The sequence below is a fragment of the Erpetoichthys calabaricus genome, chromosome 1 (genome assembly GCF_900747795.2).
Source record: "Erpetoichthys calabaricus chromosome 1, fErpCal1.3, whole genome shotgun sequence".
NCBI classification, from domain to species: Eukaryota; Metazoa; Chordata; class Cladistia; order Polypteriformes; family Polypteridae; genus Erpetoichthys; species Erpetoichthys calabaricus.
The window spans coordinates 91533105-91677283 of NC_041394.2; the positions used below are offsets into that span (position 1 = coordinate 91533105).

The 144179-nt window shown below is 38.5% G+C and overlaps 3 protein-coding genes across 11 annotated transcripts in view; all 3 read right to left on the reverse strand.

The window, feature by feature from the left end:
- Nucleotides 1-814: 814 nt before the first annotated feature.
- On the reverse strand, nt 815-60990 carry ddhd2 (DDHD domain containing 2). 3 transcript variants are annotated; one of them, XM_028803412.2, is made up of 18 exons: nt 60802-60990; nt 47741-48003; nt 42017-42212; nt 40050-40240; nt 39463-39552; nt 33350-33470; nt 32988-33077; nt 32652-32793; nt 30577-30785; nt 29952-30016; nt 26453-26575; nt 24376-24471; nt 18544-18720; nt 16777-16932; nt 12338-12440; nt 10565-10726; nt 3703-3865; nt 815-1664 (listed from the first exon to the last, which is right to left on the reverse strand). In XM_028803412.2, exons 1-18 carry the CDS (start codon nt 60917-60919, stop codon nt 1583-1585), a joined length of 2547 nt encoding a protein of 848 aa, XP_028659245.2. In that variant the 5' UTR covers nt 60920-60990; the 3' UTR covers nt 815-1582. The 3 variants fall into 3 exon arrangements, with proteins under 3 accessions (XP_028659245.2, XP_051778018.1, XP_051778013.1); XM_051922058.1 differs by lacking the exon at nt 60802-60990 and adding an exon at nt 52072-52226; XM_051922053.1 differs by lacking the exon at nt 60802-60990 and adding an exon at nt 51729-52061.
- A 12167-nt stretch (nt 60991-73157) lies between these two features.
- On the reverse strand, nt 73158-99125 carry plpp5 (phospholipid phosphatase 5). Of its 4 annotated transcripts, none has more exons than XM_028803426.2 (9): nt 99070-99125; nt 85267-85356; nt 84157-84274; nt 83596-83704; nt 82148-82238; nt 82003-82066; nt 80184-80308; nt 78409-78579; nt 73158-75905 (listed from the first exon to the last, which is right to left on the reverse strand). In XM_028803426.2, exons 3-9 carry the CDS (start codon nt 84234-84236, stop codon nt 75742-75744), a joined length of 804 nt encoding a protein of 267 aa, XP_028659259.1. In that variant the 5' UTR covers nt 84237-84274; nt 85267-85356; nt 99070-99125; the 3' UTR covers nt 73158-75741. The 4 variants fall into 4 exon arrangements, with proteins under 4 accessions (XP_028659259.1, XP_028659267.1, XP_051778314.1 ...); XM_028803434.2 differs by lacking the exon at nt 99070-99125 and adding an exon at nt 95235-95254; XM_051922354.1 differs by lacking the exon at nt 99070-99125 and adding an exon at nt 88561-88580.
- A 15690-nt stretch (nt 99126-114815) lies between these two features.
- The window catches only part of nsd3 (nuclear receptor binding SET domain protein 3), a 152689-nt gene continuing 123325 nt past the window's right edge, over nt 114816-144179 (reverse strand). For all 4 annotated transcript variants that reach the window (XM_051921382.1, XM_051921409.1, XM_028803466.2 and 1 more), the window contains 6 exons: nt 139680-139949; nt 139244-139360; nt 132468-132609; nt 130938-131044; nt 120956-121160; nt 114816-119648 (listed from right to left, as the gene is read on the reverse strand). In XM_051921382.1, the coding sequence (XP_051777342.1) occupies nt 119407-119648; nt 120956-121160; nt 130938-131044; nt 132468-132609; nt 139244-139360; nt 139680-139949 (1083 nt within the window). In that variant the 3' untranslated portion in view covers nt 114816-119406. The remainder of the gene's footprint in view (nt 119649-120955; nt 121161-130937; nt 131045-132467; nt 132610-139243; nt 139361-139679; nt 139950-144179) is intronic.

Consider the following 144179-nt stretch of genomic DNA (forward strand, 5'->3'; position numbering starts at 1 on the left):
GGAAGGGTGGACAGACTAGTTTGCTCGAGGAAAGAGGATGTTTTGTCATAGTCTGCCAAGACAGGAAATAGGTGAAATGTCTTCATGCTCTCTTACCTCAGATATGCAGTTATTTCGAAGAACTTTTGCAATATTAAACAGGAAATAAGAGCTGTTATCTTTGGGACACATTGCTGTTATACAGCAACTGCCATACAAATTTGTGTCAAAGTTTTGGTTTGTGTTTACAATTTTTTTTCTATTTATTCACAGCTTGCTCTTCAGGTGATGACAAACTTTGAGTTTTGTTCATTCATTCTTCTGATTTTTATTTGCTCAGAGAATTGTATTAAATATCTCTCTCACGTTTGGACACCAGGGGATTGACTTCTAAGTCATATATGAAACTGAGACACAAAACCAATATGGGAGATTGAAAGCTAGATTGTAGGACCTGCACTGACATAATAAAGTGCAACCTCCCCCTGAAGATCAAATAAGCAGTGGAGTAAGGTGAGCATGTCACTTGGTCACTCAAAGTTGGTGTGGTACAACAGTTTCAGATTTCAGGTGTTAAACCCTTCAGTGAGTCCAAATGTCACTTCTCTCATGTATTTATATGCGGGAAAAAAAGGCTTTTGATAATAGGTGGACATTACAGCCTGGGAGGGGTCCTGCAGTGATGTTTAACTTTAAACTGTCCCTTTGAAAACACGTGTATGTGAATTAAGCAGTGCCATGAACTGACAGGGTTCAGGGAGTGTGGATATGAAAACATGAATCTCAGACATTTAAGAACTTTTGTTTGTACAACAAAATACTTAGGACAATAATGGTCGGTTAATAAAAAATGTAAATGCCTTTTTATTTATATACATATAAAGTGCAAACCTTTCACAGTATCCTTGCCACATCTAAAAATCTTTGATAACACTTTAAGGTGCAGATTGTTAGCAAGCCCAAAGCAGAGAGGAGTGAGCTGCATTTCATAATGAAAGATCATGAAAAACTCAAAGACAAAGCTTTTATCATTCCGAGGTCTGACCTTGGTATACTGAGCCAGTATCTGTGTCTGCATCGACTGTATAATTAGGGAGACCATTTGGAGCTGAACAATGTTTCTTCAGAAAGCAGTTTAGTACAATGAATCCATGTATACATTGTCCTCCATCGACTAGACTTGCTCTCAAAACTAGCAGCACGAAAAGAATTTACATCCATTCTCCTTTGGTATTTCTTTCATTACTAAGCTTGGCAAATAGAATCTGCCCGATCGACTCTTTCCTGCCAGTTTAACTTATTTTTTCATGGACTGAAATAACATTACAGAAAACATTTTGGTTATTTCTTTCCGTTCTCTTTGCCTGATGCTTATCTGGTATGTTGTAGTACGCTGTGTAGCTGCCTTTTCCAGATCACCTGTATGAGGCCTTCAGCATTTCCACTGAAGTGGGCTGTAAATCCTTGGTGCCCAGACTGCAGTATAAAATGCTGATGATGGGTTTTAGGGCGGTAAAAGTGGGGCACAGGCAAGATGAAAGAATTTAGCAGATCTGCTTTCTCATTGGCCCTCAAAGGCAGCAGAGCATGACCTCTAAAGCTGCTATTGCTGCACATTCTCCAAAAAGATTCCCAGTCTCTGATAAATCTCCTTCAGAATTAGCAAGGCTGTATCCTCGGACTCCCTATGACAAAAACAGAACAAAGAAAAAAAATCAGACAAAGATGATTAGGTCATTGACTTACAGGTGCTGGTCATAAAATTAGAATATCATGACAAAGTTGATTTATTTCAGTAATTCCATTCAAAAAGTGAAACTTGTATATTAGATTCATTCATTACACACAGACTGATGTGTTTCAAATGTTTATTTCTTTTAATGTTGATGATTATAACTGACAACTAATGAAAGTCCCAAATTCAGTATCTCGGAACATTAGAATATCAATATAATACCAATGCAAAAAAAGGATTTTTAGAAATGTTGGCCAACTGAAAGGTATGAACATGAAAAGTATGAGCATGTACAGCACTCAATATTTAGTTGGGGCTCCTTTGGCCTGGATTACTGCAGCAATGCGGCGTGGCATGGAGTCAATCAGTCTGTGGCACTGCTCAGGTGCTATGAGAGCCCATGTTGCTCTGATAGTGGCCTTCAGCTCTTCTGAATTGTTGGGTCTGGCATATTGCATCTTCCTCTTCACAATATTAAGGTCAGGCGAGTTTGCTGGCCAATCAAGAACAGGGATACCATGGTCCTTAAACCAGGTACTGGTAGCTTTGGCACTGTGTGCAGGTGCCAGGTCCTGTTGGAAAATGAAATCTGCATCTCCATAAAGTTCGTCAGCAGCAGGAAGCATGAAGTGCTCTAGAACTTCCTGGTAGACGGCTGCGTTGACCTTGGACCTCAGAAAACACAATGGACCAACACCAGCAGATGACATGGCACCCCAAACCATCACTGACTGTGGAAACTTTACACTGGATCTCACGCAATGTGGATTCTGTGCCTCTCCTCTCTTCCTCCAGACTCTGGGACCTTGATTTCCAAAGGAAATGCAAAATTTACTTTCATCAGAGAACATAACTTTGGACCACTCAGCAGCAGTCCAGTCCTTTTTGTCTTTAGCCCAGGCGAGACGCTTCTGACGCTGTGTCTTGTTCAAGAGTGGCTTGACACAAGGAATGTGACAGCTGAAACCCATGTCTTGCATACGTCTGTGCGTGGTGGTTCTTGAAGTACTGACTCCAGCTGCAGTCCACTCATTGTGAATCTCCCCCACATTTTTGAATGGATTTTGTTTCACAATCCTCTCCAGGGTGTGGTTATCCCTATTGCTTGTACACTTTTTTCTACCACATCTTGTCCTTCCCTTCGCCTCTCTATTAATGTGCTTGGACACAGAGCTCTGTGAACAGCCAGCCTCTTTAGCAATGACCTTTTGTGTCTTGCCCTCCTTGTGCAAGGTGTCAATGGTCGTCTTTTGGACAACTGTCAAGTCAGCAGTCTTCCCCATGATTGTGTAGCCTACAGAACTAGACTGAGAGACCATTTAAAGGCTTTTGCAGGTGTTTTGAGTTAATTAGCTGATTAGTGTGTGGCACCAGGTGTCTTCAATATTGAACCTTTTCACAATATTCTAATTTTCCAAGATACTGAATTTGGGACTTTCATTAGTTGTCAGTTATAATCATCAACATTAAAAGAAATAAACATTTGAAATACATCAGTCTGTGTGTAATGAATGAATCTAATATACAAGTTTCACTTTTTGAATGGAATTACTGAAATAAATCAACTTTGTCATGATATTCTAATTTTATGACCAGCACCTGTATGTATGTGTGTAAGCTTTACAATCACAATTAAGTGTGAAAGCACTGCAACTCATAAAAAATAATGTATGCGAAGTGCCTTCGATATTCAGCTGTTGTGTATCTGTATCACAGCTCAGTGGAAAGTAATGCAAAGTAGAACATTTCCCAGCACTGGACTAGCAGCTTGTCCAGGGTTGGCAATTGATACTTCTGGGAAATGAGCAGATTCCTGTTACTGGGTACTGGAGTGCAATGGTTCCAAAATGGATTTATGGATAAATAAGCTTACATAAAATTGAAGCAGGGGGTATGAAGACAGTGGAGTACATGAGCCTGTTGATGTCAGCAAGATCGTGTGCACATACAATTCATCGGTGGCAGCGCTGAAGTACATGCATAGTTACCAGTAGCACAGGTGGCTCTGCAGAGCAAACAGGTACTCATTAAAGCTCTCAATCGGCTTCTCCTGCAGGACATAGTCAATCCGGCGGCCTCCATTCAGCAAGCCAGTCTTGATGTTAATTTCTTCTGTCTCCTTTAATGGCTGACATGGCTCTTCTTTCACCACTGCATTAATTATAGAAAATACAAACACGGTGGTAGATTAATAACACTTGTGATAGATGGAGTGCTTAAACATGTGAAGGATGATAAAAATTCAATATTTAATGTACCCTGTTACACTGCTTTGTTTCTCATTTGTCACTACTTATCAATATATGACCAGTATATATTTTTTAAACATTTCACAATTCTCATGGAGAAGGGGTCTAACTGCACCCTTTCAGCCCTGCAAAAAAGACTTGGAACATTTTGTCTCATCTTTCATCAGTGTAGGCCAGTTTGGTCATTGTCTAGTTTTATTAGTCTTTCAGTGGCACACAATGCTTTCTCTGTGAAAAAGAACAGAGATGCAGAAACACAGATGTCCTCCTCCACCACAAGCATTCCTGAAAGACTCCTTTTGAGTTGCTGAACTACCAACATCAGTTCAGCTGGACTTCTCCGATTCATCCTGTAACAAGCGGTGTTAATCAAAAATAAGATGACATGGCTGCAAAGATGCCTTAATTAGACAAGTGATAGTTATAATTCATCTTTGCAAATGCTGAGACATTGTACACTTCAGAAACCAATGGCAAACTGTCCACTCCATCTTTTATAACCCAGTGTCAGCAGTTACTCCGGACTCATTCCCCTGCATCAACCAAGCCAACAAGCTACTGGCCATTCTCTTTGCAGCAGGATACACCTCAGGGATTCACTAGTTTTGAGATACGCTCTGCCATGCTTGACCTTTGTGCCAATGATGGAGTCTGGCAAGACAGAGAGGTAGCATTACTTTATGAAGCGAACGTCAGTGCGCAAACCCTTGGATCACAAAGAGCGACTGGTTTTTCCAATGAAGCTTCAGAAAGCATAGCAGAGTCAAACAGCAAGATGTGGAGGTCAGCACTGCACCACGATGCCAAAACAATGAGTGCAATCCGCTGCAAGCAAAATGTCTTCACCAACCTGGAGCAACAGCACACAGCTCCACACACCACTGGACTAGCTTAAATTAGCCAAAAAATTCATCCATCCATCCATTAGCCAACCCGCTATATCCTAAGTACAGGGTCACGGGGGTCTGCCGGAGCCAATCCCAGGGGCACAGGGTGCAAGCCAGGAAACAAACCCCGGGCACGGCGCCAGCCCACCGCAGGCCAAAAAATTCAATTTGAATATTCATAAGTATATATTCCAGTGAAGGTTAAACATTTCAGGTGCAAAGTGCACATTTGTATGTTCAGTTTGTTTTTTGTTTTTTTTATAATTTATATTTTTACTTTTTTGCTTACACTGCATATATGTGTAATGTATGATGTGCTTATGACTCATGCAGTTTCCTTAAATATGAATATGAAAACTGCAGCTTTTAAATGAATGCAACACTTTAAAACAAAGAGCAGGGTTCACCGCCACTACAAAGTGATGTAATCAAAGAGAAAGCAGAGCTGCGCACACTGATGACTTCTACAAGTGAGGCGCATACAAAACATGAGAACATCCCTCAGTTTGAACACGGTTAATCAGATATTCTTTTTGTGCCAAGAGGCCAGAAGATATACCGTTTCCTATCCATTTCTTTTTGATAGTAATTAAGTTGCTGTAAGTCTTTACGTGCTTTTCAAACAAAGCAACAGAAGGTGAGAATTAATACGAGGAAAAAAACAAACATTCATTTACATTCAAATATCAGTTTTTGCCACTTAGATTTCTTTTAAGCAAACATTAGAAATTAAATTCGAATAGTGGGGTTTAGTCTAACAGACCTACATTTGAGATCAAGCTTGCTATTATAAAGCGACATATCTGCTCCAAGATAAATTAGAACTCCAAGGAAAAGGCCTGCAGTCTCACATTTATGTGGTACTGGGTGACAAGCTCGTGATTAACTGATTTAACGGAGATTTAAGATTTTTTAAATGCTAGAAGATAGAAGTCTTTAAAGATCTGGGGGTAAACAGCTTTGAGTTGCAACACAATATGTTAGGTCCATCTCACCCGTGTCTCTGCATTCAAGTATGTGTGAGCTGATTGTGACATCACAGGAAAACTCAAAAAGACAAACGCTAAACCAAAAATCTTGTAAAATCAACACAACTGGCAAATGAACAAAGAATGTCCAACATCTTCTGTGTTACACGCTCGTCTGTTTCCTCCATCTTGTTTTCCTTTATTTCTATATACCGTATAAGCTGTTGTCCTATTTCTATGTTTGTGGGTATCAAAATATTGTATTAACTTCATTTCGTAACATGAGTTTGCTTCAGTCATCCTGATGCAAGTCAAGACCCCATTTACAAAGAAAGGTAAGGAAACTAAAGTGGGAGTCTTATACAACTTTCTAATTAAATATTGGCATTGCAAACCTGATAACTGATTGATTCACATCAATTGATCCCATCTTCATCTCTCCCACACATTCACCTTCCTCACAGCAGTAGCACCTAAATAAGCAGACCCACTGGAAGAAATACTCTCAGATCTGTAAGATGTGTGCCAAGACTCACAAGTATGTTTACATCAGGCTGCAATTGCTGCCAACCACAAACAAAGTGTGTGTTGTGGATTTGTCCTCTTAGGCTCTTTGATTTTCATTTCAGCACCTCCAAATCTGAGCTCATGATCCTCTCCCTGAAAAGAGAAGCATGCTATTGGAGGTAAGGAGTGAGCGCCCCCCCCAAGTGGTTCAGTTCAAGGGCTTGGGGTCTTGTTCACAAATGAGAATAGAGGGAATGGGGAGATTAACCAGTGAATCCATCCAACTTCAGCAATGTTAAGGACAGTGCAGTGGATGTGGTTGCGAAGAAGGAACTACCGTGTCAGTGGCATTGGGATATTTCAGTTTTTTTATTTTTAATAAATTTGCAAAATATTTTTAAATTTATGTTTTCACTTTGTCATTCTGGGGCACTGAGTGTTGCTTGATGTGAGGGAAAATTAATTTAAATGATTTTAGTATAAGGCTGCAACATAGGAAAAAGTGAAGTGGTCTGACTACTTCTTGAATCCACGACATGTCTGCAGTAGATGCTGTCATTTACTGGTCTCAATCTAGATCTCCACCCCTCCCTATGGTCATGAACTCTGAAATAATGAGACTGAGACTACAAGTGGACCAAATGTGCTTTCTGAACAGGGCTGCTGGGCTCACTCACCATGACCATGGAGTCTGGTGATAGGGGAGGACCTCAGAGAAAAACTGCTGCCTCTCCAGATTAAGAAGACCCAGTTAAGAGAATTGGGGTCTGTAGTCAGGGTGGCCCATGGGAGACTCCCGGGGTATGTGTATAATAAACAGTCAACAGGGAGAGTACAGAGGGCAGAGCCAATATGCGTTGGACAGGTTTTTTGTTTCTTGGCTCTCACAAATTACTGGGGAACCTGCTAGGGACAAGGAGGTTTGGTCAGCCCAGGTCAGCATGTTGCTATTACAAACCTAACCAGGAAAAGTGGAAGGAAAATTCTGATTTTGTGGATCAGAAATTGAAAAAAATGTTTACTTTTCAGTGAGAAAAAATTAATTAGGTTTTAAAGCAAGGAGCTTTTGTTCATTTGTTTACCTCATTCAGAACTGAGAGTTAATACTTAGTAGGTAAAATTTGAATTATGGGAAGACACAGAATCACTTTTAAATTTTGATTTGACAGGCCATTTAACCAGGCAATGCTAATACAGGAAATGTAAAACAGGATTGCAATGTGACAAAAGAGCAGCAGCTTGCCCCTGTCCACTATGAGATTGGATCTACAGGATATTACTACAACTAGTTAGAAGTCTACATCCTCTTGCAGAAACATGTCAGGTAAAGAAACAAATTTCTCTCTCTGAAAGTCAAAAAGCACTTTTTTGTTTGACATTTAGACACACAGCAATTTTACGCATGTCACTAAATTGTTCTCTTTATTTATGCAATGGCTTTCACAGCCCCACCATATATACGCATCCTATTATCACACTGCCTTCTGAAACAAAATGGCTGCTGTTTATCAAGCTCAAGAATAGTAACAAGCATCAGAAGAAGGGCAGATCTGCAGCGGCACAATCACCGAGCACTGGCACCACCAAGCAGGGACACACTGTCTAGGATCAGTTAAATGCAGCAATCAATAAGTGGCCATTTAAAGTGAGAAAAAACTGAAACTACACTCAAAAGGAAAGCACATATTTTTATCAACAATGAACAGACAAAAAAAGACGCAATTGCGAAAATTAGTCCAAAACTGGCACTGGCAAAATTAACACAATAAACATCTCAAAACCTCGATACTTAGCCATAGCATGACCCCAAACTTGTTTGCTGGAGAAATGAATTCTGTAAGGAAGCGAACAGAAGACAACATAAATTACAAAGGAAAATGACCACCAAAGAAACACAACAAACCATTTAGTTAGCATGTGCCGCTGTGCATTAGCCAGAATTTAACAAGCAACTTGGCAGTGCAGTACTGCAGTTTTTTTTTTTCAACCCTGGTATATTCAAGAACTATGATTTGTTTACCTCATTCATATAACTTACATGTTGTAAACATTTTGCTTAACTGAGCTGTTAAGCTGTGAGTAGTTCATGACTGTCACTAAGCAGTTTATATCAACTGGAAGTGCTTAATAAAGTAAGTTTATGCTGCAAGATTTATTTGCCATGTTTTCTGGACTTACACTTTGCTACTTCGCCTGGGATCGGATTTAAGCATCTGTACGTGAATACCTACCTTAACAGCACACATCCAGCAGGTGTGTTGGAAATGGGAGTCTCAGCTGGCAATGTGACAGGATGGAAGATGAAACTTAAACCAAATACCCAGCATGTGTGTACCATACCATACCATACCATTTTTATTTGTTAAGCGCTTAAAAACACAGCATTACAACTGACCGAAGCGCTGTACAGTTAAAACAAGCAAGACTAAAAGCAAAATATTAAAAACAAACATTAAGAGAGAATTAAAACAGAGACACTAAAAACAGGTCAGGGACCCAATAAAACAGAGAAATAGCAAAAAGCAAGTGGAAATAAGACAGGTTAAGAATTAAAAGCCAATGTGAAGAAGTGCGTTTTTAGGTGTGATTTGAATGTGGCGACTGAAGCGGCTTGCCTAACCACTTAAGGTAAGGAGTTCCAGAGCCTGGGTGCACAGACAGAAAAAGCCCTTTCACCACGAACTTTAAAATGTGCCTTGGGAACGGTTAGGAGCAGCTGATCTGCGGATCTAAGAACACGAGGGGGATTGTGACGATGGAGCAAGACACTCAAGTAGGCAGGGGTTAGACCATTTAGTGCCTTATAGGTTAAGAGGAGTATCTTAAAATGTACGCAAGTACAGGAGTCGATGCAGAATTTAGTTGTGCTGTACAATCACTTCCACATACTGTGCATGAACCACTGACTCACTTTATAAAGGTGGTCTCTTCCGTTTGCTTGTATACTTACTGACATATCCCACTGTTATAACCTGCTGCTCTGTCCCAGCAGCCATGGTTTACTTCTACTGCACAATTTACCACAAAGTTCACTGAAGGCCGCACTATAACTAGTGGAGATGGAGGAGATTCCACCCACGTGCTCACCAGAGGTTAGGAACATGCACTGATACAGCGCATTGCTGCACCCACAACATGACGAACCAACTCAGGATCCCAGATTGGGACCCCAGTGTAGCCATGCAATGGGTGACACCTCAGCACCACACTAGTCCAGATGGAGTTGAACAGTGTGACGTTTTTTATGGTGGCTGGAGTGGCAATTCTGCAACCAACTCCCAGGTTTTTCCCTGCAGGTCAGAGGGCCTACATGCAGGGCTGGATGCAGATTAACGTCATACCCAGGACGGAGCAATTGCAGGTTAAGTGCCTTGCTCAAGGGCCCACGAAGTAGAGGGGGAAGGAAAATATTTACATTTAAAAGAAAAAAAAGCTCAATTTTAAAGGTAACTGTTAATTTAGCAGTGTACTTTTACTTTAACAGCCTATTTAATTTTACATGGTGTATCACAGGTAATTGCCGTGTTCATCCTGTATATTGTAAAGGGCGACGATAGGAGGCTGACATCAGGAAGAAAGCCTAAATTGCAAAACCTTCTTTCCAATACCTCCAAAATTTGAGAGTTGACTTCTGAAGCCAGAAAAAGGTGTTTAAACCATCAGAAAGAGCATTAAATAACTTAACCTCGCAAGACGCCACATGTACATTTAAACAGAAGCTAGTAATGCAGACCATAGGACCCCACTCAGAGAAATCTTTTTGCAATACAAATATTAAAAACAGAAAATGTGAATTGCTCAAGCAAAAAAGCAGCTGTAAAATGTAAAAGTTTAGGTCAAGTTTGACTGTAATGGGCATATCATGTACACTAATATAACTGATACTGGGTTAAAAAATATTTTTAAAATAACAATGTTACAAGGCTGTAAGCCAGTGTCTTCACTATGCAGTATATTACTGTCTCGGAGGGCAGCAGGTTATCACAATAACCACAACGTCTTGTCATGTGTGAGTGTACCCCCTCATATCCTGCACAGCATGCAGCTGAGTGTCTATATGCGTTAGAGCAAAAACAATTCTTTATATTTGTTCACAATCAAACTGGAGTCACGTCTGAATGTGTTTCTTGTCCCCCACACTTATTTAGTTCTTGTTCTATTCAGACATGGCACCATAAAAAAAAGGGTTCATTTCCAGTTTCAGGTCTGTTACTAGTCAAGTCCAAATGCGAGCCCTACCTTCACTCTCCTGGGTGGCAGCTTCAGGTAGAGTGTCGCCATTGGCCACCGCGGGCAGTGCTGGCACAGGGATGCGAGTGAATGACTGCCAGGCAGTACGCAGCGAGCCGAGTACGTTATTCTTGAGATCTGTGCTCATACGGGTCAGGCTCTCCTTCAGCTCTGTGTAGGAAAACAAAACACAGTTCATTCCTTCAAAATCCTTTGGAGACCTCATCAGATTGAAAAACACTACTTTAGAGTTTTAAAAGTTGTTGGTTTACCTCCAACAAAGCATTCTTTACATTACAGGTCAACATGACAGTTCATAACTAATACTGACAAAGCAATTCGTTTACCACCTTTTCATAGTTCATTATCACAAGGCACTTTAGAGCACAATAAATACAATTCAAAAATGGGAAGTACTGAAAGTTTATGTAACAACGCTAAAGCAGCTATGCTATTTGGAATAGTTTGGCCATGGTCTCCACCATTATATATTGTTACAGAATGATTACAATCAAGTGCCTTAAATTTGTAAACGATATACAATTATTTTCGATATTTTTGATAAATCTCACATCATTATGTGAATCTGAAAAAAGGAGACCACACAGAAACAGTAGCACTACTTTGACGCTGGGTCCTGGCAGTTTGCAAAACCAAGCAGAAACTTGCATACACAAGGGGGAAGGCTGCCGTGAGAATGTGCACATCTCGAAGTGTGTGTGGAAATGGATGTACGCAACATTTTTGTGCACATGCACTGTTTATACAGGAGGCCCCAGATGATCAGTAATTTCAATGGCTGTTCTTTTAAAAAGCAATTGTAGTTCATACAAATGACTATAAGGTTCTGTTTCACTCTGACAGCACTTTCCAAATATCTGCCTGCTGTCAGCAGTCCTCAAATACACACACACACTGGCCCTGGTTTGCTTTTGGCTGGATGGTGGGTATCTGTCAACAGTAGTGCAGAATGTCCTAAATACAAAGAAAGCCAGACTTCCAGTGTATTACCCATACATACTGTACTGCACTGACAGTCTCATTATGTTATACAGGAGTACTGTACATCGCTACACCTGATATTTTGATTCAGACTTCAGTATGTGCAAGAGTGATATAAATCATAGTCATACTGTCTTATGAGACTCCGTAGGCTGTGTTTCAGACCTGACATATAGCACATCTGGAGTACAGATGCAGATTACTTTGTGCTTATTCTCCAGAGAAAGTTATGAGGTTTAGAAAAAAAAATCTTTCTGAAAGCAAATTTTGAAAACGACACATTTATGACTGAACTGTGTGAAAAGAAGTCACTGCTCAGTTTCAGGAGATGCAGTATTTCCAGTCTATATAACGGAGTATGGCTGTTAACTAATCTCTAAAATGATAAGTGAATAACGCCGTATGTACTGCTCAGGTTTAGGGACATCTATAACAAGGCAGGCTTTACAGGGACAGTACATGTTATACAAAACTACTTCTCAATTCAAGTTGTTCAAATTGTTAATTAGTGCACATGCTGCCTTAGTAAAGTCAGGTCCTTTTTTAACCATTTTAGGAGTTCACAACTGGTCTTTCTTTGTAATTAACAAGTAGTGCACTAAATTAAATGCTGATTGCATTCACATCACACTTTCAAGCAGAATCAATCTGACTGGCACCTCTGCACACAAAAACACAAACTCAATCTTATTTAAAGTAGGGAGCACAAAATAAGAATTTACTACAGAAGTGGAAGTAAGGACACAGTGACATTACAGTGAAACATGCATTTCACCTTACCAAGATGCATTCTCTTTCTGCCCTTGTGGTGTGGAATCAGCATTGGTTCAAACTCTGTGTCTGGTACAATCATGGGTTCAATTCTGTAAGCTACAGGATCAAACTTGAGAGAGAGAAAAGAAAAACATCTGTGGAGATTAAAAAGAAGCTTGCCTTAAAGACTAATGACTTTATGAATTACAACCAAATTTACTGAAAAGACGCTCAAAGGACATTTGAATCTTTTGTCACTATCATTTCTTCAGTAATTTTATTACTGTGCTTAAAAACAAGGAAGCTGAACTCAATATGCGTGCTGATGCTTTTAAACGCAGTGCTGAATGATCCAAATCCACTCTTAACTGAATCTGACCTGATGAATTTATTTCTCTTATTCTTCTCCACGTGAGGCATTCATTTTATTCTTAGCCTAACACCAACATATTAATGTATTGTATACCACATATGGTAAATTCTAAAACTACAGCACTTTGTGTTCTATAAATTTTATGCAAAGATTATAAAATAACTGCTGTCTTCACTGAGTCAGGGCAATTACGAGGCACAGAAAGCCTTACTCAACTGAAGTGACGGTTCATTTGGAGCCTGTGATTCTGACTGCCCACTGCTTGAACTGCACTGGGAGGAAATGACACTCACTGAGAAGCAAATGTTCACAATACATGTCACATTTGTTTCATAATTTACATGACTTTTGAAAGCAAACAACGACATGGACACAAAGTGTCTTAACATCCAGTGGCGGCTCTAGAGTTCGTGCTGCTCAGGGCGGGGCGGGGCTTCAATTTGCCACTCCCCAATATATCTGAATATGTTAACTTATTTAAATACAAAATTAAAATGACATATAGGGAAAAATTAAGAAAAATTTTGCATAGATTTATTCATATATAGAGAAACAGCAATAATCTTTCACATATAATTATTTATAAGCATCAAGTAGACAAGACTATAGTATAGCCGTGTTCTAATTATTATTTTAATATAATTACGCTGCAAAAACCAGAACTAGTGTAGTGTACAAGTGATAGGTGGGAATATTTTCTGCGCAAAGCAAGAATGCATTCAGATTGATAATGAAACAAAATTATAAATCGTAAATTAGTTGTTTATCTTCCTAGAAATTATTATCGGTGTAATGTTTATGCTTATTTTTGTTATTGCCTCCTGAATTTCAACTGCTGTGTCTGATGCTGTCACAGAAGGACAGTCTGAAAATTATTTTTGAAGCATTCGTGGATAGAAATCAGAGAATTTGACTTTTTTCATTCATGAATGATATTTTTCCATACCCTGCGGCTTACACACAAAAATTGTACTGAGCCTTTTGGCCAATAATGCCGGTCGGGGCGGACCGGCCCCTCCTAGCTACGCCACTGCTAACATCTAGCCTGGTAGGTTGAAACAGAGCACAAGGCAGTCATTTCAAGATTAGTTGAGTTGGCAAAAGAGAAACATACCCTGGTTTGTTCTGAAAAAAATAAAATAATTACTACAGATCTGCAGTGCTATGAACAGAACAAAATGGCAGAAAGTCTCTAAATCACTCAAGCCCATGCTGAGTTCGGAGGGCACTGTGGCTGCCAATTTTTGTTTATAATTAGTGAGTCTTTTTAACCTCTAATTGATCATTTTTCTTAACTAGCTGGTATTTTTTTCTATATTCAGAAAAGTACACTAGTGTATGAGATACATTCATATAAAATTTTAAAATGTTTGCACTTTTGCCATAGTTGTAAATGCTTAACCCTCTTTTGTGATTTTCTTATTAATGTGCCTTTTTCTATGGATTTTGCTCCCATAATTGTACTGAAATAATGGCAACTATCAATGGGAAGGGTAGAGACCAGTACAAATGAAACTGAATTCTTAAATGTAGAAACTATTTCAAAGTCAAAAGCAGCACAATCTTAAAAAGCAAAATTAAAAATAAAATATCTTTCAGTGTAGTAACAAACCTGAATGTTTGCTAATTTCCGGAAAAAAAAAAAAAAAAAGCTTAAAAAAAATAGCTTCAGATGCTTAATACTTGAAATGTGTTGTTGGGTACAAACAACCAGTAAATTAAAAAAAAAAAAAAAATCATGACGTCAACTGTAAACCGCTGAAAAATGTTTTATGCTATTTCACTCCAGTTAATAAAAAAATATTTTAGATCATTATTTGATTATCTTTGACATTTAAATTTTCAAATTGGTTACATTTAAAATTTTAAGATGTATTATTATTATAAAAACCTCAGCCTGTAAACCAATGATATAAAGAATCTGTCAAACAACAACTAGTCATAGAGAACAGGAAGAAGACCTTAGATAAAGCTGCTTCTCGTTGAATGAGGACATGTGCTAACATTATTACTTATTGAGGAACCAATCCGCTCCTAAATCAAGCCAATTTAGTACATTGAATGTGATCTTAGAACTAGAAACGGCTTTCCAAATTGAATTCTACCAGATATCTTTTTAAACTGAGTTTTGATTAGTTTGTTGAAAAACTCAATTGGGGTAGCACAGCCAAGAGCTGACATTACTAATGAATCATTATCAACTGAATATTCATTTCAAATGTCCCCAGTTCCTTCAGAGTAGCCATGATTAGGCCTCCATCTATTAACTAAAGGGTTAATAGATGGGGTTCAATTCGTCCATCCATTTTCCAACCCACTATATCCTAACTACAGGGTCACAGGGGTTGGCTGGAGCCAATCCCAGCCAACACAGGGCACAAGGCAGGAAAAAAACCCCGGGCAGGATGCCAGCCCACCGCTGGGCACACACAAACAGACACTAGGGACAATTTAGGATCGCCAATGCACCTAACTTGCATGTCTTTGGGACTGTGGGAGGAAACCCATGCAGACATGGGGAGAACATGCAAACTCCACGCAGGGAGGACCCGGGAAGCAAACCCAGGTCTCCTAACTGTGAGGCAGCAGCGCTACTCACTGTGCCACCGTGCCGCCCTCAGGGTTCAATGCTTGACCCAGTTCTCTTTTTCTTTATATATCTTACCATTAGATTATATGTTTGGGAAATCCAATCTTTATGTTTAGTTGCCTTTTTTCTTTTAAACCAAATAATACTTCTTCAATTACATTATTAAACAACGACTTTATTAATGTAAAACAGCGGCCAAATTATAGTTATTTGGGTTTAAATTTAGTGGGTAGTCTGACAAGTCCATTTGAAATTTAGGCGTTATATTTCACGTGGACACATTCGGTGTGGAAATTCAGTTCTGTAATTCCTAGAGTCTACTTTCTCTGGCTTTAAATATTATAAACTAAGGTGTCTGTTTAAACTGCAATATTTTAAAAAGCAAGGTTAATCATTTATCTCCAACAGAATTGACTATTGTAATGCTTTAAGGCCAGGCTATTTATATCATTCAGTTTCTGTTTTAGAGTTTCAAAATAATTCACTGGCTTCAAATAAACTTTAGAGTGGATTTTAAAATGCTCTTGTCACATATAAAGATGTAAATGGTTTACCTTACCTTACAGAACTTACTATTCTCTATACTCCAATGTGTACATTGCAATCTCAAGGTGAAGGCCTCCTTAAAATTCTGAACACAAGATGAACTTGTATTTGAAATGCAGCAAGTAGCTATAGGAAGTCTAGAACAATCTATGTACTAATATTAGAGGAGCTTCATTGGTCTTGGCATTGAAACGAGGGCTGCAGACTTCGTACTTTAGCACATCACACTCTTGTTGGAGTTGCTGCTGATGTAGTTTTACAATGTTCTCTTATATCGCTTTGTAATTAACATAGGGACTGAGTTTGTTTTGTCATTACTAAGTCCTTTTTAATTTCATTCCTCATGTCTCTGCCTGTGGTAGCATAAATTTAACCTTTCAGTGAATGTGTCATCACATATGATGGAATCATTTTCAGACTTTTTCCATCCAAATGAAACTGTGCTCATCTGCTTATGGAATGATCCTTTTCAAAATGTAACCGACCTAGGACAGCGGGAATTTGGACTTTATACCACCCACTGCATACATATTTCTATATATTGTATAATAATCCTCTAACTTATATTTCAACAGTGCAATTTGCACTTTTTTCCTTTTAATGCTGTATTTGCAATTACAGTGTAGTGTCTTGGGCTAATAAGTGGAAGTGTGCTTAACTGAGTTGAACCATCGGCCCCTAATCAGGTACGATACACATGCTGGTCAGTCACAGGGCTATTAAGATGCGTATCCCCTCCTAGAGAATGTGCATTTCAGGATTTGAGGCTTGTTGCTCAGCTTACCTCCTTCTGCATTTCATAATACTCCATGTTATAGGTTAGTCTGAATGACTAACATTATTTACTACTCATTTAAGGATTTTCACATCAATTAATTTGTTAATAGAGAAACGGTTTTGTTTATGTTGTTGATTCACTTCTTTTATTAAAATCTCTTTCATGCCCAAGATACTTACCGGGTGATAGATATTGAAAAAATTTTTGCATGTTGGGAAGCTGTAGTTCGGGTCTATTCTCTTGAGTCCCCGCACTGTAAGGAACATGCCGATTGGAGAGCCAAACGCAAAGAATGTTACGGGTTCAAAGGCTAACTGTGGGTAATTGATGGAAACCTAGAAGAAAAACACAAAGTAGGGCAAGTGAAAACATAAATTAAAATACGATAATCTCCAAGTTGACCCAAATTTCTATAAAGCCGAAATAACATACTGTGATAATCACTGAAGCAAAAAAAGAATTCATTTGGCTGAACTTATAGGCGAAAACATTGCACTTGACAGTTTGTGCAGGCAACATAATTTGCAACATGTATTAGTTTCTAATTACAACTATTTTTGTAAACAATTATACTTTATTGAACATTACCCTGGCACAAGAGGAGAGGTCATCCATGTATACAAATAACACAAACCCAATGACCAAGTGACTTTTCCAAATCAATTGCTTTTATACAAGTCAAATGTTTAGAACTTCCCCTGAAGTTTCTCCTTATCCTAGGAAGCAGCTGTGGTTAAAAGAGCTCTGTAAAGGAATGACAACACACACAAGTGACAAACAAAGGGAAGCTTCGGTTTATGTAAGAACATCTGCTGTTAGGGCTGGGCAGTATACTGATACCAACAAGAAGATGCTACCACCAAACCAATATTACTTATGTTTTGGTAAAAGCTCTCCTCCACTTTGTACTCTAATGACATGTCACCTCAACCCTCGTTCATGCAAAACAAAGGCAGCTTGCTGGGCATGAGAAAACAAGAGCAATTACGCTGAACCTTAGTCAGGCAGGAACGATTTATACACATATGAAGATGAAGCTGGTATATAATAAGACACCATTTCATGCAATACGTAGTCAAAAAATAAATGAGTTCTGAGATGCTCTCTTAAAAAAAAAGAGACGGAGGAAATGACAAGCATACTTGTGGCCAAAGTGATTTCCCAAAGCAGCAGTCTTTTAACAGAAGCATTCACTAATATCACTCCATATGTAAAAGATTAATAATAATAATTCATTACATTTATATAGCGCTTTTCTTAGTACTCAAAGATTCACGCTAATGAATGACCCTAACTGATACAATTACAGTACTTCATAGCAAAGGACACAATCATTTGAGCAACTTCAGCTAGCTTATTACTGTATAATCAATTAAAAAACATCATTGTTTTAAATCATAAAATGTATATTTTTTAGCATATTTTTTTCATTTATAAAACAGATATATAGATTTAGTTTGCATTTTATAAATATTTTAAGTCTTCAAAGTTTTAAAGGTGTATTGTGTCATATGTTATAATGTAAGCAATAACAAAAATCATAGATATACAGTATGTACTACTGCTAAACCTGAAAGTGTCAGATCAGCTATATATGTTAGAATGTTTCATAACTGTTGTATAAGCACCACTCATTCTTTAAATTTCTTTGAGCTAAAATGACCTGTAAGGCATTTAGATGGGGTGTGCCCAGGTTTAATAGTTTTGCATCTTTAAAACAATCTTTACACAGATTATATAATGCACATGTTTAAATATCCAGGAGCCAAGACAACTAAACACAGAAAAGTGGTTATTTTTGAACCAGGATTGTTTAAAAAAAAAATCATTAATTTAAATGGTAGATTATTGCAATTTGAGGTCATATCTCCCAACCCAGTCTGCTATGGTCTACTGTGCCCTTAACTCATTTCTGGTGAGATTTTCTCCATATGACTTTGATTTACCTGTCCAATGCCCACATCGAAGTACTCATAATCAACAGGACTGACACTGCTCATGGACAGGGTCCGAGTGACAGGCTGCACCCCAGTGTTGTTGATAGTTTGGGTCTCTGCTGTGTCCAGAACAGTTCTGAGGTGCTGACCACCAGATGAAGGCTGCTGCTCTGCAGAAAAGCACTCCTATTTAGAAACAACAAAAATAACCATTTTAACTTTCAATTCTTTTATACAGAGTTTTAAGTCTGATGGTCTATAAAGAGTAAGCTTTACTCCTCTGATACACTGGAAATGGTGTCAACAGGAGGAACCTGAAGTCACCCATCTGTTTTTGAAACCTCCTTTTTCATTTCATTCCCCAGTTAACGTAACATTCATGCCTTTGTTTGTGAGGAGAGAACAAACTTTGCATCGATACAGATAAGTAATCACCCAGATGAACTCATATTTTATAAAACAATACACTGTAATTGAAACATTCTTTAGAAAGGAGTTGCCTGTTAAATATAATAAGCAAATTGCATTACGAAAGAGATTTCTCAATGAGCTAAAAATAACATCCTGGCCTACTGATGTAAAGTGTAGAAGCCTTCATTTCTAGCTCTGAAAGTATTAACTGCACTCTTATACAAAGCTAGAACATGGGTCTTGTCACTACAAAAATCCTTGGAATAAACCAGAACAAGGAAAAAGCCATATACATTTTCACAGTAATCTGGAATTTTCTCAGTCTATACAGAGAGGGAGCTCATGGGAACCTAGGAATTAAGTCAGCCAAGAACAACATAAGAATGGTGGCACTAGAGCAAACAAAATGGAGAGTTACCAACATAATATAATGCAAAGATCAGATGTTTTTAATAGTAAATAACTAATACCAGTAGGCCAAAAAGATAGCAGGGGAAGCTGGGGCGTAGCAAGGTGTAGGTGTAGTTTGATGGAACAATGGCCAATGACTTTCAAATGACTTCAGAGAAGTGCTGGCAAACCATTTAAAGACACAGGGCATGGAAAAAGATGACCTCAACTGGGGATCTTTAAGAGGTGGAAGGAGCACTTTGATAAACTCCTAAACTCAGTGCATAGGCCATCAAAGCTTTGGTTGGGGTTCAGTTCTTCATTGTAGTCAGGTTAGAGGTCACTGTGAGACTGAGCAGTGAAACAATGTGGTAACTGCAGCTTTCCTAAGGTCATAAGCTTTGGGTACTGACTGAAAAAAAATCTGAAATCACAGGTACAGGAGGCCAATTAGCCCAGGAAACTCATTTTCCATGACAGGGTTTGAAGCTTGGCAATCCAGGAGAACCTCAGAGTACATCTGCTGCTACTCCACATCATGGAAATCCAGATAAAGTGGTTTAGGCATACAGTCTGGATATTCTATGGATGCATCCACTGGAAGGCATACGAGGAATTGCCCAATGGGGAATGTCCAAGGGACAAACCCAGAACATGCTGGGAGTGTCTGGGCATTCCCAATGAAGGGATGGAAAAATTTGATGGGGATGAGAAGGACTTATCTGCCCATCACAGCATGTTTTTACTATAATTGCCACCAACAGAAGTGAAATAAAAATAATGAAGATGATGATGGAATTATCTATCCACCTTAAGTATAATCAACATCAAATTACTACTCCAGCTTAAATGCAGTGATTTTTTTTCTAACAAATTACCAGGACCAGATAACATTTATTCTCAAGTGCTTACGGAGGTTAGTGTGTGCATACAGTATCTAAATCCTTGACACATATTTTTCAAAAGTCATTGCACACTTGGGTAATACTTAAGGACTAGAAAATAGCAAATATTACCCCATTTAAAAAAACTCTCTAATGTTGTACAGTTTTGATTTAATGGAGTATGTGACTAAAGAACTTGGGAAGCTACAAGTGCACATTAGGAATCAACATTGGATTGGATGCTTGTCCATCACTGTGCACATTCACACACACACCCACACATTTACCAGGCAACTCAACTGCAGAAGGAAACTAAAGTAATCACTGAAAAGCAAAATGAAAGTGCAAAAACCACAAAGGCAGCACTCCAGTTAAGAAACAAGTCAAAGGATAAGCAATGTCAGACAGCAATTCTTACCTTGCTGTCCTATTTTTTTTTATAAAATGAGGTAGTCATCTAAAATATTTCTCTCTATTATAATAAAAAAATCTTGGGAAGAGAGACGAGACGTGACTTTTTCAGGGAGATACTTTCACGTCCCAAGAGACGAGACATTGTACCAAGAGATTTAACCACACCCAGGGCCGGAAATAAAACACAAAGAGTAGATGACAAAGTAGAACATTGTAAAGAATTCAAAAATGTTGGCGCGGTACACATGCAGAGCAGGTTAGAGATAATGGAAGTACGAAAATTCGAAAATCACAAAAAATGATAGTAAACATTGCATTAGCGCAAACAAATGGAAATTATTACTCAGTGAAATAATGGAACAGCGAAAAGAGATCGAATATATTGTTCGGATTTAAAACTTTAAGTCAGAGACTTGTAGATCATTTAATTCATGTTGCCATCAGGGAAAGGTAGTGTTTCTTCCCAATGAAGAGGCCTATCCGCAAGAATTAAAAGATTTGTTGTTTGGTGAAAGTGAAATCCAGATATGTGAGCGGCAGAGACGTGAAGTTGCTGGCACGTAGCGCAGGCTGGGGGGGTTGGCGAGCGAAGCGAGCAGGGGGCAAAGCCCCCTAGTACTTACATTTAAATGTAAAATTTGATTTGTCAGCCATAATTTATATTATATTCTTCCAATGAAAAAGTCTATTAGATACCTCATTCTCAGCAATTAAAAATATTTCTGCCATATAGTTGATTTCAGCTTTGTACTGGGTTATCGTTTTTCGTTTTTATGGGGATGATACTCAGATACTATTTCAGTGTTAAAAGTGGAAGCTCCTTATAGTTTTCTCAGTTCAGAACTTGCCTCAGTGAAATAAAAACCTAGATGGAATATAGCTCTTTAAAACTAAACTGCAACAAATCCAAATTCCTTCTAACTGGCACTAAACTTCAGCGTAAAAAAATGAACTCCTTTTCAATCACTCCTGGCGATGATGTCATCAGACCTTCTTTTGCTAGGAATCTTGGTGTCACTTTTGATTTCACCTTTTCTTGTTCTACTCGCATAAATCACTTTAAAAACCCCTTACTTACACCCCTGTAACATATCCTGAATTTGCTCATTCCTTTCTTTTTCTGATACTAAGAAACTTGTCTGTGCTTTTATTACATCATGCATTGATTACTGTAATGCCCTACTGTCAGGTGCTCCTTCTAATCTTTTATGACAGTTCTGGGTGGTTCAAAACTCAGCTGCAAGAGCCCTTACAACAGCAAGTGTATAATACTCATTCTGCTTTGCCTTCACTGGTCCCCTGTGTCAATCAGGATTGAATATAAAATTCTACTAACAACTTAAAAGCTTTAAATGGCCTTGCACTGGACTATATCAGTAACCTCCCGCATCACTATGCTTCTGTCTGCCCACTGAGGTCCATTAATTCTGGTAATCTCATTGTTTCCCAAACTAACCTGTACTCTTCAGTATGTGTGATACTGCCTTCAGATTTATTGTACTAAAATTTTGGAAAGATCTTCCTAAATTAATGAGATCAGCTAACTTGGTTCATTCTGTCGAAAAAACAAATTAAAATTAATTTATTCAGGAAGGCATTTAACTTACCATGACATTCCGACCATTGTTGTAGTTTACTGTCTTTATCCAGATGTCCAGGATGATTTGTTTCTATATCACAAATTATGTTACTTAATAATAATAGTAGTAATTCTTTACATTTATATAGTGCTTTCCTCACTACTCAAAGCACACTCCAAGCAGTGAGAACCCAGGATGTGATCCCTTGTGTCATGGCTTTCCAGTAGTATTTGAATTTTTGCATTTTATTATGGTTTGTCTCTTATTCTATTTCAAAGCTTTGAATGTCCTGTATTTACCTCTATTTAGTGTTTTATGTGGATATAATCATTTGTATGCAGTGTTGCCATATGCCCTGTTGTTCATTCTGAATTTCTGTGAATCAATTTGAGGGAAATTTGAGCAATTGTTGGGAAAGGTGGTATATAAATAATATTTGTTATTATTATTATATAGATTTGGAGTATGATAGTTTGCACCTACACACTTAAGTGCAGTGGCTTTCAAGGGGAAGGTTGTTAAAGCAATTGACTTTGCTTAGAAATTGAATATTGGTGTTTGACATCAATGTAAAGTAATTGTGCAGCCAGCAGAAAATGTGCCTTCTTACCTAAGTATCAGATAATATTTGGAAAGCTGAACAAACTGAATGTTAGCATGAAAAGCTTTGAGGAGCACTTTGATTCACAAGTTCCTGAATTAGATAGGTTGAAGTTTTACTAAGTTAGAGATCCATTCCAATGTGGCATGGTCAGTGAAGAACTTACTTCTTAGAACTGTGAAGCAGCTATTTGAATAGTCATGTGACAGGATACTACTAAGACTTCCCCTAGGTGTCATTGAAGGAATTTTCACTTGGCATGATTGATGACTATGCAGAATTGTCATTATGCCCCTTAAAACTAGAATTTCTCTTTCCACGCACTTGTATATGTGAAGCAGTATTCACTGCCTTTGTGTGTATCAAGTCCAACAGTATAGGCTGGATGTAAAACCAGAGATGACATGTGCATTTTTAACTATATCACCAAATAATTATAAGCTGCAGCGCGATGTATAAGCGCAGCCTTCTTTAGACAAAGTGAGCGAAAATGAATAGGTGCATAAAGCAATCTAGTTTCTCTTATTGAATTATTCAGGTAGCGAAATGCTGACAACAGATGATTAACAGAAATTGAGCTAAATTACGTAAATGATGTATACCTGAAAAATGTTTTGTTATTATCTCTCTCTATTACCAATTATGGAAATAGTTTAAAAATAATATGTTTAGATGGTTTGGTAAATATAATGTAGATCATATTTTGTGTCTTTTTTGTGCAGTGTGGCTAATTGTAACTTAAAAGAAAGTGAAAACATACTTTAATGTATGTAGTAACAGGTTTTATTTGTAATACAGAACTGTAAGTTAAAATACATTATTGTTGACTAGGTATTCTGGCTCAGTTCATGAGTCCCACATGATTTTCCTCTCCACACTACATATACAGTATATATCAGTTTAACTGAAGAGCTCTGCACTACTTAATAGGGTTGTGAAATTTTGGGATGACTAGCCAAAAAAAAGTTGCTTAGAACAGGGATTCTCACTTATACTGGTACTGATATACCACAGGGCTCTACTCTCTGTGTTGAATGCTAATTATTGTTTTATTAGCAATAGGACTGCTTCTCTCTTTTAAAAAGGTTCATGTGAGAAATATGGATGAATAGAAAGAAAACTTTTAACTGATTATTATATAGCCATTGGTAATTTGTCTATGCATGTCTGTACAGTGATTGTGGCATTACATTTTCTTATTTGGCTCTTGGATTAAAAAGTTTAAAAATCTCTGTACTACTGTATAACGCCCTGAAAGGATCCCATCCAATTCTTGAGTGAAAAATCAGACAAACTCTACATTTGCATTTTATGGGTTCTGTTAATTTCAAAGGTTCACTTTAGTTTCTCTTTTTTAGAATTCTTACTAGGAAGTATTATAAAAAGAAAATGTCAGAACTGAAAATGTAATAAGGTATTATAAAACCAAATATAAACAAATTTTCCATTTTTCAAAAGATAAGAAACTATGACAAGTACATCAGGAATTTGTTTGTTTTCCCTGTAAGCAGCACATATTTATTTCCATCCTCTCAAGCATTTCGCCCTTCCCTCCAAGTACCTGCTGCATTGCTTGCTTCTTCACGAAGCTCATTATCTTCTTCCGAGGTCCCAGAGGAATGCCAATCTCTTTTAAGTCATTTTCTGTACACAGGGCCTGCAAGAGGAAGTAAGATTGTGGATTGAGATATCAAAAAGTTAACACAGCACATCACTGCCAAAGACATAAAATATTTTTAGAATATCATGGAAATTATTTCCAGGATGTCAGTAAATAGGTTTTCTTGTCGCTGCTGAAATCAAATTTCTTCACAAAGATTATGCTCACCTGTGAGAGTGGCAGCCTCCCTTTTTGGTCAATCTTTTCACTGCATGGACATTATGTGATTTAAATAAATCTGTTCTATCATCACACAAACTAACAAGGATAAACAGGCGGTGTAAGAACAAAAGCAGCAAAACTTTTTCTAACATACTGCTAAGTGTTTTTTTTCAGTGTGATATTGCAGTGTTAATCTTTCCCAACATAAAGACTATACAAAAGTACTGGGAAGAATAAAAATATATGCTGAGCATAAGGCACTCTGAGAATATAAATTAATCTATTTTTAAGAAATAACACTTTGTAAAATAATGAAGGTGGCCTTTTATCACAAATTCACATATCAATAATACGTTAATTTTTATGTGCTTATGCCTACTGCTACTTTGTGACTAATGACAAAAAAATTGTGCTTCTACAACAGAAATTATGCATAACTGCTGTAGCGTTCTCATCTTTGGTGTCTGAACCAGAAACTAAATAGCAACTAAACACGACTTCACAAAAGATTCATAGAGTCAGGAGATAGCACCTTGCTCCAATTTTATTTTGATTTTTATAAAGTTAGAGTGAAACTGAAAAGAAGCAAATTACAAACAATTATTGATGTCCAATAAACAATTTAACTTCACTATATATATTTATCTAGTTAACTTAAAATAACACTTGCAGGCTTTGTTTCAATAGGAGTAACAAAACAAACTATTTGTGAAGCATGCTGTCTAATCACTGACTTCCTTTATTTCTATTTCCTCTTCCTTACAACTATTTACATGAATATTCATAAGTCTGTGTTAATATTCCTCTGAATAACAAAGTGCTACTCTGCAAGGCAGAACAACTGCTCATTTGCTGTGCAAGTTACAAAGATAGCTGGTCTAGTGTGAAATTTGATCTGACAGTATTTCTTTTGGGATGCATATTAGAAAATAACTACATTAAGGCACTGGTAAACTGTTACTTTCCATAAGTGGGAATGCCTCTGGATTATGTGTTGCATAATTGCACACCACCAATACAAATTTATGGCCACTTTTACTCCTCTCCAATGAGCCCACATTATTGCGGCTACGTTGGTCATTGATCACAGGATGTGGGACTAATGGAGCTCAGCCACCTTTATTAACAATACCAGTTAACCGACATTCTGGGCATCTTTTGTAAAGGTCGGCAACATCCTTACCCAGGCCTAAAATATCTCTTGACACCAAAGTTCATAAAAAAAAATCTAATAATATTTAAATTTTCTCACTTCTCTTTTTAAAAAGGAATTAGATGCCTTCAGGCTTAATACAAGACATTCAAAGAGAAAAATCAATTAAATTGCATTTTGACAGCTATTTATAGACAGTTTTTGTTTTCCCTGAAATAAAAAAGCTAGGGATTGAAACTTAGATGCCATAGTCCATACAATCACAGAGAATATGCAGCTGAAGATAAACTGTATACACAGATCTGGCCTGACATTCTCATGTCACCCGATCAGAGGGAAAACTTACTTCTCAGGTGCCACGCTAGCTATTAGCTTTCATTTAAATTATATTTTTAATCTTTGGACAATTCATGAAAATGACCAAGCTCCTTTCATATTTTACTCTCTTATTTACTTATTGCTTATTTTGGAATTCACAATATTCATAACATTCATGTGCCATCCTAAAATGCTAATGTGCTGATCTTGCTTTACTGGAGGAGGAGTTTGCTTGTGGAGAAAATGTTATTTTTCCAAGGACGCTTATTATACAGTGCTTTTCTTTGCTGCAGGCATTTTAAAATTAAAAAAAAAATCACACAACTCATTTCATGTTCAGCTTACCAAAGATTCCATGTCAAGTTGTTCCTTCTGTATTACCGAAGTGTATTCAGACAAACCAATACTTTGAAGGGCCTCTTCAAGATTATGAACATTCTCCTTAATGGAAATGCCTGCCACATTTACCTACAACAACAAAATTTCAATACTTCATTAAGACTAAAGTGATTTTAATTCACTTTTGTATTAAATAATGCTTTGAAACCACATTTTCAAGATAAAGCAATACAAGTAATTCATTTATTTTACACAATAGCACATTTAGCAGACTTGACTCAGGTGCCGCCGAGAGTGGCAGCCTTTTCAGCAGCTCTGTGTACGACTTTATTTTTCTACTTTTATTTTTATCTTTTTTATTGATCACTCCTATCACTTTATTTTATGTGGATTCGTTCCCTGGACACACTTACTTTTACGTGGACATGGATTTTTACACGCCGAGACTCGTCTATTCAAGTACTCAACTTCGAACGCTCAGAACAAATGCCAGTGCCGGTGTGGTTCCCTATTTACCCGACGAGGTAAGAAGGCGGTATCGTGGCAGCAGAGCGGGGCACTAAGCTAAAAATGAAGCGGCTGCGAGAAAGTGGCATTTTAAGCCTTCGGTGCCTTCTGTGATCCTGGGAAATGTGAACTCACTATTAAATAAGATTGACGAAATGGCTGCGCTAGTGAAAAATGTCAGAACCTACAGAGAATGCAGTTTGTTGTGCTTTTGCGAAACGTGGCTAACTACCACCATCCCAGATGCTAACGTGGAGCTACCCGGGTTTAGCACAGTTAGAGCGGACAGAGATGCAAGTACATGCGGGAAGCACAAAGGAGGAGGACTAGCTCTCTATGTCAATACAAGATGGTGTAACTGTATGCAAACGTTAAAGATGCATACAGCTCCACCCCGCTGCCTGCGCTTGGGAAAGCAGATCATAACCTGGTTCTGCTTCAGCCTCACTACAAACCAAGAGTGAGGGTCCTACCTACAACCACACGCTCATTCAGGAAGTGGTCCCCTGAGGCAGAGAAGGCTCCGAGAGAATGCTTTGGAGCTACAGACTGGGATATCCTGCAGGGATCACATAGTGAGAACATTGAGGAAGTTGTTGACTGCACTACTGACTGCATCAACTTCTGTATGGACTATGTAGTTCCAGTAAGAACAGTACGCTGCTATGCTAACAACAAGCCATGGATTACAAGTGACTTCAAGGGCCTTTTGAACCAGAAGAAAAGGGCTTTTAAAGGCGGTGATCAGCATGAGCTCAAGCGCATGCAGAAGGAACTTAGAGTCCAGCTCAGGGCGGCGAAGGAACAGTACAGGAGAAAGCTGGAGCAGAAGTTGCAGAATAACAGCATGAAGGAAGTGTGGGATAGGATGAAGATCATCACTGGCTGCAGCTCGAAGCGGGGTGCCACCATCGAGAGAAACGTGAAGAGAGCAAACCAAATGAACAACTTCTTTAACAGGTTTGACCACCCTAACCCACTCTCACCTCGGAGTACTGCACCCTCCACACATCCTTCTGCTGATACCAGCATAAGAGAGACATCCCCACCCACAGTTTCAACAGCGCAGGTGAGCAGAGAGCTGAGGAGACTTCGTGCCACCAAAGCAGCGGGTCCAGATGGAGTATCGCCACGACTGCTGAAGGTCTGTGCATCGGAGCTGGGGGGTCCTCTACAGCGCATCTTCAACTTGAGCCTGGAACAGGGGAGAGTCCCAAGGCTTTGGAAAACATCTTGCATCACCCCAGTCCCAAAGGTATCACGTCCTAGTGAGCTGAATGACTTCCGGCCTGTTGCTCTGACATCACATGTGATGAAGACCATGGAGAGGCTGCTGCTTCACCACCTGAGGCCACAGGTTCAACACGCCCTCGACCCTCTGCAGTTTGCATATCAGGAGAAGGTGGAAGCGGAGGATGCCATCATCTATATGCTACACTGATCCCTCTCCCACATGGACAGAGGCAGTGGTGCTGTAAGAATTATGTTTCTAGACTTCTCTAGCGCCTTCAACACCATCCAACCTCTGCTGCTTAGGGACAAGCTGACAAAGATGGGAGTAGATTCAAACCTGGTGGCATGGATCATGGACTATCTTAAAGACAGACCTCAGTATGTGCATCTCGGGAACTGCACGTCTGATATTGTGGTCAGCAACACAGGAGCGCCACAGGGGACTGTACTTTCTCCAGTCCTGTTCAGCCTATATACATGGGACTTCCAATACAACTCAGAGTCCTGCCACGTGCAAAAGTTCGCTGACGACACTGCTATCGTGGGCTGCATCAGGAGTGGGCAGGAGGAGGAGTATAGGAACCTCATCAAGGACTTTGTTAAATGGTGCGACTCAAACCACCTACAACTGAACACCAGCAAAACCAAGGAGCTGGTGGTGGATTTTAGGAGGCCCAGACCCCTCATGGACCCCGTGATCATCAGAGGTGACTGTGTGCAGATGGTGCAGACCTATAAATACCTGGGAGTGCAGCTGGATGATAAATTAGACTGGACTGCCAATACTGATGCTCTGTGTAAGAAAGGACAGAGCCGGTTATACTTCCTTAGAAGGCTGGCGTCCTTCAACCTCTGTAATAAGATGCTGCAGATGTTCTATCAGACGGTTGTGGCGAACACCCTCTTCTATGCGGTGGTGTGCTGGGGAGGCAGCATTAAGAAGAAGGACACCTCACGCCTGGACAAACTGGTGAGGAAGGCAGGCTCTATTGTTGGCATGGAGCTGGACAGCTTGAAATCTGTGGTAGAGCGAAGGGCGCTTAGCAGTCTCCTATTAATTATGGAGAATCCACTGCATCCACTAAACAGTGTCATCTCCAGACAGAAGAGCAGCTTCAGCAACAGACTGCTGTCACTGTCCTGCTCCACTGACAGACTGAGGAGATCGTTCCTCCCCCAAACTATGCGACTCTTCAATTCCACCCGGGGGGGTGGACGTTAACATTATACAAAGTTATTGTCTGTTTTTACCTGCATTTTTATTACTCTTTAATTTAATATTGTTTTTTGTATCAGTATGCTGCTGCTGGAGTATGTGAATTTCCCCTTGGGATTAATAAAGTATCTATCTATCTATCTATCTATCTATGCCACTGAGAGAAATGCTCAGTTCCTCATTGACGGTTATGTCTGTAATATATTTACATTTATTTCTTCAAAGTGTTCTATATACACCAGTCAGGGCCGTCTTAATGCATGGGCACGCTGGGCAGTTTCCCGAGGGCTCCACAAGCATAGGGGCCCCATGCAAATCTATGAAAGTTTTGACTTGCTGAGTGGTTGTGTAGGTAGGGGCCCAAGTGCACTGCTTTGCCCGGGGGCCTATACAGCTGTTAAGATGGCCCCGATACCAGTAATATATATTTTTTTATTAAAATACATATCTCAAAGTAAATGGAAAACTAAATTGAGGATTAAGGTAAAATGGCCAATAATAACTACCAAGCTTCCATTAACTTTGTACTAGTACCCTAACCCATCCTACCTGAGGATTTTTGTGACTTTCTGCATTCTTCTGATTGGTGAGAAGGTCAAAGAGGATGAGAGAACCTGAAGAAAGAAAAGGAAAAACTTAAGGTTTTAAACTTTCATAACTGGCAAAGAAGCAGTTTAGATAGCTTGTTCAAGGCCGCAATGATCTAATGCTGGGGACTGTAACAGTCCAAATCCTTAGCCATAAATCAAACTACAAGCATATACAGTAAGAAGAATCCATATGAACTGACAGAAAATTCAGATCTGCGGAGGCAAAAAATGTCTGCTTCATACAAGATACTAATGAACAAATTTGTAAAAAAACATTTTGGTTTAGACTAAAATAATTAGGGGTGAGAAGAGGGTCCCATGGAATATGGTGAGAGTTGATGGTATTGTCTATCTGGAATCTTCATATTCTCACTTCCTTTGCACTACTCACTTCCTTTGCATACTCACTGTATGACTCCTGGCTGCTGAAATGTTCATTCATACCATATCAATTGCTGCCTGTTTATTTGCTGTACCCACTATGTTCAGTTCAAAAAAGCTGCAAGATACTAATTAATTTACACTTATATGTAACCTATCAAATACACTACCTATCAAATACACTATATAAATTTTGAACTTACCTAGGCTATGGCCTGCCACGGAAACACCACCACTGAATCCAGGATTTCTCTGAAGAAAAAGTCTGTACAGTCGATTGATCTCGGAGGATACCGTATCCACAATTGTCTGACAGTAGGTGGGACTGTTGTAAAAGAACAAGTCTAGAAGTGTATCGTTTGTGAAGTGTCGGAGTCTACTGATACTGGGCAATGTAATTCTCTGAATATCCCTTAAAAAAAGAAAGAAAAAAAAGTAGCAAGCAGTTAGATAAATATTCCACAACTGAGCATTGTTAACTTTTATTTTGTTGTACCTTATTAAGTCTCTTGTATTCATTTTATGGTCAGGAATGTATGGGCACCAAGTTCATGGAGTTAGTACAGATTACAAAGGATTTAAACATCTGAATTGGTAAACAAAAGTTCTGAAAAAGATATAGTTTTCACTAAAAAAACAATTGCTTGATCAACATATCAAGTGAAATGGCTTTCTGTAATATAATACCCTAAGCAGTCTTAACGATGTAAGAAGAGGGGTTGCCTTTACATTAGCAGAGTTCATTCTGATACACATTTTAATTCTGTTTCTAATTAGCTTGGCAGTGTCACTGCTTGTGCAGCCTATTGCGCCTAGGACTTTGTAAAGCTCAAATAACATTATTAAATATCACAGTTACAACTTTGGATAAATGCCTTTTACATAGGCTCACCAAAAAAAAAAAAAAAGAGTGAAAATGATGCACATGGTTTGCACTGTCGTAGGGAATTAGCTGCAGCGAACTGACTTTGCAACGTGTGACTTCAACTTATTGCATGTGAAGTTGGTTTTTGCAGTTGTCATCAGGAAATGAGGTCTGTGCTGCCATTTATCTATTCTTACAAACAATATGCGCTCTCGGATTCATTGGATATTCAAGGAGTAGAAACGCCATGGATTATCCCACAGGGTTTTTGAAAATAAGCTGACATTTTAGGCCTTGAATAGAACCACAAACATCTGTATAAAAATCACCATCATGAGTACCAGACCAGACGTTAAATATTTTAAACTGAGTGTTTCTACTTTACTAGTACTTTATATCCTCAATTACAGAACTTTTTTTTAATTTTTAGTACATTACTAGTGAGGAAAAAACACAATATAGACTATTATAAAATAAACTGGTCAAATGCATTTAATAATTGAGGTAAGCAATTGAATCTATTAATATATATGCTACTCTTTACTATTTTACAATGTACACACAGATACTGTCATGGTCAATATCAACATTCACAAGGGGTTTTCTTTCTAATCCTTTTTGGTGGTGGATTAAAAGCTCTAGTAAGCGAGAACAGGAGCACACCGTGGTCGATCCAAGAAGTTCTTCAAGTGCAGCGTTTTTTTTTCTCACCTCTTCTTTGTAATATGTTTTGCACAGTATACTGCCCCATCACATTTTAGTTTGATGTGTAGTACAGATGTAATTCTCTTTAGACAAAAAGTGTTGAGACAAGCTGTGCATTATAAAGATAACTTTTTCCACTATTGTAGCATAGTACAGTCTAGTCTCCTAGTCCATCCATCCATTTTCCAACCCGCTGAATCCGAACAGTGTCAGGGGGGTCTGCTGGAGCCAATCCCAGCCAACACAGGGCACAAGGCAGGGAACCAATCCCGGGCAGGGGCGCCAACCCACCGCAGGACACACACACACACACACAAACACTCACACACCAAACACACACTAGGGCCAATTTAGAATCGCCAATCGCCTAACCTGCATGTCTTTGGACTGTGGCAGGAAACCGGAGCGCCCGGAGGAAACCCACGCAGACACGGGGAGAACATGCAAACTCCACGCAGGGAGGCCCAGGAAGCGAACCCGGGTCTCCTTACTGCGAGGCAGCAGCGCTACCACTGTGCCACCGTGCCACCCAGTCTCCTAGTCCTCTTTATAAATTATGTAACTTAGTAATTCACTTTCATACTCCTTGTATACAGTGTATACACTTTGACTGCATTTTCAGTTGAGAAATGTAAGTTGCACATTAAGTGACAAATCAATTTAGTGTGCTATAAAATAAATTAAAGAGGGCAAATGCTGCGGACATACTTATCAACTCCTGTGGCATCTCCATGGAGGGCACTGTGCCAATTGACTGGTAAGAACTCCACTCTTCCAATCTCCTGTTGATCATTGTCTTTTCGGAAATGAGTCCGCAGCAGGCATAGTGAAACACTCCTAAAATCATTAACTACAAAGGAAAGAACACAAGAGGAGCTTCAGAAAAGGAAAAGAAGTATCAATTTAAAAGGGTGTACTGGCAAGAAAATTTGCCAAAAAAGTATTAACATTTCATTATCATTAATCCTTGGTGTAATAAGAAAATGTATTCATTATAATAAAAGAATGTCAGCTGGTACTGTTAATTCTTGGAAGGTCACATACCACACTGAATGATGCTTCTAAAACGAAGATCACATGCTGGTCCGATCCCATGAACCATAAAAACCAAGTGGTCCACCTTTTCTGGTTCTCCTTTACAAACAAAACACAGCAAATTATTTTAATCATTCTGTATTAATAAGGAAAAAAAGACTAAGTATTTAAGAGAACTCAGAAAACAAAGGGTATTTTAGTAAGAGTCAAGAACTGGGTCTTGTAGTCACATCACGAGTTTTCTTTTAATTTTTCAAAAAAAGAGTGTTATTGTGGCTACTTACAATTACAGTTCACAAATACTAAAAGACAATTGTTTTCTTTTTTGAAGGATCTTCATTATCAAGAATACCAAAGAACAAATACAATACCTTCAGCAATCTCCACAGAAATATTCTCAACCCCTCTTTTCACTGTTCTGGGGCGACTCTGCTCTACTGGAGATGAGCCCCATTCATCTTGAAACCCCATGGGCTGATACTGCATGATGAGCTGTAAAAACAATTTTAGGGCTAAATTCAAAATATCATGCACTGACTCTTCAAATCTGGTTATTAAAGGGTAGTGCAACATTTTCCTCTTAAAATAAGACATTTATTCTGCCAATGACTCTTTCTTGGTCTGATTGGTGATGGGAAACAAAAACGTTAATATATTTAGTCTTCTAAGAAGCTTAAAACTGCTTATAATCAAGAACCAACAAACCAAAGACAACACAAATGAATACAAAAAATGTGTTCATGCTGAACGATAGGTAAGAAAGCCAACCTAAAGTGACATCATCAATGGAATATCTTAAAATTGTAATTGTATCTACAATGTTTATAAATGATAAAGAATCATACACCGATCAGCCAAAACTCTAAAACCACCTGCCTAATATTGTGGAGGTCCCCCTAGTGCTGTCGTTAGCAAAGAGATCCTTTAGGTCCTGCAATATATACAGTATATTATATATAAATATATATATTTATTACACACACACACACACACACACACACACACATATATATATTATAAACTTGTTTTGGATTGTTTATTAATAAGTGAAAAACTTCACCCGACCAAAACAATTTTTTTAACACTGCACAGTGCAGGTGTATTTATTTTTGTACTTTGTTGGTCATAATGTCTCTACCTGGTAGACGTCCATGCTCTAAGATAAAGTAAAATGGCTCTGCAATTAAACAAACATATTGTGGATTTGACTCATTGTTGGCAGTTCAATTAGTCATTTTAATAACCATAACAGTATGGAAACAGTACAAAAACAGGATTGTGGACATGGGTATCATTAATTAACTCAGTTGGTGGCTGTGGATCTTTGTTGTTTTATTTGAAAGCAGGCTGAGATTTTATGATATTTTTACCACAGAATCTTTGTATAGACTTTGACAACGTCTTTTTTGGACTAGCTTCAAGTTTCATCTTCAATGTGGATCTGGTAAAACCTAAAGTGCCATGTGCATGGTTTTGCACAGAAAATACATGTTAAATATATGTTAAAATAATCGCAAGAATGCCCACAGTTTTATAGTTTGACCTGCTTCTTGCATTTGATAAATCAGCAACATCCATCAACCAGTAAAACAGCATGTATGGGAACATTTGTTACATATACCTATCAATTATATGTATTACCTTTGAATTATTGTGAAAATTAATAATTTAAAAATTTCAACATAGTAATACTTAGTAAAATAAGATGAATACTTTATTCTATTGATTTGCATTTAAAGGGGTCAGCCAATCTTGAGCAGTTAGATTTGTAGCTACTAATTGCAAGCTTTAGGCAGTCTTCCATTTGGTCATCAACAAATACATTGTCCATGATAAATTAATCCATCCCGGACAATGTATTACATCTGCTAGGTTTTCAACTTCATAGAGCGGACCTTGTTTCAAAGCCATCAGGGAAAACAAGGGGAAGCAGAATTTGTTTTTTTATTAATAAAAGGTTGGTGAACTAACGTCACAGTGTTAGGTAAAGTGTACCCAGATTTACAAATATTTTTGTTAATTAAGCCTTTTTATTCTACACTGGAGTTTCCCTAGTCTGTTCTGGTTGGCGATTATATTCTACCTCAAGGCTATATGAGTAGGGTGCTGTAACAACGTGCTGACCAGATACCATGCATGAAGCATTTTACCCAAACTTGCTTCCGATTATTCTTGGTGATTGTAAACAAGGCAAATCTTGGCCACAAACTATTTAAAATTATACAGCCCATTAAGTGCCCTACCAGAGACAGAAATATACTGGACCACCGTTACATAATGTTAAAGCATGCTTATCAAGAGTTCCCCTGTGCACTATTTGAATAATCTGCTTCCAAACTATAGCAATAAGTTAGACTTCTAAGCCTGTGATTAACACTGTGAGAAGGTGGACTAATGAGGCAAAATGGAAGCTGCAGGCCTACTTTGACTGTACAGATTAGGGTGTTTTTGAAGTTGGACAAGCCAACAGACAAATGTGTCAAATCCTATTAACTTCTGAGAGAACATGCACATGTGTCTCCACCAATATCTGGATACAATTTAACAACAAACCATTTTTCTCAGCAAAACATAGGCAACTGCTTCAGGCCAATAAACCTGGGAAGTGGTCTATAAAATTGGGGTCAGAATACTCTTTAGGGAGGAAAAGAACAGACTGCCAAAGAAATATGATTGGTTAAGAACAGGTACTCTGAAAAACAAGTTTCTAGCCAGTGATGCTGCATCGGTGTGGAAAGGCCTTCAAGATATCACCCACTGCAGGAAACCATCCCCCTACGTTGCATAGACTGACAACCTGTACATGTTTTATTGCAGGTTTGAGGAGTATGATGTTGCAACCGGTATGCAAGCAAATTCAACCTTCTTTTCAACATATTTTACCATTTAATCTGCATTACCTGCACTAAACATCTGTGAAGAGGATATGTGCTAACACTTTAGGAGACAACACATTAAGAAAGCAACAGGTTCAGATGATGTATGACCCACCTGCATGAACAGCTGTGCCGATCAATTGGCCTCTGTCTTTACATGATTTTTAACAAATCATTAGCATAGTGCTAAATTCAGTTATGCTGCAAAAAAGCCACAATCATACCATTCAAAAAAAATCCAGCATAGCAGGACTGAAAGATTATAGCCTGTTACTTTGACAACTGTGGTCATGAAAACTTTTGAGACGCTGGTGTTATAAGCTATCTCCCTTGGACCCCTTCAGTCTGCCTATCGATCAAACAGGTGATTGGACAAGCAGTTGGTATGGGTGTGCATTACATCCTGCAACGCCTTGACATTCCTTGGACCTACATAAGGATTTTGTTTGTGAGCTTCAGCATTTAATCCAATCATCTCAGAACTCCTCCAAGTTACACTCACTCAGTTTTCTGGCCCTGACCCCTCCTGTAACTGAAGTACTAATTTCCTGATAAACAGGAAATAGCAGATAGAAATGTGAACTCCCCTCTGGCTCTCGCAATATCAATACTGGTGACCCCTAGGGAGCACTTTTTCACTTATACTAATGAGTGCACCTCTAGGGACCCCTCCGTCAAACTCCTCAAATATGTGGTTAACACAACCATCACTGGACTTCTAAGGAATGAAGCAGAGTCTGCATACAGAAGGGAAGTAAAGTAGCGGGCCCTCTTTGGTGATGAGAACATTCTGGACCTAAACACACTCACAACTGTGAAGATGATAATAATAATAATAATTCATTACATTTATATAGCGCTTTTCTCAGTACTCAAAGCGCTATCCACACAGGGAGGAACCGGGAAGCGAACCCACAATCTTCCACAGTTTCCTTACTGCAAAGCAGCAGCACTACCACTGCGCCACCTATTCCCTCCCTAGAATATGTGGACACACAAATAGGGGTCTACAATCCAATCTATGCTCAGCTTTTGCTTTAGCGGAAGAATAAATCAAGTTTTCTGCACATGTATCCATGCACATGTATTAAAAGTAGCATATGTTAAATTTAAATTGCATTCATGAAAAAAGAAATTACAATGTATTTTTTTTTGCTCGCCTCCACCCCACCTTTATACAGTTCAAAAAGATCAATGGGATTAAATATTTAAAACAGGAACTATGGCATCCCATCTTAGCAAATTTGTAATATTTTGATAAACTTATGGTATTAAAAGTGCATCACAGTTGTACAATGTCTCTATTTAGAGTGAGGAAGAATTCACAATAGATGTGGACTAATTAACATGATGTCAATAATTAGACAAGAACTCAGCATTTAGTACAGTTAATGAGTTCTTATTTGTCTAGAATGGAGACCTTCTACTGCATTCCATTGTTTCAACTCTTACCTCTGTAACAAGCAATACTCTGTCAGAATTAGCAAAACCAGGTCCTCTTTAGTGTCAGTCACATGAGGGGTTCTTCAGCAGGTCCTTTCTTTCTAAAGGTACACATTTCCCCTTGGCAATATTACTTGTAGCTTTGGAGTTGTTAATCTTTTTGTTAATGACCTGCAGATTTATTTCAGAGTTAAACATTGGTGTTCAACAGAGATCTCAAGGCCCATACTTGCCTTGGCAATACTAATTTTTTAATGGAATACATAGCATTGTATTGCTCCAACTCCAGTTAATACAATCCATATAGTCAGTTTTTTTGTCCTACAATGCCCAAAATGTACAGATTAGATTTAGGACGATTCTAAACTAGCTCAGAGTGTGAAAGGGAGCGTGAGATTATGTGAACGTGGTCCTGCAAAGAACTTTAGCAGTGTCCAATGTTGGTTACTGTCTTGCGTCTAAAGTTGTTGGGATAGGCACTGCCCTGCACCCCAACCTGAATTGGATTAAGCAGGTTAAGAGCATTATGCTAGATGGAACACAACTTGTTAAATCTAAATTGAAATGAAACAGGGCCCATCCTAACTGACAGGAAAGACCAACTTAACAATGAAGTTCTCTTCTTTCTACTAAGTAATGACACAATCATACCTCCGGTCACCTGTGACAAAAAACACAGAGGTAATTGTTGATTCTGTTTTTTTTCTTATTCAGCTCACATAAATCACAGAGATTCTCCTTCTAATTCACTTTTTTCAACTGCCTTAAAATTCTGCTAAAACATCACCCAGACTTGCAGCACTGAGCACATAACACATGTTCATTCCAGTTTTTACTGTTTAGGGCTTTACTTTGTTTTCTGAACCTGGCTCTTCTGTTTCTATTGTTGCTCTTTGAATATTGCATGGAAAAGGCAGTCTATAAATACAATGTATTACTATTATGAGGATAAATATAAATAAAAAACAGCTGACAGAACAGAAACTGAAATAGTAAAGTAGATAATGCACTACTGTGCCAACTAAATTATTATTTCTTAAACATTCATTCAGTTTGATTAATTGCAATGGTATGTTTTTACCATTTTAATTTTACTTTATATTTGTGTACACTTGTATACAATCTCACTGAGATTGCACGGGTGGTGAACCAGCTGAGGGGAGGAAAGGCTGCAAGGATCTGTGGCATCCGGGGTGAACTTCTCCAGGCTGGTGGTAAGGCTGTCCTCTTGGCATTGCAAGCAATCTTTGCTTCCATTTGGGAGACTGGCATCATTCCAACTGACTGGAAAACGGGACTTGTCATCCCTATCTGGAAAGGGAAGGGTGATTGCCAGGATTGCAGCAACTACAGTGGGATAACACAGCTCTTGGTTCTAGGTAAGGTCCTTGCTGGGGTCATCCTCAATAGGATCTGTGATCACTTGCTCACCTACCAGTGACTGGAACAGTCTGGTTTTATGCCTAAGAAGTCTACCATCGACCGCATCCTGGCATTGAGGGTTCTCATGGAGCGCAAACACGAATATCGGCACAGGTTCTTTGCAGCCTTTGTCGATTTTTGCACGTGTTCGACTCAGTTGATCGGGCTGCCCTGTGGAACATCCTAAGGTTCACGGGATCCCCTCGAGGTTGCTGGATATCATGGCTGGCGTGTACACTGGTACTGTGCGTGCTGTGCACAGTGGAGGCAGAACCTCTATGTTTTTCCCAGTTGATTCTGGGGTTCGTCAGGGTGTGTTCTTGCTCCTACTCTGTTCAGTGCTTGTATGGACTGGGTGTTGAGCAAGGTTGTGGGGTCCAGCGGCTGTGGGGCATCTATTGGTGAAGAAAGATTCACGGATCTTGACTTTGCTGATGATGCTGTGATCTTCGCGGAGCCAATGGAGGCTCTGATCAGGGAGCTCAAGAAACTGAATGAGGAGTCTGAGCTTGTGAGTGTCCTGATAAAAACCAACATCCAGGCCTTTAATGACCTCTGTACCAGTGCATGCTCCCCAACTTGACTTGACTTGACACTTGTATAGAATATATAATAAATAAAATGGTCAAATAACAGCTAGAGTTTACAATTTTCTTGGCCTTCTTTCAGTTCAAAAGCTTCATACTTCCAGCTGAGGTTGTGGATCCCCAAAAGTCACAAAAGAAAAAAAAAATACTACCAACCTTTGGGTTATGGAGAATAAATGTCTCTCCTGTTGGAAACTCGACTTTTTTTCTCCATTCATCTAGAGTCACAGCAATCATATAATGTTCCTGCAGGAATACAATATTCATAGTCAAATTAATTAAGATATTAAAGTCAAGGAGAAAAATTATTCAGATTTGTAAAAATTTTCTATAACCTAAAATGTAAATATAAAGCTTATCCAATCTGTTTTATAGCAAATCTATCTATAAACTGCCATACAGAACCAGAAACTGTCAGAAGAGGCAGAAAAAACAGTCTAATCCTACTATCAAAGCAGAACTGGATATTAAACATCTTCCAGCAATTTAAGATTAAAAAAAGCGTAAAAACAATTTGAATGGGTTAATTACACAGAAAATGTCCAATGTTAACAGTACCATGGATTTAAAATCAGACTGATGTGAGTAATTAGTCTTTCTTAATAAGGCATTCTGAAGAGGCGTTGTAATCCTATCACATAAAAAAGTCACAACTGACCTCTCTTTAGTCCACATGCCCCAAGATTAACCGTCTTATTCCAAACTCAATACAGCCTCACAAAGACAGATTAGAAACAACTCACCTCCAGCTGGTCACTTATGGCTTCGGGGTAGGGAATGAACTTGTCCTTGTCACCTTTGTAAAACCAGCTGCACCTTCTGACCTCCGAGACTGCCTGCTCCCAGTACACCGGGTACTGCTTTCTGTCTGCCAGATGCACGTCATATCGCCCTCCCTCCGTAGAAACAATTACCTTCTCCAAGCCTTCTGTTGCTAAAGGATAATAAGAGGGGACAAAAATGTCTAAGGAAAATATCACTTTCTGGGAAACAAGGAGAAAGACTGATGGTCTACTAAATCACACAAATTATCTTTACGTGAGAAAGAAAAAAAAAATTGCCAGTAAAGCAAAGAATAATAATATAAAAACTCCTGTTATATTACAAATCACAAATGCTTCTCAAAAGCATAGGTAAAAATATCACATACATATTTACAAATCATCACCTGTTTTGTACGTTTGGTATCACTATTTAAAGAAAACATGAAATAAATAATTTCTTTAAAATGCTTCAAAATTTTGGTTTTAGTTACATGCACCCTGTTGATCACTGGTGTCCTTGGTGGGTACAAGACCTCTGCCCTGCTGAAGGCTAGAGCACATTTCATAGGGTGGAAATGTTCCTCCACCTTGATTGTATAAAGTCATTTAATTATATATATATATATATATATATATATATACAGTAATCCCTCCTCCATCGCGGGGGTTGCGTTCCAGAGCCACCCGCGAAATAGGAAAATCCGCGAAGTAGAAACCATATGTTTATATGGTTATTTTTAGAATGTCATGCTTGGGTCACAGATTTGCGCAGAAACACAGGAGGTTGTAGAGAGACAGGAACGTTATTCAAACACTGCAAACAAACATTTGTCTCTTTTTCAAAAGTTTAAACTGTGCTCCATGACAAGACAGAGATGACAGTTCTGTCTCACAATTAAAAGAATGCAAACATATCTTCCTTTTCAAAGGAGTGCAAAGCAAGCAGTCAAAAAAAAAATCAATACGGCTTTTTGGCTTTTAAGTATGCGAAGCACCGCCGGTACAAAGCTGTTGAAGGCGGCAGCTCACACCCCCTCTGTCAGGAGCAGGAAGACAGAGAGAGAGATAGAGAGAGATAGCGAGAGACAGATAAAAAAAATCAATACGTGCCCTTTGAGCTTTTAAGTATGCGAAGCTCCGTGCAGCATGTCCTTCAGGAAGCAGCTGCACACAGCCCCCCTGCTCACACCCCCCTACGTCAGCGCAAGAGAGAGAGAGAGAGAGAGAGAGAGAGAGAGAGAGAGAGAGAGAGAGAAAGTAAGCTGGATAGCTTCTCAGCCATCTGCCAATAGCGTCCCTTGTATGAAATCAACTGGGCAAACCAACTGAGGAAGCATGTACCAGAAATTAAAAGACCTATTGTCCGCAGAAACCCGCGAAGCAGCGAAAAATCCGCGATATATATTTAATATGCTTACATATAAAATCCGCGATGGAGTGAAGCCGCGAAAGGCGAAGCGCGATATAGCGAGGGATCACTGTATATATATCTATCACAGACCTTCTCTTCCATATATATATATAATATAATAATAACTTAGCTTTGCTAAGGTTTGGGTATTGTTTTGTGCACATCCTAGCTAGGTAGACCTGTTCCAGATGAACATACATATCTTTAGTGACTGGTAAAAAAATGGATTGTAACATTTAAATACAAACAATTTTCAGTTCATCCACTTTGGTGCAAAATTTTTAAATTTTCATTTGTCAAAATTAAGTATTTTTTTAATTATGTATGTTACCCACGGATAGAGGCAGGAGATCGGAGGTCTAATTATTTACTTTAAAATTCAAACCATATCATAATATAAGAATTCAAAAAAGAAAAGTATTATTACATGGCAACTTTTTTCAGTCTCCCCAAAAAGAATTTAATATGGACAAGTTCACATACATCTGAGAGAGAAAACCTGTCATTAAATGCGGTACTTCTAAATAAACCTTACCAGAGTTAAATGCTTCCTCAAGCTTCTGTGAATCTTCTTTACTAAATGGCACCCAAGTGTCTTTGAAATCCGTTTGTTTGCAGTAAAACCAGTGAGGGCGTACAGGTTCATATGAAGAGAGGCTCGCGTCTATGTCAACAAACTCAAATGAGCTGCTTAATGAGGGTGATGCCTCACAGTGCTCTGCAGTGGACATCTGAGCAAAAAAGTAAAATAGAGAGCTATTGGTCTTTTATGTTTTACAGCCAGGAAAGATAGCTTTAACAAAAAATTGAAAAACTTATTTGATTTTTAAAAACAGAATGGAAGTACACACTTTATCAAATCTGATTCAAACACCGATTTTCAGTTGGTATGTAATTTTCAAGTAGACTTTGTCAGTCTTATTGGATACTTGCCTAAAGCAGGGGTTCTCAAATATTTTTCAGATCTGGGATACTTTAGTAGTGGGGAAAAAAAATTACAAAACCCCACTAAATAATTTTAAATAATTAATTTAAAATAAATAAATAATTTTGTGAATTTCCCCTTGGGATTAATAAAGTATATCTATCTATCTATCTATCTATCTATCTAAAGGGAAACACCAAGCAAATAATTTACTATAACAAAACACAAAAAACTCTTGAAAGTAAAAGACCTTTTTCAGATTATTTAGTTTTAGAACTGCACTGCACCAAATTTTTGCAAATACTTTTAATGATCATGTACCTGGTAAATTAGTGAGATGGGTGTGCTTCTCTTGGCCTGCATAGTTTCTCAATACTGGGAATGATGAATGACAGGCAGACTCTGTTAACATTCTCCACATGCAAACGTGCCCTTCACTTTGTCTTAATAGCAATCAGATTTAAGAATGATGACTCACAAAGCCAAACTCTACATAACTGTCATCATATTTTTCTTTTTTAGATGAAGCTGGCTTATTTTCACTTCATGATGTAGACACTTGACCCAAGAATCTATCCTTTATTTGGAGATATTTTTCCCCCCCACTAGCTAACTAGCTTCAGTGAAACTGAGTAGAGCAGACTACTGATTGATTGATGTTCATGGGACTGACATCAGTATACTGTATACAAAATGACTGATGCAAGGCTTCCCAATGATTTCTATTAGCTCTGGACATTATGGGAGTGACTGGCACAAATGTAACCTTGTGTGCTAATGCTCAGGGCAAGGGGTTTCAGCATCATTTGACAAAAATCAAGTTTTCTAGATTACTGTATTCCCCTTACAAGCTGACACGCAAGACAGAGCAGCACAGGTTGACAATCAGTCAGGTTTTAAGTGGCTGCCAGAAAATTGTGTTTGTGGGATATCTTAATGACTCTGCATGCACTCACGGCTGCTTTATCTGCAAAGTTTTAGGTCGTTTAACACCTTTGGTTTGTTTAATAAAGGACAATATTGTTGACATTCTAATCAGATGTCTAGTGGTAGTTGTTTAAAATAAGTGAAACGGAGAATAAAGGAGAAGAGAATAACTAGACCATTGTTATACTAAATATATATGGTATTTATGACTTACTAAATTTTACCAGTTATTTTGTGAACCCATAGCCTCTACTTTGGGAAACACTGAACTAAAGGTGATGCTGCTTTATACAGTGGACCCTAAAAGTACAAATAGTGTGCATTTCACATACTACTTGAAAAAACTATTTGTTATTACTAAAGAGGCTTTATGCTGCACATATTGTACAGATCTACTTAAAACGAAGACCATGCATGTTGAACAAACACACATACAAAAACAAAATATAATGTAATTTTGTACCCAGAAAATATATCACTTGCATTTCAGAACAGATAATCCACCTTAAGTTAACATTTTTGGGCCTAGCCAGTACTTGGATGGGAGGCCATCTAGGACAAACTCTGGTTGCTGATGGAAGAGGTGTAGGTGACGACTTTAGGGTCCAGCAGTGACAGGGACACTATACTGTATAAAAATTGGAACCATCCTACAGATGAGGAACAAAACTGAGGCCCTGACTCTCTGTGGTTATAAAAGATCCCTGGGAATCTTTAGAGAACAGTAGGGTGTTTACCAATGTCAAAGCTAAATTGCCCACCATGGTATGTTAATTTTTCCCACTAATCATCCTCTGTCTCTTTTTGGCTAAATATCTCTCTCACCCCTTCATAACTTAATAGCTAATGTTTGGCAAGTGTGTTGGTGCAACAAATGGCTACTGTCACATCATCTAGGTGGATGATACACATTGGTGGTGGTTGAAGTGGTTCCCCACTGTCTATGTTAGAAAAGTGCTACATACAGTGCATCCAGAAAGTATTCACAGCGCATCACTTTTTCCACATTTTGTTATGTTACAGCCTTATTCCAAAATGGATTAAATTCATTTTTTTCCTCAGAATTCTACACACAACACCCCATAATGACAACGTGAAAAAAGTTTACTTGAGATTTTTGCAAATTTATTAAAAATAAAAAAAAACTGAGAAATCACATGTACATAAGTATTCACAGCCTTTGCTCAATACTTTGTCGATGCACCTTTGGCAGCAATTAGCCTCAAGTCTTTTTGAATATGATGCCACAAGCTTGGCACACCTATCCTTGGCCAGTTTCGCCCATTCGTCTTTGCAGCACCTCTCAAGCTCCATCAGGTTGGATGAGAAGCGTCGGTGCACAGCCATTTTAAGATCTCTCCAGAGATGTTCAATCAGATTCAAGTCTGGGCTCTGGCTGGGCAACTCAAGGACATTCACAGAGTTGTCCTGAAGCCACTCCTTTGATATCTTGGCTGTGTGCTTAGGGTCGTTGTCCTGCTGAAAGATGAACCGTCGCCCCATTCTGAGGTCAAGAGCGCTCTGGAGCAAGTTTTCATCCAGGATGTCTCTGTACATTGCTGCAGTCATCTTTCCCTTTATCCTGACTAGTCTCCCAGTTCCTGCCGCTGAAAAACATCCCCACAGCATGATGGTGCCACCACCATGCTTCACTGTAGGGATGGCATTGGCCTGGTGATGAGCGGTGCCTGGTTTCCTCCAAACGTGACGCCTTGCACTCACACAGAGAATTTTCTTTCTCATGGTCTGAGAGTCCTTCAGGTGCCTTTTGGCAAACTCCAGGCGGGCTGCCATGTGCCTTTTACTAAGAAGTGGCTTCCGTCTGGCCACTCTACCATACAGGCCTGATTGGTGGATTGCTGCAGAGATGGTTGTCCTTCTGGAAGGTTCTCCTCTCTCCACAGAGGACCTCTGGAGCTCTGACAGAGTGACCATCGGGTTCTTGGTCACCTCCCTGACTAAGGCCCTTCTCCCCTGATCGCTCAGTTTAGATGGCTGGCCAGCTCTAGAAAGAGTCCTGGTGGTTTCAAACTTCCTCCACTTACGGATGATAGAGGTCACTGTGCTCATTGGGACCTTCAAAGCAGCAGAAATTTTTCTGTAACCTTCCCCAGATTTGTGCCTCGAGATAATCCTGTCTCGGAGGTCTACAGACAATTTCTTTGACTTCATGTTTGGTTTGTGCTCTGACATGAACTGTCAACTGTGGGACCTTATATAGACAGGTGTGTGTGCCTTTCCAAATCATGTCCAATCAACTGAATTTACTACAGGTGGACTCCAATTAAGCTGCAGAAACATCTCAAGGATGATCAGGGGAAACAGGATGCACCTGAGCTCAATTTTGAGCTTCATGGCAAAGGCTGTGAATACTTATGTACATGTGCTTTCTCAATTTTTTTTATTTTTAATAAATTTGCAAAAATCTCAAATAAACTTTTTTCACGTTGTCATTATGGGGTGTTGTGTGTAGAATTCAGAGGAAAAAATGAATTTAATCCATTTTGGAATAAGGCTGCAACATAACAAAATGTGGAAAAAGTGATGCGCTGTGAATACTTTCTGGATGCATTGTAAATGTAATTAATTATTAATCGCTTGTAGGAGTGGGAGTAAATGGTGAATCTAATATTTTTATGATAGTGTTGTATGAAAGTGGTGACTCCCTTCATTAAGTACTGTATGTCAAATTTAGGCTGATGAAAGTTCATTAGTGCTCAAAATGTCAGTTATTTATATTCCAGTGATACCTAACATTCATATTCAAGGGAGAAGTAACAGAATGATTTACAACAAATAGCTCCTCATGGGCCTGATTAGTAAAATTAGCCCATTTCAGCAGGATCAGAAATAAGGGAGGAACCAATTCTAAACAGGATGCCAGGGAACATTCTCATACTCCCTCTCAAACTCACACACATCCATGCATAGCTAATTTACAGCACATTTTTGGGAAAGAAAAACAAAAAGACACTTTAAACATTCCAAACTCAGCAGAGTGAATGACATGAATGGGATTTTTCCAATGTTTTTAAATTACAACTCCAGCAGAAAAGTGAAAAGTATGTGTGCACTAAGTAATCATAGGCAAAGTACAGGACATCTTTTAACTCTGGTGAAACAATAAGGCTGAAGACAGTTACCCCCTGCTGGTGTAAGGAAAAGCTGAAAGAAAGCTCACACTTTTCAAAGAGTTTGTATCTTTAAAAAATAAATAAATAAAATTATGTGTTCAGGATTGCAGGGAGCCACTGCCTATCAGGCTGCTTTGAATTTATGTATATGACAAGTAAAAATCCACTATACTTTTGTACTGCAATTGCAAAAATAGATTTAGACATATTATTTTTCACTAGTAAGCTGAGAATATTTACATTTTTCAATAGCTGCACTTAAAACATTTAACAGCTCACATGCAAAAGTTGTCACAAATATTTTTGTCCACTATTTCAATTGTAGCAAAATTTGTTTTGAAAGAGCTCTATTTTTATCAAGAAGGGCCTTGGTTATGGTCATCTGGACTTATGCCTATCCCATAGATATGAACTAGCACAAAAAGCTGTTGAATATGTAGCAGCAGTTACTAATTTTGAGGAAAAGTACAGTTGTGTATGCATGTTTTCATCATTTCAATCATTTTGTACTTTTGTTTGCAAGTATCACTGAATGTAACCTGGTAGCAAGTGTAGCAGTGCAATAAACTCAGTTACACGTAAGTTACTATACAGACAAATCACTGATTGTAATTCCCAGCATCCTAAGTATGCCCTGCAGCTGTGCTATTTCAAAGTATAGCATGTCACTGCTGAGGGATTAATCATCAGTTAGTGGTGGGCTTTCGTGCCATCATTATGCCTGTTCTAACTCTATAAGGTAATGTGCAATTAGCAAAAATTACAGAATACTTAAGTATAACTTGGACATACTGTACATACCTGCTTTGCAATTTATCTTACATTTTTTGTGTTTTCTGATTAAGAGTGCAGTAATATTGCTTTACCATCATTTTACTAATAAGTATGAAATGTTCTAATGTACTAGAATAATTGATGGTACAAGTTTTCCATTCTATTTTTCCAATTCCATTTCAGTGCAAGTTTTGACAGAATGTTGTCTTATGCTATGTTTAATTCTGTTCAGTAATGGGCCACAATGACATAGCAAAAGCTGTGTAGAGTAAACCTACCAGAAACATACAAGTAGATGGCATGGGGGATGAACTCCTAAATTACTCTCTTAACCTTTTTAAACATCACTACAGGTCTATTTCCTTGAATGCAGTGAATAAAACCAAGTACTAGATCCAGATCCTTTGCACCTTTGAAATCCTAAAAAGAATTTTCCATTCCATTCTCTATGCTAAATTACACGTACAAAAAAGAGACAGAAATGTCACTTTGCACACACCTGGCCAGGTATCACGTGTGCTGCAGTCTGATCGTGACTGGTTTTGCTGGAGTTAGGTTTTTTAATAGGATTGCCATCTTCTTTTACTTCGTGTTCTGAGAGCTCATCTGAATTACACAAACTTTGTTGAGGGGATTCTGTGTCACCAGGATGTTTGCAGAATGGCAGGCCCAACATGTTGGCAGCTGCAGTATCCTCGGATGTTCCAACCATTATGGGACCATCTCCATGAAAACCAGGGATCCTAGGAAGATTTGTATCATCTAAAGAAAATAACAAAAGCAAACAAGAGAACTATGAAGCAAGTTATAGTGATGCTCCCTAAAGCAATAAAGAGACATTTTCCGTGGAGAGCATAAGGTTAGAAGCAATTACAAGTTACAGTGGCAAAGTGGAATGTAAAAAGGATAAAGGGTTAGACACAGGTGGCAGAATAAAAAATATTTTTACACAATACAACAGTGGAATATTTAGAAACAAATAATCAATCATTAGACACAGATGGGTTTATAAAGTTCGTAGGGTCAATATTGCCAAATGTACAGAGTAAAGTGAAATTCGTACTTGCATATGCTAATCAATACGCTGCACGTCTACACTCACCGGTGACATGATTAGCAAGTGTAACAACCTTACCTTGAAACTTCTGTTTTTCTTACCTAGATGTATTCATTAGAATAATTTTGACTTTAACAGGCCATTCAGCACAACCATGCTCATCAATCCTATTATCTAAAGTAAGGATATTCTCTGATAAGGTTTCTAAATATGATGCACAATGCCAACATTTAGAAATAGTGCAGTTTAGATTTAGTGCAAAGACAAAACTGAAATTTTGTCACTTTCAAATATGCACCTGAAATAACTAATAACCAGATTAGCAACATTCAGTTAAAATGGAAATTAAATCCTCTTCATTATTTGTAATGCAATAAATCTTTGATTCAGTGTTATTATTCCAAAGTTCTTGGAATATAACCCAAAAAGCAAGTTTGAAATCTCTATGATAAATAGAAAAGGAATAATACAGAAATAATTTAAACCTACATTTACCAAAACTCAGTGATCCTGAGTCAAAGGAAAGGAAGAGGAGTTACATAATTAAGTTAGAATTGGGAAACCATGAAATTTCTCCAAGTAACAATTTACTTCAGTGGGTCTCTTCACACTGCCTAAAACCAAGAACTCTATATTAAAAATTTAAAGGCATATTGTTAGGTTTATTGTTAACACTGATCTGTCCCAGTATGAATAGATGTTAACAAACAGAGCCCTGCAAAACTGACACATCCCATGGAGAAGTGAGGAAAGACATTTAAAGCAATCCAAAACCAGTCTTATATGTGACAGAAAGGCCCGAAGAATAAGTAGAATAAAGTTGTAGTCCATATATAGACATTTGAGGATAATTATCAAAAATAGAAAGCACAAATGAGTTCTTGCCAAATTCTGAAAAAAACTTTGGAAAATTCTTAGCACAGAAAATTTTTAATTTTTAGTAAAATAATTTACACAAAGTCATGAAGAATGTAATATTCTTCTAACTAACTAAGATAAAAGATGAGTGAGCAGCATAGTGGAAAATATCACAATATATTTTTTCATGAGAGAGTATTGCTCCATCTGTTGTTACTCTAAATAACACTATTAGAAGATCCAGAGTAACTATACTGTAAATCAATTAGTCCAGGCACATGCCAATACCATGCTTGGCGCAAACTTAGGACAGTTCATTGTATTAATGACTGATTACTAATGACTGATCTCATTATTTGAGATTTTAATTACAAGGTCTCAATCCTTACATTACCTTGGATCATCTAGTGTCCAAGTCTTTGAAATATGTAGTAAGCTGGTAGAGGCTAAATCTTGATCTATGGTTTCAACTACAGATAGAGGAAAGACTGGGAAAGTTGGGTAAGTTTGTTTTAATGAAGTTTGTAACCAGCAAATTGAGTGCTACAGGAAAATTCTATCCATCCAACCTGCTATATCCTAACACAAGGTCACGGGGGTCTGCTGGAGCCAATCCCAGCCAGCACAGGGCACAAGGCAGGAAACAAACCCCCAGAGCAGAGCGCCAGCCCACCGCAGGGCACACACACACACACCAAGCACACACCAGGGACAATTTAAGATCGCCAATGCACCTAACCTGCATGTCTTTGGATGGTGGAGCACCTGGAGGAAACCCACACAGACATGGGGAGAACATGCAAACTCCACGCAGGGAGGACCCGGGAAGCGAACCCAGGTCAGGAAATTTCTACCTAAAGTATAATTTCTCAAAGGATTCAAAATATTGTTTGAATACAATGTAACTGCAATGAATTAAACACTTGAGAGTACAGGTTAAAGATGGCTGGGATAAATACTTATTAGGCGCAAGAGCAATGGAGGATAGCAATGTAGTTTTAAAATGTCTCTCACTTTGGTAACAAATTTTGAGTAAATGTTCCACCAACAGAATTCTAATAATCTGGCAATAATTAGCAAATGCAACAGCACAGAGATTAAACAAGTGTTTATTTCCTTAGCTTATCAATCAGGTGCAGTTTCATTAATCTATGCTTCCATCCGACTGCAAAAATTGAATCTAAATAAATCTTCAGGTTTATAGTAACTCCTAGACATTGAAACTATTCCAAGTCAATCAAAGCACTGGGATATGCAACGCTACTCACTGGGAACAGTGCACTCTTGTTCAAGTTTCAATGTGTGCAGCAGTGATGTGTATGGATCAGAAATACATCACATCATCAAGTTTGATGAAGATAGATAGGCAGGAGCTCAACTGCAACTGTGAAAAGTGTTAGTGCTAAAGAATTTTGGAGAGCCTCAGTAATTTATCCAACTCCCATATGCACAGTGCATTGAGCTGCATGTGGCACTTCTATGTTATTAAGGAAAACATTTGGCATGTATAAATCCATAAAAATTCATAACTTTATTGTTAACCTCTGCAATTATGTTCCAGACATCCTTCTTATGAATTTCTTGAGCTAAACCGCTGCTTCTTTTAAAAATTACAAGCTTTTTTTGTACAACACAGCACCGGACAATTTTACAGTTCCTTCATCAATCCAATTTCAAGAAAATGTTCTAATGATCTTTGCATATTTTTATGCAAAACATAATAAATTGTTTATTGCCTGAAATATGCTTTAACTGTTCCCTATAGTTTTTCAACAGGTACACTGCTCTCTATGAAAATTTTTTTGTAAAAAATAATTTTATGAAGTGAGCAGTTAATATTAATGGATTAAGTTAACAAAAAATCCAACTGCACGCTTGATTTAACCCCTGTTAATTTCAGCGTTACTGTGGTTAGATTAGTAAAGCTTAAGGATTTGAGTTTCAAAGTAAGAGAAGAATTGTCAGAGCTTAAAATCTGAAAGGGCAGTTAGTTTTTACCAATAAAAAAGCAGTCAATTCATTATTAATTGGTGATGTAAAGGAATGCTGTCTTGAATCTTTTTGGAAAAAAAACTCTATGGGTGCAATAGGTGGAGAAATTATGACCATTGTAGACTTGTTGCAGCTATACTTTTTGATGACTTATCTAAAGCCAAGTTAAATACACAGTTAAGATCTCCTCTTTAAGAATACAAACACGAGAACTATGACAATTAATTCTTTACAGTTCAAACTTGATGCATATACACTATAGGTCAAAAGTTTTACAACACCCTAATTTATGCAGTTTTTATTGAACTTTAAGCAAGTTTACGTTCAAGTTCAACACCAGTGAATAACCTGAAATGGTACAAAAGCAGTCCAATGACAGCATGAAGAATATAAAACATAAAAGCTCACATATTAGTGCTGGCGGCAGACAAACATTAATCCCTCAAGATATCAAAAGTGCTTATTTTAATGGGTTGATTTGCAATCTGTGTAAAGTACTTGAAACGTAGATTAGAGTAAGCAATCTAAAAAATACATGCAACCACGGCTTTGAGCATTGTCTAGCATCTGTGGACATTACCTGTGAGGTATTTTGGAATGTCACCTATGGCTGACTTTACCAGCATCACTGGAGAATTAAAGCTCAGGAGTTTGACAAGGTTTTCTGGAGCCAAGTTAGTCACAGAATTGTAGAGGACCAGCACTGCTTTCCAATCCATTCTTGGGGGACCAGGCAGCCACTGCATGAGGGCCTCAGGTGAGCTTGCATTTCTTAAGAGGTGAGCAGCAGCAAGTTGTACCGGCAGCAGGTGAGCTAGCAGCTTATCCGGCAGCCATTCCAGCAGAGAACCACAGTAATGAACTTGTGAGGCTACAAACGCGTGGATTTCATCTTTGGCCTCTTTCAGGCAATTCCAGCCTACCTTGATGTAACCCTCTGCCCAATCTTCTGCCAAGGCCCAGATCATGTTGCAACTCCTTTTCCAGAAAGACCAAACTTTTTAGGAGATCTGTAAATTTAAATGGCAGTCTCGCAGTATTCTGAATCTTATAGCTAAACAGAGTAATCCAATTACACAAGGATTCCACTTCTATAGGATTACAGCATTATGCACTGTCGTCTGTTTGGACTTCCATGGCCACTACAAAGCATCTGCTGGTTATAAATCCTTAACAATACTCAGGAGTAGACAGAGGAGCAAAAAGACTTGCATCACTGAAGCTCTGAAAGCGTAAGGAGGTGTAAATTGACCTGGAAGACTTGAATACATAGTCCCTTAAAAGAACATCAGTGCTCAAGGGTGCATGAACACCAGAAGGAGTTCTGTGACCTTAGTGAGCCAAGTTTTCAGTAGAAATTACTTTGGCTAAAAGCGGAGAAGTGAATTCCACATATGAATTAAAATGGCTGTCTTCCACCAAAGCTCCAATGTAAGGACAATAAGGAAGGAGGGAGACTAGACTCTGAAGAGATTAGAGGGAGGAGATAAAGACACTCATTCTGGGAAAGTGAGAGAATTGAAAAAGCAGGATAAAGTTGTGAAAGAATAACAATTATTATCTATCAGCGGTGGAGTGGTGGATCTGAGGCTAGGGATCTGCACTGGCAATCAGAAGGTTGCCAGTTCGAATCCCGTAGATGCCAAAAGGGACTCTGCTCTGTTGGGCCCTTGAGCAAGGCCCTTAACCTGCAGTTGCTCCGTCCTGGGTATGATGTTAATCTGCATCCAGCCCTGCAAGTAGGACCTCCAACCTGCAGGGCACACTTGGGGGTTGGTGACAGGATTGGCATTCCAGCCACCATAAAAAACCTCACATTGTTCAACTCCATCTGAACTAGTGTGGTGCTGAGGTGTCACCCATTGCATGACTGAACTCGGGTCCTAATCTGGATCCTGAGTTGGTTTGTCATGTGGTGGGTGCAGTAATACGCTGTATCAGAACGTGCTCCTAACCTCGCTCTGTCTCTCTAAGGGTATCATAGTTATTGCATATGAAGTGTTTTGGTATGCTGTTCATATTAAACATAGCATTTATGCTAGAAGTAGCATAAAGGATTAAGCAAAACACTATTAGGAAAACAGATGAAGTGTGTGTGAGCAACAAGGAGATAAAATGCCCTCAGTGGTTTAAGAAGTGGCTGGGCAGTTGTCACGTACACAGAAATTGGGTAAATGGCGAACGCGAGAAATGTTTGAGAAGAACAAGAATATAGGATACTTCATTCCTCTAAGGACAGCAGTTAATCCACAAAAAGGAACTATTTTTAGCAACAGAACATGCATTTTGGTGTTGCAATACCATCTGGCTATTTCCTTGTCCACTAACTCAGCATGGTCACTTCACAGAGTGCAATAGTTAAATGTGCTTCAAGGCAGTGAAACAATGAATAGCAGTGATGCCAATGAGAAGCAAAAGAACAGCAAAGCTACAAAAAGAAAAATAAAAGCTAAAAATCAGTTATTTACAACAGGATAGTGTAAGGAAATCCCAAAATAAATAAATAAACCCCACAAGGTCGTACAGTCCTGTTGGCCCTACACTTAAGGTCTTTGGTATAAATACTGTGTATCATTAATACATCTAACATCAATCATGATATAAGTTTAAGTGCAGGAGACTGGGTTTCACCAGGTCTGTTCCATAACTTGAAAAGGGCTGAGAATTTCAAGGAAATTTCAATCAAACACTGTACATATTTTTATTTTAACTTCATTTTAAAAGTTTTTTTTCTAAAAAAAAAACTTGTAGTGCCATAGACTTCTAGGTAAATGGAAATAGATGAAAGACCGGTAACATCTGTAAACAAAAATTTAAAAAAATACTGAAACAATAATGTCACACCTTTCTACAAATTTAAAAAAGTGAGAAAGAAAACATTTAGTGTTATTTTCTGTACAAACATTAACTGTGTGTTAAGTAAACCAGATGTTCTTAAGAACCAATATACATAGTGCTTTGTTACAGAATTTTAACAGTGAAAATGGTTGGTCCTTTCACAAACTAGACAGGCACCACTGCAGAAAATGGCCAAATCATGTTCAAGAATCTCTAACATAAGTCTATCACTTAAAAAGAGCTGAACTTTTGATCCCATTATAATACTTTCTCTTATACCATGCGTGGAGAAAGAAAAAAAAAAACACAAATATGTGGGACGTTCAAAAAGTTTCTGAACTTTTTTAAACTCTATTTATTAAGAATTTGAAAACCAAACTACATCACTTTTTTACATGGTCACCTTCGTTTGAGATGCAATTTTCCAAGTGTCGTACCAACTTTTTAATGCCCAATTACTCCTCCTCCCGCCTTCACCGTTTCCAACAAAAATATAAAAGTGCGGAAACTTTTTGAATGTCTCTCATAGAATGCAAAGCAAAATGCACTTTCAGATAAGGTTTAAAGGTTTTAAACATTTTATTTCATCTAAAAATATCACATTACAGTTAGGAATACTGAGGAAGATGACAAAAGGAAACTTTCAACTTTCAAAACTTAACAGATGGAGGTCAACCATCCATTTTCTCTTTTGTTTAATTCAATTTCAGAATGAGAAGTCAGCAGCACTGGGTGCAAGGCCTCTGACAGGACATTAGCAGATGACATATTTCTTAAATGTATTACTTGCAAACTTTCTTCCAGACAAAAAAGTTGGTTTCATTTAAACCCAGCACAGGTTTGAGCTGATTTTAGCCAACAGAAATCATGTCAACTTGAGTTGAACTCTCCATACTGGGCTTACCCCTCAAACTTATTTTCATCCAGACAGAGCTGGCTGGCTGTTTTGTATGGCATAGTATTTGTCACCGAGTTCAAGGACTAAATGTTCTAGGAGTCCCAGTCATAAGGATAAAGTTACAGTTGAAGGACAGACAGGTTTAAATAAATAAAAAAGCAGTAATTTTAAGAGAGGCGGCATGGTGGCGCAGTGGGTAGCGCTGCTGCCTCGCAGTTGGGAGACCTGGGGACCTGGGTTCGCTTCCCAGGTCCTCCCTGCGTGGAGTTTGCATGTTCTCTCCGTGACTGCGTGGGTTTCCTCCGGGCGCTCCGGTTTCCTCCCACAGTCCAAAGACATGCAGGTTAGGTGGATTGGCAATTCTAAATTGGCCCTAATGTGTGCTTGGTGTGTGGGTGTGTTTGTGTGTGTGTCCTGCGGTGGGTTGGCACCCTGCCCAGGATTGGTTCCTGCCCTGTGTTGGCTGGGATTGGCTCCAGCAGACCCCCGTCACCCTGTGTTTGGATTCAGCGGGTTGGAAAATGGATGGATGGATGGATAATTTTAAGAGAGAAGAAATAATCAAATAAACAAGCTACAGGCAGAGTGTGAAGTCATGGAGTACCTGGCTATTTCCTAGCCAGAAAGCCAGGCTTGATACTTATCCCACAAATACAAGTTAAAGGTAAATCAATCATTATTGTCATAAGTGCTAATCATCATGTAACACATTGCCAGCAGAGATCAATTCCAACATCCTCATTCTCTGTAGTGTTACTGACAGAGATGGGTTTTGTTTTGTATACATTTATATTTAGCCATCACCTCAACCTGCTTGTCCAAATCAGAATCATAGAGGCCAATGTCTACCTCAACAGCAGCAGGCATAAGCCAAAAACTAATTCTGAACAGGAGACATGTCCATTATAGTGTATACTGAAGCACACACACTAAACAGCAGAACTGATAGAATAAGCAGTCTGCAAAGTGAAAATGACCAGTCCACAGTCTGCTGGTGCTGTGAAGAAGCAGCCATGACTCCTACACCACCATGCTGCCAACTGTTCTGAACCTGCTTTATTGAGCATATACAGCGCCCTCCATGTTAGGGACAAAGACACACTTTCCCTTGATTTACTCCTCTGCTCCACAGTTTAAAATTACAAATCAAACAATTCAGACGTGATTAAACAGCACATTGCGAACTTTCATTTAACTGTATTTCCATACATTTCGGTCAGACCATGCAGAAATTACAACACGTTTTCTACATGATTACCCCCCCCCCCCCCCCCATTTCCAGACACCATAATATTTGGGACAATTGGTGTCACAAATGTTTGTGATTACTCAGGTCTGTTTCATAGCATGATCCATGCAGGCATAAACTACCTAGGCTTGCTTCTAGCTACAGACTACCTTTAGAGTCGGTATTTGCCATTGTTCAACACGAGGACAACATCTGTGCCAATGAGAGCTAAACAGGCCATTATGAGGTGGAAAAATGAATAAACCAATTAGATGTTGGTAAAATCTTAGGAGGGCCTAAAACAACTGCATGGAATATCATTAAGAAGAGAAAATGCACTGGTGAGTTCAGTTATGTGCAAAGGGACTGGTAGGCCAAGCTGCTGACAAAAAAAGAAAAAATAGATCCAAACGCCTGTCCAACAGATCAGAAGCGGTCTTCAGGAGGTAGATGTGTATCTATCAGAGACTACTTTCTGCAGAGGGCTTCATGAACAGAAATACAGAGGCCACACTGCAAGATGCAAACCACTAGAGGTTGGGAGCATGCAGTGATTCAATGCGTTGCTGCACCCACCACACAATGAACCACACCTCAGGATCCCAAATTAGGACCAGAGCACAGCCATGTGATGGGTGACTCCTTAGCACCACACTAGCCTGAATGCAGTGCAAGGTTTTTTACAGTGGCTAGGGTGCCAATCCTGACACAAACCCACAGGTTTTCCCTGCAAGTTAAGGGCCTTACTCAAGAGCCCAACAGTGTGGAATCACTTCTGGCATTCACAGGATTCGAACCAGCAACCTGCCAACTGCCAGCACAGATCCCTATAGGTAGCCCCAAAAACAGGATGGCCAGATTAGTTTGTTAAAACGTACATTAAAGAACCTGAAGAACTCTGGAAAAAGGTGTTGTGGACAGAGGAGGCAAAGATGAACCTGTATCAGACTGACAGAAAGAGCAAAGTGTGGAGGCAAAAAGAAACTGCCCAAGATCCAATGACAACTGCGGACTCCAAATGATAGAAGCAAGCCTAGGTATCTGCTGCTTACCCCAATGAAGCAATGAAACACACCGGAGTAATCAGAAATATCTGGGACACCAATCGTCTCAAACATTATGGTGCCCTGAAATGAGGCAGCCATGTATAAAAAATGTTTTAAATTTTTACATGGTGTGACCGAAGTTTATGCAAATACCCTTAAATTAAAGTCTGAAATATGAACTTTAATTCACATCTGAATTGTCTAATTTGTAATTTTAAACTGTGGAGCACAGGGGTAAATCAAGTAAAAATGTGTCATTGCCCCAAACATTATGGAGGGCACTGTATAATAATTGCATGAATTGATTCCACCATCTTATGAAAATAAATAACGTAACCATGGCCTTATGCTTCAACGAGGGTTGGTTCCTCCAGTGCACCTACGGTTGCTAGGACAGGCTTCAGCTCCTTGCCACTTCTCATGGAAAAAGCAGGTACAAAACAAAATAGATGGAGAGATAAATAATCTACAAAGTTTCAAAAAAATTTTAGAACAGGAGTCATGCACTACTAAAAAAACGTCATCAGTTGTTTTCAAAATACAGCTCACAAAATTCCAAGGTTTACAGCAAACCTGTAAATACATGTAGATGAAGTGTAGTCACAGTGTTTACACCCAGAGTCCGGGGTTCCCAGTGCTGTCTGCGTGGGCTTTCCACCCAAGTGTCCAAAGATGAACAGGTTTTGTGAATCGAGAGTGGGAGGACATGTATAAGTGTGTGTATGGCATCCTGTCCAGGGATGGCTGACGTCTTCCACCTGATGCTGCTAGGACAAGCTCTGCTCCCTGCACAACTCCGAATTGGACTAAGCAGGCGTGAGAATTTAGAAGTATATATACTAAAAATGGAACTTGATAAATACAAATAAAAAAAATGATCAAATGACGGCCTAGGAGGACTTGCCTCAGACAGGTGACATTTGCAGAGTTATTTTATCTATTGTGTGGTGGTACGTCATAATGGGGCGGTGGTCCACTGCTTCCTTAACAGTCCAAACCTCTTTCCTGGTCACTGCTTTGAGAAGTTTCTATGTTTTCCCCGGATCTTAGTCGGCTTTTCTCCAGTTTTTTTTTTCTTGCTCAAACACACATTAGGTTAATTGCTGATTCAAAATTAGCTCCATGGGAGTTTGGTTGTGAGAACGCCATGTAATAGACCGACAGCCCATCTACGCAGGGTTCCTGACAAGTCAGGCTCTGGATTCCCACCAAGCAGAATTTAGCTGGGCAGGTTTGTTATGTCACAAAGCTAAAACGGTTTCCATCATTTTGACACACACCAAATGTCTTAAAATTTACTTTCTTGAAAATTATGTAATTATGTGATTCTGTCTCAAACCACACTCCACTTGCAAGAAGGTTTTGTGAGAAGCAACTCAACCTTCTAGGATGAGCTCCATTTTGGACATAAATACAGCAAGGTGACATAGTAGGCAAAGCTAGTAATGGGCCTGGATATTATTTAACAAAATGGAAGAGACCGGAAAAATTATTGTTTTTATAAATTTCAGTTAACAGAAGAAGTCAAGTGTTTGCAGTCAGCATCATCTAAAAAAAAAAAAATCTCATAATATACACCCTATGAGAACATTAGTCAGCTGGGCCCAAGACACCATGCCAGACTCATCCTGTGTTCACTTGTCATGGGTCAGGCTGAAAATACCCGTCTGCCAGTGGGGACATTTAACATGAACACTCTTCAAGTGCAACCTTAAACTGGGACATGTTGGAGGAAACAATTCGCCAAGTTGTGGCACAATGATGACCATTCAGCTCACTCAATAATGTCAAATAAAATGCAGAAGCAGCATACTGAGGTCAAATTAAATGTGGGGTTATACATTTCATGGGTTTAGTTTTTTTATTTCCCCAAAAAAAAAAAAAAAAAAAGAGCTCGCCTTTGTTTTTCCCTCCAAAAATGCAGAACAAAAATTCACATCAACACAATGCAGTGCATCAAAAGTGGCATCTCCAAAAAGTCCCACGGCATATGAACACAGTATTAGCTTGCAGGGTGTAGGGTGACCAGACATCTTGTTTTTTTTGTTTTTATGCATTGCATCCCATTTAAAAACAACAAAATGCAAACATTGCTCACAGAAAAACCCTCCCCTCCCACACTATCATTTAATGTACATTTTAACACCAACAAGCACAAAACTCCAAGAGTGAAACTATTTGACTTAATAAATGTCCGACGTAATTGTTCACTCCAGTGTGATCTTTTGCTTAATAAGTTGTGCTTCCATTTTGGGACTCTGAAAATCCAGACAGCCAAGACAACTGGGAGACATGACGGCCAATCCAATTCTTGTCAGGCTGCAGATCACCTCTTATCCGTACCCTCATCCTTTCCATATTAATGACCACTAACTGAGGTCACATACAGCAGGTTGAATACTCAACTGCCTTTTCTAGCACCATCAGTGGCAGTCATTGTAGTTCCACATGATCAGACTTTGAACAATACATCTTTGAAAGTAAGCAATCTGTGAAGTCTGTTGCTGAGGGTTCATTTGAAAATCAGGAATGGCATGAACCTTTCAGGGGCTAAAGATGCGCTAGATGCAGATAACCAGCAGTTTAGAGGCCTGCTATGGGCTGTTCAGCAAGGCATGCACAAAGACATAGTTGGTTTGTTTTGGTAAAACATAATACAGAAAAATGTAGCCATGAAAATACAAAACAGAAGGATGCCTGCAAATGACTTCACTCCACCACATTAGATTGTGCTAAAGGAACACAAAAAGCATCATCTGGAAGCCTGCCATTGCTGTGTTTTATTTTTCTCAGAATTAAAATAACAGCTGTAGCAAATTAGTTAAGACAAATAACATTGGCAGATGAGAGGAAAATGGACCACAGACACACATAATGATTTAGGCCAACACGTTCACAATACGAGACAGAAATTATCAGTCCTACAGCGTTACACGTTAACAAAATGAATTGTGCTAGTATGGAAATGACAAGACGAACAGCAATATATCACAAATAACCAAAGCTAGATCCAGTCTAGATCAGAAACACGGCTAACTGCAAAAACTAGACTCTCTAAATGAACATCGGCCTTGTGTGTCGTAAGAACACGCCTCATCGGGCAGCATTTATTGCCAATGCGTTTATGAAATCGTGGCTCTGTACTTTGGCTGAAAAGTCACAAGAGCACAGGGCAAGCATTCTCACTGTTTACTTCTAAGGCGCTAGACTGCAATCGAATCTGTAAGCTTTTCATTATCAGGTTTTAAAGATCCCAACATTTAACTATGAAAACATGAAACTTTTAAAGGGGTGTGACGGTGTGGTGCATTGGTTGTGAGTTTGGACGGTTGCAGGTTCAAATCCCATCAAACTATGAGCTATCATTTCACCTGCCCGGGTCCCAAGTGGAAAAACAAAAGCATCGTAACCAATGGGGTATCAGACGTTTCAAGCTGCCTTGAGTAAAGGCGCCAGCCAAATTAGTAAATATAAAGGCGCCTGCCCCGACTCCCATAACGGTCCACGGCTGACATTTCCCCTGCATGTACCTCTCCGGTGGCCCACCAAGTCTTCTGTCTTTTCTTGGTACTCCTAGAAAGGAACGAACTGACTAACAGAAACAGTGCGCCATTCTCTGGTCAGCATCTCTTCAACAACTCACCCGCAGACGGGACGACACCTTCCGACTTCTTTTCACGCCATTTATTAGGATGCTTCTGTTCTTCATCCTGGGCCCCGCGTCGGGGTTGCCCCGACTGCTCGCCCCAGCTTGAGCTCATGCCACTCACCACTACCTTACCGTTGTGTTCACGGCGTCGGTGTGACAGGCCGCTCCGCCTGCGAGTTGACAGCACGTCGACGTCACAGTGTAATAACGGTTTGGAGGACTGCTATTGGGTAATGAGCTTTGTGGGCGGACCCTGTACCCCGAACACGTGCGGAATCACATGACGAACCTTCGTACTTAACAGGCAAGGTTTACGGTGTGGTTGTGACTCGCGTGTCACGTTGGCTGTGGACTTTACGCGTTTGTTGTACATTTGTGTAGTTTTTGTCTTGGTCCTGCTAGAACAGCTGACTCTAAATTCTCCTCACGTGAGCCTGGCGTCTCCTCACCACGGCTATTTCCAGTGCCACGCCGCACAACAGAAGAAGTATTCTCGGGAAACGCAGGCACAAAAATAAATCAGTAAATGCTGAAATAAATACATTTAACTCTTTTAAACGGCTATTGGTGAGCCTCTGGATGATGGATGGATGGAATTGTTTAGGCAAATATATTTCAATGACTGCGCTCAGTTGTTAAATATTGTTTTAATATTAACAGACTGCGTATTTACTCTTTTGCCATGATTAACTCGCCTGACCAAACGGGTCCGTGGCTGGCACCCCGTGAGTGGCACTTTGGCAGGACTGGGCTTACAGTGCATGATGTTTATGTGGTGCTCCGGATGCCTCAGAAGATACAATTCTATTCCCCTTGTTAAAACACAATTATTAAAGTATGTCATAGTTTATGGCAAGTGAAAATACTGGGCCTCACAATGCAGTCTTGGCATCTTCTTAAACGATTTGACATTGTAAATATTGTACTGCTGTGAAGTGCTTGGCAGCGGTGACACAGTGGTGTAATGCTTATTTTATGCCCTTTTAGAGCCATTTAACCATAAAGGTACTGCTAATTTTAGACACTAAGTTAGAAGTACATGCAACCTTTGCAGTCTTACCGTTTTTATAGGACCTCCTGCGGCTGGTTCTGAAGCTGTTCATCTTCATGATGGAATGCCAGCGCATAGTGTTGGCAACATTCTTGGGCTGATGAAACTTGTCAGCGCTGTTACATATCTCTCCCTTCGATGTTGCTGGCCGCAGTGACCATTTCCAAGTCTTCCAAATGGCGCACAACTCTTCAACATGGCGAGGCGGTCCTTGGTTTAATTGCAATCATGCACACGGGGTGTCCTTGGGTGCTGCATGGTCAGGTGGTGCAGCAAGGATCTTGAGTGCTGCGCAATTTAGCAGAGGTGTTAAACACTGCATTTCTGTGTGATCTGTCGATTATAAATGAGCAGATGAACCTCCTTGTCCAGAGCTGCGGATGTACCACTGTCTTGGTTGTTTTTCACTGAACTGATGCTGCAAACACTGTTCCAGCCGTAGATCACCTTTGAGACTCTCCCTTCACTGGTGCTCTTTAATGCCTGTACAGTTTGCCTCGTCCTTTATTGGCCCAGCTTCATAATACCCACCTGGGGTCAGTGCCAACTTGATCTACAACACTTGTGTCAAGTCCCATGTGCCCCAAGTTGGCCAGCATCTACACATCCTTAGCAGATGGAAAAGTGGTGATGGAGCTGCAGATGTAGTATTCTCTCATCTGTCTTCTTCCCTGTACTGATGCTGCAAATAACATTCCAGATACTGGATCTCAGCCTCGAGACTCTCCAGGAACTCCTCCTAAGAGCCAAGCAAGTCCACTGCAGATCTGCGCTTTACTAAATAAAGTACAATTTATTTTTTGTATAGAGCTCTTTGATCAGGGCTCTCAAGAGACTGAGCGATGAGTCTGAGTGTCTGTGCTTGCAAGTATCCTCGATAAAAACCAAGATCCAGGCCTTTAATGACCTCTTGGGCACAGCCATCAGCAGTGTGTCTGTCTTCGGAGAGGGTGTTGACCTTGCTGAGAGGTTTACTTACGTTGGCAGTGACATTCATGTCTCTGGAGACTCTTCTTATGAAGTCAGTAGACGGATTGGGAGAGCATGGGGTGTCATGAGGTCGCTGGAAAGGGGTGTGTGGTGCTCCCGATATCTATGCAAAAGGACAACGGTCCAATTCTTTAGAGTCCTGGTGCTTCCTGTCTTGCTATATGGTTGCGAGACATGGACGGTATCCAGTGACCTGAGACAAATACTGGACTCCTTCAGTTCTGTGTCTCTTTGGAAAATCCTTGGGTACTGTTGGTTTGACTTTGTGTTGAATGAGTGGTTTCTCATGGAGTCCCGAATGAGGTACATTACCTGCATTGTGAAGGAGCGTCAGTTATGGCACTACCGCCATGTGGTGCGATTCCCCAAGGGTGATCCAGCTTGTAGGATCCTTATTGTTAAAGGACCTGAGTGGCTGGACCAGGCCAAGGGGACGCACACGTCACTCCTGTCTACGGCACGTAGATGGCCATTTCCAGAGGGTGGGACTGGACCGCATGTCTGCCTGGAGGGTTGCCAACCAGGAGCCCAAGCGGTTTCGTCGTGTGGTGGGAGCAGCAACGCACTGTACCAGTGCATGCTCCCCAACCTGACCGTATAGAACTCTTCACTGATTGCAGACATAAAGTTCTGTGAACCATGACCAGTTGACAACAATGGAGATTAAGAGAAAGTCAAAAATAAATTCACACACCTGGCGTCCTCAGCCAACTGACTGCCTACCCACTCTTGGGTTTTCTATAGTGGAGTCTGTGATGGCTGTCCAGTCTGATGGGAGAATCTTTCCATCTGATGAGTCCAACACTCCTTTACCTGAGGTTACTTTTCCATAAGCAGAAGAGCAGTCAGGCAGAAGAGCAGTGGCACCACATTGAGATACTTATTGTGATGTTTGGACTGTGGGAGGAAACCGGAGCACCAGAAGGAACCCACACAGACATGGGGAGAACTTGAAAACTCCACGCAGGGAGGTCCCGGGAGGTGAACCCGGGCCCCCTTACTGCGAGGCAGCAGCGCTACCACTGCACCACCGTGCCGCCCCCTACTAGAAATAAATGCACAAATTAATTTAACAGTATCCTACATATTTAGAAAATGTCAATCTTCCAGCATTTTCAAAATGGAAAAAACATGTTTTGGATATTTAGCAATGTGTGTTTTAAAAGACATGCTAGTGTCAAAGATAACACCTAAACACCTAATAAAATTTAACAGTAATTCCAACAGAGTTAAAGAATGACAGAATGTTGTTGTAATCAGTGTCATTACCTCCAATAATTAATTCTCTGTTTTATCAGTGTTTAAAGACAAGTAGTTCTCATCCATCCACTCCTTTAATTGAAACAATTAATTACGGATAGTATCAAAGAAATGTCATTTGTTCTAGAAGAAAGGTATAATTGGGTGTCACCTGTATACGAGTGAAAAATAGTGTTATGTTTTGTGAGTGAGAAGAGTAAAGGTCCTAGTATTAAGCTCCGCAGGACACCATATTTAACTTCTGTGTATAATGATGGAGTACTATCAGCATATTTCTGTACATACTGGTAGCCATTTGATAAATAATAACCAAATCTGGTAAGGACAGTGTCTGAAAGCCCAATGTCATGGTCCAGCTTCTGTTATACCAGAGACTGGTCAATGGTATCAAATGTGATGCTTAAATCTAACATTATTATATTGGAATCAGAGGATATCAGAATGTCATTTATAACACAGGTTAGTGCCGTTTCTATACTGACAGACGTGTGGAAGCCAGATTTGAATTTCTCATATAAATTGTGATGTGTAAACTGAGACTGGAGCTGACTGGCAACTGTTTATACTGGCTCCCTTACAGAATTGAATATAAAATCCTACTAATAACCTCCATCACTATGTGCCTGCCCGCCCACTAAGGTCCTCTGATTCTGGCAATCTTGTTGTACCCCACACTAATCTACACTCCATGGGTGACGGGGCCTTCAGCTGTATAGCACCCAGACTCTGGAATGACCTACCGAAATTAATCAGGTCAGCTGACTCCATGAATTGTTTTAAAAAACAACTCAAAACTCATCTGTTCAGGAAGGCTTTTAGCTCTACTTGACTTTATTACCCTTCTCTCAGTTTACCTCTATGTCAAGTTGCTCATGTAACCTGTGTGTGTGTGTGCTAGACCATCAATTATGTTGTCTGTTAGGCTTTTTCTCTGAATTTACTGTCTTAATCTTCTTTATTTATTTATCTGGTTTGTACAATGCTATATACTGTATACCCTGCCGTTCTTTCTTAAATTCTGTAAGTGCCTTGAGCATGGGAAAGGCGCTATATAAATAAAATGTATTATCCATCCATCCATTTTCCAACCCGCTGAATCCGAACACAGGGTCACGGGGGTCTGCCGGAGCCAATCCCAGCCAACACAGGGCACAAGGCAGGGAACCAATCCTGGGCAGGGTGCCAACCCACCGCAGGACATAAAATGTATTATTATTATTATTATTTTTTGAAGCATTTTGACAGAAAGGGCACATTTGAAATGGGTCTATAATTATTACACATAGGAGGGTCTCGTGCATCAGCCGTTCAGTACTAGACTACTGGTAATGCCAGAATATGTTTTCAGCTTTTTATAAGTTGTGTTGGCATTGGGTCTAAGAAACAAGTAGGAGGCTTCATTTTTGAAGATGATGACTTCCTGTTCTGTCACAAATTAAAATTACTAAAGTGGTGCACCAAGACAAGACGGTTTGGTAATCTAGGATTAGGTTAGAAACGCCAATGCAGTGCTCGTCAGCGCTGACCCTATGGATGTATGTGCATGTCATGCACTTCCACTACCTTTAGCCACACACAGTTAGATGTACAGACGATTATTGATGGCTTGCCATTTTTATTGCCATCCCTGCAGCTGCCCATTTGCATGATGGAATGCCAGCTCATAGTTGGTTGTGGTGACTCCTCCATAACTGGGACAACAAGTCAGCGCCATTACAACATAAAAAGTCCAGTGTGTTACTGCAGAGAGGTGTGCTTTTTTAATAGTTAATCACTTTACTCCCTTTGCTACTCTGTTTACATTTTATTTGTTGGCACTTTCTGTTTATGATAATTTATAATAATCTTATATACACAGATTGGTAGTGTTGAAATTATTGGGTCACTGTTTTCTTGATTTCTTTTTGTTTGGTTCAGATTTTTATTAAAATTTGTTGTCTAATTGGAACTCCATATTTCTTTCATTAAATTTGTTAAAGATGCTTAGCTTAACAATGATCAGGGAATGTAAACAGACCCTCGTCTATTTTGTCACCATCCTGATTTCCTCAATTATAGAGGGGCTGGGGTCTGATTGAAGGGGGCTATAGATGGCCTCAATACCAAAATCAGCAATTTACATTTCAATTCCATTATTACTATTATTATTATTTTGCAGACTCCTTACAAAAACAAATGCATACATTTTGTGTGGATAGAAAGTAAAAAGCAATAGAGCGAAGAAACAAATCAAATCAGAGCCCAAGAATTACAGTAGTGCAGTTTTTATGTCAAGAAGAAATGAAAACCACAACTCAGTAGAACTAAAGTTCCTTGCTGTCTGATTGGCTCGGCACCGCACAGGCGCCCCACTGGTTCTCAAATCCTGTCCCGAGAGTCACACTCCCTGCTGGTTTTCATTGGGCTCCCACCTTCAATATGCAAGCAGTTACCTCAACCCAGAAATTACAAGAGTTTTTTATATTTTATTCAAATGTATTAAGAACGTATGTGCATTACATGCAGATAATCGTTTTTTTTTTATCTTGGTTCTTGAGATTTTTATAAATTATTTTAAAGAGTTCTGGTTATTTATTAATGACCAGGCTAGAGGGTCGGACACTAAAGTGCCTGCTGCATTTCAGCATTCTGTGTCGTCTGACCTGTTGCCTCTTCTGCATGTCATTATTACTTTAGGATAGAGCTACAATTACACACCCAACATGAAAAGGCTGAATTAACAGGGTGATGACAGTACAAGTGTAACGCATTTAAGTTATGGAAAAACTAAGATTTTTACATTTATTAGTGTAAACTTTAATCTACAGTACCGTTCTTTTGTATGTGCAGTATAAGAAAAGGAAAAAAAAGTCAAGCTCATTAAACTGTGCGATCAATCTGAGGTAAAAAGACTAATTGAGAGTGAATGTGAATGGAACTAATTCCTGTGGCCAAAGTCAGTCCCCATGGTTGATCTTGTAAGCCACTGAGATATGAAGGCAGAGAGCAGAGGGCAGAAAGTCTAAGCAGTCACAAGAGGCCCAGCAAATTGGTGTATCTTTCAAAAGGTGCTTGAGCATCAGAAGACTTGGAGTAATTCAGTGGACCACGGGAAGCAAATTCTACAGACTGGGGGCAATAAGTGTCATTATGCTTTAACACATTTGTTGACAGGAAGGAAAGTCAGCAGACATGAGGAGGCACAATGAATATTTCTTATAAGAACTAGGGGGCTTCGCTCGCCAACCCCCGTGTTTGGTTATCCAGATACACACTTTTAAGATTTTTTTTTCTCTTTGAATTGTTGCTATTTCATTAGTTTCACTTTTATTTCAGAACTTTGTTAAAAACAATATTTGAAATCTTTTGAGTCCCAACATGCTGAATCTTTTAAATGTGGTCAGTGTGTTTAATGACTTTGTACCGTAATTCAGGATAGGTTTCTCTGTTTGGAATTTCAGCACAGACAAAATGATCCGCATCATCAGCACTTAATTGTTTTGCAAAGTAACCAATAAATGCATGTGAGGTAAACACATTTTTGAAATTCTCTGACTTAAACTTCAAAGCCTTACAATATTTACATACTTCTGACATATCACCTGTGTTCATATATTCAATCTCTATTCACCTTTTCATTATTTCTCCGAATAATAATTTCTCTTTGTTTGTGCTAATGAGATGTTTACTTTTTTTGACACTTTTGTTTTGTTCTGCTTTCATATTCTGTGTCTTGCTCTGCATGTGTTTCCCGCGCACATTTTTTTTGAGTCTTTTGAATTCCACAGTTTTCATTATCTCTAACCTGCTCTGCATGTGTTTGGCCTCCTTATTTTTTAGCCTCTTTATGATGTTTTACTTTGTTTTCTACTCTTTGTCTTTTATTTCTGACCTCACTTTGTCCTGCTTTTTTTTCAATGACACCTGGTCCGCGGTGATTATTTTCACTTTTTTCGAGTAATAATTTCCGTTTGTTTGCGCTACTGCGATCTTTACTTTCTTTTATTTGATACTTTCTAATTTTCCTGCTTTCATATTCTTTAACTTTCTCTGCATTTGTATCGCTCCGTTTTTTTTTTGAGCCTTTCAAATTCCACTGCTTTCATAATCTCTAACCTGCTCTGCATGTGTATAGCGCCAACATTTTTGAATGTCTTTATGAAGTTCTACTTTGTCTTTTACTCTTTGTCTTTTAATTCTGAGCCTGATTGGACGTGCCTTTTTGTTCAATTCCACTTGTTCCGGGCTGATTATTACTTTCCTTATTTTCTGAATTTGCACCTAGATTATTCTTCTTCTTTTTTGCATTTTTTTTCTTTCCAACGCTTTTGAGTCTCTTTTCTCCACGCTGCTCTTTCTTGTTCGCTTAGTCGTCGACGTTTCATCTATAACATATTGTCCTTAAACGCTTTATATGCGCTGAGACCCTGGGTCTGTGTGTGCTCAAAGCCTTTACACGACTGAGTGTTTTGCTGCCCGTGCTCTTATTTGATATTGGTTGTAAGTAGGGTGTGTCTTGCAAGAATCTCATGTTCTATGTCCCCACGAGACGGTCCTGGGTCAATCTCTTGGCACAAATTTTCATGTTTAAGTTCCCCACTAGATGCTCCGTGGCCAATCTCTTTTGTCTCACAGGTCTTTTAAGTGTCTTCCGTGATCTTCACGTAAAGAGCACGTCTCGTCTCCCTAGTCTTTCTCTCCCAGGATTTTTTTTTATAATACAGAGACAAGTACTTTGTGAATTAACTACATACTGTGTGAGTATATGTATGTCTCAATTATATATATATATATATATATATATATATATATATATACACACATACTGGGGGGGCAAGCCCCCCTGGCGCTCAACCCCCATTTCGGCCAGAATATTAGTAAAAGCTCTACATGTAGAAAAGAAAAATGATTATTTATTGGAGTCAAAAATCATGAAATTCTATAAATATGTAAAAGAAAAATTATTTAACGGAGTAAAAATCATGAAATGAAAATAAAATATTTACTCTCTTACTGATTGGAGTATTCCCGTTAAACTGAGGTCCACTATGCTCGATGCATGACTTTCTTGATATTTTAATTTATAATTTAAAAACGGAGTAACAATCTGAAACTCAAACATCACATTAAAGTTCGATAAATTCTGAAAAGAATGATACCAAACATATGTATGTAGGTTTTAAAATAAGCCAGATATAAAGTATTAAAATATGTTAGAGAAGTTATTTGTGGAATAATTTTAATGAGGGCGGCACGGTGGCGCAGTGGGTAGCGCTGCTGCCTCGCAGTTGGGTGATCTGGGGACCTGGGTTCGCTTCCCGGGTCCTCCCTGTGTGGAGTTTGTATGTTCTCCCCGTGTCTGCGTGGGTTTCCTCCGGGTGCTCCGGTTTCCTCCCACAGTCCAAAGACATGCAGGTTAGGTGGGTTGGCGATTCTAAATTGGCCCTAGTGTGTGCTTGGTGTGTGGGTGTGTTTGTGTGTGTCCTGCGGTGGGTTGGCACCCTGCCCGGGATTGTTTCCTGCCTTGTGCCCTGTGTTGGCTGGGATTGGCTCCAGCAGACCCCCGTGACCCTGTGTTCGGATTCAGCGGGTTGGAAAATGGATGGATGGATAAAATGTGACATAAAATCGTTGCACTTTAAGGCTTAGGATTTTATTTTTATATATATATATATATATATATATATATATATATATATATATATATATTCACGGCATTCGAAGTCTGTGTCACAATCTGATTGTATGGGTGGTTACCTATCAGGTAACGCTTGTGGTTGGCCACCCATACAATCAGATTGTGACACAGACTTCGAATGCCGTGAATGTAATTACCCCGATCTACATGCTGTCAAATAAACGAACCACACGCCGTGGCGCAACGTTAGGGGCATCGCCTCTGGCGCTGACGTCCGAGGTTCGATTCCCGAGAGGGAGTGCAGTGTACGCCTGATGAGCCCATAACGAGAGCGAAACACGTGTCGCGTACTCTGCATTTATTAGACAGTAAACTATTTTCAACCATATATATGTATAGAGAGAGAGATAGGGAGACAGAGAGATCTATATATAAAAGTCAATGTGTGTATGTATGTTTTAGCACCACGTCCAAGCGGCTGGAGTGATTTTCATGAAACTTAGTGCACATGTTTCTCAATGGTCCACTAAAAATACTGTATGGTGAAATCAGCCCTAACCCACCCCCTTTCTCGGTAGTGTGGGGGTGATCTTACGGTCTTGTATGCATGTTGACACTCGGAATGACCAGCAGAGGGCGAACTGGAGGTGACTGCCAGCATTCTTTATGTTTGACCACCACTGCCCCCTTGCTGCTTTTGAAATTAAAATAGAGTTCCACGCTGCAAGTGTGTGTGTCTGTCCGGAAGTGACACGTATAAGTGACACGGCTCCAGCTCCGAGGATACCCAAGCGAGGCCAGCACACCGGCAAAAGGAAACCTCCTAAGAAAGACAGTCGCTTAGCTGCTAATGCACAAACGATGCGAGCACGTCGGCAACTGGAATCCTCATAGTAGTGAGATGCCCAGAGTAGTTCTGACGATTTCAATACTTTCTAGGATCCCGTGGGCTTACACAGCTGCCAGCATTCTTTATGTTTGAACAGCACCGCGCCCCTTGTTGCTTTCCAAATTAAATAGACTTGGCCGGTTCTGAGCGTCAACTGGATGATAACATACACAGAAGAGCGCAAGACAAACACATTAGTGAGTCTTCATTGTTTGTTAATTTATTTTTAAAGTTGTTTTTTTATCATATTTTTAAACAATAAAAAAAAATACTTTATTTTCCTCCCAGGCAACGCTGGGTATTTCAGCCAGTATATATATATATATATATATATATATATATATATATAATTAACAGAAAATATTATGGCAAAGTTAAATTGCCCTGATGTGAATAAGTGTGCCATGTGACCTTGTGTTCAGGAATGTTTCCTGTCTTAAGTCTACTGCTACCAGGATGTGCCCCATGTCGCAGTAGGCCCAGTGTATACAGTATTACAATATATGTATACAGTACATAGATAGAGCAACATACTGTACATACACACACAGGCATTTGAACACACCACCTCAAATAAATGATATTATCAATTCCTTCCACCTTTGTCCAGTACAGTATCACCAGAAGCCATAGGCTGTATTTTGGCACAAAATAGAAATGAGCTCAGAGAGGGCTGCCAGTCCATTGCAGATGCTCACACCCACACACACACATGCGTCTGTTTTGTATTCAGCAATCTACCTGACATGCTTATCGTAACTTAAACATCCAGAGAAAGCTCACAAGGGGAATGTGCAAAACCCACTCAGGACTCATACAGTGACCAGGCCAGCATTTGAAACAAGATTCTAAGAGTCGATTTCATTCATTTCACATAAAACATAATTTAAAGTCATTAGGATCAGGGACTGTGGAGACCAATTAGCTGGTTGTATGCTGACATCTTCAGCCTGTCATTATCCCAGGCAGTAGTCCCCCGTATTTTTAAATCCTCCACCATTTTACCAGTCCCCAAACGATCAGACACATCTACTCTAAATGACTTCAGACCAGTGGCACTCACACCAGTCGCTATGAAATGTCTAGAAAAACTGGTTCTCACGCACATCAACCATATGGTCCCGGACACTGTTGACCCCGTCCAGTTTGCCTACCGCCCCAATTGATAAGTGGATGATGCGGTAGCAATAGCCCTACATCACATTCTGCAACACCTGGAAAGTAGCAGAACGTATGCCAGGATGCTTTTCCTGGACTACAGTTCTGCTTTTAACACTATCTGCACGGGAAAACTGATCAAGAAGCTGACAGACCTCGGTGTCCCAACTCCCACCTGCAACTGGATCCTGGACTTCTTGACAGGTGGTGAGAATGGGAGGACGGGTGTCTCACTCTATCCAGCTCACTCTCTGCTCAGACACAAAAACTGTACGTACAATCTGAGACACAGCAGAGCGGACAGCATCATCACTCACAGAACAAGGTTTTTCAATAGCTTTTTCCCCGCTACAGTCAGACTGATGGCAAAACAAAATTATTATATATGTGTAATAACCTCACGCTACCTCACTTCACTTATCATGTAAATGACGAGTGAAAAATGTGCACTATTTTAACTGGGCAATACCTACAATATATTGTACTTTTTTGTGTGTAGATATTACCACCTTTCTGTATAGTGCTGGTATAATCTAAATTATTTATTATTTTGTTTTATTGTTTTTTAATCTTTTTTTAAATGTTTTACTATGACTCGGACAGAGCTCTGCACAAGTATTCCAATGTGCTTTAACTGTTGGTTTTATGCACAAATGGCAAATAAAAGAACCTTGAGCCTTGATGTTCATTAACGGATTCCAATCAAGTTGATTCAACGCAAACTTGAAAAACCAACTGTCTGGTCTCTAATTTTATTGTCTTAATGAGCTGCTGTTAAAGTCTTTAATTTGGTTGTGTATAAGTGTGATGTACAGTATACATCTTTTGAGGGTCTGATGTCCCATTAAAGACTGATTCCTGTATTGTGCTCAGTACTGTTGGCACAGGATTCGCCAGCAAAGTAAGAAGAAAAAAACAAATATGAAGATAAAATAGTAATTTGTAATGTTTTCTGTCTGAGTATATTCCTTATCCAACCCCCAAACCCAATGAAATAGCCTGTAGTGCCAGCTTTATGACAAGTATTTCCCAAGGTAGCTATGCTCCAGCACCATTTTTAAAATGAAAGACTGTGTCCTGGCCGTGTCGTTTAAAACCTTAATATTTGTGCTTATTGACAAGTTCCTGTCATTTTCCAATGAAAGTTTAATGACTTGTATTCATTCACTTTAGGTATATCAGCGTCTGACAGCCACACTGACAACATCAGTCCTAACCTTAAATACAGTAAAGTACAGCATAGCTAAGGAAACTACCGAGATAAGTGATTAGGAACAACTCCCTTGAGTAAGAATATAATGACATTTCTGTATTACACAACATTATAGAAAGCAAACTTCAAAACATGTTTACATCTTTTATTAAAGGCTCAGAAGAAAGGAATGTCATCTCATGAATGTCTTATTTATTGTAAACAAAGTGAAATCAGTAATTTCACAAACATAATTACAAACATCTGAAGGTAATACAAGTCATTAGAAAAATGGTGTACTCAAGTCAGATAGTCAATCTGTGCCAGACGATTATCCTGAGCCATTAATGGCACATACATGTATAAGACACGTTGAGGATGCAGGGATATGTGTCTTTTATTTAAGGATAAATTCCTGGACATTTTATAGTTAAGCAGAAATAATGTTCATGGTAGTTCTTCGAAAATCATTTGTATTTCAGAGCAAAGCATCAACATAAGATATTCTAGACTAGAATGAGAAAAGCAAATGGCGGCGTGATACAGCTAAGTGACAAGGACATGTATTTATTCAAGCCTGTATGCAAGTCAGTGTCAGAATTTGCAAGAAGCCTGAAACAGGACTGAAATTAGAAAATAAAATGGACGTGACAGTTGTGACTGTTTGTCAGTTTATTATTTCTGAGGACAGGTTTGTGGTTTGTAGTGTCTTCCCACACATAAAAGTTCAATCACATTTCTTTTTGGAAAAGTCCATGACTCCCAAAAACTCACAATATGCTCAGATTTACGGCAACCACAAATCATCGCTGTACAGACTCAAACGGCTCTCGTTTTTCTTTTTTTGATCCAAAGCTTGTTTTTCAGCATCTTTATCATTTAAATAAACCTCGCACAATACTAACAATGAAACATTTGCTCTTGAACATTTATCAGACTGCAAGGATTTGATGCTGGGCCTCACTGAAAGAGCTAGCAGGAGACTGGAAGGACTTTTAGGGCTTTCTGCTTCAAGATGCAAGGTTTCAAATGATAGCCGCTGCCTCGCCTACTGTTTGTTCAGCCAGAATTTATGTCCCTGCTATTAATATTCCCAATAACTTTCCAGAGGCTCTTTCTTTAGGATGAAACGAAGATTCCACTACTTTCCTTTCTACTTGACCTAATCAGCAGGAGCGTGTACTTTACTTTTTCTAAGACATTTGTTAAAATTCTTTACTTTGCTACGTAACAAACAGAAGCCTGCTTTATAGCAGTACTGACTAAGTACTTCCTACTTTCAATAAAAAAGACCAAACTAAGCACTGGGAAGTAGGCCTCTCTTCCATACTAAAGATCATTACAAAGACAACCACCTGGATACATGTTAGGGGAAAAAAACAGAATGAAGGACATAAAATATGTTTTCAATGTAAAAAAAAGTAAACAAGACATACTGCATTAGATATCTTAAAGCAGGACTAGTGGCAGAGTACCAATTTTTAAAATAGGACAGTCACAAATTTCACATTTAATAGCCTTTCCACTTGATGTTCTAAATACACATTTCACATAATTAAACAGGCACTGGACACACCACAGGTAGTAAGCATAGTTGGCTTTGATTGAACCTCAGAGGGCAGACGTCAGACACGATCAGGGAGCTGCTTAGTGCAATCCTGGTGCATTAGCAACTCCACTCTTAGAGACCACTAGTGTAGACAGTTCAGTACTTGAGGAGTAAAACTAAAGGCAGGCCTTCCTATATTTGTATTCGTCATTGATATTATCCTGAACCCTTATAAATGAACAGCTTTCACTATGTAAATATTCAACAAATTTGGCCCAAAAGGAATGTTCATCTAAATCAAAACCAACCACACATAATGCTTGAAAAAAGGGTTAGGCGCCCAAGTGTACACCGGTGTACCTTATTTAAGTTGATGGAATGTAAGTTTTACTCTTAATCTGGCAGAATATGACTTTGATCCTTTTAAAACTTTAAAAACTGTTGAAATGTTAGCTTTTATGTCAGAAATGAATAGTCCCAACATTGTAAGTCAGATAGAATGTGAATTATCATTACATCAAAGCAAACATCTTTTTCTTCACTTCATTTCATGAGCTCAGCACAAAATATCTTTCCTCTCCATGAAACTAATGTGCCTCTTCTTTTGTTTCAGCACTGAACAAAACCTTCCCTGGTTTATAAGCTATACATACACTTCTCCTGTTTCATCTGTAGAGTAAATGCGTTACTTGTTACCTGTAAGGGTGGTGTGAAATGGTCAGCTTGGCCAACATTTACTTACTTTGTTTAAATAAACACCACCACAAATATACAAAGAACTCAAGCTCTCGGCATTCATGTTTTTGACCTTCTTCTAAATTTTGAGTTGACATAATCCTCCACAAATACAGAATCAATAGTCACCATTCTTACCTGTGTTACTTGTGCTAAGGGCTTACATGAATTTCAGAAATGTGATCTCAATTTATAAATCTAAATTTCAAATATTCCAGCATAAGGAAAGCCCAAGATCAAGTGTACTCCAAGCTTGGCTGAACACTTTCCTGAAGAAGAAGTGTGGCTCTTCTATAGCACGGTTATCTGTCCGAACACAGCTGAGTTCTTTTATGTATGTTCCCTCCTAGACTCTGTAGTAGCTTATCTATGTTGGCAGCTTTGAAGATGACCCTGCATTTAGAATACTAGTTTGTTGTGCAGCAACTGTTAGATACTTGAGATGCACAAATTAAAAAAAAAATAAAAAATATAATCTGTGTCCTCCTTGTCCCTATATGGGAAGAATAAGGTTGGCAAGTTTTCGTTCTTGTGCTAATGGCACGGTGCCTTTACATTTCAGAGGCCGGTGACTTTCATTGTCAGTCAGTGGTGGGAAATGCTGTCTGTAACACAAGTATGAAAATATGAGTCCAATAACTGATCCAATGAATACATCTGTAAAAGACCAAAAAAAAAAAAAAAAGGTGTAAAGTTTGACCTTAAAAGGGATATCCAACCAAATGAGAACATATGTAAATAGAAATTATATATATATATATATATATATATATATATATATATATATATATATATATATATATATATATATATATATATATACACATATATACGCATACACATACAGTCATGGCCGAAATTATCGGCACCCCTGAAATTTTCCCAGAAAATTATTTCAATTACAAATGTTTTGGTATATACATGTTTATTTCCTTTATGTGCATTGGAACAACACAAAGAAATGAGAAAAAAAGCCAAATCTGACATCATGTCACACAGAACTCCAAGAATGGGCTGGACAAGATTATTGGCACCATTTCAAAATTGTGGGTAAATCGTTTTATTTCAAGCATATGATGCTCGTTTGAACTCACCTGTGGCAACAAACAGGTGCTGTCAATATAGCAATCACACCTGAAGCCAGTTAAAATGGAGAAAAGTTGACTCAACCTTTCTGTTGTGTGTCTGAGTGTGCCACACTTAGCATGGAGAACAGAAAGAAGAGCAGAAAATTGTCTGAGGACTCGAGAACAAAAATTGTGGAAAAATATCAATAATCTCAAGGCTACAAGTCCATCTCCAGAGATCTTCATGTTCCTTTGTCCACTGTGCGCAACATAATCAAGAAATTCACAACACATGGCACTGTAGCTAATCTCCCTGGACGTGGACAGAAGAGAAAAATTGATAAAAGACTGCAACGAAGGATAGTCCGAATGGTGGATAAACAACCCCAATCAACTTCAAAACATATTCAAGCTGTTCTGCAGATTCAGGGTGCAACAGTGTCAGCTTGAACTATCCGTCGACATCTGACCAAAATGAAATGCTATGGCAGGAGAGCCAGGAGGACCCCACTGCTGACACAGAAACATAAAAAAGCCAGACTGGAGTTTGCCAAAATGTATTTGAGGAAGCCAAAATCCTTCTGGGTGAACATCTTGTGGACAGATGAGACCAAGGTAGAACTTTTTGGTAAAGCTCATCATTCTACTGTTTACAGAAAATGGAATGAGGCCTATGAAGAAAAGAACACAGTACCTTCAGTCAAACATGGTGGAGGTTCTAAGATGTTTTGGGGATGTTTTGCTGCCTCTGGCACTGGATGCCTTGACTGTGTGCAAGGCATCATGAAATCTGAAGACTACTGAAAGATATTGGGGCGCAATGTAGGGCCCAGTGTCAGAAAGCTGGGTCTGTGTCAGAGGTCATGGGTGTTCCAGCAGGACAATGACCCTAAACATACCTCTGAAAGCACCCAGAAATGGTTGAAGACAAAGCACTGGAGAGCTCTGAAGTGGCCAGCAATGAGTCCGGATCTAAATCCGATTGAACACTTATGGAGAGATCTCAAAATTGCTGTTGGGAGAAGGCGCCCTTCAAATCTGAGAAACCCTGAGCAGTTTGCAAAAGAAGTGTGGTCGGAAATTCCAGTTGAGAGGTGTAACAAGCTTGTTGATGGTTATAGGAAGCGCTTGATTTCAGTTAGTTTTTCCAAAGGGTGTGCAACCAAATATTAAGTAGAGGGTGCCAATAATTTTGTCCAGCCCGGTTTTTGAGTTTTGTGTGAAATGATGTCAGATTTGGCTTTTTTTCCTCTGTTTTTTGTGTTGTTCCAATGCACATAAAGAAATAAACATGTGTATACCAAAACATTTGTAATTGCAACAATTTTCTGGGAGAAATGGTGCATTTTCAAGGAAAATTCCACGGTGCCGATAATTTCGGCCATGACTAAAGTTTTGACTTTGATATCAATACCAGCTTTTGGACCTCAGTACAAGTACTGAAGCAAATCAGGAGAACTTAGCCTCATCTAATAGCAACATTCCACTTCAAGTGAACAATCCCATGTCTCCTTGCATTGCCACACTTCCTAAATAAATACAAGCAGCTTCCTCCTTCAAGCCTCCAGCATGTTTATAATAATATGTAAGATCAAAGGGTTGGTGGACGGTGGTGGGGGGGTCAACAAATCCGTCGTGGTGAATCGTGTCATATGTACAGTAATGCATATATTTCATCTGAGAGCCTGATGATGGTTTGAGATTGCATTAATAAATGACAGATCATGAGGTGCTTCAAAATTACCATTTACTTCTAGTACCAAAATTAACAAATACTAGTACCATACCATTTTAAAAATGTGCTTTTGGTACTCTTTTAGAATCAGCAGACAGCACAAATGTTAGCTTTTATGTCAGAAATGAATAGTCCCAACGTTATAAGTCAGATAGAATGTGAATTATCATTACAGAATACTGTTCTTTTATTTTTAGGGAAGCTAATGCACCCATTTCACACTATTTGCCATGCCCTGGTAATTGCAGAAGTTCATTTGCTTTCATTTCAAATGTGCTCCTTCTAAAGCAGTACAACTACCAGAGATTTAACACTCCCTTTCTTATGAAGTAAGAAGCCCTAACTTTGAACATCTTACCTTGCCAGTGATGTTTGTAATCACAAGTCCTCGACAGTGCAATCATAACTGCAAAAAGCAGTGGCATCAAAAAGGCACACAATCTCCATGATTTTCCACGGCCTGCTGGCGCAAAACAATGTAGTTTTCCTGCTATATAGAAGGCAGTGAATCCCAGGCCTGCAAAAGCAACTGGACTCAATGACAAAAAAAAAAAGAAAAAATAATTGTAATCCTTGCCTTGTTATCAGATAAGACCAAAACATCACCTCAGCAAAATGCCACGCAGCTGTTTAGTAATCACTGTCTGAATCGTAAATCCAAACTGAGGAAACACTGCACTCTCCACTGCACTCTCCACTGTATTCAAAAAGAGGCATTCTCATCCCCGATTGGTAAGCATATGCAACCATCCAATCATTTTATGAACCTCATTATTCTAATTCAGAGGGCAGGACTGCATACTTATATTATCTGTAAGTTTGTTGCTTTCCCTAAATTTAGTTATTAATTTACATTGATGATGGCTTTACTTTACTGCCTACTATACATTTAATAACATGTGACATCATATTTGGATTGCTATTTCACTTCTTAATTCTAATTTCCTGGAAAAGCACTGTGATCAAACTGCATGAGGTTGGTAGATTGTGGGCAGTCCAGACTGGTGCTCATTTTAGAAACTTTTCACATTTGTATTTCAAATCAGAACTCCCCAAATGTACAATGAACTAATAAAACCATTTAAAATGCAGTGTGTCCAAACCAGATTAGTAAAGTAGTGTACAGTGCTATTTGTAGAGTTGCTGGTACTGTGTAAACACTCCAAAGTATTTTGAGAAACCTAGTTTCATATTTTAAAAGGCTGCATCATCAACACAAGAATCCTTACATGACATACAGTAAATGTTCCTCTATATAACAAACAGCAGTAGGTCTCAAAGTGAAGTGCGTGTATTCATGAGGTCTGTTTCTCCCAATGTAGTTAATTGTTTTATGTTAATTGCTGAAAAGCACATCCCAACCACTCTTTGCTTTTCTCTTATCATTCAAGCAACATATTGTGCCGAATGAACATTTATAAAGAAATAGTTAAGCACAGAAATCTTAGACATCTGCCACTGTATGAATCTTTAGTTAGCAGCAACTATCCACAGTACTGTCCTACAGAGATTACAGAGGCTTTGTGAAAAAATAAAACTGCCAGATTCAATCGGTAGATAATGATTTTTATTTCCTTAAAGTTGTAAATAGATAGATTCATAATGAATGTTCTGATCATAGGGCAGCACAGAGGTAGTGCTGCTGCCTCCCAATAAAGAGACCAGGGATCATGTTCTGGGTGTTCCCTGTGCGGAGACTGCAGGTTTTGCCAATGTCCATATGGACTTCCTCCTACAGTCCAACAGGTAAGTTGGATTAGCCCTATTGTGTACATCTGTGTTCACCCTGCAATGGACTGGTTGCTGGGACAGGTTCCAGCTATCATACAACCCGTTCTGGATAAGTGGATTACTAAAATGAATAGAAGCAAAAACGGATATGACTGCTTAATAATATGTTAGAAAAAAACAAGTGTGCAGAAATGGCCAACGGTAGCAGTGTCCCAAGCAGAAATCTGTGAGAAAAGTACCTTAGATGTATTGATGTTAATACCCGATTAAATATAAAGTAAAAGTAAAACTAGCTTATTTGATGGTCTATACGCTCCTGACCTTTTTAATAAGCAACACAGATACACATTTAGGATCTTAATTTACAGGGTAAATGTAAACCAGAAAAATTACACTTCTTACAAGAGGAATGTCCGCTAGGAAAACTCTTTCTCCCCTCGAGCACAGTGTCTGAATTTCCACTGCACCGCAATTCAGAGTTAATCTGTCCATCTGGAAAACAGCGGTTCAGAAAGTCAGGCCGGGGTCTGCAAAGAGCAACAAGGAAAGTATCCACAGTGTTAGTGTCAAAAAGCCTAAGAAATTATATTTCTTCTAAATGAAATGTCTTAAAAAATATTGCCAATCATAAAATTTTGTAATGGAAGCAAACAGCTTTTCGTTTTGGCATTAAGCAACTTCTACTCAATTGCTTCTCTGTATTAATACAAGTATTTCCAAAAGCTTTCAGTTTTAATATTTGACCATTTTTTCATTGCCTTTACATTAAACTTCACTGTAGAGGATAACTAAATTAGCTATCTTATTTGTTATTTCCATAAGTATACATTCTCTTGTTTAAACACTTAAAGAGAGATCATTTCTAGTTTAGCATTTTTAACAATGTGGAATGTAAAACAAACAAAGTCCTTAAAGACGTGGACAAAATGCAAAAACTTTATGCAGATAATTTACAGACTTGAACCCAGGACTCTGAAGCTGTACAACTGAAAGCACTGATCACTGCACTGCTCATTACTAAAACATAGAACTGTTAAAGACTTTTAGCTGATAGCGTAAAGAAAAACAAAGTGTTTGTGGTAAAATTTAGTAGATATTATTCTAAGAAAACCATCCTCAAAATCAACTCACTCGAGTCACGGTTGTGAAGATCTCGAGCCCATTCTGGCAGAATCAAGCATAAGGTAGGGCCAAACCCTGAACAGGATCCCAATTCATCTCAGAACAAAGTCTGAACGACATGCGCAACACGCCAACTTATATTCTTAACTTATCAATAACGTGTTTAGAATGTGGGAGGAAATTAGAGCACCTAGAGAACGCTGATGTGGATAAAGAGAGCAAATGTAAGTGCTGACCGTGTCAAGAATCACACCGTGGCGCTAACCAACACACGACAGTATATACCCCTCCATTTACTAAATCTGTCTAATCTAGCTATTGTATCCACATTACCACAAATACAGTTCTGAAGCTGTCTGATGAACAGTCATTAGTTCAGCTAATATGACAAACACACAAATGACAGATCAAAGTGGTGGATAGGGAAGAAACAGCTTTAAGAAAGTAGACCAGGCAACTTATCTTTCATCACCTGATTGGGACCTTCAACTGTAATATTAAATAGGTTAAATTTCACTAAATAAAAAAACTGCGGTCGTGTTACACAGTTGACAAACCGAGTAATCGAGTGATTTTAGATGTTTACATCACATTAAGAAATGTTTGAAAGGGTTTTAAAAAACAAAAATCTAACCTTCATAGTACTCCATTAAGGCAGCATTTGGGTTTCTTTCCAGATTCAATACCAAGATCTTTATTCTTATACAGCAAGTTAGCCAACACCTTTCTTGACATAACCCTCATGCAAAGCAAGCTGAAATTAACTTGCAATAAAAAACACACAATTTGCAAACAAAGGATTTAGGGAATATTGTGTTTTTAGACAGTGGGTCAAATCTTATTCAAACTTTATTGCACTGCACATAAAATCTAAGAAAAAACTGAACCAATTTTTTTCTCTATATACTGTATAACTACTGCTTCATCCTACAATAAACTTCATCCTACAAAAAAATGTCCTGCTATACTGGTTTATTTAATAATTTTAAATAAAGAAAGCTATATAAATTAAATATTTTAAATGGCATATTGATGTAAAATGAACCAAAATAACCACTAAGGATGATCACAAGTCTTTTTAAAAAATGATGAATCTCACCTTCCAACAATTAACTTCACAGTGTTAGTAAACACGCCATTTAGTACCAGACCCAAAGTAGCAGCTACAGGTGGAGAAAAGGTAAAAACATAAGTGTTTCTGCAATGTCAGAAAAATATACAAAGATACGTATTTTTATTCTTACCAAGGCATGCTTCTTTTGTGTCTTCTTGCTCAACTTTATTTGAAAATTTGCCCAGCAAAATGACACATAGAGGTACAAAAAAGGCAATGCCCTATGGATGACAATAACCACATTAAAACACAGGAATACGTACATTTCTGGATGACTGCTTAATGCATCTAATACAGTAATTACACATTAAGTTTAATTCATTCATCTTGTTCGTTAAAATCAAGTTCTTTCATTGGAAACATCGTATAGTCAGTTACATTAAAACCACTGACAAGTGAAATGAATAAAACTTGCTACAATGGCATCTGTCAAGGGGTGGGATATGTTAGGCAGCAAGTGAACAGTCAGTTCTTGAAGGTGATGTGCTAGAAACAGGAATAAGGATCTGAGCGACTTTGATTAGGGCCAAATTGTGAAGACTGACAAATAGGTTAGAGTATCTGCAAAGCAGTGGTTAGTGCCTACCAAAAGTGGTCCAGAGATGGACAACAAGTAAACCAGCAACAGAGTCATGGGCGCCCAAGGCTCACTAATGTGTGTGGGGAACTAAAGCTAGCCAGTCTGCTTAGAACCCACAGAAGAGCTAACATAATGCTGGCCATGGAGAGAAAGGTTTCAGAACACATGTCCATCACAGCTTGCTGTGTATATGGCTGCAAAGCTGCAGGCTGGTCACAGTGGCTATGCATGTGTCCATCAAATCTGGACTATGGAGAAATGGAAGAAGGTGGCCTGGTCTGAAGAATCACATTCTCTTTTTGATCATGTGGCTGTCCAGGTGCATAAGCATCATTTACCTTGGAAGAAATGGCAACAGGATGCACTTTGGGAAGAAGGCAAGCTAGCAGTGGCAGTGTGATGCTGAAAAACCTTGGGTCTCACCATTCATGTAGACATTATGACTTTGACTCATACCACCTATCTAAAGGATGGTTGCACACCACAAGCATTCATTGGCAACAGTATTCCCTGATGGACGTGTCTTCTTTTAGCAGGATAATGCACCCTACCACATTGTAAAAACTGTTCAGGAATGGTGTGAGGAACATGACAAGGAGTTCAAGGTGTTGACTTGGCCTCTAAATTCTCCAGATCTCAATCAATCGAGCAATCGATCCATGAAGGATCCACGTCACAATTTAAGATCTGCTGCTAACATCTTGGTGTCAGATACCACATTATAAAATCAGAGGTTTTGTGGAGTCCATGCCTCAAAGGGTCAGAGCTGTTTTGGCAGCATAATGGAGACCTACACAATAGTAGGGAGGTGGTTTTCATGTTGTGGCTGATCGATGTATACTGTATATCTGTAGAGTCTTTTAAAGGTAAAGTCCCAGATAATGACTGAGTCAACAATGATAGTTTAAATGAAATCCCCTTTGGCACTGAAAGTAGTGGTTTAAAGAAATAATGAGAAAAGTCTGTGTGAAAAGTACTTGTTATATTAAAATACATACAAACATTAGATTTGTGGGAACATGGTCCTCTTCCACATATGGAAATCTATAAAGCCACAACTCCTCTGGCTGAATTTCTCTTATAAACGGAGGGATGTGTTCTGTTAACCTGCAGCATTAAGAAAAAAATGTAAATTTCAAGTGGCCATTTAGCTATGGTACACCTGATGTCTGTCTGTCACATGCATTCTAAACCTCAATACTCAATATTTAAGTAATTACTTTTTTTCTGCATGTACTTTATTCTTGCCTGTTTTGATGAGCTGTCCTAATGATTTTAGTACCTTCTGCATATTTTGGAATGTAAAAGCAATGTTTAAGCTTCTACAGTATCTTCATCTATAAACAGTGTCTGAGTAAAAATGAACTGGAGTGATGTCCAGGCATACACAGTTACTTCTAATTAATTATAAGCCAAGTTACTGTATATTTGTTATATATGAAGTTAAAGGTTCAGAGTGTCAGAATGTTAATAACAAATTTGGCAGCTGGGAAATGATTTCAGTTTGAAATTAGGAAAAATAAAAATGTCATAAAAGTAGCACACTGGTAGATACTTACATAAACACTCCAAACAAAAGAAGTCGCACTAGAGCTTCAGAGGCAAAATAGGAGTCCAAGGTTTTCTTCATTGTAAACATCTAGCTGGTCCTTGAGGAGCTAATTTTCTGTTGACTTCCTGGAGGAAAATAAAGGAGAACACCAAACACAAGTGTGTATTAAACATTTCCTAAAAATATGGTACACTAACAGACAAAGCATTAAGTCAAGGTTGATCATTAAGCATGTTACAGATAACAAAATGTCTTCTAAGCTAAGATTTCAATTTAAAAAATAGACATCAAAAGTAGTTATACAACATGTGGCCCCTGAACCAACAAATCTAGCAAGATGTTCAAATTGTTTAATAATTTAAATTTAATTAATTTGTTGTTTATTGCTCATTATCTTGTTGCTTTGAACTACATTATGTCCAATGTTGTCAGGTGTCTTTTAGTGCAGAGATTTGTGAAAGAATTTTGTCAAAGAATATTTACAAAGTGAATGGAAAACTGCAGTGAGTTTAAAAAACATAGTAAATGCATTAGCTTGTTAAATTAAAATAGTGGATTGAAAATACAAACTAAACCTATCAGCAATATGAAAATTAAACTTTGGATCAAATCTGATATTATGTTATGCCTTTTTTTGCAGATATCAGGATGAATACCATGTTGCTTATTCAGTAAAACAAAACAAAAACAGGAATAATATTCAATGTAAACACGTATGAAATTCAGTTAAAAAAAAGTTGCTTAATGTTCTAATTGCCAATTAAATCATCAGGCCTCACAAAAGTAAAAAAGAGTACATTTTAAAGTCTATTACAATGGATATAAGTAAAGCTGTGATTTTTCAGAATCACAACTGAACAGCAGTGGACCTTGGTGCAATACAGAAATCCACCATAGATGAAGTGCCGAGAATCAAAACATTAGCAAAGAAAATAGTCATTTTCAAATAGAAAATATATAAGATTAGTTTGTAGGGTTAGGTAATTTACATGAATCATTTTAGTAGAGTGGAAAAAAAATTGTTTCAGAACGAAAATGAACAGAGGAGATGACAACATGCACACTGCTGAACGATTTTGTTAGACACCAAGCTGCAGTCTGCATTCAGCCTTCTCACCACATGTCTTTTCCTCCTTTGCAGTTCCTCCTGTGATGTCAGCCTGAAAACGGTTTGCAAGGAAACCATACCTCTTTCATGTTTAGCACACTACATGGGAACATAGAGAGAGACAGAGAGAGCAACTCTAATCACAAGTCTGCTCAGGTTGAACATGCTGTGAACATCTCTGCATTACAGTACCAAGAAATCATTTGTTCTTCCTGCATATAATTGCATTAGATTAGACAGTGAATTAAGAATTTCACTGTACTTTGTACACGTAACAATAATCATGAACTGGTCTTGAAATATAACTTATGTTTGTGTGAAAACCTTCATCATCATATTTGTTTCTGATGAAACATACAGAGGGAATGCTCATTTACTGCACGTTCCTCATCTTATTCCAATGAACCTAAATCCCATCCTGGCATCCTTCACAGTATATACTGTACCTTCACTCTTACTCACTCTATGCTACTAATTTAACACATACGTCTTTAGGATCTGAGAGAAATAGCCATACAAACACAGAGAAAACATTCAAACCTCGCATAATGAGTCACCCCATGTAGGATCACATCATCCTAAGAATTGTAAAGGAACACAACTAACCATTGGACTTGAAAGTAATTTATTTTAAGACTGATGCGTCCTTGTATTGGTTTGAATTTTTTTTTTTTTTTTTTTGATGAATTGAATAATTTTGACAGCAAAAGAAATGGTGAGACAAGTATAGTACATGTATTTTGTCATCTAAAAGTTTGTAAATTTTATTTAAATCCACCTATCAATTCCCATACATGTAGCTCTTAGGTCAGAATAGCTGGGAAGCTTAAAATGATCTCAGCCAGAACCAGCATGGGGTTGAAACCTGCATGAAATGTCAGTCCACTGCTGTGGAGACAAGACCGCACATGTGCATTAACAGTGGGCAGTTCAGAGATGCCAGAAGAGCTAAAGGTATCTCTTATGGCAGAAAACCTAAATGAATACAAGCAGAACATGGTAACACCATTTCTAGGAAACACTGCAATCCAAGTGCTGCAAGGTGCCAACTGTCCCAAATATGCCAAAACAAAGTGCCAGACATCTCAAACAATGGAACTACATGACAATGTATGCATATAAACTCATTAAAAATATATTAAATTTTAATAAACAATATTAAATAAATATATAAAAAGAACAATCAAATTGTCATATTTCTAAAGGAAATAAAGCCCAGTAGGCTAAACTAACTATACAAAACACATTTTCTTCCATGTCTTAAAGACATCGCTGCTAGGCTAACGAATGGCTCTAAATTGCTCCTAGTGCTGCCATTTTAGGCACCTGCTCCCTGCAAACATGAACTGGAAAAGGAGGACATATTGTATTTTGTGCAGTTTAACAAAGAAATACAAAAGCTTATATCAAGGCCCACGAAAATGAAAATGATTACCTGCCATATTTAGGACAAGTGCATCATACATACTAGGACTATCCCATTTAAAGCGTCTTGTACTTGATTGTTTTATGCACTATTAGGTCATGCTATAATGAGAAAATATCAGAAAAACAGCAAATAAAAATGTATTCCCATTAATACTGCACAGTGAGAACTGATGAAGTATTTTTTTCAAATAAGAGTATGTATACAGGAGAGCACATTCTCAAAGGGTACATTTGAAATAAAGCCTTCAGACAGGATCAAGAAGGGAGAAAAAAAAAGGGTAACATATGAAGAAAAGTAAAGGAGCTTCAGTCTAAGCTAACAGAAACTCCACTGTGACATAAATAAAAAAGGACAAAAGGAAATTAAAGGAGGTGCAAATGGCTGAGGAGTAGTGAGTACAACACTCAAATCTTTTAAAAGAATGTATTTATACAATTAGAAACTTTTGTTTATACCATAATCATTTCAATAAAACACAAAAAAATGTCTGAACTTTACAGATTTCTTTTTAAACAACTGGATTTTACAGTACATAACCAAGACAATTTATGATGCACAACACTAGAATCAATTTTCTTTTGTGCCCTAGTCTGTCAGCTATCATTGTGCCAAGTATAAATGTCATATCACATAGTGCTGCACAGTAATACTGTTTGGCATGAGGTGCCCCCATTTAAAAACATGATACGCAGCTTCGACTTCTCTTACACCTTCATTAACTCTTTCTTGCTGCTTGGATGAGACTGAGGCTTGGATGTTCAAGAACTTTCTTAATCTGAACAGCACCAAAACCGAAGTGCTTTTAATTGGTACCCCCCATCACATTCGTTCCTCCGTAAATTGTATTTCCTTTTCTGGTCATACCATTACCCTCTCCCCCTGTTACAAATTTGGGTGTCAAATTAGACTCCCATCTGTCATTTGATACACATGTCCATCACCTCTATAAAATTGCATTCTTTCATCTATGAAACATAGACAAACTCCATTCTTGCCTCTCCCTCTGTGATGCTGAAAAGCTGGTTCATGCCTTTGTCTCCTCCAGTCTGGACTATTATAATGCACTCCTCATCGGGATACCCAACAAGAGCCTTCAAAAGCTCCAACAAATCCAAAATAGTGCTGCAAGGATCCTGATGAGGGTGCGGAAATATGAACACATCTCACCAATCCTTCAGTCACTTCATTGGCTCCCTATCCATGTCCGTATCGAGTACAAACTCTGTTTGCTCACTCATCAGAGTATTCATGGAAATGCTCCACAATATCTTAAAGAACTCCTTATATTACAATCCACTACAAGAAACCTCCGCTTTACAAATACCCACCACCTCTGCCCCACTGTGACCAAACTTCATACAATGGGTGACGAGCCTTTGCTGCCGCTGCTCCACAGCTCTGGAATGTCCTACCAGAGAGCCTAAGAACACAGCAGATTGTGGGCTGTTTTAAAAAAGAGCTAAAGACTTTTCGATTTAGGAAAGCTTATTAAGAAGAATGCCACTAATTATTGTTGTTTTATCTGTGTTTTTATCTTGTTTTGTCTTTGTAAAATATTTTTATGTAGCACTTTGAGATTTAATAATGTAAAGTGCCTTATAAATAAAATGAATTATTATTATTAGTCTTTTGTGCCTAAACTCTCAAAACAATTACTGCAGTTGCAGTTTTTATATACTGTATATATATATATATATATATTTTTTTAGAAAAAAATATATACAGACAAATATGTCACAATGAAGCGACAATTAAACAATTTGTAACTATGTATGTATAATTATTTACTCGTCCCAACCTTTATTTTCAAAATTATTTTTACTGTCAGTCCTTGAAACATTTTCTGTTTAGCACTAAACACTGAGGAAGCTTACACTAAGTACACTTGATTGGAGTTTTTGTGCTGCAATTCACACAAGTTCTCCTGCGTTCTGTTGCAGTTGCTCCACAGTTTTTTTTTCCACTTATTAATTTTTTTGTTGTTTCTTTTTTCTTGTATTTCATGTGTGGATTAAACCAAACACATGCATACATTTTCATACCAGCTTCTTTCAGTGCTAGGTTACAGTGGTGGTGAAAAATGCCTTTGCTAGCAGCCCTGGACAGGACCCCCAGAGCTAGTCGCACACACACACACACACACACACTAAACATACAGTACACCTAAACCAGTGTTTCTCAGCCACTTCTGGGCCACAGGTGGCTGTCACTGCATCACGAGCACATGAGACCTGTTCACAGTATAGTCCGCGCCCCCATCACAGATTCTAATCTTGCTCACTTCATCCATGTGCTCGCTTCAACCACTGCAAAGTCCGTTCTTGATTTTACTTCCCATTTGTAACTGCACTATTTTCTGTCTTAGGGGTACAAAAGCAAGAGTGATTAGAAATGGGGAAAAAAATATTCCACAGCACTGTCTATCCCTATCCCTTTAGTGACGGGGAGGGCTAATTATACCATGAACAAGACGCCTGCTGAAACAGCCTTACTTACTTCATGTGCTCACAACACAGTGACACAAGCAGCACGATACAGTGACATTCGATCAAAGCTCAAGTGAAACTGCGAGATGCTCTGTGATTCACTGACACTGAATTAAAGGGCAGTTCCCCATGAAAGTTTGTGCAGTGTTCTTCACTGACACGAAATCAGGGGTGGGGTCCCCATGTAAACCACAAGAAGAAGTGTGGCACAGCACTATTCAAATATATCAGGACAATGGTTACCCCCCCCCCCCGAAGGTTTGCATGTCCAGTGACATTCGATCAAAGGGCTCCTCATGTGAATCTTCAAGTGGGTATGCAAAGAAGCTGAAACAGGAATGCACTGTTCATAAAATTAACACAAAGAGAACGTACAGCTAAAACAGTCAAAGTGCATGTTGCAACGCTTCAAACTTACACTAAACGGTGCTTACAAATCAAGCTTAGCATCGAGTCCCTCAGCAAACGCGCTGCTCTAAACAGAGTCAAAACTGTGACCCAGAGTCGTCATATCCCATGTCACTAGCATTGTGTAACTTTTTTAGGATTTCCTCGACCATAGGTTTTCTTTTTTTTTTGAAGAATAAGACATTTGTGTAGTGCATACTTCAAGTGCAATTGAAAATCAACCAAACAAATCCGCAAGCAGTCTCACTGAAGCTTGTGTGTAATGAGCTGCTGCATAGGCAATAGACTTCAAATCTTTTATGCGTGGCTATGACATGTAGCACAGAAACCATCACAGACAACTATACATCATTGAAAAGATGTGGAACTCAGCAATCCAATGGTGATGAGCCTTTCACTGTATGTGACTCGAGGAAGGTGGGATTTGTGATAAAAGCAAATTCACTCACCTGTGACACACTGCTCGGGGTATACAGTATGTGTGCCAATTGCATAAACTTACAATTTATTTAAAAGAAGTCACCCTTGGGTATGTAAAAATACCTTTATTGCAACATACACAAACAACTGTGAAATACAGTGGTGTCCTGCTGGCTACACCCCATGGAAAAAAGCAACATGCAAACTCAGAACTCCAGAGTTTAAAAGGCAGCATTACTAACCACTGCACCAGTGTGCCCCTTTCATGATACCTCGGTTTCTTTTCATTAATGAAAACATGTCACAGCTACAAAGTGACTAAAAGTTAACTCCATCTAAACATCATTGCAATTTTCTGGAACAGAGAACAGTGAAGAAATCAAACCAAATAGATGAATAATAATAAATTACTAGGTAGCACTTAATGGCCTGTACTCATACAAATCTTTTCATACAATAGTAATCTGATTTTCCACATTAAGCATAATTTCACTTTTTCTACTAGTTTTTCATTATTCTCAATTTAAAACATGATAACAATAAATTATGTAATACTGAGTTAATAAAGTAAACCCTAGTACTCTTTGCCTTATGACTGGTTTATCTTGATAGTTATTTTCCAAGATCACAAGATGGCTTTGAAGCTACCAAGAACTATCTTGTTTAAATGGCACTTAAGAATTGTCAGGCCCTGTCACTTTCTGTAAACTTTACTGTGCTATATTTTAAATACATTTCACATTTTGCCCATTCACCTATACTCAACTATTACCAACAAAGTGAAAGTTTTCAGAAAGGTTTGCAAATGTATTAAAAATCACAAATGGAAATATCTTATTTATAAAGGCATTGAGACCATTTGTTTTTGGGGATCCTAGATGCTTTAATTATCCTTGAGATCTGTCAAGAACCTGACTGGAGTCCACCTGTGGCAAACTGAAATGATAAAAAGGCACATGTATGTGTATGTGAGGTCTCACAGCTCACACTGCACATAAGGCCAAAAAACAAGCCATGAAATTCAAGAAACTCTCCTTAGACCACAGTAGTAAAATTGTAATGAGGCATAGATCAGGGCAAGGGAATAACACCATTTCTAAAGCTTTGAGTGTTCCCAGGACTGTGAGCACATTAGCCTCAATAATTGTGAAATGCAAGACACTTGGAATCACCAGGGCTCTTCTCAGAGTTGGCCATTTGACCAAACTAAGTAACTAAGCAAGAAGGGCCTTTATCACAGAGATAACCAAGAACCCAGTCCATCAAATAGGCGTTTATTGCCGAGAGGCTTGAGTAAAAGGCAGTTTTAAGAACTCTGAGACCATGAGGAAAAAGATTCTCTGGTCTGCTGAGACAAACATTGAAGTCTTTGAGCTGAACTCCAAACACTATGTCTGCTGACAGCCAGGCACTGCTCATCACCCGACTTATACCATCGTTAAAAGTGAAGCTGATGGTGGCAGCATCATGCTATGTGGGTGCTCCTCAGCAGAAGGGACAGGGAAACCAATCAGAATTGAGTAAAAGTAGCCAAATACAGTGAGGTTCATGAAGAAAACCTGCGCCAGAGTGCACACTGGGGTAACAGTGTACATTTCAGCACAAAAATGGCCTGGAGTATATGCCAAGACAACACTGAAATGGCTTCAGGACAAATCTTTTGAGTGTCCTTGAGTGGCCCAAACAAAGCCTGGATTTAAACGCCATAGAACACTTGGGATAAGACCCAATGCTTGCAGTTTAGAAACAATTCCTATTCAAACTAATGAAGCTTGATAGGATCTGCCATGACAAATATGATATATGGCTGAAACCTAGTAGTACAAAGCGTGTAGAGGCTTACCCAAAAAGATTTACAGCTGTAATTACTGCCAGAGGTGCTTCTAAAATGTACTGAATTAAGGCTCTAAAGATATTTCAGCTTTTGAATTTGAATATACAAAAGTAGGTTTACAGTTGTGCATACACGTGGCTGACAATTTGAGTACTTATGAGGTTGTACCTAAGTGCACTGTGCCATAGTGATATTCTTTTGAGTTAATAAAACTACTGTAATAATCAGAACCTGCATGTCTTTTTCCATACGAACAACTGTAAACCTATTTCTGCCCACCCTTGTATTTGCAAATGTTTCTGACAATGTTTTCACTTTGGGGTACTGAGTGCAGATTAATGTGCAATAAAGCAAATGTGTCCATTTAAAATTAAATCTACACACAACAAAGTGTACAGAAACTAAAGGGGTCTTAATACTTTCTCAATCCACTGTATAAAGTTAGTTTTATTTAAACAAATGAATTATTTGTCTTGGACGGTAGTTGTACAATGATTAGTAAAACTGCCTGGGGTTTTTCTCTCATCTTCCTCTCACATCCCAACAATATAAGCAAGTTTAACTGTTAACCAGTAACTCTAAATTGGCCCAGTGTGAGTGAGCGTATTATGAAATGGACTGGCACTCCTTCCAGGGTTGGTTTCTGCCTTGTGCCTACTGATAAAGACAGAAACTGGAAGCAAGACTCAGGTTTATACAAAGCATGTAGAGATAACGAGTGAATGGAAGAATTACCTGTTTTACTTCTAATTAGTATGCTGTGTGCATACAATTTTAAATAATAAATACTTCTAACATACAATTTTGATGTATTTTATTTAAAATGATAAATTTAAACTAATTTAGCTAATTCTATACTGTAAATGCAGGCTATATAAAACTTAGAAAAAAGCAAAATAAGATGACCGAGGTTTTAACTTCATCTCATCTTGGAAGGATCATTAAGGTGGACAAATATTTTACACTAGCCACATTACCTGTCGAAGACAGGAGATAGAATAAATTGAAAAACAAGCTGCCCGGTGTGTACCTTCAGTGTTCCCCCTACACATTTCCTCTGTATCTTGGTGTTTCAATATCTGTTGCCCACCACTTCATCTCTGATCACACTCCCGTAAAGCCTGCTTCTGAGATTCTGTCTTTTCAAGGTGCCTTGCTTGTCTCCTGTCCACTTTTTGACTACCACCAATGGTAGATGGGCATCCATTACCCGCGGTGAAAACATCATTCATATTCTTATGAATACTTCAAGTCTTTGAAGGTGACTCTCAGTGTGCCTCCTACGCCTTCACTTCCTCATGTGCCTCAATCTCTCTTGCCCATCACTTCTTCTATCAATTGCATCACCAAAGCCAAACTGACCAATCAGGTTGCTTGGAGGGACTGGAGACACACACATACAAACACAGAGTAGTCTTTTATTAAATTGAAGATTTATACTGTGAAAGGAATAACTGACCAGTTATTGTAAAATCCAATACCGTTAAAAGCAGCCAGAATTCATGCAATTGATGATTTGGATTCTATACATTTATCAGCAGAAAAAAAAGTTTTAATATGTGTACAAATTTAACAAGTGCATGGTACATCAAATATACATTTATAAAAGTGGCTTCATATATATATACAGTGGAACCTCTAGATACGAGTTTAATTCGTTCCAGCACTGAGCTTGTATAGCGAATTTCTCGTATCTAGAACAAACTTCCCCATTGAAAATAATGGAAATCCAGTTAATCCGTTCTGCACCCCAAATATATTAACATAAAAATCAATTTTCCTAACAAATAACACTGATAAATTATATATACTGTAGTCTACCTTTAATAAATAACACTGGTAAATAATATAACTGATTATTAAAAGAATCAAAACAGGTGTCCAAAGTGCAGTAGAGCATTCAATAAATCTTTAAATAAATAATCCTTAAAACAGTTGTGAAGTGGAGGTTTAAAATACACAAGAATAACAATCCTTTAACACGAGGTTAAAACGTCAAAAGGATGCCGTCTTTAAAAAACAGATGACAATCCCCAGTGCTTCTTCTCTGTTAGCGTCTCACCTGCAGGCTCTGCAACAGGCGAGACACTCTTAATGCAGCTGACCTTCTCTACACCGTCCTGCTTCAGCTGTTTGGCTCGCCTGTTCAGCTCACTGTTCAGCTACACGCGCGCGCGCGCTCTCGCTCTCTCTCTCCTTTTACTTTTTCTCCCCCTTAACCGGCTCGCGCTTCTCTATATATGCGGGGAGGACATGGCAGCTGCAGCCCATCAGCCACAGGAACAATCATGGATGTGGGCAGTTTCCCACCTGTGCACTTAAGTGAGAAACGCAGACACCGCAGATCGCGGCTCGCAACTGCTACCACGCCCCCTTGCTAAGCCGCGAGCTATACCCACAGCCTGGCTCGTGGCTCGTTACGCGAGCCAATGCTCGTATTTAGATCTGAATTTTTCGCTCATACTTTCCTCGTATTTTGAATTTCTCGTATACAGAGGTGATCGTATCTCGAGGTTCCACTGTATATATATATATATATATATATATATATATGCATAGATACATACATTTTATAAATATTTTATATATATATATATATATATATATATATACTGTATATATATATATATATATATATATATATATATATATATATACAGTATATATGCAGCAACTGATTATTTCATGCAGGGGAAACAAGTGAGTGAGTAAGGCAATTAAAAGGGTCGGAAAAGATGGGAACACCACCACAATTTCAACGGCCCCCACAGGCATATTTGTTTGACTCTTATAAAGAACTGCCGCTGTAAATACATCAAGTGTTTACTTCCTTAGATGCACCTGCCCTTCCCATGTAACTGATAGCTCAAATAAAAACAGCCTCAACTTTTCATACATTATTTAAACCAGTGGTTCTCAAGTTCAGTCCCTGGGACCACCTGTGAATGCAAGTTTTTGCCCCAACCTAAATCTTCTCTTAATTGCACCCCTAGCTTAGAATAGGAAGGCATCACTTTCCAGTTTCTATGTTTTTGCATTCATTAAGAAATTGAAACCTGGCTATGCTATATTTTACTGAATAAAGCACGACTTTTTTCTGTTAGATAGGTAATAACAAACTCTTTTTCCTTTTTAATGTATTTTTTGGTTATTTAGACAATCTAATACATAAAGCAAAAATGTCAGTGTTGTATTTGTTTTTTTTTTTTACACAATTTATACAAACCTTTGGCCCAATCTCAACAAACTTTTTCATACATATCCCACTCTGTTAGGATGAGACACTAGGCTGCTTTGAAGCCCCAAATTTTGCCTCTGGGGCTACCTATTTACTATAGAAGTTGCATTTTAGGAAATACCATTTACAGAAAACAGATTGATCTTCCCTAAAATTACTTACCCAGGCAATGCCAGGTGCTGCTGCTAGTTACAGTGGATATAAAAAGTCTACAAATTCCTGGAAAAATCGCAGATTTTGTGTAATAAAAAAATGAAACTATGATAAACCCTGTCAGAACTTATTCAACCTTTATTGCAAAATTGCTATTTATACAAAGAAAGTGAAAACAAATCACAAACTGTTTAGTGAGAAAAGGAAATCACCCAAAATCTGGTTGATTTGTGTGGACACCCTTTAATAATCAAGGATCTGGCTACGTTCAGAATCAACCAATCACAGTAAGTCTCATGTCAAATAGTTGTTAGTATACACCCGACATCAATTAAAGTGGCTCTGACTGAGCTCAGATAAAGTTCGGTTGTGAAACATGGATGCTATTCAATGACCTGAGACAAAGACTGGACTCCTTTGGTAATGTGTCTCTTCGGAGAATCCTTGGGTATCACTGGTTTGACTTTGTGTCAAATAAGCGGTTTTCCATGGAGTCCTGAATGCGGCACATTACCTGCATTGTGAGGGAGCATCAGTTATGGCACTACAGCCATGTGGCGCGTTTCCCTGAGGGTGATCCAGCTCGTAAGATCCTCATTGTTGGGGACCCAAATAGCTGGACCAGGCCAAGGGGTCACCCACATAACACCTGGCTGTGGCAGATAAAGGGTCATTTCTGAAGGGTGGGTCTGCCTGGGGGGTTGCCAACCAGGATCCCAAGTTGTTTCGTTGTGTGGTGAGTGCAGCAACGCACAGTACCAGTACATGCTCCCCAACTTGACTTGACTTTTTCCTGCAGGATTATTCTAATAACATCTTGGTTGCAACCAACACAGAAAGCTGTGGTCTGCAAAGAGCTTTTAAAACATGAATGGGATTTCATCATTGAAAGGTATCAATCAGCATTAAACATCCCATGGAGCTCGGTGAAGACAGCCTTCAACAAGAGGAGAAAATATGGCTCAACAATGACTCTATCAAGATCAGGACATCGCTCCAAGATTGATGAGAAAACAAGAAAAAGACTTGTCAGGGAAGCCACCAAGAGGCTTAAAGTAACATTAAGGACTTGTTTATACTTCATGCTCAGAACGTGGGTCGTTCTCAGCGTTCATTTGATGCATCCTCTGAGCTGGTCCTCAGAAATTAATGCGACGCGTGCGCGAGTTGCAGTACCAGCAAAAAGTCGGGGAGCGCAGTGTGCTAAAAGTTGGAATGTGACGTCAGAGTCTCTGTTTACTATCTACATGTGACAGAAAACTTTAAGGATCCTACGAGATCGGTGTGCGCGCTTCAATGTTTGATGAATGGTTCAATGTGGCGAAGCAAAATGCCGACATACAGATGTATTCGTGGTGCTTTTATATTCAAGTGTCGCATATTCCCGATCGTAATGACACGATACATTTTAAAAGTCTCACATACCGTCTTCTGTGCCGTCTTTTTTTTCTAGGGCTTCCTCTGGTCCTGATGGCAGCAGATAGCCAGCAATAGATCGCCACACTGAGCACATTAAATGTATGATATTCCAACTCTCTGCACATTTAGAATCCTTAGATTTATACTTGATATCACTTTCATAAAGAAATGCATTAAAGTATGTATGTTACATGTTACTGATAAATCGGTAATTTCGTATAAATAATGAATACTGTTAATAATTACACACATGGGGGTGGCACAGTGGCAGAGCGTTAGCGCTGCTGTCTTGCAGGGAGTCACGTCGCTGATATTCCCTGCCTGGAGTTTGCATGTTTTCCTGTTGCGTTTCCTCAGTGTGCTCCAGTTTCCTTCCAATGCAGATTTGGTTACACTAAAATGATGCCAGTGTATGTGAGTGCTTGTATTCACCTTGCAATGAGCTGATGCCTCGTCCAGGGATTGTGTCAGCCTCGTGCCCAATGCTAGCTGAAATGGGCACATCCCTGGACTGATGGATTTAATCATTAAACATCCTTTTCAGAGATATTGCGGTAAGGTGTCATCGGAATTTAATGGGTGTTGCAGGCAATTCACAACACAGCGAAGCCGAACCTGTTCTCACTGTGATAATATCTCACACTGCCACCTGGTGGATTCCTCCAGATTTACGCAAAGTATGCGCACAAGTATAAACACTACAACGCTTGCGTAGCAGGAGCGTCCGCTGCAGCATGCATCACGTGAAGTATAAATTCGGCCTAAGGGTGCTGAAGGATTTCCCGGCAAGTACTGGTTGATCCCTACATGTGACAACAATCACCTGTATTCTTCATATGTCTGGACTGTGAGGGGTAGGGTAGCAAGATGAAAGAAAGACTTTTCTCACAAAAAAAAACATCCAAGTCCGGTTAAGCTTTAAAAAAAAAGGTATACCCAGTCTCTCACAAAAATGTGGAAAAATGTATTATAATCTGATGAGACCAAGGTTGAACTATTTAGCCATAACTCCAAAAGGTTTATTTAGTGCAAAAATAAAGATCATCAAAAGAACGCCATACCCACAGTGAAGCATGGTGGAGGCAGCATCTTACTTTGGGGCTGATTTTCTGCAGCTGGAACTGGGGCTTTGGTCAAGGAGGATGGAATCATAAATAGCTCCACGTATTGTAGCACAAAACCTTCAAGCATTTGCTAGGAAGCTGAAGAAGAACTTTGCCTTTCAGCATGACAACAACCCAAAGCACACTTCAAAATCAACAAAGTAATGGCTTCATCCCAGCCAGAGCCCAGACCTTAATCCAACTAAAAATCCATGGATTTGTTATCACCTTCTTTGTATAGATTGCAATTTTGCAATAAAGGTGGAATAAGTTTTGATAGTTTCATTTTTTTTTATCACACATTTTGACAGGGGTGTGCAGACTTCTTATACCCACTGTATTTAGTTAAAAAACACACACACACACACCCCCAAGTGCGTAACACTGAAGTACTTCCTCCTTTCAGAGTCATTTGCACTGGTGTCTGTTCTGCTTATCATTAAATTGTATTCAGAAACAACTGAAAAAGCAAACTTCACAGCATAATTCCGAGTAAATAAAAATAAAACAATGTAAGCATTTAAAGAGGCAGAGAAAATGCAAATATGTTTATCTCTTGCTGGGGTTTTCACACACGTTACAGGCGTACCAAGCATAGAAGGGACCGCCATCTAAAACCTGCCACTCAAATTCTATAGTTAGACGAAGGAAACCGCCAGAGGCAGGCGCGACCTGAACCGAGAAATAGCCGGGCAGCACTCACTCAGCCAGAATCCGACTGGAAGACCGAAGCCGAACACATCTAGCATGGAATAAGGCGGCATAGCCGGAGTGCCACAGGAGCGAGGCAAGTCTCCTAAAGTACCAACGAATGATTACTTTAGAGTGTGACGTGTAATTGTGATTTACTATTGTCTGACAGATGTTTCATGTAGGAAACATTTAAAGACAAGCACCTCGTACGTATATCCAAGACACAGCCTATCCTGAAACGAATCAACGTGCATAATACCTGCCGAATAATGCAGCGAAGCACAAACGTTCGAGCTGATAAACTCGGGAAAAAGCAAAGAAAGCAGCACTCTACCTACGATTCAGAATGACAAGTATTCAAGGTAAAGGTAGGGAGTGCGAACAGTTTGCAAGTTAGGAAGGCGACATTTATGTAAACGAAAACCGAGTACAGAAATGACAGGACAAAGAGTGGAAAATGAAGCCTCGTCGGCATTTAGCGGGCGGAACGAGAGGCAGAGATGTTTTGTCACGAGCAAACAGCGCCAATAACTAGCAACTCGGAATTTACGTAAACGCCTTCTACTTCAGACACCTTCGTCCGTTCTCTCTTAACATCAACCGGCGTGAGCCATAACATCACCTCTTACCTCTCACACCAGCGACACACGACGTGGCACTTCCGGAGGTAGACAGTGGCGACGGCAAGAAAGACGACGTTGTCACAGATCGGTGCCCCCTGCAGGCCGGAGGCCGAGCATCAGGCCAATGAGGACCAAGCAATTTGTGCAATTCTGCTGTGTTCCGGTCTTTGAGGCTATACGCTCACATTACCAGACTGAAGTGACTCAAATCCGACTTTTTGCCTTAATGTGACACAAATCTGTTTCCCCACATAGCTAACAACACCAGAATTACAGTATTTTTCAAGTCAGATTTGAGTCGCTTTTCCTATCTGGTGCTAGATTGAATACGTATCCGATTCATGGCCATGCGACTTAAATAAGGACGATCAGATCGGAATTCATGTGTTTTTGCTTATCTGCATAGGCTGAACGCTGCGCGGCAAAACAACAATGAAGGTGAGCTACAGCTGTGACAACTGTCACTGTCCCACCATTGCTGGCACCTTTCTTGTGCCCACTCATCTTTTGCTGCAGCAGTAGCTGCGAAAACAGCAAAAAGTTAGCCGTCTGGCTTTTTTCGCCTTCTCGACTTAATCATGTACGCACTGTCGCCGTCCACCAGAGCAAAATTCGAAGCATACACGATCTACGAGCGCGTTCATTTTTGTTGGCTTTAATACCACGATCTTTATTGAAAGTGACGTATGGATGCGTACCGTTTCGTCGGACACATGCGTTTAAATTACGGTTTGATCCCGGTCTCTTGTACTGATGAATGTGAACCGTCAAGACAGGCAAACCCGATCTGGGTAAGGAAACAAAAATCAGAACTGAGCAATGAGGCTTGTAGTGTGAACAAGCAGTTCTAAGAGTTATCCAGATGTACTGAATTCCTGCCATCGCCCTTCTACAGAGGGATTCACACTTTCTTTAAGTATATGGTCGTAGCTCAGTAATAAAGACTTTTTAGATTAAAGTTGTGTAGTAAACAGATATACAATAACTCACTTGAAGAAATAAAAATAATGCATTAATCCTTTGCAGTTTACTTGACTCGCTATGTTTAAAAGGACTGCTTGTCATTGCCACACTAGATGGAGACCAGTTTGCGACACTGCAGGCTTGACATTTGTATAGGAATCCCTGCCGCCGGTGAGTGGAAGAATAATTTTAGGGTAAATTGGCTTTCATCTTAAAGAAACAGTATAAAGGATTAATGTCAGAAACCTTTGCAGCACAAATGGAAACCAGAACAACAGAATGTACAGAAAGATGACTAAGAAATCAGCAGACGTCCTGTCAAGAACTAGGATGGACAGTTGTTATATATGCACAGACATTTCCAGGGTGGTGGCTCAACTCAAAAGTATAAGAAGAACCAGAATATACTGTAACATCCATCCATTTTCCAACCCGCTGAATCCGAACACAGGGTCACGGGGGTCTGCTGGAGCCAATCCCAGCCAACACAGGGCACAAGGCAGGGAACCAATCCTGGGCAGGGTGCCAACCCACCGCAGATATACTGTAACATCATAAACTTTTATATAAGTAATCTGGGTGTAAACCAGCAAATCAACCAGAGTAAATGTTTGCATTGATTGAGACGCTATTACATTAAAAAAAAAAGTTCTTACCATCCTGTGATGGACTGGTGCCTTGTGCCCTGTGTTTGCTGAGAAGGGCTCTGGCTTCTATGCAGCCCTGCTCAGGGTATAGTGGGTTTGGAAATGGGTGGATGGCTGAAACTTGAAATAATTCAGACTAACTTCATATTATGGTTACTAAAGTATGAGACAACAGTCTGCAATGGGAAGCAGTAACATTCAGCGCACGTGGCCATCTCAATGATTGTATCCTAATTCAGTGTGGTAGACGCTAATAGCCGAGGCATACAGACCTCTTTTGCTTTAAGCAGCCAATCTGTTCATAAAATCCCCTTCATAATGTAAGTTTTCGTAATGCAAACACCTAATTACAATTAAATTAACTGGAAAGCATTTAAAAAAATTCCTGACCTCAAAACCACCCCCATTTTTGTTCAAATCACACCAAACTTCATGCAAAGGGACAGAATTAGTTTAATAATAACACCAGTCATCAAAATAAACCCTAATAAGGAATTGCCCTTCATTAAGTAATGTTTAATAAAGCGCTTTACTTAGGGCTCGTTTATACTTTAATTAACGTGACGTGTGCACGAGTTGCAGTACGCATAGACGTAGAATTACTAGATGCCTCATGACCAGCAGCATCGTACGTCAACGTCGCCGCCATATTGCGAGTGGCACTGCTGTGGAGAGAAGTAATGGATAAAGATGCCTCACGCATGTGCTGCTTGGGATTGTACAAACCGCTGTATGTTCCAAACCAGATCACAGGGATTACATTTCATAGGTAAGGCTGAACAATTGTTTTGGTTATATTTGGCCATTAGAAAATCCCGTTTTATAATCTTAACTTTAGCAATGCCAGGCTAAGCTAGCAAAGCTATCCATTCATGTGCTCAAGTGAGCCTCCAAACAACATTTCAGCTATGTAGATTGTTGTTAGCTGTTAACATTTCTCAAACTTTGAAGGTTTCCTAAAGAAATCCACCTCAGGAAGCAGTGGGAGGTAGCCCTTAGACGAGATTTTGAGAAAGCTGCCATGTGATGTGTGCTGTTCTAGTTTGGTAACAGATGCTGTACCGGCATCATATGATCAAAGCCGTAACTTGATCACATTAAAAAACAAAGGAGGTTTGATGATTCCTTCTGAGGGTCCAGTCAAGGTGGTCAAAGTAGCTGAGCGTGTTATCTGACAGTCGACATTAGGACAAGCTGTCAGTGTATCTTTGATCAATCAGTTTGTTCGCGCTGAGACTGGTTCAGATGACGTGTTTTTTCTCAAGGAGCACATTGAGGAAACACAGTTTGAAATTGACAACCATCATTTCATGCTCATGTCTTTAGTTGTGTCTGACTTCAACAAACTAAGGCTGCACCATATTGCCAGACTGAATACTCTCAAATTACAGAGTGGCAACACACGGAAAAAGCTATGTAAGATAGTTCTGTTTCATGGATTTTAGATCCTATCCTGTATATATTTAAGGAACCACATTGTGTGTGAGAGAGTGAGATTGAGAGAGGAATGAGTGAAATGTTTTCAGAAATTATTAAGCCAATTTGTATACTGTACAATACAATAGTTTATTTCTGTTATTGAGTGTATCATTTCAACGATTCACCAAAATCTGTTGTATGTAAACGATACTGTTTTAAATGTTATTGTTTTTTTTTATCAGAAAACATACTAATACGTCACCTGTATTAGTTTAAATGGCACTTTTGCCACTCGCAATATGGTGGATGTGCTGATGTATCATGTTGACTGGGCAACACAGTGAATGCGGCGTCTACCTATATATGTCTATGGCAGTACCAGCAAAAAGTTGGGTTGGGGGCTTGGGGCGCAGTGTGATAAAAGTCAGAATGTGACGTCAGAGTCTCTGTTTGCTATCTATATGTGACAGAAAGCCGCTATGCGGATCCTACAGGATTGATGTGTGTGCTTCGATGTTTGATGAATGGTTTGATGTGGTGAAGCAAAATGCCGAAATACAGATGCATTCGTGGTGCTTTTATATTCAAGCGCTGCATATTCCCCATCGTAATGACATGATACGTTTTAAAGGTCTCACATACCATCTTCTGTGCCGTCTTTTTTTTGTAACTTCACAACAGCAACATAATGTACAGCCACAGAGAAAAAAAATTAAGGACATGGTGAAAAGGTGTATTTTGTGATTAAAGTGGAAATTTCGGCTTTAATTTCGAAATGTCCACTTTAACCTTGTAGTTTACTTTATCATTAAAGCAGACCGTCGTAAATGTAATCCCAGTTTTTAATCGCTACAAGCTTCTTGGACCTGACAGCAGCGGAAAGCAGCAATAGATCACCACACAGAACACATTAGATGTATGACATTCCAACTCTCTGCACATTTAGAATCCTTAGATTTATACTTGATATAACTTTCATGATGAAAAGCAATAAAGTATATACAGTCATATGAAAAAGTTTGGGAACCCCTCTTAATTCTATGGATTTTTGTTTATCATTGGCTGAGCTTTTAAAATAGCAACTTCCTTTTAATATATGACATGCCTTATGGAAACAGTAGTATTTCAGCAGTGACATTAAGTTTATTGGATTAACAGAAAATATGCAATATGCATCATAACAAAATTAGACAGGTGCATAAATTTGGGCACCCCAACAGAGATATTCCATCAATACTTAGTTGAGCTTTCTTTTCAAATATAACAGCCTCTAGACGCTGTCCTCCTATAGCCTTTGATGAGTGTCTGGATTCTGGATGGAGGTGTTTTTGACCATTCTTCCATCCAAAATCTCTCCAGTTCAGTTACATTTAATGGCTGCTAAGCATGGACAGCCTGCTTCAAATCATCCCATAGATTTCGATGATATTCAAGTCAGGGGACTGTGACGGCCATTCCAGAACATTGTACTTCTCCCTCTACATGAATGCCTTTGTAGATTTCAAACTGTGTTTTGGGTCATTGTCTTGTTGGAATATCCAACCCCTGCGTAATTTCAACTTTGTGACTGATGCTTGAACATTATCCTGAAGAATTTGTTGATATTGGGTTGAATTCATCCGACCCTTGACTTTAACAAGGGCCCCAGTCCCTGAACTAGCCACACAGCCCCACAGCATGATGGAATCTCCACCAAATTTGACAGTAGGTAGCAGGTGTTCTTCTTCCGCCATGCAAAGTGCTTTTTGTTCTGACCAAATAACTCAATTTTTGTCTCATCAGTCCAAAGCACTTTGTTCCAAAATGAATCTGGCTTGTCTAAATGAGCATTTACATACAACAAGCAAATCTGTTTGTGGCACAAGTGCAGAAAGGGCTTCTTTCTCATCACCCTGCCATACAGATGTTCTTTGTGCAAATTGCGCTGAATTGTAGAACGATGTACAGATACACCATCTGCAGCAAGATGTTCTTGCAGGTCTTTGGAGGTGATCTGTGGGTTGTCAGTAACCATTCTCACAATCCTGCGCATATGTCGCTCCTGTATTTTTCTTGGCCTGCCAGACCTGCTGGGTTTAACAGCAACTGTGCCTGTGGCCTTCCATTTCCTGATTCCATTCCTTACAGTTGAAACTGACAGTTTAAACCTCTGAGATAGCTTTTTGTAGCCTTCCCCTAAACCATGAGACTGAACAATCTTTGTTTTCAGATCTTTTGAGAGTTACTTTGAGGATCCCATGATGTCACTCTTCAGAGGAGAGTCAAAGGTAAGCACAACTTGCAATTGACCACCTTAAATACCTTTTTTCATGATTGAACACTCGTGGCTATGAAGTTCAAGGATTAACAAACTAATCCAACCAATTTGGTGTTGCAAGTAATCAGTATTGAGCAGTTACATGCATTCAAATCAGCAAAATTACAAGGGGACCCACATTTGTGCACAGCCAGTTTTTCACATTTGATTTAATTTCATAAAACTAAATACTGCTTCACTAAAAATCTTTGTTCGGAAAACATCCCAGTACTCAGATGTTCCTAGGAAATGAAAGACATACCACTGTTATCTTTTTTGTTGAAAGTAGAGTCAATTATTATGGAGGCTGAGAGGGGTTCCCAAACTTTTTCATATGACTGTATGTTACATTTTACAGATAAATCATTAATTTTGTTTAAATAATGAACACTGTTAATGATTACACACATGGGGGTGACACAGTGGTGGAGCGTTAGCGCTGCTGTCTCGCAGGGAGTCACGTCGCTGGTATTCTCTGTCTGGAGTTTACATGGAGTTTCCCGCTGGGTTTCCTCAGTGTGCTCCAGCTTCCTTCCAAAGATATGCAGATTTGGTGACACTAAAATGACGCCAGTGTATGTGAGTGCTTGTATTCACCTTACGATGAGATGATGCCCATCCAGGGATTGTTTCAGCCTCGTGCCCAATGTTTGCTGGAATGGACACATCCCTGGATTGAATCATTAAACATCCTTTTCAGAGATATTGCGGTACGGTGTCATCAGAATTTAATGGGTGTTCCAAGCAATTCACAACACAGAGAAGCCGAACATGTTCTCACCGTGATAATATCTCACACTGCCACCTGCTGGATTCCTCCCGATATACGTAAAGTACACATGCAAGTATAAACAGTACAACACTTGCGTAGCAGGAGCGTCCACTGGAGGATGCGTTGCATGAAGTTTAAACCTGACCTAAAGACTTTAGCACTTCTAGTTTCACAGTCAAAGGAATGGCCTTTGGATTTTACTTGGGATTTTCAAATAATTCATAATCTGTTTTGGAGTCATCATCTCATGTGATCCTGGGCATCACATGAGATGACATGTGAGCAACAAACATGACAAGCTGAGTTAACCACAGCGTGTGGACATATAAGAACACCTCACTGCAGCTTGCAGTGTTTGAATGTAAATGTGAACCTAAAATTTTCTCTAAAGCTACAGTGACAAAGTATTTCTCCAGCACTGGTCCTAGGGATCCAAAGTCTATCCTGCCAGCTGTGGGCGCAAAGTAGGGAGCAGCAACTCACATGAGAGCCAATTTGAAGTCAGCAGCCACCCGAACCTGCACGTTTTTGGGGATGTGGGAGGACAATCCATAAATGGGGAGAAGATGCAAATTTCACACAGGATGCTGGATCTAAGCAGTGTTTGAGATAGCAGTGTTAACCAAGGAGCTCAATTAGACTGAAATGTTAGTCTGGTGCTATAGAATACGCAGTAGATGAACTGTGGAGAATTCTATCAGTTAGAATATGGACATCACAAGCATACACAGAAATGTAATAATAGCCTCACTACACTGGACTTGTGAGCAGCATCATGCAAGCCAGCCACACGCAATCACGATACAAACACATTTCTGTCCACGGGGGCAGAAGTCACTCGCTGTAGTAGGACTGAGGTGCGCAAAACCTTTGGGTGGAATGTCTTCATTGAAGACAACTTCATTGTTCCGATTCTTTTCTTCGAACAGAATTTGGCTAAACTGAACGACAGGAGTGCCATCCTGCAACTTAGTTAGGACCGTGGACAGCAGAAGGGAGGGAGGGGGGATTTTGAGGGTACTGCGTGCCAAAATAAAACGAAACATTCTAACAGTGGCCTTCTAAATTCATATTTGATTTGCAAATGTTACTAGCTGACATCGTGTAATTTACGGCACCAGAACACGTCAGCTTTTCACATTTTTTTATGGACCTTTCCCAATTTTGAGTTGTAGGCTTTCAGAGTGTCTGGAGGGTTAACACAAAGTGACATGCTGACTTTCATTTGCTTCGTTTAACATTTTCTTCTCTGTTGCTTGCTAGTTCTGCACCTTCTTACAAATCATTGAAATGTGTAGCATGTTTATTCATTTTTTTTCCTTCATCGCTTTGGAGAAAGGGGCGAGTCAATAATATAATATATTAACACATTGTTAACTTAACAAAACATTACTTATGTGATGAACATCCTTTCATTTATTTATTACTTTCCAGACCAGTTTATCCTGAAGTGTTTCTGGTGGAAGCTGCAATCTATCCCAGTAATAATAAAAAAAAATGTTTTAAAAAGAGACTTTCAAAAAGATTAGTTCTGAAGCGAGAAGCCATTAGTCTGAAGGGAAATTCACCAACTCGTCTTTTAAACAATACAACAGGAAAGACTGAGACAAAGGCCACATTCACATGCCATTGGAGTTTTTAAAACTCCTTGCGACAACTCACCTTCCCACTTTCTGTGACTTTACGTTTGGATTTTTGGGAGAAATGTGACTTGTAACTTGGCCTGCAAAATAATAAATAAATAAATAAAATAAATAAATAATGAAAGACCAAACTAAACATATTAAGGGTGCATCGTAAAAGGTGCATTGCAAATACAATTCAACCACAAATATGCTATTTCTGGCTGACAAGGTTAGATTTTTTTTTATTTTATATTCTTGACTAAGATGAAAGGTCAGGGTTACATTATAACTCGGAGATTGGGGGAAGCATTAGTTTCTCCAAACTGTCCCACTCACAGTTTTAACTTCACAGGCCATTCAAGTGAAATCCGGCCGAGTTCAGATATGAGGGAAAGGCTCCACTTTTGATGAAGTGGTGTAAAGCACACGGCCACCAGACTGTGGAGCACTGGAGTAATGAATCGCGCGTCTCTGTTTGGTGAATGCCAGGAGAACGTCACCTGCCTGCCTGACTGCATTGTGCCAACTGTGAAGTTTGGAGGAGGAGGGTTAATGGTGTGGGGCCGTTTTTCAGGGTTTGGGCTAGGCCTCTTACTTCCAGTGAAGGGCAATCTTCACCACACCAAGACATTTTGGACAACATTATGTTTTCAACTTTGCGGAAACTGTTTGGGGAAGGTCCTTTTCTATTCCAGCATGACTGTGCCCCAGTGCACTGAGCAAGGTGCATAAAGACATGGTTGGATGAGTTCGCTGTGGAAGAACATGACTGACCCACACTGACCCCTGACCTCAACAAACACCTTTGGGATGAACTGGAACGGAGATTGTGAGCCAGAACTTCTCATCCAACATCAGTGCCTGACCTCATAAATGCTCTACAGAAGGAATGGGCAGAAATTCTCACAGAAACACTCCAGAATCTTGTGGAAAGCCTTCCAAGAAGAGCAGAAGCTGTCATAGCTGCAAAGGGTTGGTGTAATTCTGAGGCATCCCAAAACCTTTGTCCATAGACTGTTTTTATAAGGACTTTCTATGAACCATTCTCCTAGGACAAATAAACCTTTGAAACTGGCCATCTAGACTGAGATGAAGGAGAAATCTGGCTGGAGACGGAGTGGGGTCATGCTGAAACAAGAACTAATATGGAGTCGGCTTATCCTATTGGTTATTGGAGAACAGCATTGTAGCGGAACAGGACTGGTGGCTGAATCAGGAGAGTCACTCTGTGCCATGACATTCCATTGGTCCTTGACATGTAGCAGGAAACCAAAGGATTGGCTTAAGTTTGGTCTTATTTGTCTCTCTCTCTGTCACATCTTCCATTCACGGAGGAGGCTAAGTCATCATTCACTCCTCTCAAAGGCCGTGCTGGATCAGGGGCTATGCCTCACCAGGCCAGGCCAATGACTAATCAGTGAGCCACCTGAAGTACTATTTTAATCAACACTCATTGTACTCTACTACCTTATATTTTGGGCATATCTTTATATATAACTGTATTTTTTAATCAAAAAATTAATGATATTACAAATAATATAGTACATCTTCCCAATACTGATCCTCTTAAACCCCAGTATTCCGTTATAAACAAATTAAATTCTTTCACTAGGATAGATTTGCCTGATTTATATAAAATAATTTCTCAACTGAGACCCTCCACCTGCGCCCTTGACCCAATACCAACAAGTTTTTTCAAAGAAGTATCAGCTGTGCTAATTGATAATATTCTTGACATAGTCAACTCGTTATTAGATACGGGGGTCTTCCCAGACTGCCTTAAGACTGCTGTAGTTAAACCCCTACTCAAGAAAAATAATCTTGACCCCTCTGCTCTTGAAAGTTTTAGACCCATCTCTAACCTGCCTTTCTTAAGTAAAATTCTAGAGAAGGCAGTTAAATAACCACCTCAATAAACATGCTATTCTTGATAAATTTCAGTCAGGTTTTATAACAAATCACAGCACAGAAACTGCGCTTGTTAAAGTAGTAAATGACTTGCAGGTAAATGCAGTCAGAGGCCATTTATCTGTTCTCATCCTCCTAGATCTGAATGCCGCATTTGACACCATTGATCACAACATTCTTAGAAATCGCCTTAGTCAATGGGTGGGCCTCTCTGGCAGTGTCTTAAATTGGTTTGAATCCTACCTGGCAGGGAGAAAATTCTTCATTAGTTGTGGTAATTACAACTCAAAGACACATGATATCCTATATGGTGTTCCACAAGGCTCTATCCTGGGTCCGCTGCTCTTCTCAATCTACAGTACATGCTTTCGTTAGGTCAGATTATCTCAGGGCACAACGTGAGCTACCACAGCTATGCTGATGACATGCAGCTGTATTTATCAATAGCACCTGATGATCCTGACTCTCTTGTTTCACTGACACAATGTCTTACTTGTGTTTCTGAATGGATGAATAGTAATTTTCTCAAACTAAATAAAGAGAAAACAGAAATTTTAGTGATTGGCAAAAATTGATATAATGAGGGTATTAGAAATAAACTTGATGCATTAGGATTAAAAGTCAAGACGGAGTGAAAGAATTTGGGGGTAACTATTGACTCTGACCTGAATTTTAAATCACATATTAATCAGATTACTAGGACAGCAAGTTTGACCTCTTATAACATTGCAAGATGCTGAGAAATTAGTTCACGCTTTTGTTTTCAGTCGACTACATTACTGTAATGCACTCCTCTCAGGACTACCCAAAAAAGACATCAATCGATTGCAACTAGTGCAGAATGCAGCAGCTAGAATCTGAAATAGGAAAAGAAAATCCGAGCACATTTCTCCAGTTTTGATGTCACTACACTGGTTGCCTGTGTCATTCAGGATTGACTTTAAAATTCTGCTTATGGTTTATAAAGCCTTAAATAATCTCACTCCATCCTATATTTCAGAATGCCTCTCACCTTACACTCCAAATCGTAACCTTAGATCTTCAAATAAGTGTCCTTAGAATTCCAAGAGCAAAACTTAAAAGAAGTGGTGAGGCAGCTTCTGCTGTTATGTACCTAAAATCTGGAATAGTTTGCCAATAGGAATTTGCCAGGCTAATACAGTGGAGCACTTTACAAAACTGCTGAAAACACATTACTTTAACATGGCATTCTCATAACTTCATCTTAGTTTGATGCTCTGCATGTTCAATCAATTATCATTCATGGTGGCTTCGTAATCCGTACTAACCCCTATTCTCTCTGCTGTTCTTTTTCTGGTTTTCTGTGGTGGTGATCTGCGCCACCACCACCTGATCAAAGCACCGTGCTGTCCCTACATTGATGGATTAAAGGCCAGGAGTCCACATGACCATCATCATCAAGTTCTTCCATGTGACCCCTGAATACCATGAGGACTGATTGACATCATTTATGTTAGGTAGAATGCCTAGAGGGGGCTGGGTGGTCTCATGGCCTGGAACCCCTGCAGATTTTATTTTTTTCTCCAGTCATCTGGAGATTTTTTTGTTTTTTCTGTCTTTCCTGGCCATCGGACCTTACTTTTATTCTATGTTAATTAGTATTCCCTAATTTTAATTATTTATTTTGTCTTTTTTCATCCTGTAAAGCACTTTGAGCTACATTGCTTGTATGAAAATGTGCAATATAAATAAATGTTGTTGTTATTATAATACACTACCGTGGCTGTTCGTTTGTCTGTCCAGGATTTTAAATCACCCGTAGCTCGCAAACCGTTTGACCTATTGACCTGAAATTTGGTAAACATATACAGTAATCCCTCGCTATATCGCGCTTCGCCTTTCGCGGCTTCACTCCATCGCGGATTTTATATGTAAGCATATTTAAATATATATCGCGGATTTTTTGCTGCTTCGCGGGTTTCTGCGGACAATGGGTCTTTTAATTTCTGGTACATGCTTCCTCAGTTGGTTTGCCCAGTTGATTTCATACAAGGGACGCTATTGGCAGATGGCTGAGAAGCTACCCAACTTACTTTTCTTTCTCTCTCTCTCTCTGTCTGATCCTGACGTAGGGGGTGTGAGCAGGGGGGCTGTTCGCACACCTAGACGATACGGACGCTCGTCTAAAAATGCTGAAAGATTATCTTCACGTTGCTACCTTCTGTGTGCAGCTTTTAAGTATGCTGCACGGTGCTTAGCATACTTAAAAGCTCAAAGGGCACGTATTGATTTTTTTATCTGTCTCTCTCTATCTCTCTCTAACTCTCTCTCTCTCTCTCTCTCTCTCTCTCTCTCTGCTCCTGACGGAGGGGGTGTGAGCTGCCGCCTTCAACAGCTTTGTGCCGCGGTGCTTCGCATACTTACAAGCCAAACAGCCCTATTGATTTGTTTGCTTTTCTCTATCTATGTGACATTCTGTGTTCCTGACAAGCACTCCTTTGAAGAGGAAGATATGTTTGCATTCTTTTAATTGTGAGACTGAACTGTCATCTCTGTCTTGTCATGGAGCACAGTTTAAACTTTTGAAAAAGAGACAAATGTTTGTTTGCAGTGTTTGAATAACGTTCCTGTCTCTCTACAACCTCCTGTGTTTCTGCGCAAATCTGTGACCCAAGCATGACAATATAAAAATAACCATATAAACATATGGTTTGTACTTCGCGGATTTTCTTATTTCGCGGGTGGCTCTGGAACGCAACCCCCGCGATGGACGAGGGATTACTGTACTACGTGACGTCTACTATCCACTTTCAGGGTGATGTTTGACCTGCAAGGTTATTCCTCTTTTTATTTTTATTTTATGTAGAATCAACTCTTGGCAACGCCCAGCAGGGCGGCCGTGAAGCACTTGCATACGGGCACCATTCTCATCCCTACCACCTTTGCCATCACTTTCCCTACCTTTTCATATCTTAAATCACTTTTGAGGCAGATTGAAGGGTTAAGTGCCAGCTTAAGTGAAAAATTAAGAAAAACGGCCTAAGTAATTGCAACACAAACACTTAATCAGTTTTAACACGAAAAGATGCCGATGAAAGAAGAGAAGAAGTGGGCCACTAGGGTGGAGAAAAGAAGAGCTGCTCAGGAAGCAGCAAGCGCATCAACCGCTGAGCAAATGAATGATAAACGTACAGAGAAAGAGCGCGAAAACTAGGAATGCTCAAGTCAAGTGTATTCACTGTATGTTATGGTGCAGTCCGCCGTTACTGGTTATCTATAATATATAAAAAGATGAGTAACTACGGTGGTATTCTTATCTTGTTGCCTGAGGTCATAGATATTAAAGGTAATGCGACATCAAATACTAGGAATCTGGGGACATTTTGTCAAAGTCTACATAATAAAGAGTACAAAGGGGGGATAAGGGACACTAACCCTAGGACCCTAACACAACATTGCCTTACCTACGCATTCATGATTTTCTCTGTTTAACATTTACTCTACAAGTCCACATCAAAATAAATGTCATTTTGAACATCACCTAAAATCATCTCAAATTTACATGTAAAACTATATATTTAAATCAGTAAATGAGTAAATAACCTTTCATTTGTGTGTCTAAGATCAGCTTGAGTATTTCTTTGGACTTTTATACTTTTACATTAATTTTTGTTTATTTCCCTACTATTACCACATGAGGATTTATCTATGAACTTTGAGCATTATTTCAAGTTAAGGTTTTACACAAGAATCCATCAATTATTGAGTTGTGTCCATTTGTGTAAGACATTTTATTAATTAACCAATAAATATCTAAGTAGACAATAAATAATCACCATCAAAATGAAACTGGCTTATTTATAGAAATGATGGCAAGACATTGTTTTTGAAAACTTTACAGTACTGCTCAATCAACAACAAAATGATCATTTACTTTACTTGTACAATCTCACAACCAAAAATAAAAAACTGAAGCTGGCTTAATTCAGTGTGTTTATAAGAAATGATTTGCTTCATGAGGTAGAAATACATAATAAACAAGAATAGTTGAATGAAATATTTCAAATATTAATATATGTATATTAAGAAATACTAAAATGTGTGTCTTAATTTAAATGTTAAAAGTCTAAATATTCTTGATTGTAACTGAAAGTTGTCATTTTTCACCCTCTGGTAGAGATCCTTAGAGGGCCAGATCCCTAGTAAATGATCAAAAATTAAAAATAATGAATTTGTAATCACTGACCTTGAAATAGTCCAATATAGCCCACATGTTTATGTTTGAAAGTTGTCAATTGTAACCTTCTGGGAGTGGTTCTTATAGGGTTAGGACCACCTGTATGGAGTCACATATTGAAAATATTTTCATATTCATCATCCTGTAATAGCATAAAATGTGTTTTGTAGAAAGAAGCAACTTTGATCCCTCGTATTCCATTAGGGGTTGAGTTCCTGGGGTTGGTTGATGTGGCATGCACAAATTCAGTCCTGCTGATCATTTTTGCTAAAGAATCCCATTGGTTCACTCTTTATCATAAAGGTAGTGATTTCGTGCAGAAAATAAGGTTATAAAATGATGTCCTATTGAGTTTTTTGGGTCTAGATGGTCAAAAATATGGGTGAACCCAAAAATCTGAATGTCTTGCATAACTGAACATCAAAATGAGTTGAACAGTATATCATATGTGAGTCAGGAGGTACCAGACAAAACCAAAATGCTGAAATGACTTCAGAGTGTTCATAAATAATTCTAATTATGAGCACTTTAAATGAATCCACTCCTGATACCAAGCAATTATAGGGAATTACAGGGAAAACTGGTAGGTTGGTGGCAGGATTGGCACTCCAGCCACCGTAAAAAAAACCTCACACGTGTCACCTGCTGCACTCTGGTCCCGATCCAGGTGGTTTGGTGTTTGTGGGGGGAGAAGACGTGCGGCAACACGCTATCAGCACAAGCTCTAACCTCCCTGTCCTTTTAAACATTGCGTGCGCTCATTTTATTTATCAGACTGGCTATAAAGACAAACACATGCTGCAACACTAGTAGGTCCACCTTTCCAAGCTGACTACCAACACATTTAGTTTTCCTGGGTACACTAATTTTCATTTTTGTTTAATTATTGGCACGAAACTGTGCTTGAAGTGCTCAGTTCGATCTTGCATTAATGTTATGCTACTAAAATAGCTTCTGCAACTCCTTTAATGTAATGAATAGGCTAAGAAAATCGATGTATTGAGATTTTTCTAAGCAGGTTTCATTCACAAAGGACTTCAAATAGTAGATGCCCAGTTACAGTACTTGTTTAAAATGTAGCTGAATTGTGTACTTTAAAACTATCAGCATTTTCAAGTCATTTGAGGGCAAAAAGTTACAATGTTAGCTGATGGTCAAGTCATTATAAAGATGTCACTATCATAACGGAGTCTGAGAATGCATCATGAACGAATAGTAATGGACAAGCAAATTTATAAAGCTTGAGCTCATCAAACTCAATGAAATGCTGACCTTGTGACATTTGGTCCTGTTTTATGCTTTGAAATCATATTCCAGGAGTGAGCCTCTTATTTCATCTCAAAAATAAATGAATATCATTTGTGGATATTTGTTCTTTAATATTACTGCCATAAGACAGGATATAGGATATATATTTTAATATACCAGTAGATAAGCAGACATGAGTTGTTATTTTAAAATAACACTTTGCTGTCAGTTTGTATTATTGGTGGAAGATCCATCTATGGTCCAGTTCAGCGTTTCAGGGACCACAGACAAACTCATTTGTTGTTTTCTGATAAAGTTGGTATACTTGTATTGTTCTATTTTCCTATACAAAGTATGCAAAATTTAACAATGTGCTCAGATTTTTTTTGATGCAAAATTTTATTTTTGTGCAAAGAATCTCCAGTGAATTGGCTTTTTACTTTGGAAAGACAATTTCATAAAAAAATGTGACAATACACTGAATATTTTGGCAATCAAAATGCAATAAACACCTTGCTCACAGACATGCAGCTGCGCATAGTTCTTCTGCAACAGACAAACTTCTTTTGGATGACCAGTTACTCACTTCATTAGCTGAATAAATCTCCATTCAAAACAGCTGCCACAGCAATAATGAACCAAGAAAAAAATTATTAACACACAAAAAATGCAGAAATAGTGCCCATATCAGGCTGGAACAATCAGAATAGTTTTATTGAAGTCAAACCTCAAGCAATTCTGAAACAGATTCAATTTGTGGAATGTTGTTTAAAAACCCCTTAAGAATGGAAATTCTTGCATTAAAACGTAAACACATCTGAAATTCCAAAATATGTAAAATAAAAAATACATCTCAGTCAATATAATGTACAAAAATTATACGTTTCTACAGTCACACACATTCATTAGAAGCAGAATATTGCAGGAACCCTAAATACATGACGACTAATGGCAATCCGATTGGCTAGCTATATACAAGGTTAGACAAGCATTATTCTTTACAAAGAGGTCAAAAAACATCCTTTTTGTTTGCTTTTTAAATAAAAAAAAATGTAAAAACAGTAACAAAAACAGTAACATTGAAAGATACAGTAATAACCCCCTCCCTTCCTCACACCTTGGAGACCGAGTACTATAAGGTTTCAAAATAGTTTTATTTACTCATTTGTCCAAGCCATCCTCAGTATTTTAATATTTAACATCTTTACCATATATAAATGAATTATGGGATAATAAATGGATACAGTGTTTCACAAAATCTACAAATGTCTTATTTTTCCTCAACATATAATGATAGAATGAAAATCTATCCTTCAAGATTTCAAATTCCCTTTATTTATGGTTTTAGAAAAAAATTATTACCTCATGGAATTAGTACTTTTGTCACCTTTAAACGGGCAGCAGATATAATTTGTACTTGTTATTTTTATAATAATTTAGACTTAGTACGGTGGTATGTTTCTGAGCAAAACAAAATTACTAATTTGCAACTTAACCTAAAATCATTGCTGCTATTTCTGTATTAGAGAGGCAAAAAAAAACACAAAGAGGCACACAGGGAGAGCAGCAAATGGCAGACACACAACTGAAGCAACAAATAAATTAACAGAAGTCTAGCAAAGACTAAAGATTTCTCTACATGGAACACTCAGAATAGTGAACCTGACTGAAAATAAATGTACACTATTGAAGGCTTAAATTAAATTTTTTTTTTGGCAGCCTGAATTTAACTATATTGCTTTAAAAGATTAAGAATTGTGCTATTATATGTAATTTATGATTTTTCTTTTGTCAGAAGCATATTCAACATTATTAAAACACATGAACGTAACATTTAAAAAGGCAAAATAATACAACGATGGCAATAGATGCAAAGTGTTCCAATTCAGTAAGCAGGTTGCAAAACAAGATAGATAAGCACTTTTTGGAGTGTGCACCTTTTTGCAATCAAACATTTATTAGATTGCAAATCAACATAAGCAAACAGACTTGCAAAAAAAGGAGCCAGGGAACTAAACTTCTTGCCTTCACTATGTAAAGTGCAGACCAAAGGAATTTTTTTTTAAGATGCAAAGAGGCTTTTAATTGTTTTTCTATGTAGTGTACACTTTTTTTGTTTTTACTTTTTTTACGTAACATTCTTAAAAAAATAATTTTCGTTTATTGAAGAATAAAAAATGCTTACATTTTGCAATGAGTAAACATTGCTTTAAAAGAAACACATGCCACATACTGTACATGATAACTGGGGCTATCTACATTCTAGAAAAGATGTGACAATATTTTCAATGTACCAAGTGAGCCCGATCCCATCGCCCCACCCCCCAGACGAAAGAAACACAGAACATGATTGGACTTTGAAATACAATACAAAGAAACACAATGCAGTAATAAAATAATATATATATATATATATTCTTTTACTATAAATAAAGACAATGAAAAATAAACGTAAAAAATAATAAATTCAAGTAATCACAATGAGGAACACCTGAAATTAAAAGGCAGTTTCGTTTTGTTTTAAAAAAAACATAAAGTGACTTTCATCGTACCAATGGTGCAGCTAAAACATTTGGTTGACTTAAGTCCAAAAGAGCCGAGAGCTAATGAGTCAGAATGGACACCCGTCCACACTCACTGCAAAAAACAGACGATTCTGTATCTGTACATGCATACTTTTCCTTTAAAAGTGACACTTAAATTCCTTGAGCTCAACTTTACAAAATATGATCCATCTATGACTTCAAGCATTATACTGTATATCATTAGTGCATCCTTCCTTGAGGACTTGTTATGCCTCCAATGAAGATAACCAAATACAAAAAATATATTTCATAGTTCATGGGTAAGAAGGGTTTCTGCTTGTTTAATCCCACCCTCAAATTCCTAAATAATGTGCATACAAATTTACAGTCAATTGAAAAGTTCTGTTGCTAAAATTAACAAACAGCTCTTCACAAATGTCCACAGAAAGTTAAAAGACTGAAATGCCACAAATATTAAAATTACCTCACAAGTTAACATGATTCCTGAAAAGAAGTCAAGTAAGAAAACCAAGTGAAGATAAGACACCCAAGGCATGATGGTAGCACCAAATGAACTAAGATATTTATATATAATGTGTGCACATGTATGTATAAATGCTTATATATATATATATATATATATATATATATATATATACATATATATACATATATATACATACACACACACACACATACACACACATATATACACTGCACACATGTATATACATATACTGTATATGTATACTGTTTACTCACACACAGACACATTCACACACACGTGATTACAGCCACCCATACACACATAAACATATAGAATATATGGATGTGTACAGATATACATATTTTATTACACACTTATGTGGGGATTTTTTAGATGGAATCTGCCAGAATTGCACTTTAGAATGTAATTATTTATATGTGTCTTAATACAACATAGAAAACTCAATTGTTTTTGATATGAGGAGCTCTAGAATCTTTTTTCCCCACTCACTAAAGATATGGAATAGTATAGAAATATGCAAGAGACAGAGACCCTAAACAGTTCTTCTCCTTGTGCCATATAAATAAACAATGAAGAGCTTTCAGAACTTTTTTTACATTTACAAATAACAGGAAAAAAGCAAAACACACAATCCATTCACACAGAGACTTTTTGGTTAGTGATGACTTTGAGATTGTACAGTATTCTGACAGAGTAGCAAATGTCACTAAAATAGGTACTGAAACCGATGTGATGTCGTATGGAACCATGTTGGTGTAATTTAACAGACATTTTGTGCTAACAGTCTATATAAATGTATATATAAAAAAACTTATTTATAGACAACAAAAAAGTCTGCTTAGATGTCAAGAGCTCTCCAGTAGGACATGTTCAGCAATAAAAAAATCTGTCGACAATTCCTCTGAGACCTGATGATAATTTTTTTCGCTCTACTATTTCTCTCTGACTTTTTAAGGAAAGTTAACTATCTAGCACTATATATAGTCCCTGGCATCAACAGAGTCCAATTTGCTTATTATTTCTTCCTCAACTATTAGTGGGTATTAAATTTTGTAACAAAATCAACAGCTAAATGTCAAAGACCTATTATTTCTTTGCCAACATTAAAGACAACAATAAAAAATAAATACATACAAATAAATTAAACATCAACCAGTATAGTCTTCAGAATATTACATGTGCAAGTTAATGTAAAAAAATGGCTCTAGGAATGCACACAACAGACTCAGAGATGAACTGACAAATCATTTCCACAACAAAACTAGAACCTTAATGTAAGTATGGAGACATTAAAATATATGCTGCACATGGAGGACTGTGATCAGATACTCAGCTCTCTTGCAAATTCCCACCCCATGTTCCATTTGTAACCATTACTCATACTTCGAAGTTTCCTCCTTTTCAATATCCACTCATGGTCTTGCATACAATTCTGGCCAAAATGGCTTACACTTCCTTAATACAAATATGCTGCCACAGTATATAAAGCAAATGGTCAAAGAGACCCTTCAAACCCTCTTCTTAATAGGATATGCAGATATAAATTTCAGACATCCGAAAATGTAGTGTATATCCGTTAAAATTGCACAAAAAACTTTTTGAGAGGTATACAGAAATGCAAGTAATATAGATAGATGTGTGTGTATGTGTGTGTATCATATATATATATATATATATATATATATATATATATATATATATATATATATATATATATATATATATATATATATATATATATATATCATACACACACACATACACCCACACACATACATACCATACATACAGAAAAAAAGTCTTATTTTTAAAGTGATAAGCCAAGTGTAAGAGTTATGAATCAGCTCAGTCTTATGGCCTTAACAAATTGCAAGGCATAAAATGAAAATACACTGGCATTATCAAGATAGACCAGACAACCACAGCTCACAGCAGGTAAACAAGTACAGCACATAGGCAACTCGTTGAACATCAGCAAGTTTTTTTTCTAAAAGTGCCTTTACCAATACTGCTAAATTTGGTTCTTCTCTTCAATCAAAATAAAAATGAAGATTCCTCTTGCAAAACAGATCCTGGTCTGCTGCAAACAGCTAAAAAGTTAGATTTGAAAGTCTTAAAAAACTATTTGCTGTGAATGCCAGACAAAGAACATATCTTCCAGTTTCATAAATTATATATCAAGATTTTTTTGACAAAGTTACTTAATATATTTCTGTGTTTAAAAAACACCAGGCTCATTCTGCCATTCCTTCTCCTTGGTCTTGTGGCTCCTCCTTGATTTTCACTTTACTAAATGATTCCGGAGACAGAGGACATTTGGGATTGTGGTTGGAACAGCACAGACGACCTTCCAGAGATGAGTGCACCAAAGATCCTTTCTCATGCTCCTTACAGAAAGAGTTGGGGCAGAACTCACAAAAAGAGACTGATGTATTCTTACAGATGCTACACTGATGCCAAGGACATTCCCATCGACCTATACGTTAACACAGAAAAAAAAGTCTTAGATGTTGATATTTCAGAACAAGTAATTCTAGTTAATGAGATAGAAATGTGGACACTATATGTGTTGTGCATTGTAGTGACAGGAGTTGGTCCTAAATGTATGAGAATATAAATGTGGCTAAACCTATTCAAAATGTAATATGAATCTGCCAGCCTCAAATATGAGTTCTAAGGTCGGAGAGTGATCAACCCCAAACCTAGTGAAAAAAACGAGTCATGTGATGCATGGGTCTTTTTTACAACAAAGTTGGCGATTCTCTGGCATGACAGCCTGATGCAGTGTGTGTACATTCTTGCGTCACTTACTCTTCCTGAACTAGTTATGTGTATGGCACACACTACTGCTACTAGCAGAAATACAAGGAATACATAGTACAACACTCTCAAATCACCTTAATTCAGTTCACTATTGTAAAGGAGGGAATGTAAAGAATACATCAAGCTAATTTTATTCTTTTATGGTATATGACAAACAAGAGATCAGATGTGAAGTGCATGTAATGAGGCTGACTTGAACTGGATACACAGCCTCTCTCAATTCAGTCTACTTGAATCAGGTTTCTAGGCTGTATATGTCTATTTGAGCATATTTCTTAAAATGTTGCTTTTTATTTTGACATCTGTTAATGAATTGCCTAGACAACAGTGGTTTCTAAGCAACAACTTCACGTACACTATCTGAACAACAGTGTGTGGAATGGCTTGGAATGATCTGGTTAAAGTCTTAACTTGAAATGATGAATTAATTATGGAAAATACAACCAAAGTGTTGATAAAGTCCTCATCTTTCTCGAGACAAAGTGTTACAATATTATGCAATATCAGAATATACTTACTTTGGAAACTAAACACAACAACTTAGGACCTATTTAAGGTTACAGTTACTTTCATCCATTTCTGCTGTAAACTGCCACACTGTCTCTACAATGCTGGAATAAAATTCTGCAAGGCAGAAACTACTCCCTGGAAAAGAGGCCAGTTTATTTTACAGTGTCAATTTATAATAAATAACATATCTCAAGGCCTTTCAGAAATAACATCTCTTGAGGAAACCAGAGATAAACTTGTCAAAGGCATTACCACACCTATATATAGTCCTAGCACTATAAGTTATACATTCTCTTCCCTATAACACTGTAGTGCTTGGGTTCAAGGTAGGAAAAAAAATCTTAAGAACTTGATAGCATATTAAGTAATTTTCTTTCAAAAGTATCATGAGGGCTTCCGGATCTGGATTATCTTTAATCATTTGTTGCTTTTGTAATAGAGAATACTTACCATGTGGTGGCTTGGTCAGATTAAGGCATAAAAGATGGTATGCCTTAGAGCAGTCTTTTTTATCACACATCACCAATTCTCCCCCTTCTCCACAGTGAAAACAAAAATATTCATGTGTCAGCTTCGCCTCAGGTCTAAATTTACGCTTTTTTGCTTTTAATTTAGCATTCTTGGCTTTTTCCTCCTTTTCAATAACCACTGCACTCTAAATGAGAAAAGAGCAAAATACACTGGTTTGAATTCTGATTCAGAACATTCACAAAGCTAGAATTGTTAACACATTTCAGAAGGCACTATTCATGTATATAATCAGTTCTTACAATACATGTTCTTACAGGCTGCGTAAGATTTGTTTAAAGACAACTTAATAGATGCACACAAAGAGGCTGATGCAACATGCTTATTAAGCAAAATAAGTATCTGATACAGAAATGGTAAAGTTTGTACAGGTTTATCAAGAGGCCAGTTCATCCCTAAAATAAAAATTTTGCCTACAGTCTTATTATACATCTAGGACAGGGGTGGGCAAAGTCATTCCTGGAGGGCCGCAGTGGCTGCAGGTTTTTGTTCCAACCCAGTTGCTTAATAAGAAGCACGTATTGCTCTAGAAACACTTCTGCTTCATTTTAGTTATCTCCCTCATTAAGATTTTGAACCCTTATTGCTTATTTAAGTCTTAAACAGCTGCATTCTCGGTTTTTAACTGCTCCTTATTAGCAATAAGATGCAAATGACAAAAGAAACCAGCAGTTATCCATTTTGCTTGTTACCCTTTACACCTGTGTGTATTTATCGTGCACTATTTGGTTTAATTAAATACTTGGAAGGAAAGAGAAGAGAAAAAAGTGAAGGACTGAGAATTACCCATCCGTTTTACACTTCAAAGTATTTGGATGATATCCTTAGAATGGATAAAAAATCTAGGATATGAGAATGACTTGACATAGCAGAGTTAAAGCACTAATAAGCCATGAAATGTAATTATTGGCAAGGATCGTTTTCTAATTAAGCAACTGGGTTGGAACAAAAACCCGCAGCCACTGCGGCCCTCCAGGAATGACTTTACCCACCCCTGATCTAGGATGTCATTCATGTTTGCATCGGGTGATGACTTCATGTCCAACAGAAATATTCCAAAGTCCTGAGGTATATGCAAGGGCCTGTTAAAATATAGTCATCCTTTTCAATCAAAAACCAGTTCCCAGAATCCACCCATGCCGCAAGTTTTATAAGAAGTGTGATCAGCAGGTCCTAATAAAGAATCTACATTATCTATCAAAACTTTTGGAAATTAACGTAAAACTTCTGTTTTGCCTGCTCATCTAAAATTAGATCTTAATAAGGTTGACAGAAAGGAACACAATGTCAGTGGCATCTATTAACGTTCTTTGTCATTTTTTGCAGGTTTGTAAACTATATGGATGGTAGTCTAACCCTGTATTTCATATTTAATCTGAAACATACTGTATTTATTCACATGGTAGGGATGTCAAAAGAACCAATACTTTTGGTATCAGTTGATACTAATGTTCCAAAAACATAATGGTCCTAGCTTTTTTTTTTACCAAAATCAGTAGCACTGAATGATAGTTGGTACTGGACTCATGCATGATTACAAGTAGATGAATTACTGCAGAAGGCAAAGTAATAGATGACAAAAACGTAAATAAGAACTACATATAAATTTAGCTTATTGTGATAATGATGCATACATGTTGAAAAGAAAAACAGAAGTCATGTATATAAATATTTTTTTATCTCAAAGACACGAGAATTTCAGCGTGTAATTGTTGTAGATGCCACACGGGCTGGACGGACATCCCGGCCAGGAAAGGAGGCAGACCCAGAAGGAAGAGATGAATGGTCAGCCCCTATAAAAGTAGAGATATCACTAGGGAACTGTTATCCCCCCAGCACGCTAGATGGCAGCAGTCGCAGATATCCACACCCAGTGGCAGACCAGCAGGGCATGCCGGGAGATGTAGTCTGGCAGGGCTACAGCGTTGCAGGGAAACAAGCTCGCTACTCAAATAATGGACTTCTGTGTGACCTGGAAGTACTTCCATCTGGCAGTTGCCCTGGCACCGGAAGTACTCCCGTGTCTGCAATAAAAGGGACCGCACTCCCTTATTTAGGCCTTATTCAAATCCTGCTACTGACCACGAGCAGGTCACTTAACCTTGTGTGTATTCCAATTGGAAAAACAAAAAAAAATATGGAACCAGTTGTATCTCAAATGCTGTAAGTAACCTTGTATAATGGTATCAGCCAATTAAGTAAATGTATTAGTATTTACATATTTTATATTGTATTACAGTAAACGGTGCTATATTATATACTTTAATAGTGGAGATACTTTTAATGAAAAGCGGATGAATGGGTTTTTGTTCTTGCTGTGGTACAGGTTCAAACTTGAATTCTGGTATTGTTACATCCCTATCACATGGCTGCACAAAAGTATTATTTGTTGACATTTTGCATTTATTTGAATCCAAGTTATTGTTCTCTTTAACAAAGCTATGTGTGATCATGTGTTCTAGGAAGAACTATGAAATACAAATAATAGTAGGAGCTGGTTCTTAAATTTTAAAAACAAAGGACAAAAGTGATAAGGAAGTCTGAATGGACTTAAGTGTAGAATTCCATAAACAGCCACAAAATCTGGGGTCTGCTGCATAATTGCTTGTTTTGTGTTTGCACGGATGGATGGAAGGAACTTATCGATCCAGTCATATAGTCTTACAGTTAGGGCAAAAAAGATCCCAAGTAACACCTCTTGGCACACGTTGATTTAATGCACCAATTGAGTAAAGATGATCTATTAACATGGTCAAGGTCGGCAGCATTAATCACAATGGTTTCTATTACTCTTTTGTAGAGTTCAAGGTTTTGAAATTACCATTAAAAACCACCTGTCAAAGAAGAGGCAGTACTGCATAAACACTTGTCAAGAATGTAAAAAAAATCTAAGGTGTGGGGTTGTGGTAAAGATCAAGAGGCACAGATGCACTGACTTTATCACCTCTGACCATTTACCAGTGCAGGGTCAAGATACTCTGTTGATCCAACTAAGAGTTCCAAAGGGGGCCAAGTTTATATATATATATATATATATATATATATATATATATATATATATATATATATATATATAATGTGTATATAAAAAAAAAAAAAAAAAAAAAAAAGTAAATACAAAAGGAGAGAGAAAGAGCATTAGTAAATTTATAGCTAGGCGTATGATTGTCTCAGACAGTTTTCAGCCACTGTCAAAACTGACCGACTTGGATATCAAGTAAGATAAAAAAAAAAATCCTTAACACATTAATGAACATATTAACAGAAATGTGGAAAGTTAACTGTTGTGATGCTCTGGATGAGCAAAAAAAAAAAAAAAGAAAGTAAGTCTTTTTTATTTTTGATTCTACATTTTATGCTTATTTTCTGTGGATTTTTGCATCTGCATCACAGAAAGTGTTTGAATAACTCAGTGAACTCCTCCTTCCTCAGACGATAAGTGATGGCAACCTCCAGTATCAGCACTGCTGTAGATTCCAATAGAAAATGCTCTACAGTGATCCCTCGCTATATCGCGCTTCGCCTTTCGCGGCTTCACTCTATCGCGGATTTTATATGTAAGCATATTTAAATATATATCGCGGATTTTTTGCTGGTTCGTGGATTTCTGAGGACAATGGGTCTTTTAATTTCTGGTACATGCTTCCTCAGTTGGTTTGCCCAGTTGATTTCATACAAGGGACGCTATTGGCAGATGGCTGAGAAGCTACCCAACTTACTTTTCTCTTTCTCTCTCTTGCGCTTTCTCTGATCCTGACGTAGGGGGTGTGAGCAGGGGGGCTGTTCGCACACCTAGACGATACAGACGCTCGTCTAAAAATGCTGAAAGATTATCTTCACGTTGCTACCTTCTGTGCAGCTGCTTAGTGAAGCGACATGCTGCACGGTGCTTCGCATACTTAAAAGCTCGAAGGGCACGTATTGATTTTTGCATGTTTGTTTTTCTCTGTCTCTCTCTCTCTCCCTGCTCCTGATGGAGGGGGTGTGAGCTGCCGCCTTCAACAGCTTTGTGCCGCAGTGCTTCACATACTTAAAAGCCAAACAGCCCTATTGATTTGTTTGCTTTTCTCTCTCTTTCTGACAGACTCTGCTCCTGACGCGCACTCCTTTGAAGAGGAAAATATGTTTGCATTCTTTTAATTCTGAGACAGAACTGTCATCTCTGTCTTGTCATGGAGCACAGTTTAAACTTTTGAAAAAGAGACAAATGTTTGTTTGCAGTGTTTGAATAACGTTCCTGTCTCACTACAACCTCCTGTGTTTCTGCGCAAATCTGTTACCCAAGCATGACAATATAAAAATAACCATATAAACATATGGTTTCTACTTCGCGGATTTTCTTATTTCGCGGGTGGCTCTGGAACGCAACCCCCGCGATGGAGGACGGATTACTGTATATCCAGGTTTAACTTATTGAGGAACTGTATTTTATAAAACCACAAATGTTATGAATTGTTAAATCAATCAATAAATCTATCTATCTTTACACAGAGACACACCAAATAAATACTCATAAATGTAAAGGTCCTGTCTGAAAATATTTTGAGTATGACACTGACAGGAACAGCAACAATTGTTTAATAAATAATGTAATAGGTCAGATATATGGGACATAAATAATATGAAAGAATGAATTACAAACAATAGTTAAACTGCTTTCTAAAAAAGTCTATAAAAAGTGGAAGACTGTTGAAAAACACAATCTATCATAGGAGGTAAAAATAAAAGGTTACCTCAGTTAACAAACTCAGCCTTATGTCTAAGCCATAAAGTTATGAGTGTCATTTTTTTTTTACTCATTATGAAATACCTGCACTTCACTAATAACAATTACTATAATAAAGCCAATCACTGTGTACCAAATCTTTACAAACTGTGGAATGTGTATCAGACCATCATCAAAAATGTGCAAAGGGTACTATGTTTCTGATCATGACATACAGCAAGTATTGATGAAAGTCTCATGGGTTATAAGTTGAAGGCTTTCATGGATCTTGTACATCACATCCAAACAGGCACTATTTGGTATCAAGTTTTACAAGCTGGATCCCAATAAATTACATTAGTAGAGGGAACAAGTAGAATGGCAAGTAAAGTCAAAATGGTGTCTCTGCATCATCTGTGGTGTCACTGGCAGACCCTTTACTTGACCAAGGTTACTGAATAGTGTTGGACAGTTTCTATACCTCACCTTAACTGCTTGAGATTTTTACTTTGAAGGAAAACAGTTGGATTTGGCACTGTACATCCAAAAAAACCATGATATGCCGGGTGACACTGATCATATGAATGTGTCAAGCAGCATGGTGTGGGAGCTATGTGGCAAGCATGCAAAATGATTGCGATCAAGTGGAGGACAAGAAAGATATCTGCCTCCTAAGCACTGTTCACAATGTAGCAACAGCCAATGTTTGTATCAGGGGAAATGTGAAAACCATTATACTTTGCACTGGGGTAGGCTGCAACAACACAATGGGCAGTATCTACTGTGCAGGTCAGGCACTAACATTCTGTCCTTTCATTCAAAAAGCAAAAGAAAAAAAAAAAAAAAAAAAAAAAAAAAAAAAAAAAAAATCTTTCAAAATCTGCTCAAATAGTGCCTATATGGAATCCAGAACTTCCGGTTTGAGTGAACGCTGGCAGGACTGGTTGCCTGTTGATTTTAGCGATGATTGGTGATTTTGCTGGTGATATTGCTGTAATTGCTGTTATCTCTGCGTGGCTGTGTATGGCTATGTATGCACTAGCTTCAGCCTAACCCCATTTTGAAACTTACCTGGTTTGTTCTCTGGACGCCTGAACTGTTTGTGGCCTCGCCTACAATGTGGACTGGTAGGATATTCACTTGGTTTATGTTTGTTTGGTCTTTCCTGTCGCTCACTATCCAACCTGCAACGGGCCTGCTCCAGTATTCAGCTGCTGAGCTTCTTCGGCTGTGTCCCCACCAGTCTGTGCCTCTGCTGTTTGTGCTGCACTTCGACCCAGACGTCATATTTCTCCCTCCCTTTCATCCATCATGGGTCCCGCCGGAGATTCTGAATGGACACCTCGAAAGGAATCAACTCCTTCTGGTCTAACTCTCGGCACCCTCCACGTAACACAGAGAGGACTGCTGACCACAGTATGTTGGCCAGCCTAGCTCGGTCGGCTACCACTGTTGCCAAATGCGACAGCACCACTGTCAATTTCGGTCTACTGAACATCCGCTCACTCACCAGCAAGGAGCATCTCATCCAGGATCTCATTAACCGTAAGTTTGACTTTCTCTGTTTGAGCACAACATGGCAACAACCTCAAGACTTTTCTCAGCTTAATGAATCCATAATCCTCCCAGTGAGCAGGAACACTCAATAAAACTAAGTAAAAAAAAAAATCAAGTGACGGTGAGATACGAAGAAGGCAGATTCGCCAGCGTTTGTGTGTCAGCTTTAATCCCTCCAGATGAGAGAATGTCCAGTTCCATTGTCTCAAAACACCACTCACATCTCCAGTTATTCCGTTTCAAATGAAAAATAACAGCGTCCGATCCCTGGGTGGGGGCGGTAGTATGTATCGTGATTTAGAGAGAATAAAAGTTAAAAAAAACGCTAACTTTTACAAGTCCTATAAATGCACACTGTGTGTTACAGACGCAAACCAAATGTATGTGTGTACTGTATAATATTAACAAAAAGAGCAGCTCACTACTGAAAACGGCAAATACAGGAGTGAGTGGGGATCGAACCGGGGACTCTTTATTACAAGTCAGCAAATCTTACCGCTATGCCACTGAAGCTGTTGTATTGTTCTTGAATCTTTTGTTAAAGTGTTTACTTGATCTCTGGACTTCAGGCTTCATACAAGGGCAATCCCAGAAGTAAGGTCTTCAAAGCAGTGGGGACGTAGAGAAACTGTTCGTACGGCTGTTGGCCACACTGTTGTGACTGGTGCTTCCTCCACTCCCAAACAAGCATGTGCGGCTTCGCTGGGATGCTCAATCTTGGCTTAGCAGCCCTTGAAAATGGAGCTCCCGTTGAACGCTACCGCCAAGTGCGAAGTTCGCGCAGGAGACCGTCAATTTCCGACGAGACAGTCGCAGAGGTTGAGGAAAACATGCGTAAAGATCGGCGGTTGAAACTTCATCACCCACCCACCCTATAGTCCGGACTTGGCACCCAGTGACTACCACCTGTTCCCTAAGTTGAAAGAACATTTGTCCGGAAGGTGATTCTGCTCCGACGAAGAGGTGAAAGATGAAGTTCAACGCTTCCTGAAGGACATGGCGGCGAGCTGGTATGACATGGACATTCTAAAACTACCACAGCGTCTTCAAAAATGCATCAACTGAAATGATGATTACGTAGAAAAATAAATAAGTCTTTAACCTTTAAAATGATGTAAACATTATAGAAAATAAATGGTTGTTTGTATTTCTAAAAAAATAGGAGACCTTACTTTTGGGATTGCCCTCGTACATTATACAGTTTATGCCTACATTTTGTCATTTACTACTAAAATATGAAAAACGTTTGTTTTAAAAATGTGTTTACACAGATTACTGTAGAAACAGAACACACATGAAATGCGTGTGTGCCAAATAGCAATTTATTATTTCCACTCTAAAACTCCAGCAGTTCAGTCACTCCCAGATAATCAAGGCATGAGCTGGGAAAACTTAGTGAACGTTCTGTGGCGGTGGGAGATAGAATAGCCGGCTGCTTGCTGCTCGTCTTAATTAGCACATTTAGAAGACAAAAGCTGGCGGAGAGGTCAGAACAGTTTTAAGGTGGGCCGGATCTTCGAGTTTTTTCATAGACTCTGGTAATGCTAGTGTTAATAATGTTACACAACCTCCAGACTGTTTACCATCTCACCTTTACTCGACTACGTTTTGTAATTCTCTTGTGTCCCTTTTTAATGAGAAAATCCAGAGGATACATCAGCACCTCATTCCAGATTCTCTCTGTATTTCCCTTGATCTACACTCACCTATTCACTCATTTTCCTCTTTCCAGCTTCCCATCTTCTCAGAAATCTCAGATCTCATCCGCAAATATAAGCCATCTACTTGTCAGCTGGACCCCTTCCCACAGTTCTGGTTAAAGCCTGCCTCCCCTCTCTGGTCCCTCTTATTTCTGCTATAATTCACTCTTTTCTCACTACTGGCATTGTTCCTTCATCTTTTAAAACTGCTGCAATAACTCTTAATACTGAAAAAACCTGATGCCAATCCTACTAACCTCAATAATTTTCACCCTATTTCTAATCTGCCCTTCATCTCCACGATTCTTGAAAAAATTGTAGCTATCCAACTCCACTCCCACTTATCTCATAATAATCTATATGAAAAGTTCCAGTCTGGTTTTTGCCCCCTCCATAGTACAGAAACGGCACTTCTTAAAATTAACAACGATCGTCTTATGGCGGCTGACTATGACCCTAATTACTATTCTCATCCCACCTCTTCTTTTCCACCATCTTCGCTTATTGACTGCATTGATGAAATTAAATAATGGTTTTCTTCAAATTTTCTTAAGTTAAACAGTGACAAAACTGAGGTTCTCCTCATTGGTACAAAATCATCATTATCCAAAGCCGTTAATCTTTCACTTGCTATTGATAACTACTTTGTTTCCCCTTCACCTCAGGTCAAGAGTCTGGGTGTCATCCATGATAGTATTCTATCTTTCCAATCTCACATTAATAACATCACCCGGTCTGCTTACTTCCACCTACGTAATATTAATCGCATCTGTCCCTCCCTCACTCCCCATATCACTGCCATTCTTGTTCACAGTCTTGTTACTTCTTGTCTGGACTATTGCAATTTGCTCCTCTTTGGTCTCTCTAATAGATCTTTCCATAAGCTTCAGCTAGTCCAGAATTCTGCTGCTCGCATCATTACTCAAACCCCTCTATTCACCATAATACTCCGGTCTTGCAGCAGCTTCATTAGCTCCTGATTAAGTTTCGAATTGATTTTAAAATACTGCTGTTAACATTTAAGGCCATTCATAACCTCGCCCCTCCATATCTGTTCAACCTTCATGTTGCCATTCCCTCCCGTAACCTTAGATCTTCTTCCTCCATCCATCTGACCGTCCCTCTCGCCCGTCTAACCACCTTGGGGAGCAGAGCATTCAGCCTTTCTGCTCCCAAGCTTTGGAACTTACTACCTATTGAGCTTAGACATATTGAATCATTTTTAACTTTCAAATGTAAACTTAAAACCTATCTGTTTTAAATGGCTTTTTCTTTATGATTACAGTGGCTTTGTTTGTTTTTCATTTTTATATTTTCTGTATTTTCTGATGTTTTAAGCTTTGTTTGTAATGTGCTTTTTTATTTATTGTTTGCTCGGTGTCCTTGAGTGCTCAGAAAGGCGCCTTATAAATAAAATGTATTATTATTGTTTGTTAGTGAAGGTTTCGAAACATAACACAACTAAGCATGTATACTAAATCTGCATCAACAGCAGCAGTGGACACTATACATGCCCTTCCTACTGTAATTATGTTGATGTCTTGCTACTTATAATGATTCTATAATTACTTTGCTATCCAGGCACAGAATACATTTCTTAATTTTCATCAAACAGACATTTTTATGCTAAAATGAAAACTACATAAAAGTGATTTTCTCAAAATATCAACTAGAACAGAAACTCAAATTATTTAATATTCTACACTTAATTGATAAATAGGAATTAATGATCTTACATATGTAAATAATCAGGCTACACACATTCTTGTCACACAACAGAACAGTAAATGCAAATAATATTAACATATTCATAAAATCTGTCAAAAAGGGAGAACTTTCTAATAAATTTCATGTTCAAGTCAAAATGAGGCTACAAATATCTAACATATTTGTATCAGTAAATTATACAAATCTTTTTTCATCTTTACATTTTATTTCTTACCTTGGGTCTGACTCCTAAAAACCCACTACAATTGTCTGCTCCACAGTGGCAAGTGGTTCTTCCATTGCCCAGACAATCCAGATTGTAATTGAAAGTCAACTCAGTATCTACAATTAAATAAAGGAAAACTAAATGCAGTGTACATTTTGTAACAAAATGTGCATTACAAAATGCAAAGACACATACAGGTAAAATTCCATTTTAACGAATATCTTTACAACAAAATTCTCATTACAACGAAGTATTTTTATGGTCCCGACAGTTTCCCCATATACATTCAGCAGATACTTTCATTACAACGAAGTGCCCCAAAGACCTTGAAATGCCTCAATGAATCATCCACAGAGCAGTTAGTTATGTGGCCGCAGCTCAGTTGTGCACAATGATCCCCAAACAGAAACATTGTTAAAAAAAAAAAAAATCTTTCTTCAAACTTTCCTCGTACTGTTTTTTTTTTTTTGCAGTTTTTGTTTTCTGTGGTTTTCAGTGATACCTTTTGCTTATTGCTCATCAACATTTGAAAAACATCCATTGGAATTTAACTCATTCTCACCCTCCTATAGAAACGGCAGACACGAAAAAAACGATAACAGTGTTAATGTTTGTGATGTGCAGTCTGTTGGAATGACAAATGCAAGGCATATGTCTTTGTTATATGCAAAAAAAGAAGAAAAATCTTGGGTTGCAAACATATGCGAACTGCTTAATAACTTAATAATAATAGAAATGTTATGTAAATTGTGTATAAAACTGCCCCCTACCCCCCAAACCGGTCCGTGGAAAAATTGTATCTAATAAAGTGGTCCTTGCTGTCAAAAAGGTTGGGGACCACTGCCCTAAACAGTACTGTTATTTGGTGGCTCCTTGAAGTAATTTCAAGCTTGGGCACGAGTGAGGTTTAATTCTACATCAGAGCAGAGATGAGCTGGGGAACAAGGGCAATTTGTGAGAAAAAGAGAGGCCAGACTTGGAACACTGTGAGGCAGCAGGTGAAGGAGCATTTTGCACAACACTTTGAGGATGGTAAGCCTCTCAGCCTGGGAGACAGGTACATACAGACTGCAGGGAACATTTACCTTTAGTTACTATGCACTTTTACTTTTTACCTGTACTCAGTCTACCTTGTGTTTTTTTTACATAATAAACATTATGTTTTTACATATATTAGCATCCTTGTCATCTGTGTCATTAAGGTGGGCCTGCAATAAGCAGGCCCCCATTACACACTTCTGCAGACAATTAACTTCAAAAATGAAGGTCATAGTATCATAAGAAAATTTGGTAGGTATATTCTAGACTGAAGACAGGAAGCGGTTCTTCACAAAAAAATTAAATCAGGATGAAAGTACTGATTAAAATGGTAAGTAGGCAAAGTTTATACCTTTAAAAAGAAAGTCTGGATCAGATATAACAACATTTAACTAGTAAAAAATCCTAATAGACTGACTGATCTCTCATTCTTTATGTTTTTATTCTTAACATTTCTAATGGCTCAATATGGAAACAAAGTATTAAAAAGTGACCTCTTACCAGCTGGTATATCACAAAGGGCAAACAGTCCAATTCTGACATCACCACTGACTGTCCATTTCTGTGTCTCACAGTTTGGATTACAGCTGTGGTTCATGAAACGAGAGTAGTTCCCTTTGGGTCCAGCATCAATGATTCGATCCTTACAGAATAAAGAATGAATGCAAATTCATACAAACTATCAGATTACAGCAGTGGGGTTCTTGGCATAAAAATTCTGGTGTGGCCATGCAAAAATTTTGCTAAATCCTATATGTGCAGACTTCTATGTTTACACTAATATAGCTATCTAACAATACATGACCCTCAATTACTAATGACTAGTGAGTTAATGCACATTTCACATAAAAAAAAATAAAGCAAACAATAAGAAGCTGGTGCCTGATCCTTCTCGATTGTTGTAATATCCTCTGACATTATCATCAACTAACAAAATAGAGCAATACAGATTTAAGTGTTAAAGGATAACCTCAGTATTTTTCAATTCAGCTATTTCTCCACAATCATTGTATATATCAATTTACCAAATAAATGTGTGTTCTAAATTGAAGCTTTTTTTTGTCTGTTCTTGCAACTTAAAATAAGGCTGAAGGATGCATAGAATCGTGAGCGATAGAAAAAAATCTGAAACTTACTAAATATGTCAATTTTTTGGTTTTTGTATTGATCTGCATATTGAAATTACATACATATTGTAAAACAGCAAATCGATATCATTTCAAGGAAGAAAAAAGCAAAATATTGTTCTTATATTCAGGATTCTGGCCAGGGACTTTACTTTGCATTACTTTGTCCTCCTCCACAGTGACCTTTCAAGTCTGAGGGGCATGGATTCACCTTGAAAAGTAATCGCCATGTGCTGTTATTGGCATTATTTAATGTTGATGTCCAGATGTGAATTGCAGTCTCTGTTCTGTAGACAACTAGACAATAATAACTGAAAAAGTTACACATTAGCTTATTTCATTATTTCACAAATATATGCTGCTGCTGGATTGATAATGGATATTTGTGCTTCAGTGAGAGATAATACTTAGCAGGCCCGTAGCATGCAGTAAGAAATGAACAAATATTATAGACAGTCCTAGAAATGGAACCAAATTACTGGCAGCACTCTGTGTTTTTGGCATATTTGTTATCCTTGTGATGTGCTATTATTTTACATGACATTAGTATATGATATCAAAGAACATAACCCTTGGAGATCAGAGCAGGTTGGAGCACAAGGTGCCTATATGCACCAGTCAGCCTACTTCAAGCCCTGGTTGCAGACATCCATCCACATTCCTAACTCGCTTATTGAGGGCAGGATCACGGGGCAGCTGCAAGCTTTAGGCGCAAGACAGTAACGATCCTTGAACAGGGCATCTGTCTATCACAGAGTGAACACACTCATGTGCACACGCACACACTGAGGCTAGATCAATTTAGTAATACCAATTCACCTATGTTTAATCAGGTTGAAGTTCAATTATGATGTTTTAAAATAGGCAGAGTCATAACACAGAGCTGTCATTTCTGCCTTACAACATCGGAGTCTGCATGAGTTTTGCAAGTTCTCCCCATATATTTACAGATTGACTGGTATGAGTGAGTGTCAGTCAGTTTACTCATTCAAACACATTGTTCTTGTCCTCAATTCTTTTTTTTTTTTTTTTACCACATCCTCAATAAGAACACTTCATCTTGCATAAAACAAAAACAATAATTGGTTCCTATCACACTTTCTGCCTTTTTCAGAGAAATTGTGGCTTGGCTGCAGTGTAATCAGTTCAGTTCAGATTTATTGTTACTGGTGCAAAGTACAATGAAATTATTATGTGCTCTTTTCACTATGATGCCTCTTGGTGTGATTCTTGCTCTGTAGGCTATGTAAAATTGAAATAGAGAATGTAATGGGTGAAAAGTCATTGCCATTTAGGAAAAAAGTATCATATGATTTAAACACGACTCTGCCTGGTGTTGCAAGTCATGGCATAACAATCACCGAAGAAACAGAATTGTAGCAGGATAGGATATTAAGCATGATATAGCTTGGTGATAGGGATTTTGTTGTTATAACTCCACTCATAATGGTGGCTGTGAGCAGACAAATGAAAAGGAAACTTATACTTAATTCAAGAAATATAGAACCATGAATGTGTAATAAAATAACTTTCTAGTTTTCTTTCTTTATCGCAAGGGTGCCTCATAAATGAGGAAGGTATGTTATCTTAAATCAGAACCTTTGCAGCTTTAAAGTTGACATATTTAGTAAATTTTAAGGCTTTTTCTATCATAACAATTGAAAGTTTCAAGAACCAAACAAGTTATTTAAAAAAATGCAAATAAATGTTTATGCAAATAAAAAAACACCATGATTGTGAAGAAATAACTTTCATTTGAAAAATACCAAATTTATCCATTAAGTACAATGCAAGTGTACTAAATAAATAAATAAATAAGGTGGTCTTTAATGCCAGGCTCTAGCCAATAGCTCCACAGCTAAACTGCAAAGTTAAGGTTGCATAAGCATGTACACATCCAAGATATAGAGAACATTGCAGGGACAATTGGTGTAGCCAAATCAGTTGGAAACAGGCTTGCATGAATGAAGACCATTTCACATACTATAAAAAGTAATATTTTTCTAGTTAAGTAACTACATAACTACACATATAAAAAATGAGAAGCTTTATAAACATTTTTAAATATAAGAAGGAAACATTTTACTTATTTTATGCAATGTCTGGTGGAGCTGTGCCCCAATGAACCTTACTGCCATCGGAGTCTTAAAATAGCCACTGATTGAAAATCACTAGTTGTATGCTATGAAAGCATTAAGATGCAGTTTTAAAAAGACATATACTGAATTTATTTTCTGTTCAGTTTATTAAGTATCACCTGTTTATGACTGAGTTTTTGCCATTGCTAACACAAGTATTTCAAATTATTTTTTTAATTGTTCACACTTTATCTGTAAGTGGGTTTCATTTACCAACAGTGATGTAATTAGCAGGCATTTTCTGCATTTCTTCTTCTAAGGCTGACCAGCAGGCCAACCATTGACCCTACTGTGTATGAACCAAGGTGTCACTGAGCAGAATGCTTTCTAAAAGTATTGCAATGTTCACAAACTAATACAGTGATACCTTGAGATACGAGTTTAATTCGTTCCATGACCGAGCTCGTAAGTCAAAATGCTTGTATCTCAAATTAATTTTCCCCATTGAAATTAACTGAAATGAGATTTAATTTGTGCCAGCCCCCAAAAAAACCACCCCAATTTTTTGTTAAATGTTTTCAACATAAGAAAAATGTATTTATAATGAACAAATATTGTATACAAACAAAATAAAACCTAATACATAAAAGAGAATCTAAAGAAATAAACAGACGTTAGCAAAGCCAATTAGCGTATTGTAATGTTTTTTTCTTTCACTTCACTTTTGCTTAACTTAATTTTCTTCTTCACTAGTTTTTTTCTTTTTTGCCACGCTTTCATCACTTTCATTCGCAGGGCGTTTCAATAGAAACCTGCCCAAGGAGCTTTGTTTAGTCCTCCCCTTTAGAATGTTTCTGAAATGACTTAGGCAAGTGTCATTAAATAGCGCGGCTGCACATTCAGTTTCTTTTCAGTAAAGTCAGGCGTTAGGCAAGTGTCATTAAATAGCACGGCTGCATGTTCAGTTTCTTTTCAGTAAAGTCAGGCGTTAGGCAAGTGTCATTCAGTAAAGTCAGGTGTTAGGCAAGTGTCATTAAATAGCGCAGCTGCACGTTCAGTTTCTTTTCAATAAAGTCAGGCGTTAGGCAAGTGTCATTAAATAGCGCCACTGTATGATCAGTTGTAATTTTTTCAGTGTTTCTTTTCTTTAAAGTTCAAAACTTTTTCCCACATTGCAAACACTTCCTTTATCTCACTTTAAGAGATAACCTCCTCTGCAATACCGATCTCCTGCAGAACCTCCATATGTTGCTGCGTATGTAGTTCCGTCAACTCCTCTGTCGTCAGTTCCTTGGAATGTGCGGGGACAAGCTCTTTGATGGCTCGTATTTCGAATTTTGGCTCGTAACTCAAGACAAAAAATTGACCTAGTGACGGCTTGTATCTCAAAAAACTTGTACATTGGGGCACTCGTATCTCAAGGTATCACTGTACTATGTTTTTTTGTTTATTTTTTAACTGCAGAAATGTCAGAAGAGCTTATTGGCTGCTGCAACACACATTTCTTTTGTTGTGTATTGATTAGAAAAAATGGCTAAAAAATGAGATTCTGCTTTAGCACAACTACTGATATACATATGGTAAAAACAAATCTGAATATACAGTGAAACCTCGGTTTACGACCATAATTCGTTCCACAACTCTGGTCGTAAACCGAGTTGGTCGTGAACCGAAGCAATTTCTTCCATAGGATTGTATGTAAATACAATTAATCCGTTCCAGACCGTAGAAACTGTATGTAAATATATACATTTTTTCAGTTTTTAAGCACAAATATAGTTAATTATACCATAGAATGCACAGCGTAATGGTAAACTAAATGTAAAAACATTGAATAACACTGAGAAAACCTTTAACAACAGAGAAAACTAACACTGCAATAGTTCGCGCTATAGTGCTAGGAACCGCTCTCGCTAAAAACACTTTTTTTAATGAGTTTTAAGCACAGGGGAAAAAAGGAACATTTGAAAAATCCGTAATTTAATAAACCACCAAGAAAAGTAACACTGCAACAATGCAGGCTACGAACCGATCACCGGAAACATAACTGAAAACAAAAACAAGCCTTCTCTAACTTATGCGTCCCTCAATCGCTCTGTGTGTGTGTGCGTGCGTCTCTCTTTTGCAAGCCTGGAGCGCTCCTCTGTGTGTGCGCGCGTCTCTCTCCTACCCCCCCCCCCCCCAGCCTGTGTGTGTGTGTGTGTGTGTGTGTGTGTGTGTGTGCGTGCGTCTCTCTTTTGCGAGCCTGGAGCACCTGTGTGTGTCTCTCTAGCCAGCGCCTCTCTCTCTCCCCCGCCTGTGTGTGCGTGTGTCTCTCTTTTGCGAGCCTGGAGCGCCTGTGTGTGTGTCTCTCTAGCGCGCGCCTCTCTCTCCCCCCGCCTGTGTGTGCGTGCGTCTCTCTTTTGCGAGCCTGGAGCGCCTGTGTGTATTGTCACGCTTGGGTCACAGATTTGCACAGAGACACAGGAGGTTGTAGAAAAAAAGGAACTTTATTCAAAGCACTGCAAACAAACATTTGTCTCTTTTCAACAGTTTAAACGTGCTCCATGACAAGTCAGAGATGACAGCTCCGCCAGGAGCACAGATTGTCTGAGAGAGAAAGAAGGAGAAGCAAGCAACCAATTTAACAAACTGAAAGAAGCCCGTGCAGGCTTTTTAAGAAGGCGGAGCACCGCACGAGAGGCATATTACGCGACAGAGCCGGCAAGAAGGGAAAGGAGGAATGTGAAGGTAGTCTGTCCATGTTTCTTAGGGGTTTTCCCAGGGGCGTCTGTATTCTCTGGGGGTGCGATCAGCTTTGCAGCTCACAGTGTGTCTGTCTAGAGCGCTCCTGTGTGTGTGCTCACACGCCTCTCTCGCGCGTGTTCCTGTGTGTGTGCGTGTGTGTGTACAGCCCTCTGTCTCTTGCGCTGCCTCTCTGTGTGTGTGCGTGTGCTCGTGCTCTCTCTCGCTCGCTGCACAGGAAATGCACAGGGAGAGAATGAACATCAACAAACCGAAAGGGAACCTGGCTTGTTCGTAAACCGAGTGTTTGGTCGTGAACCGAGGCAAAAGTTTGGCGAACTTTTTGGTCGTAAACCGAGTTGTACGTATACCGAGACGTTCGTAAACCGAGGTTCCACTGTACTTCTAATGGAAATATTATAATTCCTTATGTTTCAGATTATATGCAAGAACCGCTAAAGAGATGCACTACCTGATACATTAATTAAATTCCTGCAGTCTAAATGGTTTTGCTTTTAGTTTTTATTTCTTTCTTTTTATTGAATTTGGTACTTTTACGACAGTCCAGTACACTTCACACTCCATTTTGTATAAAAAAAAATGAGAATTTCATAAAAATTACACACAGAGCAAGAATGGATTATGCATAGACTGGAGTTCTTAATGACAAGAGAATATTAAGGGCAATTACAAATATGTTTTTCCAAATGCAAGAATAAGACACAAAAATGGAAAGACAACAATAAACATTCTTCCAAAGTTGATCAAGACAATGAAAGTACAAAGAGTGGAAACTTCATGCGTGCAGAGTAGTGGGAGTTAAAATACAACAAATGTTATTTGCAGTAAGATAAAAAAATATTGGCAATGAAATGATTATGTCTTCTAATATAGATAAAACTATGCTGCCATAATATTTCTTACAACATTTTATTCAAATATAAGTTTTCCAAAAATATTTCCTGATTTAATTTTTACATTTTAAGTATCTGTCAAACATTTTTACAAACCTGAGGTTTCTTCCCTTTGAACAGGACTGCAACAAAACATTTTTAATTCTATGCTCTCCACTATATGAACACCTACAATTTATAAATTTAATAGTGTATGTGATAAACTAAAAAAAAAAATGATAATTTATTTCTTGTATTAACTTTTAATGCAACAGGTAAAAGTATGAGAGGCAAAATATGATAATATAAAAGACAACTAAAAACACTAAACAAACAAACAAAAACTAACACTAAGCTTTTCAAACTAAGGTTAAAATACATGAACAATTAAAGGTCTTTGGAAAAATGCTAATACACAGAAGTACTTGATATATAATATGAAAAAAAATCTCTACCTTTGTTAGCGTAAGCATGTAGAAATTGGTGACGTGGTTTTCATGAGCAAGTTTGATACGCTGCCTGCACTCCTCCGAATCGATCACTTCTCCCACGTACTCATTCACAAATTCACCCTATGCATACAATTTATAATAAAAAAATAATGCATTTGATGTAGGAAATTATTCAGTTGGTTGCAGGAAATTATATTTTGCACAAACAAATATGAACTATATGTTGGGCAGCCTGCCAAATGTATATTGTTCAAGTATGAGCAAGTGAAGTAAGAGAGGATGTGTAAATTAATCATAAAAGAAACTCGCATCCATTCCAGGTTTGCCTCCTGTGTACATTTACTACTTGTAAGCTAGAAAAGAAGCTTTCTGAAACTTTGAATAGGATAAATCAGGTTTAGAGAAAATATATATGAAAATACTGATTATATACTTTTACCTTTTTTAAATCCTGCTTTGTTTTAAGACCCCATCCACGACCATCAGTTTTGATAACCTCTGTTTCTGGATAGAGACGCTTGGAGAAACATTGGTTTTGGCAGTTCTCTCCTGCAGGGCACACCTGGGGGTGACACTCGTACTGCAACATTCGATTAAGACACTGTGAGTCTAGTCCACAAGGATTTTCATCTTTAGGCCTGCAGTTACATCGTGGGATCTCGGAGAGATCTGCTACATGGATCTGAACTTTTCCAAAAGGTTTGTTGAACTGAAAGTGAGAGAAGGCATTGAAAGTCTACATTAATAAATGAGGTTCATAAAAAGATTTTTCAAGTTCAGAGGTAAGAACTACATACATTTGAATTAGCAACTGAAGGATACTGCCTTTATTCTAGCCATAAAATTAAAATACATAATATTTCAATTTCATTTATATTTTAGTTATAATATCTTCATTGCTTTTAGGCACAACAAAATTAAAATCAAATTCATTACCAGAGACCTTTTTCCGTTTTAGTAGCATTATCAGTGATAACCATTTTGAAGTTTGTTTTTTTTTGAATTTGTGATTAAATTCATGATTTGCTGAATACCTTTAAGTAAGTCTCTAATACCTCTGTATTTAACAAGCCAGTCTGACCCCCCAGCTTACAGTGCTGACTGCCCTAACTTAACCTTCTACAAAATAGAAGTGTAATGATTAACCCTACCCATTATTACAGTTTGCAGTATCTTCACTAATTTATGCAAGGAATGCAATATAACCATCCAAGTAATACACGGTGTCAGTTTTTAAACGAGACAGCAACTATGGAGATCCTTTGTATCGTGCCAGGAGCAAAGGTGTAGGTAGAGCAGAGTTTTCCAAACATTTTTCTGTGGTGGCACACTTTAAGTAACCCAAAAAAGCCCAAAGCACACCGCAATTCTACCAAAACACAAAAGTATTAAATCTATACACAAGCTAAACTGTCTGAAGGGGCAGGGCAAGGGGTGGCAAAAAAAAGCAGCTCAGAGATTGCCATTCCCAGACACAGCACTCAATGAACACTTTGAATGCATTTTCCAGCTGTTTTGTCCCTTTGCCTGCTCATACATGCAGTCCTCTCTCTGCCTCACTCCATTGACCTGGGGTCAGAGGCAACGCAGGAAAACATGCACGCATACAGATGGACCCCTGACACATTTCCCTGGCTGCTAAAGAGATCTCTAAGTGCTGTGTCTGCAAAATGGTGACCACAGAGCTACTTTTATGTCATCTTCTCCAGATAGTCCTATCATCCTCAGACAAGTACCAACTGAGCGTGTCTCTATCAGGTCAGGACCCACAGGCACTACACCATTATTTCCATGGCACACCAGTTCAAAAAACACTTGTGTAGAGTAATAATTAGCAAGTCATTGATGGTGATTGTGAGGTTTCTGAGCTCTTTTGGGACCCCCTGCAATGGGATGACATGCTGAAGTGCGATTGCCACATCTGTGGAGGGCTGCTTGTCCGTCGCTGAGGGCACCACAGGTTTGGAAACAACTATGAGCTGATTGACATCACTCAATAAGTGCCAGTCACCGATGGGTGATTCAAGGAACATTTTAAATGCTGGGAACAGTATAACTAGGCCACTGACCTGTTCCTGTTTCAAGCTGAATAAAGTTGGTTGTGCTAAAAGTACTGAGACGCAGCCTCCTTTATGGGGTGCAAGACCACGACTCATGTGCCACATGATGAATAATTGATGTTAGTATTTGCGGAGTTGAAACACAAATTTTAATGCGTGTCCAATTAAGTGATGTCTATACTTACAAATAAGTCAGTCTTTAGCAGTGCATTCAAAGTCAACAGTTATGTCAATTGTCAAATTTTTACTTTGACACGTATGTGGCTCATATGATGTGCAAATCTGATAATACATTGACCTTGTTTTCTTTTTGCCTTTTTTTCAACTTGCCTTTTAGGAAGGCATTCAAATTCAGGTTTTATTTGCTCAAGTATTATTTTGTTAAAAGTTCAGGATTAAGTTTAAACTATGCCATTAATTTGTTTCAATTCCTTTGTGTTGATTCTACATTAAATTTGTGATTTAATGCATATTTATATCATGATTTACGTATTAATTTTATAATTACAGTACATTTAAAACATGATTAAAAAAATATTATTTTAGACAGGCATTTCTTTCTTGTTAGGTTGTTTTTGTATCTTTCTATTATGTATTTTACCTATATGCTTTTAGCTATAACGGCTTGCTAATTTTATTCTTTTTATGTTATTGATCCAAATATTCTAATGGTTATTTATTTTACCTTTATTATTCTTTTAATGCCTTTGTTTTGTCATTGGAAAGTATTTTGTGCATATCACTTGAAAAGTGCTCTATAAATAAAATAAATGAAAATGAAATAAATTGTTAAGATAAAGAAATTACTGGGTTATCATGAACAATTAAATCTCTTAACGTGCTTGGAATATATAACCTGGATATTCTCAGATCCTACTTGAGAAAGTGGCTTTTGCAATCTGTTTAGACTGTCTTTATAAGGGTGTATATCATGTGAAAGTATTCGTGCATAACATTTTAGTCCAGCATGAAAATAATTATGGCAGAACACAAAACATTATTACCAAGCTAAATAATTTAGGCATATTATGCTGCTTGAAAGTATGTGAACTTTGGAATTTTTTCTATTTCTGCAAAAACATGTCCTAAACTGTGATCAGATTTTTGGTAAATCCTAAAACTAGTTGAAGAGAATGTATTTGTTCATTTATTTGTTAAGGAAAATAATCCAGTGTTACATATTTGTACGTGAAAATGTATGTGAACCTTACCTTTCTGTAAATGGTGTGTGTTAAGTTGAGCTTAAAGCATCGTTATTAATTTAATAAGTTTGGAAAAATAATAGAAGAAAAAAAAAAGACAATCTTGTGGATGTTTATCTAACCCAGCCACAGGGGATGCACAAGCCAGTGTGTTTCTTTGTGCCGGTCCCAAGCCCGGATAAATGGGGAGAGTTATGTCAGGAACGGCATCCAGTGTAAAATGTTTCCAGATCAATATGTGGACAACGATACAAATTTCCATACTGGATCAGTCAAGGCCTGGGTTAACAATGGCCTCCACCAGTTTGTTAGCCAAAAGGGTGCTGGCGGAAATTGGGCTACTGATGGCCAAAGAAGGAGAAGAACAGGGGTGAGACGTGTCCCGAGGAAGAAGGACAGAAGGAAGGTAAAGGGAGTGGAACGGAGGGTAGGAACTTTGAATGTTGGCAGTATGACTGGTAAGGGAAAAGGGTTAGACAATATGATGGAGAGAAGGAAGGTTGATATATTGTGCATGCAAGAGACTAAATGGAAGGGGAGTAAGGCCAGGTGCATCGGAGGTGGATTCAAATTGTTCTATCATGGTGTGGATGGGAGGAGAAATGGGGTAGGGATTATTCTAAAGGAGCAGTATGTTAAGAGTGTTTTGGAGGTGAAAAAAGTGTCAGACACAGTAATGATTATGAAGCTGGAAACTGAAGGTGTGATGATGAATGTTGTCAGTGCATATGCACTGCAAGTTGGGTGTTCAATGGATGAGAAAGAAGATTTCTGGAGTGAGTTGGATGAGGTGATGGACAGTATACCCAAGGGACAGAAAGTGGTGATTGGAGTGATTTCAATAGACATGTTGGTGAAGGGAACAGAGAAGATGAGGAGGTGACGGGTAGGTATGGCGTCGAGAGAAATGAAGAAGGTCAAAGGATAGTGGATTTTGCAAAAAGGATGGGCATGGCTGTGGTGAATACGTATTTTAAGAAGAGAGAGGAACATAGGGTGACATACAAGAGTGGAGGAAGATGCACACTGGTAGATTATATCCTATGCAGAAGAGTCAATCTGAAGGAGATTAAAGACTGCAAAGTGGTGGCAGGGGAAAGTGTTAGGAAGCATAGGATTGGTGGTCTGTAGGATGACATTAGAGATCAAGAAGAGGAGGATAGTGAGTGCAGAGCCAAGGATCAAATGGTGGAAATTAAAAAAGGAAGACTGCAAGGTTGAATTTATGGAGGAGGTAAGACAGGCACTGGATGGCAATGAAGAGTTACCAGACAGCTGAGCAACTGCAGCAGAAGTAGTAAAAGTGATAGAAAGAAGGGTGCTTGGTGTGGCATCAAGACAGAGGAAGGAGGAAAAGGAAACCTGGTGGTGGAATAGGGAAGTACAAGAGAGTATACAGAGGAAAAGGATAGTGAAGAAGAAGTGGGATAGTCAGAGAGATGCAGAAAGTAGACAAGAATACAAGGAGATAAGGCGTAAGGTGAAGTGAGAGGTGGCGAAGGCTAAAGAAAAGGTGTATGATGAGTTGTATGAGAGGTTGGACACTAAGGAGGGAGAAAAGGACCTGTACCAATTGGCTAGACTGAGGGACCAAGCTGGGAAAGATGCGCAGCAGGTGAGGGTGATAAAGGATAAAGATAGAAACAATTTCACAAGTGAGGAGGGTGTATTGAACAG

Coding starts and splice junctions, on each gene's coding strand:
- ddhd2 (XM_051922053.1), bottom strand. CDS start 51,894: ATGCAGTGGCTGCCTGGTCCCCCAAGAATGGATTGGAAAGCAGTGCTG. Junction 39,553..40,049: donor CCATAAGTGACCAGCTGGAG/GTGAGTTGTTTC, acceptor GTATTCCTGCAG/GAACATTATATGATTGCTGT. Junction 1,665..3,702: donor CAGAGCCACCTGTGCTACTG/GTAACTATGCAT, acceptor TTTTTGTCATAG/GGAGTCCGAGGATACAGCCT.
- plpp5 (XM_028803426.2), bottom strand. CDS start 84,236: ATGTTTACAATGAAGAAAACCTTGGACTCCTATTTTGCCTCTGAAGCT. Junction 83,705..84,156: donor CTTTTGTTTGGAGTGTTTAT/GTAAGTATCTAC, acceptor TTAATGCTGCAG/GTTAACAGAACACATCCCTC. Junction 78,580..80,183: donor TCCTAGCGGACATTCCTCTT/GTAAGAAGTGTA, acceptor CATTGAGTCCAG/TTGCTTTTGCAGGCCTGGGA.